Source organism: Schistocerca serialis, chromosome 4, assembly GCF_023864345.2.
Source record: "Schistocerca serialis cubense isolate TAMUIC-IGC-003099 chromosome 4, iqSchSeri2.2, whole genome shotgun sequence".
NCBI classification, from domain to species: domain Eukaryota; kingdom Metazoa; phylum Arthropoda; class Insecta; order Orthoptera; family Acrididae; genus Schistocerca; species Schistocerca serialis.
In genome coordinates this window covers 592,742,315-592,886,493 of record NC_064641.1, presented here as the reverse complement: position 1 = coordinate 592,886,493, position 144,179 = coordinate 592,742,315, and the positions used below count along the sequence as shown (strand labels likewise).

General features: G+C 39.6%; 1 protein-coding gene across 1 annotated transcript; it reads left to right on the top strand.

Annotated features, from left to right (window-relative positions):
* The first annotated feature begins 51,238 nt into the window (after positions 1 to 51,238).
* On the top strand, positions 51,239 to 123,617 carry LOC126475348 (28S rRNA (cytosine-C(5))-methyltransferase). Its single transcript, XM_050103158.1, has 6 exons — positions 51,239 to 51,443; positions 52,204 to 52,474; positions 73,573 to 73,832; positions 76,557 to 76,672; positions 104,746 to 104,918; positions 121,619 to 123,617. Exons 1-6 carry the CDS (start codon positions 51,321 to 51,323, stop codon positions 123,001 to 123,003), a joined length of 2,328 nt encoding a protein of 775 aa, XP_049959115.1. The 5' UTR covers positions 51,239 to 51,320; the 3' UTR covers positions 123,004 to 123,617.
* Positions 123,618 to 144,179: the final 20,562 nt, after the last annotated feature.

The window sequence follows — 144,179 nt, the reverse complement described above, 5'->3', positions numbered from 1 at the left end:
TGTTACAAGATCATCATCATCATCGCTTGAGGGCGTGGTATTGATGATAACTTCATCGATGGCCATTTCCGTTATCCTGTCTCGTGTCCAGTACCTTTGCTCCAGCTCTTGCACATTCCTGCAGAAACCTTGCCAGTCCTGTGTAGTAACCGAAAGGAAAGCAGCATTAAGGGGGGGGGGGGGGGGGATGTAATGGATTTTGGTCCAAAAAATCGATTTTTCAAATATTATTTTATTGATGCACACAGTTTAATCTATGTTCTGCGCGAATGTTATCGTGATACCAGGTTTAGAAATGCCTTTAAATTCTTAAATTGATTAACTCTGCGTGGCGGCCACTCTCACCCTTTTCGACATTTGGGAAACTGCTTGCTTCAGCGGAATTTTTGTCAGTGTGAAGGCTATTTTCTTTCGATATCTTTGGCTGACATCTACACTCCTGGAAATTGAAATAAGAACACCGTGAATTCATTGTCCCAGGAAGGGGAAACTTTATTGACACATTCCTGGGGTCAGATACATCACATGATCACACTGACAGAACCACAGGCACATAGACACAGACAACAGAGCATGCACAATGTCGGCACTAGTACAGTGTATATCCACCTTTCGCAGCAATGCAGGCTGCTATTCTCCCATGGAGACGATCGTAGAGATGCTGGATGTAGTCCTGTGGAACGGCTTGCCATGCCATTTCCACCTGGCGCCTCAGTTGGACCAGCGTTCGTGCTGGACGTGCAGACCGCGTGAGACGACGCTTCATCCAGTCCCAAACATGCTCAATGGGGGACAGATCCGGAGATCTTGCTGGCCAGGGTAGTTGACTTACACCTTCTAGAGCACGTTGGGTGGCACGGGATACATGCGGACGTGCATTGTCCTGTTGGAACAGCAAGTTCCCTTGCCGGTCTAGGAATGGTAGAACGATGGGTTCGATGACGGTTTGGATGTACCGTGCACTATTCAGTGTCCCCTCGACGATCACCAGTGGTGTACGGCCAGTGTAGGAGATCGCTCCCCACACCATGATGCCGGGTGTTGGCCCTGTGTGCCTCGGTCGTATGCAGTCCTGATTGTGGCGCTCACCTGCACGGTGCCAAACACGCATACGACCATCATTGGCACCAAGGCAGAAGCGACTCTCATCGCTGAAGACGACACGTATCCATTCGTCCCTCCATTCACGCCTGTCGCGACACCACTGGAGGCGGGCTGCACGATGTTGGGGCGTGAGCGGAAGACGGCCTAACGGTGTGCGGGACCGTAGCCCAGCTTCATGGACACGGTTGCGAATGGTCCTCGCCGATACCCCAGGAGCAACAGTGTCCCTAATTTGCTGGGAAGTGGCGGTGCGGTCCCCTACGGCACTGCGTAGGATCCTACAGTCTTGGCGTGCATCCGTGCGTCGCTGCGGTCCGGTCCCAGGTCGACGGGCACGTGCACCTTCCGCCGACCACTGGCGACAACATCGATGTACTGTGGAGACCTCACGCCCCACGTGTTGAGCAATTCGGCGGTACGTCCACCCGGCCTCCCGCATGCCCACTATACGCCCTCGCTCAAAGTCCGTCAACTGCACATACGGTTCACGTCCACGCTGTCGCGGCATGCTACCAGTGTTAAAGACTGCGATGGAGCTCCGTATGCCACGGCAAACTGGCTGACACTGACGGCGGCGGTGCACAAATGCTGCGCAGCTAGCACCATTCGACGGCCAACACCGCGGTTCCTGGTGTGTCCGCTGTGTCGTGCGTGTGATCGTTGCTTGTACAGCCCTCTCGCAGTGTCCGGAGCAAGTATGGTGGGTCTGACACACCGGTGTCAATGTGTTCTTTTTTCCATTTCCAGGAGTGTATATCTCTGGCTGACGTCTATATCTTTGCGTGAAAACTTTCTTGCATGTGGTTTATTTACGTTTTGACAATACTAACACATATTAGTAATTGGAAGGTTGAATTCGCAAACCTTTACGTGGAAGTCAAGATTTATGCGTAGGTCTAATAGGTGGTGGAAAAACTGTGTTTAGGAAACGGAGGTTTCATGGAAATCGGTTTACCAACAAAAAAGATGAAACAGCTTGAAATGAAGAACATAAGCTCTCAGCTTCAGCATCGAAACTTGGGACTGGGGAATTGTACAGGTGGTGAATAGTGTTGGTGTGGATTTCACTGCATTCAGACTTATTGATTTAGAGCTTCTCTGACAGGCTATAAAGTTTTCATGTTCATGTGTTAGCTGTAAAAATATGGAATGCATGATTGTTGTTGAAGATAGAAGGGTGGGAATAGCTTGTGATTTTAAATTAATTTGTAATTCGTGTGGCTATTAATTTTCATTTTCCTCCTCCAAAAACGCTGACACTGGTACCTGTTGTTGTTGTGGTCTTCAGTCCAGAGACTAGTTTGATGCAGCTCTGAGAGCAATTTTAGGTTAGCATATGCTCCGAGATGCCTTGGACAGGGTAGGGAAGGAGGTAATTTATTGTGAGGTTTTCAGAACATGCCTCCACCTTGTGTAAGGTTTGAAAAATAAATAAATAAATGCCTGATACTGTGTGCAATACAGCCAAAGTTTCTATGAAGAAAGCAGTGGAGGAATTGGTAAAAATAAACCAAAGAGAAATAGGTCCTGGGGTGGATATTCACGACAGTAAATCTCCTACAAATGTTACTGACCTGTGTGTGTCTGTAGATGGGACCTGGATGAAAAGGGGTCACACATATCTGTATGAAGTTGCATCAGTTACTCGCATTCACTCAGGTAAAGTTTTAGATTTAGAAATGTCTAAATACAGCGACCAGTGTGCAACAAGGAAAATGTCCAACAATGGAGACAGTGAGAACCTGTGCCAAGAAAAGCATGCAGTAGCATGCTCTAAAAATTATAGTGGCTCAAGTGGGGGCACAGAGGCTGCTGCAGTTGTGAGGATGTTCTCCAGATCTGAGGACCAGTATGGTGTTATACTAAATACCTTGGTGATGGGGACTCTTCTTCGTTCAAAGCTGCAACGGATAAAAATCCGTACAATACTACAATAGAAATGTTGAAATGTATTGGTCACATCCAAAAGAAGCTTGGTGGTAGACTTCATCGCTTGCTGAAAGAGAAGAAAGGTGAAGTACTTGAGGATAAACCACTAGCAGGAAAAGGCAGGCTTACTGAGATCGAAACTGACTAATTTCAGTTATTTTATGGAAGAGCTATCAGGAAAAACACACACAAGTTAGAGGCAATGAAGCGTGCTGTGTGGGCAATTTTTTTCCACAAACTATCCACTTACCAAACACCAATGCACAGTCTGTGACCGAAAAACGATTGGTGTAACTTCACCAACAGAAATGAGACGTATTCACGTAAACACTCATTACCAGAACCTATTTGAATGCAATTAAGCCCACATTCAGGTCTCTTGCAAACCTGATTTATTGAGGAAGTGTCTTCACGGAAAGACACAAAATGCAGATGAAAGCCTCAATAATTTAATTTGGATTAGATGCTCAAAAAGGGCGTTCTGTGGACTTTAAGTAATCAAAATAGGTGTCTATGATGCAGTTTTATGTTACAATAACGGAAATAATGGCAGAATTGAAGTGCTGAAGGGAGTTGGTATAGATCCTGGTGTGTTTACAACTAAACCATTTCACACCATCGACGAGAGCAGGGTCAAGAAAGCTAACAGATCGGTGTCTTACCTGCAAATACAGGTGAGGCAGATTCGAAGAGGAGAGAAGAGAAACCTGGAGGATGAGGAGTATCAGTATGGAGGATTCTAAAGAGGAAGTAAGCTTATTACATATAGATGTATGAGAATAAAATCTTTGAACCTCATTTTCTCTGTTTTACATTTTTTACGTTATTAGAAACCTCTTCTCAAAAAGGATATGCGCTAATATTATGAAATTTTCAGGAACTGTTCTCATCATGTTGCTGTCTCCTTGGAACTAAAAAATACGAGATGCTGCGATTACATTCCGATTTTTAGATGATTCTACGTAGAAAAAAATGTTAATTTTGGAAGTGCAAAATTAAAAACTCTGTTACAGATACAATAGCTGTAGTTCAGTGGTCTTATAACCTTCTCAGGACACTACAATAAAATTTTCAGATTAATTGCATTGTTAGAATTTATGGTTTTTTATAAAAAAAGACAATGAAAAAATTAAAAATTCAAATTTCTGGCAAAATATTAATGCTGGGTATTTTATTATATTTTTCCGTTAAAACACAGCTCTTTCCTTTACACATGAAAAAGTTTAGATTTGTACATTAATAAACATAACTGTAATGATTTTTTTAAAATAAATGTTTACATTTTCCGTTACGTCCCCCCTTAATAAGATTCTGCAATTTTTCCTTCCACGTGTCACCTGCGACTTTGTTGTCCCTGAAATTGTGTTTTATTTTGACCTATGCCAATTCTATTTGATTTAGATCACTGCTGTAGTGTGGTAAACGCATTACTTTGTGGCCCCTGCTCTCAGTAATTTTATTCACGACGTACACTTTCATGGTTGGTTGTTTTCCTTTATTGCAGATAACAGTTCTGCCTTCCTCAATGAGTCGTTGCGGTTTATTTGCCCTCTTGCAACCACACTGACATCGTGATCCTGAAATCATATTTATTAGGCATTCTGTCGAATTTCCTGCTGTGGTAAGACGCATTATCCATACAGTCACTGAAATGGGTGCAATATTATGAACGATCACACCCAGTATCTGCAACCCGCCGCTAGTTTCGTCAAATTCAAGAAGTTCGCAGGTTATTGAATACAGTTTCTTGCACGAAACTTTCTATCATATTAAAACTGTGTGCCATATCGGGTTCCCAAGTTCGAGCCTCGGCCCGGCACACAGTTTTAATTTGTAAGGAAGTTTGAAAGCAGTGCATACTCCGCTGTGGGATGAAATTTCGTTCTAGTTTCTTGCATCTTGCTGCAAGTACTTTCCGAATTTGTCTTTTCATGGAAGTTCTCAAACTTACAGAAGTTGTGTGTGTTCAGTACCTGTACGAAAGAATTATTGTTGAATAGAAGAATGGCACAAAGACAGATGGATCGAAACAAATGAACTGTTGAAATCCCTAAACACACATAATTGGCACCATCAGTCAAGCAACTGTGAAATGAGTTAACCAATCAATTTGTTTCACCAGAAAGCAAAGTAGAACGGGAGTACAGACGTCTCTAAATTTTAGTTGATTGTTTAACGTTACTGTAAACTTAAATTAATTACATTTCTGATAAATGTTGTAAGTACTGCTTGCAAAAATCGAAGAGCAATTAAAAAGTAGTCTCTTGGTGAGATACAGCGCTGCATTTTTGTTTCCTGTTATCGAATTCTTCGTTATACAACAGAAAAGAGCTGTTCGAAATTTGCATACGACATCCTCAAAGCTTTTAATCTAAGTTAAGTCCTCTGATTTTAGTTAAATGAATAGTGTTTTTTGGTAACATCAATATTTACTCCTCTAATTTTTTTATGTTTTTTTTATTTTGATTTCTGTGTTTCGTCACGATTTTTATTCGTTAATAACAATGCAACAACAATTGTAACTGTTCTGCTTTTAAGAATAATTTCAGTTCTGTGGCAAGTACCTGCGGAGAGTTCCTGAAACAAACTTGCTCCAGAAATCTGAACAACTAAACTTGAGTACGTTTTTGGTCTAATGTAAACACCCAAGCTAGTGCCTACTCAAGTTATTTGCTAATGGACGCAAACCTTTTCTAATACCTCGCATCTAGGGGCAGCTTGACTTTGGCAGAGCCCAGAGAGAAATGAATATCTTTCCCATAGGCCGACTTTCTCCGCATGTGTCAGCACTAGCTAAATCTTCAAGATATAGCGGCCAAACAGTACATTTATACCGCTAGATGGCTAAATCGGTCACCTGGACACCCAGTTATTGTTGCAGGTTGCTGTTTAACAGCTTTCAGGGACAACAAACATTTGATCTCCAGTATTTCATGTAATTATTGACCGAATTTAGGAATTTAAAGTACTATTACAATCTACTCATTAAGAGATGTCTTACGTCATAGTTTAACACAACAAGTGTTACAGTTAGTAACTGTGTATATCTCATGAGGAAGTTTAACTCATGTTGTGCAAATTACCCAGACTATATTCATCCAGTATTTTTAAATTAGAGCACTTAGCAACATAATATACTTCACATATAATTTCGGATCTTCTAAAAACCTGTTCTCGCTGACATACCCATAAAATAATGAAAGGAAAAAAGTTTCTCTCTTACTATATTTTCGCTGTTCATACAGTAAAACTTTGCAGTCAGGCATGATATTTTAATTTATTACTTATTTACTACTAACCGTATTAGCACAGTTTGCAACAAAATCCACATATACCGCAGAATGCACTTGCAAAATTATACCTTGGTATGTCGCATAGTGCAGGAGGTATGCCGACATAAACATTGAGATGCACAAAAAACAAGATTTTTCTTATAACGTACAGCAGATTACCCTGGCTACACTCATTCAGTGTTTGATAATGAGGGCATTAACTCTTTGTAAAGTAATCAGACGTTTTGCAACTCTTTTACACATGGGATTTCGATTCTTTAAAGAACTTTGGGGAATGGGGGGAGGGGCGTTCTAGTACATCGTCAAAGAGAATAACGGTAAAATCAGGGGTTGCAGATGCCGGGGGATTAGTACGATGGTGGTTCACGATATACTGTACGGCACATACACAGCAATCAGTCGTTACGAGGGCTGACTAAAATATGGAACTACCAGGAATACAGACTGATGTAACAAACATCAGAAATTTACGGTCGGTGGATAAATATTTGTATTATGCATGTCGCGATATTGGATATACAGGCTGTTTCTGCGACGGCGTCATAAACTGCCGAGGATCCTTGAGAAGGGTAAATGCATCACTGCGAAACAAGAACCCAGGCACATAAACGATTACGTCGAAAAGTTAGAAGGTAAACTGTCGGTCTGCTGGCGTTAGTAAAAATTATAGCAGACATTTTTAACAATTACATTTGTTTGGACAAATTACGTAAGACATCACATTCACAACAATTGTTCTACGTTTATAGATGCATTATATATCTGCTAAAGTTGTGACGTACCATTTGAGCAAAGCCGGAGTAATTTCAGCTATGTGACATACAGAGAGAATTCTTGTTAGAGGATCGTCTACATTGTCAACGAATGTCCCATACAGAAATATTTCAAATAGCCCTTTACAAAGAAGTCAAGTGCGGTGAGATGAGGCGAACTGGTCACTGAACAGGATCTTCTCTTCTTATTCAGCTTTTGGGGAACTTTCAATGAGTAAGCGTGGCAGGTTCAGTTGTTGGCCACACTGGTGCAGTATGGAGGACAGAGCAGCAGAGACAATGGACCAGCGTCTTAGCCGTCGAGGAGTCATACAGGCAGTGAGAATGACAACTTTAATAGAATTCATACAGCAGTCGAAAGCGTCATCTCGATGACGTGCAGTGTCTTCAGGAAGCCGAGCTTTCTCCAACGCAAGATCTTTGGTGTGTTGGCTGTACATGGAACATGCCGTTGTTTAAATATACGTGACGAGAAGTATTGTGGCTGCGCTCCTTTCGTAGGTGTACTGTGACTTTCTCGAAGGCACCGATATAATGTCTCTGTTGTCAAAGTATCGTCGTGACTGCTGTAGCTATTCTAGCAGACAAATTGAAACAGCATCTCCAATTATTTTACCGTAAGGAGTCTTCAGTACAAAGTCGACATTTTCGCCGTCGGCAACTCACCAACAGAAGACAATCTCATTTTCCTGATGAATAACTTCTTCAAAATAGCTTCTTTCCTACGGCATGTCATCTTCAGTGCCGAGACAACATTTTGTTGGCCCACCGAACAAAATATTAGTCACTTCCTAAAAGAAAACAATGGTCGCTTTGTAGAGTTTTACATAATGCAGGACTGATACCAGGCAGTCACGGGACCCTCCACCGCTGGTGTAAATCATGGCAGTGAAATGGTGTCTATGTGTCTGTTTGTTGTGTGGCATGAGATCAGTTATATGGAATCGAAGGCGGGGCATGACACAATAGCAGCAAGTAGCTGTCGAGTTTAGACGTGACCATGACGACACCTTGAAGATAGCTTCCCGGCCTGTTGATGTATCAGTGCAGACTGTCCAACTTGACTGCACGGAATGGTCTATCATTCGCAGCCGCGTAACACGGCGTAATAACAGTGGTCAATAAAAAAATCGTAGTCGACAGGCACAGAGACAAATGTCATGCCTTGTCGATAACAGTCGGTTTCAAGCCCGTCAGAAATTACTGCTGGCGGTGGTTGTGGGTCCATATCACACAGTTTCCTAGTTAATATTAAGAAGGGAACTGCATACAATGAACATTTGGAGTCGGGTAACTCGCAGAAGGCCATTTCTCGAAGTGGAACGTAAACATTCGCGTCTTCAGTGGGCCTAGCCACACTATAAGTGGGCAGTATCTGTTTGGAGGCATGTAATGCCGCACTTTCAGTTGCATACTAAAAGTGGGCAGTAGCTGGTTAGAGGCATAGTTCAGGTAAGAGTATTTGCCCTTCCTCATTCATCTTCATGATGCGTGTGCTGTGGACACTCGCGACTTCTTAAATGACAATAGCTGTGTTCACAGGGCTGCAGCATAAACTCTCGGTTTTGGCGATCACTCAGGCACCCTATCACTAAATCACTCGATCTTAATCCAATAGAAAACTAAATCACTCGATTTTAATCCAATAGAAAATGTCTGAGAGTGAACAGCAGGTCAAACGTAGCAGTCACCATCCCAGAAATTTGGTAGCTATGTGACATCTAATTGTCAATGAGTTTCTTCAGCTGGAAGTGGCATACCGGTATCTGAAGAAACGTGTAGACTCCTCGCTGAAATGAGGCCAATATAAAGGCCATAGGCAGTATAGATGGCATCAGTGTCATATCTCCCGGATGTGATGAAAATTCTGGCCAGTGGGCTTATGATGTGTATAATCATCTCAGAAATCGATTTTACCAACGTTACATGTATACCAATCAGCATATGAAGTGGTCCACTTTCTTTGTTGGGTTACAGGGGATAGCATCTGAAGTAGGTGATATTCTCATCACTAGGTATCATCTACACAGCCCAGTCACATTAATGTGACCACTTGGCAAAAGCCTGAATAACCACCATATGAACCGCAGATCGCTGTGAGATGTGCAGGAAGAGAATCTGGAAGGGATGTGGAGCCACACCGACTTCAGCGCCATGGCCAGCTGCCCTAGGTATCTCGGTTGAGGGCCCCAACCATGGTCGAGGTGGTCCCACAGATTTTAGATTAGGTTTTAATCCGGGGAATTTGGTGGCCAGGGCAATACGGTAAACTTATCTTGTGTTCTTCGAATCACGCACGTACACTGAGAGTTGTGTGACACGTTGTGTTGTCCCGCTCATAGGTGCCATTATGACGAAGAGAAACAAACTGCATATAGGGGTGTACATGGTCCCTAAGGATAGATGCATACTTGTGTTGATCATTGTGCCTTCCACAATCACAAGTGAATGCCCTCTAGCCTGGACCCTTCTGACGAGTGTTGCAGGGTATTTGCTTTCAGACCTTTTACATCACGCACGCCAACGGCCATCTGTCCGATGGAGCATAAAAAGTAATTTAACTGAAAAAGCCACTTGTCGCCACTCACTGGACGTCCAGTCGCCGTGTTTGTGTGGAAATTCCAGCCACCGTTGGCGAAGAACACCATTTAGCATGGGTGCGTGACCCAGGTACCTGCTGCAGAGGCCCATACGTCGCAACGCTTGCTGAATGGTCGTTGAGGAGACACTACTGGTAGCCCCTCAGCTCATCAGCTCGGATTAATCACATAACCCAGTGACGATAAATGAAAGGAGAGACTACGGAGATCAATTTATTGATTAAAACTTCCTCAGAAATTTAGCTGATACAGCTATTACACAATTCTGGTTTATTAAGTTATGGCTACAAATCCATTACAGAAGAAATATGCACCATTGGCGGTGGTTTCAGTGGATTAGATATAACAATTTGATTATTCCTCGGGTTAGAGCTTATTCTATTTGTGCTCAGACTCCCCACAGACATCAGTCCAATCACAGACCACCGAGATGTACAGAATACTCGGAAGCCTGTTGTAGTACAAACTAAGATCTCGGATGAGAATCCATTTGGCATTGGCGTAACACTAGGACACAGGAAAGTACAATCATTTTTTACAATGAAATACTGCAACTCCGTAAATAACAAAGTATTGCATGGCGAAGAGTGAGAAATACACAACAGCTTGAGTGAGTATGTGAATGTAGGCTTTCCCGGTGTATACTGCTGATGAAATCTTCTCGGGCTTCCATCCGAGTAGCTGCGTCGAAAATCCGCGACGTTTCGATGAGTGTCATTCTCATCATCTTCTGGCGAAGTGACGCAGCTACCCGGACGGAAGCCTGAGAAGATTTCATCAGCTTGAGTGAGCTTTCAGATAAAGGTGGGAGCCCGTACTCGAGGCCAATCCTCTTAAAGGGATTGCTTAGAATGGTAAATTCTATTGCACGTACGCGATTAGAATACGCGACAAACGCTACTCCTGAAGAGTAGGTTATACAACTAGAAAATGCCAGGGATAAGTACCTATACGAAATGACTGAGTTTAAACAGCCGTCCGTTAGAAGACAGATGCTAGCGAACCTAAACAAATTTCAAGTTCACTTAGCGCATTCCAACCCATCTTGGAATAATATTTTCTCACAGCCCCAACGTTTGGCTCATGACAAATAAAATATTATCTTTACTCGAAATCACTTGAGAAATTACCATTCAATTTTAAAAGAGCAGTTTTTACGTCGGCCAAATTTTAACCTGAGTATGGCGGTCCCTTCAAACAACAGTGTTTCAGACACACAACTGAATGCTTTAACAAACATCCAACAACTATTGCAGCACCCTGAATAAGGCACAAGTTTTTAACAATATTATCGCTTAACTAAGTGCACTAATGCCCTGGTATTAATACCAATAAACCCAGCCTGCCAAATCAAGGTTTCTTGTGATAAACGTGACTACAGTAACCATGTATCGAAGGCTCGTAATTTCAGTTCATCTCTTACATGGGGAGGCCGCCAATTGTGAAATTCAGATTCGATTCATACTGCGCATAATAAAAGCTCATGGCCAGAGGTGTAATGTGGCAAAGCACCAAGATGCACTTCTCAACCGTTGTCGAGAAAATCGACAGTTAAAAAGAAACCGTTGCAGTGAAATACTCTCTACGATTAAAGGTTTACTACAGCGTCGTGGCGCAGTGGTAAGCGCTCGAGTTTGTAATCCGAAGGTCGCTGGATCGAATCTCGCACAATGCAATTTTTTTTTAGTATTTGTTTTTTGTAATTCAAATATATATATATATATATATTTCCCGGCAATCAGTTGCAACAATTATGCATACAATAAGTTGTTGAAAGTCGTTTGTCGTAGAAAAACTGGCGACTTCGAACATCATTATGTTTTCCGCAAACAAAGTTGTATTTCACAAATGTTATTAATTGTCTTCATAATGTTAACCACGTATAGTTAACGGAAGATGTAGAAACGATATTCCGAAACGAATACGTATAGCGTAAGTCAAACGTTCGAATTAGAATAGAGACCCCACGAACACAAATTAGCTGTGGCAGGTATGAAATATAAACTCCGTTATTCGCTCGTTACACTTGAAGGACAGATGTTGAATGGGCCGAAACGAGACGCCGCATAACAGCGTAGTTGCCTGCTAACTTTGAAAGAAGGTAGATGCGGTCCCTAGCGCAACTTATAACATCATCGAAAATCAGTGCGGACGGGAGAGCTTTGGTACACCCTGTTAAAAAAACGGAAAAATGGAGGCGGTACAATTGGAGAGCGATCCGCCTTCACCAACATGCATAAGCAATTCATTAATAGTTTATATATATATATATATATATATATATATATATATATATATATATATTTGAATTACAAAACAACTAATAATAAAAAAGTTGCATGGCGCGAGATTCGATCCGGCGACCTTCGGATTACGAACCCGAGCGCTTACCGCTGCGCCACGATGCTGTGGTAAACTTTTAATCGTAGAGAGTATGTCATCGCATCGGTTTATTTTAACTGTCGATTTTCTCGACAACGGCTGAGAAGTGCATCTTGGTGCTTTGCCACATTACACCTCTGGCCATGAGCTTTTATTATGCGCAGTATGAATCGAATCTGAATTTCACAATTGGCGGCCTCCCCTTGTTAGTGGGTGCCAGGTACCGGAAGAACAGAACAGCCATTGAAGTGCATGTTACCTGGACGGTAATGTCTAAACTAAGCCGCTCGTCACCACTTTTTTTTATTTTTATTCTTTGCAACTACCGTCATAGCTGTTGCAGAAATCACAAAACGGATCACTATTTACACATTGGTCATTCTCAAAATAGCGTCACAAGAGGCGGTTAAAAAAGTAAAAAAGGGTTTAACTGAACTAACTTCCAGTAACGTAACGTCAAACTCACCTTCGATAAACAGAAGTCACCAGGCACTTTACATTAATTGAACAACAGATGAGTAGTACACAATACTAAGAGTTACACTTTCCATTTTGCTCCCAAAACGAATTTGCTCACAGCTTCCTTTTTCACCATTCAGTTGTTTAGACCAGCCTAAGTGCACTTAATTCCCGAAGCCATTCCGTCCTCCAGCAGTAGTAATGCACAACCAGCCTCTGGCCCCGTGCAAGACACATCGGCGGCCTATTTCCGTCCTCTGGCTGGTAGCTCGTACACGTCGCGCAATTCCACTCTCCGGAACTGCCCCACAGTCCAACTGGCCACCGAGTTTTCGCATCCGGTATTTTTTTAAGCCAAACTGCGCGCTAAACTCAGCGTCAAACTCCTCGAAGTGGGCCGCGATGATCGATATCGGCCGGATATCATTGGGCTGCGGCCAGGCCGTGGCGCCAGCAAATCATATGAGTCGGCATAGCTCATATATCATGTATCTTGTTCACTGATGAAGCCACATTTACCAGTCATGGCAAGGTAAACCGCTGAAACATACACTATTGGTCTGTTGACAATTCCCATTGGCTTCCTCAGTGAAGCGTCAGCATCCATAGAGTGTTGGATAGTGAACCATCAGCTCATAGGTCTCATAGCAGACCATCTTCCATGGATGCTAGAAGACGTTCCTCTGCAGACTAGAAGGAACCTGTGGTACCAGCGTGATTGCTGTCCAGCCCATAGTGCACGAAGTACTACAGTATGTATTCACAAACTATTATCAATTCGTTGGGTTGGATGCACAAGACCTCTACCTTGCGTGGCCCATTCCCTCAGATTTGACGGCTGCAGACTTTTTTCTGTGGAGAAAGCTGAAAGACAGTGTCTACAAGAACATATCAAATACATCTGATGATATGCAACGACATATTATTGCAGCCTGCTCTGATATCTCTGCTGAAATATTAGCACATGTGGAGCAGTCATTCCATACCAGACTGGAACCGCATATTGCAGCTGTCAGCGGTCATTCTAAACACAACCTTCGATGGTCAGATGTCTCGTTACTGGTCAGAATCCTCATAACTAGAGTATGTACTTGTGTTGTTCTTCAGTGTGCTACCACAGGTATTGTACAGGTGTCAGCGTAGGAACTCTTCAAAATGCGGTCCCTCGTAAAGGACTCGCGCTAAATTCTCGCAACAAACACCACTGACTTTCTAATTTACCCTACTTTTATTTTGTTAATGTCAATAGGCACTGTTTCATTTAAAAAATGTATGTTTACACTTTCCAATATTATTACCATCTACAAGCCCCTGACTAACAGTTCATTCTGTGAAAACCGCACATCAATAGCACCTTCCATTTCTGAAATACTTGTGCAAGTCTTAGGTGATTCACCCTGTATAAAGTAAAAATCGCTGAACTTCCAACCCACGGGTAAAATCTCCTTGCTGTACTGTTGTATTCACATATTCCACAGTCTGTCATTGAGAGGTGGGCGAATGTTGCTTCGGTTTGTCAGGATGCTTTCCAACCAAGACGTTGCATGTTCGATTGGTAGGGCGAGGAAGGTGCGAGGTAAGTGCAGCTGTGGCGTAAGGCCCAAGCAACACAACTGGTGCATATACAGGGTGTCTGGGCTAGAGGCATGCTTATGACGAAAGAACGACACCATGTCATTAGCATAGGGGCGTACGTAGATGGGCACAAATGCTTAACGAGCAGCAGGCAGATGTATTCCTGACAGTCAACATGTGGGCGCCACAACGAAAGGTGCAGTGTGTACTACGGTTAGCAGAGTTAAAATTTGCAACACGTGTTGAGCAGCATGCAACAAGAGCATGGAAAATGGATGCTGCTGCACGTAAATCCATTTATCAGTCGGACAGAATTCTTCGAGAAATGGGAAGTTTGATTTCAAATTCTGGAAAACATTCCTAAAACACACTTAATCAAGAGACCATGTAATGTGTGCGCTAAACATTCGCTAGAAACCCGTGCAAAACCATTAGGTGAGCTAGTAGAGAACAAGCCATCCCATATTCAATGGTGCACAACATTCTGCACAAACATCTCCAGTTGCATGCTTGTGAACTCCAACGTTTGCTTCACATTAAGCTTGAGGATCACCGCAGAAGATGTAATTTTGCAGCTGAAACGTTCCAACTTACAGACGAAGACAATGACTAACTTATTGCAGTGTTGTTCAGTGATGAATCTACCTTCCACATATCTGACCAAGTTAATGACGTGGGGAACTGAGACGAAAGCAACACACCAAAAGATAATGTGTGGTTAGATTACATAAGCATTATGTGAATGGTCCATTTTATGGAGTTTACAGTAACATAGAACATCTCTCTCGTCATATTAGAGAACTATGCAGTTCCAAGGATGTATCTCATTATTTTCTGGCAGGATGGTGCCCCACCCAACTACACTCCTGGAAATTGAAATAAGAACACCGTGAATTCATTGTCTCAGGAAGGGGAAACTTTATTGACACATTCCTGGGGTCAGATACATCACATGATCACACTGACAGAACCACAGGCACATAGACACAGGCAACAGAGCATGCACAATGTCGGCACTAGTACAGTGTATATCCACCTTTCGCAGCAATGCAGGCTGCTATTCTCCCATGGAGACGATCGTAGAGATGCTGGATGTAGTCCTGTGGAACGGCTTGCCATGCCATTTCCACCTGGCGCCTCAGTTGGATCAGCGTTCGTGCTGGACGTGCAGACCGCGTGAGACGACGCTTCATCCAGTCCCAAACATGCTCAATGGGGGACAGATCCGGAGATCTTGCTGGCCAGGGTAGTTGACTTACACCTTCTAGAGCACGTTGGGTGGCACGGGATACATGCGGACGTGCATTGTCCTGTTGGAACAGCAAGTTCCCTTGCCGGTCTAGGAATGGTAGAACGATGGGTTCGATGACGGTTTGGATGTACCGTGCACTATTCAGTGTCCCCTCGACGATCACCAGTGGTGTACGGCCAGTGTAGGAGATCGCTCCCCATACCATGATGCCGGGTGTTGACCCTGTGTGCCTCGGTCGTATGCAGTCCTGATTGTGGCGCTCACCTGCACGGCGCCAAACACGCATACGACCATCATTGGCACCAAGGCAGAAGCGACTCTCATCGCTGAAGACGACACGTCTCCATTCGTCCCTCCATTCACGCCTGTCACGACACCACTGAAGGCGGGCTGCACGATGTTGGGGCGTGAGCGGAAGACGGCCTAACGGTGTGCGGGACCGTAGCCCAGCTTCATGGAGACGGTTGCGAATGGTCCTCGCCGATACCCCAGGAGCAACAGTGTCCCTAATTTGCTGGGAAGTGGCGGTGCGGTCCCCTACGGCACGGCATAGGATCCTACGGTCTTGGCGTGCATCCGTGCGTCGCTGCAGTCCGGTCCCAGGTCGACGGGCACGTGCACCTTCCGCCGACCACTGGCGACAACATCGATGTACTGTGGAGACCTCACGCCCCACGTGTTGAGCAATTCGGCGGTACGTCCACCCGGCCTCCCGCATGCCCACTATACGCCCTCGCTCAAAGTCCGTCAACTGCACATACGGTTCACGTCCACGCTGTCGTGGCATGCTACCAGTGTTAAAGACTGCGATGGAGCTCCGTATGCCACGGCAAACTGGCTGACACTGACGGCGGCGGTGCACAAATGCTGCGCAGCTAGCGCCATTCGACGGCCAACACCGCGGTTCCTGGTGTGTCCGCTGTGCCGTGCGTGTGATCATTGCGTGTACAGCCCTCTCGCAGTGTCCGGAGCAAGTATGGTGGGTCTGACACACCGGTGTCAATGTGTTCTTTTTTCCATTTCCAGGAGTGTGTTACGGGGATGTTACCACATTTCTTCATGAGACATTACCTGAAATGGGAACTCATCACCTGACTCCCCACTCTGTCTCCCAATCGGGTCTGCTCGATTTCATTGCATGGGGTTTATCAAGGACATTATTTACAGAATAAGAGTTCAAGATCTGGTAGATTTCATACAACGGATCTACGCCACACAAGAGGCCATAACACTTGCCATGCTTATGAATGTGTGGCAATAAATAGGATACAATTTCGATATCTGTAGAGTTACAAATGGTACTCATATTGAATTGTACTAGTATACATAATAATGTTTGAGCTCTGGTATACAATGTTGGACAAATAAGTTATAAACCTTAACACATACTGAAATACAAACAAATGTTTTTGTATATCTGTAGCCCAGATGCTCTGTATAATTATTAGTGATAGCTGATACAGGCGAAAGAATATGATGATTACAATTGGAATTCCATGTGTTATTCTCACATGAATTTATTTACACAAGATTTCTCTTTTGTATCACACAAACTTATGTTTTCCCTTTTCACATTGATACATAAAACTTTTCACCTTTTTCTGAAATTTAACTACTTACTAGTTAGTTTTCTTCAAATATAATATCCAACTTCAATATATATATATATATATATATATATATATATATATATATATGTGTGTGTGTGTGTGTGTGTGTGTGTGTGTGTGTGTGTGTGTGTGTGATGTCTGTTCTTTTGGATATGTCTGAAAGAACAGATATCATACTGATCCACCAGTTGTTATGAATTAAGACACTGCTCCCTGCCGCCGTTGGATAAGCAGCTGCAGCAGCAAGTCGTATACTCCTATCTCACTCATTTGTTACATAGTTTAATTCTTAATTTCTTTGCGTGTTTTTGGTACTTGCATTGTTTAATTCATAAATTTCGGGCGTATTATAGTATTTGAGAGTTGTAGCATCGCATTTTAGTACCTGAATAGTGTAAAATCGCGTAGTCTCCTTCCGCCGCCGAGCAGTGTGTCAGCAGTGCGCAAGTAGCAGCATTACTGCATTTACTAGGCAATCTTGTATTTCAATAACCATTAAAATTTTGTGTCGATTTGTTTGCGCTCTCTGTAGATTAGTTCAGACGTTCTTTGCACAACAGTTTTTTAGCATGGATATGGACTGCAACTGCTGTGTTCGGATGCAGGCTGAGTTGGCATCCCTTCGCTCCCAGCTTCAGGCAGTGTTGGCTTCGGTCACACAGCTTGAGGCTGTTGCCAATGGGCATCACTGTGGGGGTCCGGATGGGGGTTTGTCGGGGACGGCCAGCTCGTCCCACATATCCCCCGATCGGACTATGACTGTGGTTGCCCGGGATACTTCCCGCATTGAGGCTGATCCCTCACCTGTGGTAGAGTGGGAGGTCGTCTCAAGGTGTGGCAGGGGGCGAAAGACATTCCGGAGGGCTGAACGGAAGGCCTCTCCAGTTTGTCTGACGAACTGGTTTCAGGCTCTGCCTCAGGCTGATACGGATCTTCGGCCTGACATGGCTGCTTGTCCTGTTCCAGAGGTTGCCCCTCTGTCTGCAAGATCCGGGCGGTCGCAGAGGGTGGGCTTACTGGTAGTTGGGAGCTCCAACGTCAGGCGCATAATGGGTCCCCTTAGGGATATGGCAGCAAGAGAGGGGAAGAAAACCATGTGCACTCCGTGTCCATACCGGGGGGAGTCATTCCAGATGTGGAAAGGGTCCTTCCGGATGCCATGAAGGATACAGGGTGCACCCATCTGCAGGTGGTCGCTCATGTCAGCACCAATGATGTGTGTCGCTATGGATCGGAGGAAATCCTCTCTGGCTTCCGGCGTCTATCTGATTTGGTGAAGACTGCCAGTCTCGCTAGTGGGATGAAAGCAGTGCTCACCATCTGCAGCATCATCGACAGGACTGATTGTGGACCTTTGGTACAGACCCGAGTGGAGGGTCTGAATCAGAGGCTGAGACGGTTCTGCGACCGTGTGGGCTGCAGATTCCTCGACTTGCGCCATAGGGTGGTGGGGTTTCAGGTTCCGCTGGATAGGTCAGGAGTCCACTACACGCAAAAAGCGGCTACACGGGTAGCAGGGGTTGTATGGCGTGGGCTGGGCGGTTTTTTAGGTTAGATGGCCTTGGGCAAGTATAGAAAGGGCAACAGCCTCAACGGGTTCAGGGCAAAGTCAGCACATGCGGGGACCAAGCAGCAATCGGTATTGTAATTGTAAACTGTCGAAGCTGCGTTGGTAAAGTACCGGAACTTCAAGCGCTGATAGAAAGCACCGAAGCTGAAATCGTTATAGGTACAGAAAGCTGGCTGAAGCCAGAGATAAATTCTGCCGAAATTTTTACAAAGGTACAGACGGTGCATGCAACCGGTGGTGGAGTGTTCGTCGCTGTTAGTAGTAGTTTATCCTGTAGTGAAGTAGAAGTGGATAGTTCCTGTGAATTATTATGGGTGGAGGTTACACTCAACAACCGAGCTAGGTTAATAATTGGCTCCTTTTACCGACCTCCCGACTCAGCAGCATTAGTGGCAGAACAACTGGGAGAAAATTTGGAATACATTTCACATAAATTTTCTCAGCATGTTATGTCTTAGGTGGAGATTTCAATTTACCAAATATAGACTGGGACACTCAGATGTTTAGGACGGGTGGTAGGGACAGAGCATTGAGTGACATTATACTGAGTGCACTATCCGAAAATTACCTCGAGCAATTAAACAGAGAACTGACTCGTGGAGATAACATCTTGGACCTACTGATAACAAACAGACCCGAACTTTTCGACTCTGTATGTGCTGAACAGGGAATCAGTGATCATAAGGCCGTTGCAGCATCCCTGAATATGGCAGTTAATAGGAATATAAAAAAAGGGAGGAAGGTTTATCTGTTTAGCAAGAGTAATAGAAGGCAGATTTCAGACTACCTAACAGATCAAAACGAAAATTTCTGTTCCGACACTGACAATGTTGAGTGTTTATGGAAAAAGTTCAAGGCAATCGTAAAATGCGTTTTAGGCAGGTACGTGCCGAGTAAAACTGTGAGGGACGGGAAAAACCCACCGTGGTACAACAACAAAGTTAGGAAACTACTGCGAAAGCAAAGAGAGCTTCACTCCAAGTTTAAACGCAGCCAAAACCTCTCAGACAAACAGAAGCTAAACGATGTCAAAGTTAGCGTAAGGAGGGCTATGCGTGAAGCGTTCAGTGAATTCGAAAGTAAAATTCTATGTACCGACTTGACAGAAAATCCTAGGAAGTTCTGGTCTTACGTTAAATCAGTAAGTGGCTCGAAACAGCATATCCAGACACTCCGGGATGATGATGGCATTGAAACAGAGGATGACACGCGTAAAGCTGGAATACTAAACACCTTTTTCCAAAGCTGTTTCACAGAGGAAGACCGCACTGCAGTTCCTTCTCTAAATCCTCGCACAAACGAAAAAATGGCTGACTTCGAAATAAGTGTCCAAGGAATAGAAAAGCAACTGGAATCACTCAATAGAGGAAAGTCCACTGGACCTGATGGGATACCAATTCGATTCTACACAGAGTACGCGAAAGAACTTGCCCCCCTTCTAACAGCCGTGTACCAAAAGTCTCTAGAGGAACGGAAGGTTCCAAATGATTGGAAAAGAGCACATGTAGTCCCAGTCTCCAAAAAGGGTCGTTGAGCTTATGCGGAAAACTATAGACCTATATCTCTGACGTCGATCTGTTGTAGAATTTTAGAACATGTTTTTTGCTCGAGTATCATGTCGTTTTTGGAAACCCAGAATCTACTATGTAGGAATCAACATGGATTCCGGAGACAGCGATCGTGTGAGACCCAACTCGCTTTATTTGTTCATGAGACCCAGAAAATATTAGATACAGGCTCCCAGGTAGATGCTATTTTTCTTGACTTCCGGAAGGCGTTCGATACAGTTCCGCACTATCGCCTGATAAACAAAGTAAGAGCCTACGGAATATCAGACCAGCTGTGTGGCTGGATTGAAGAGTTTTTAGCAAACAGAACACAGCATGTTGTTATCAATGGAGAGACGTCTACAGACGTTAAAGTAACCTCTGGCGTGCCACAGGGGAGTGTTATGGGACCATTGCTTTTCACAGTATATATGTAAATGACCTAGTAGATAGTGTCAGAAGTTCCATGTGGCTTTTTGCGGATGACGCTGTAGTATACAGAGAAGTTGCAGCATTAGAAAATTGTAGCGAAATGCAGGAAGATCTGCAGCGGATAGGCACTTGGTGCAGGGAGTGGCAACTGACCCTTTACATAGACAAATGTAATGTATTGCGAATACATAGAAAGAAGGATCCTTTATTGTATGATTATATGATAGCGGAACAATCACTGGTAGCAGTTACTTCTGTAAAATATCTTGGAGTATGCGTGCGGAACGATTTGAAGTGAAATGATCATATAAAATTAATTGTTGGTAAGGCGGGTACCAGGTTGAGATTCATTGGGAGAGTCCTTAGAAAATGTAGTCCATCAACAAAGGAGGTGGCTTACAAAACACTCGTTCGACCTATACTTGAGTATTGCTCATCAGTGTGGGATCCGTACCAGATCGGGTTGATGGAGGAGATAGAGAAGATCCAAAGAAGAGCGGCGCGTTTCGTCACAGAGTTATTTGGTAACCGTGATAGCGTTAAGGAGATGTTTAACAAACTCAAGTGGCAGACGCTGTAAGAGCGGCGCTCTGCATCGCGGTGTAGCTTGCTCGCCAGGTTTCGAGAGGGTGCGTTTCTGGATGAAGTATCGAATATATTGCTTCCACCTACTTATACCTCCCGAGGAGATCACGAATGTAAAATTAGAGACATTAGAGCGCGCACGGAGGCTTTCAGACAGTCGTTCTTCCCGCGAACCATACGCGACTGGAACAGGAAAGGGAGGTAATGACAGTAGCACGTAAAGTGCCCTCCGCCACACACCGTTGGGTGGCTTGCGGAGTATAAATGTAGATGTAGATGTAGATGAAAAGCATAACAGACACTGTCTGCAAGTGGACATTGATTGATATCAATGGGGAAAGATGAAAGTTTGTGTCAGACCTGGATTTGAACCTGGGTCTCCTGCTTACTAGGCAGATGCTCTGATCACTAAGCATTTGGACACATTGGTCAATGCAACTGCATAGACTACCCTAACATGCCTACTGTCAGACCAAATACTCAACTTATCCACACGCACATGAATGTAGTGCCCTTCTCCATTATCCTTATTGTTGTGAACAATGCCATGAATTGTTCTTCAACTGATCACTTGAAAAGATCTGGCATCCATGTCTGGACAACTACATTCCAGCTATGCATCTAAAACATTTTATTTGTACTATGCATCTAAAACATTTTATATGGATGTGCGTTTTTTTTTTTGCAAGACATCGCTGTAATTTTTTGCAGGCTGTCACCCTATTGGGCAGTTGTGTCATTTCCTCCCCTCCTCTCCTCTCATTGGCTGAAACATTAGTGGGAAGTTACCTGACTGGTTGAACGTGCATCTTGCCTTCCTCTTCTGGCACAGCAGCAGCAGCTGTGTTGATAGACATGATCTAATGGATTTCTTGTTGTTACAGACGACAGTATGCAGACGCCACTGATGGTTAATGATAGTTTAGACCTCTGTATGGAAACTGTTGCTGGTCCACAGGAAGGTGGCTGGCTCAAAATGGCTGAACCAGCTGCACTAAAAATGAAGTCTGGGATCATAAAATACAAGTCTTCATTAGTGTGAATAATTTTACAATGGTTATCAGTCGTTTATATGGCATCTGCATAGTACCTAATAAACACATTTATTGACTCATAGCTTATCCAACTTAATTTTATTAATTTATTACATTTATTTGATTATCAGAAGTTAATGGGCTAGCTGGTTTGCCAAAAACTGTATTAATCACAAAACTTCAGTAACTTCCATATTTCCTTTTCATTGTTCATATGTAAACTTCCAATCAATTTCTAACTTCCTGACAAAGCAGATGACAACACTATACAAGTAACTAAAACTCTCATACAATCAGTCATGACTTGCACTCATTTAATTCTCAAGTAATTAACATCCTTAGTTACAATATTGTTACAGAAATAGATTCCTGCATTTAGACAAACTAACCAACATAATTCAACATAAATACTTACTATACCTGGAAGTCTTCATTAAAATGAAACTCCATCCCTATTCAGTTACTCCTAAATGTAAATTTTTAATTGTAAGTTGTGAAAATCTGACAAACAACAATAGAAAACTTCAGTTTTAATTATTGTGAACTTATAAAAGAGGCATGTTGGGAGTCATTTTAAGCCATGACTGTGCAAGATCTATCTCTGCCAATATGGACAAATGTACAGCAGATGAGTTAGTACAATGCAGGTGTTGTACCAAGTTTAATCTAAATTTGGGGTCCCGGAGTCTTTTCAGTGATTTATTGACTGCTTAAATGGTTAACTCGAAAGTGGATGTGTAATTGTCATTATGGTATTAAGGGCTGTGTAAGACTTCAGTAATGCTAACGAAGACAAGAGGATCAGGCTATGAGCAGTGTTACTTACTGCATATGCTGTGTTCATTCTGATATTATTATATGCTGGGAAGGACAGTGTAATAAGTAGATAATACAGTGACTGTATTAATGATGTACTTGACATATGTTAATGATTGTGCTTAATTACATTAGTGCTAAATTACTAGACTCAAACAATCATATTATAGGACATCAACCAAATGTAGTATGTGGCTATCCATTTGGCTACTGACAGCTAAAGTAGGTGAGACATGAACTGGCCATAAATAGCAATTAATTCAGTATCAGAGTGCAATTGAAGTGTGTCAGGTATAAATCTAAAATTGATTAAAGTACAAATAAGTATTCACTCATATTTATGATAATAATGAACTCTATTCTCAAGTAATAATTAACAAATAATTAAAATTTCTTAACGGACCTCAGTTTGATATGTGTCTTGCATCCGCAACCTACAAAAGCCCACCGTCAAAAGGTAAAAACAAAGCAAGACAAACGCAGATCATAAAAGGAATTTACAATTATCATTGTCTTTGTATGATACATATCGATATGGCCAATTACATCATAAAATATTATATAAATAACTAATATTTATCATCATTTTATTTCACTGTTTTTTCATATGTCGGATAGATAATGTGTATAACTGTTAGAGGCATAATTTCCTCTCGTCGCACTGTAGCTAAAATTTATCACATGGATGTTACATTGCCCCTTGGGCTGAGGAAAAAAAATTATTGTATCTATTGTATATTTTTTTATCAGTCCACGTAATCCACGTAGATTTGCTACTCTCAAGATGAAAATGTTCAGTTTCAATGTTGTTTCACACATGATAAAATTATAGTTGAATCAAGTACTTTAAATAACTTCAGTGACTGTATTATCTCGGAAGTTGCTGTGGATACTTCCCGGATTAACTTACCCCCCCCCCCCCCCTATTTGGGTTCACTGGACTCGGAAAACCGGTAATAAAACCGTTCAAGGGGCGTCAAGAAAATACAGCCACTTACTTTTAACAGTCAGGCTTGACATGAATGTAATAAAATATGCTGGAAAATGCAAATTTATAACTCTGTTGTAAGCATCTGAGACAATGAATGTTTTTTTCATGGTGGTATATCATAAAAATTCCAAAGTCACTCATTTATCGAATGTCATAACAATTTGCCACTGACATCGTAAGACCGCCCCCGTGTCGAGCTGTTGGAACACAGACATGTAGTGGCTGCTGCTGGACCACCCCGGGCCAAGTCGGTGGGGCGTTGGCTGCCATCGGCTGCATCGTGGTTTGGATTTGCTGCTGGCTAGAAGTGGCACTGTAGCAATTCTTGCTTCTCCTTTCCCACGTCCCTCAGTTTAAGATGGGTACATGAAATGTATAATATAATCATCAGTGACAAGATAAGTACTATTCTCATCCTGTGGGAAAGTTTATTAGTGTCCATTTCACTAGCATTCACAAGGATGGGATTTTTTTATTTTTTTTTAATATGTTCTGTAATTTGACACTGTTCAACACAATGTAGTGATTCACGTGTAAGTTTATCAGAATATTCACATTTTGAACACTGCACCGTTAATCATACAAGTGTCCGTAGTGTGCTTCGTTTACTTAAGCGAAATGTAAATATTTAGCGACGCGCTGCATAGTCAACATTGCATTATTGTTTTGCCGTGCAGCTGGCTGTACAGTCTGTCACACTGAATTTGGCATACGAAGACGCTTCGTATCAAACTACTAAAGGTCATCAGTTCAGGTTAATTATTAATACAGTCAACAGTACTCAACTTTCATAGCGTTGCTGCTAACTTTGACACTCCAAGAGCATTCATAAGGTTACATGATCACAGTTTTTATCGCTCTTCATCATTATTCACAATATAAATCACAGTTCTTCATGCATCCACTAGTTCCTGCGAAACACCTTTCACTGTTCTGATTGCTGTCAGTAGTTTTCCACAGTACTTAATAGACAATCTATATGCAGATGACACTTATCAAGTAATGAGATCTGGTACACTTGCACATAAGTTCATATTACCATGATTGAATAACAAAATTTAAAATTTTACACTGTCACATAAACATGCAACAATACAAAATTTTCAGAATCTGCTACATTATCTTGACCATGAGATCATTACTGAACTGTCCAGATAACAGTACATTTCCATTTTTGTTACAAATACATATTTCTATTTTTCATTGGGATTGTTATTTACTATGTTTTTGGGACAGATGTCCATGTTCAGTTTATCTAAGTGGACTGTTGCTCATAAGAGCATTTTATATGACTTTGTAATTAAACCATGTACAGAAATCGGTACACATTCAGATTTCGCTTCACTAGTGGTCAAAGCAGTTTCTTTTTTTTTTTTTTTTTTTTTTTTTTTTTTTACAGCCAGGCAGCTCATACACCACCAACACTCGCTACGTGTGTTGGACTACATGACTCAATCTTATGAAATTATTTTTGTTATATCCCTTCTTACACATGAACAAATATATTATTTAAGCATTTTAATCATATCTATGCTACGTATAGAAAGGTAAAATTCCTCACATTTAATGCAATAACACTCAAGTGTTTATCACGTTATTGATCCCTTTTAGAGTAAAAATACATTTTTTATGGAGATTCTCTACTCCTTGTTCAAATAATTCAAGAACATTACAGTGTAATACTTGACATAAAAGCTTATAAACTGAGATATACATAATATTATCACATTATTACAGCTAATTATTTCACCATAAACATTATATTTACAGTTATGGGATAGTGCGTTTGCACTTCTGATTCCTGCTTTGTATATTCACGTCGGTTTTCTTAGTCCAGAGGACCGTTTAAGATGCTCTGCAATAGGTCTTGTGCGGATATACTTTCATATTATACTGGTAATCTTTTATGATTCCAGGGTGTTCAATGAATACTTCGAGGTATCCGGATAATAATTCTGTTACTTGTCTAGCCTCTGAAGCATTAATGCAAGTTTCCTCCTGTACTTTCTCTTCTATTGTTGTGTCGATGTCACTCACGTTGCTGGGTGCATCGTTATTTCGATTTTTGTGACACATCTGTGGGTGCTTATGATCCAACACAAACAACTACTGTTTGCTGACAGAAAGATTCATTTTTCTCATCAACGGAACGTTCGCACCGAACTCCCAATTCAGCATTAATGTTATTGGTTGCTGTTGGTACTTGAGTGCCCATGTCCCACGTGCGAGATCAATTACAGCTTCCCTTTCCCGAAGGAACTCAAGACCCAGAAGCACCGGCACTGACCAGTTATCCATTAGCAGGAATGTGCATAATAAGCGATCATTTCCAAAGGAAACTTCCACCTGTTTTTGGTATTTTATACTCTGTGCCTTTTTCCCAATGCCCCTATAACCTTACATTTTGCAACAGGCAAAATCGGCAATCTTCTTATCTCCGATACCTTCTTGAAAAACTGCGTGTTCATAACTGATACATTCGCACCTGTGTCAAGCAGAATAGTAGTTGTTACACCATTTACAGCTCCGGTGACACTTGATTGGATATTGTCCCTTTGTGGCTTATGAGAGACAGCAGGTTCCTGATATAGCTCATCTTCGATCCTGTTGCCATCCTGAAACCTTATCATGTTTATTTTTTGTTTCGTCGACCTATTGCCTTCATTGTTGGCCTTGGTCACCTGGCGAAGGTCTACAGGGGCCGAATTTAGTTTGTTGACTTCTGAGTGTTTTGTTTTGCTTCTGGAGGCACCTCCACTATTCTAACATTTTCTGAATTTTCAGTGGTAGGTGGTCTGCTTGGATCCCGCCACAGTGGATATTGATTGTTTGGTATATGTATAGCCTGTACATAATTTATTGGCTGACCTGAATTGATAGAATTTTGCTGCGGCTGCCAATGACTTCTCCCTGGCTGTCGCCAACATTCACTGCCACCCTGCATATTTTTAGGCTTGTTATTATATGGACTGTCTTGACCTGTTGTCATTTCGTCTCTTTCGGTTCCTCTTGTTATTGTTTGGATTTTCGTTGTGGTACTGCTTCTGATTACCATTTGGTTGTTGGTGTTCTTTGGCCTTTTGATAATTACTGTTATTATTATTAGGATAACAAAAATTTTGGTTGTATGGATTCCTACTATTATTATTATTATTGTAATTTCCGTTACTATATGCTTTACTTTTATTTTTCTTTGGACTACCTTCGCCCCTATTTCCATTATTTCCATTCCATGATTTTTTTCTATTAGGGCTATTGTTATTGCTGATCACGTTAGAATTTTTTCTGGTGTCTTCTTGCACTAGGTCCACAGAATCAATTACAGACAGAAATTCTTTCAGATCGGTGTCTGTAACATTAAATAATTTTTCTTTAATATGTATGGGTAATCTAGCTTTTAACACTCGCAATAAGTCTCTGGTGGTTACCGGGTCATCCTAGTACCGGGTCATGTTAATATATTTTTCAAAGTACTTTCTTAAGGAACCTGACTTTGGGTTGTACATTTCTGCATTGTAAACAACTTTACGGAGTCGCTCTTGAGTAGACATGAACCAGAATTCATCAAGGAATGCCTTCTCAAAGTCGTGGAAATCTTTTAAGTTTCTGCTGCATTTAATGCCCAGACCAATGCATCACCAGAAGTATGTGAAACCACAAACTGTATTTTCTGTTCTTCCGTCCATGGTTTTGGAAAAACACTTTTGAAGTTTCGAATGAAAACTACTGGATGTATGTATTTCTTACTTTCTTAGTTAAACATTTGAAACTGTCTATGCTTAATCAGGCTTTCTTCATGCATCAAAGTAGTAAAGTGCATGGAATTGCTATCATTCACAGGTGGTGTGGTTACTTTATTACAAGTACATTCTGTTTCACTCTTATTGTTCCTTGGTGTCACATATTGCTCTGGTAATATCGGTTGATTACCAAAATTTGGTCTTCCTTGTGGTGCATCCAAATTCGCCGTTAGATTATCTGCGATCTTTTGCCTGTCAGTACCAGTGTTGTCATTACTACATACTGTAAGATTTTCAAAGTTTTGATTTTTAGAGCTCAGCACCCTGGCTACTTCTGTTCGGACTTGCTTTCGGATTTCCGAGGGAATGTCCTCCTACATTGTTTCCACAGCGGTAGCCAAAGCTTTGAATTGGTTCTCTAGTCTATCTACTTCAGTCTGAAGGCTATTGACCTGAACTGGAATGTTTGTTAACGGTTCAAATGGTTCAAATGGCTCTGAGCACTATGGGACTCAACTGCTGAGGTCATTAGTCCCCTAGAACTTAGAACTAGTTAAACCTAACTAACCTAAAGACATCACAAACATCCATGCCCGAGGCAGGATTCGAACCTGCGACCGTAACGGTCTTGCGGTTCCAGACTGCAGCGCCTTTAACCGCACGGCCACTTCGGCCGGCTGTTAACGGTTCAATGGTGGTTTTTACTGCATCGATTTCCTGCTTAAAATCGGTAGTAATAGCATTATCACGATCGACCAACACTTGATTTATCCTACGGACAGTTTCTTTATCTCTTTCCAGAAAAATATTGTTTATGTTTTCCATAAATTTCTTTTCCTTTTCTTGGTCCCTGAGCTCCTGTTGCTGTTTTTCTATAAGCTTTTCCTAACTATGTTTTTCCTTTTCCTGCTGACATTGTCTTTCATGCTCCTGCTCTTTAATAGTAAACTTTTCAAATAATGCTGTTAGTATATCCTGTATTGTCATAGCTTGAGCATTGCTACCTTCTGCCCCTTGCCCAGAAGAAATATTGTCATTAATTCCTGACTGATTGAACGCAAGAGTGTCAGTTTGTTTTGGTAACTCCTCAGTTTTACTATCACTCGGAACATCAGTTATTAAATTATCATTCATAATTAAATTTTCTAATAATTCGACAGAAGTATGGGTAGATTGTTCTGCCTGAGACTCTGATGTCATTTCTGCATCAGTATGCTCATTCGGTTTAATCTGTTTCTTTTGCTTAACTATTGTATCACCAATATAGCACAACAAATATATAAATCACTGACAAGCACCAATTGACACAAAATAATCTTATAACTAACACATGTACACAAATAACACTTAAAAATATTATTCTTGCTGCCAGAATATTCAATTATTACTACTTATGGCTGCAGGTACTGGTTTCAAATTTAAATGTCACACTTAACAGTTGTTGATCGTGTGCTGCTATGTAATTGCTGAACTTGAACATCTGTCCCTAACTTTGTTCATTGTGAGTGGTGGACAGCACTGCTTATATGAAGTTACTCCTGTCTCTCGCACCAGTGCAGATACAGATTCGTACAGCAGTTTGGTAGGAAGATGTCAATGCTCATGAAGCAAGTAAATATACAATGATTACTAGTTTGTTATGGTACCCCGTACCTGTAATAGATCACAATTTCAATTATTAAAATGAATAAATGTGCATTGGTGGCGCCACATTGGCCGCTAGTGTGGTGTTTACTGTGTTATTCAGTGGTTTGGTATTTAACTAATTTGTAAATAAAAATGATAATCTTATGTCATTACAATCACTAATTACTAAATGCTTTTTTTCTTCCGGCTAAAGATTTGGTCAAGTTGCTAAAGAACTCCAAGTTAATGTTGTGTTAAAGTGGTGTCTGTAAGTTGTGTAAGTATCACTAAATCACAGTTCATACAACAGATTCTATACAACTATCGGTTATGATGGAAACAATTATCTTTACCAAAATGATCATTAAAACCACTGAATATCAGCCACTTTTAATATTTTAGAGAAAATTTTTTATGTACCTGATTTTTTGCAATTTTAGTACAAGAACATTTGTTGTTAAACTCATAACATTCCTACAATTACCCCCCTCCCTACCTCCCTTCTCCACTCTTAGTCCCTCGCCTTCCATTTTGTAATGTTACTGTTTCATGTCCTTTGCAGATTATACACCCATTGTTCTACGTTATTAATATTTTAACAAGAATTTGTACATAACAATAATTTTTATAATTTTAACAAGACCCCTCTTGTTAAACTAATGACATACCTGCAATCCTTCCTCCCTGCTTCCTTTCCTCTCTCCCAATCATTCCTACTGCATTTTCCCTTTCCCTATCTTCCCTCTTTCCTCCTCCTCTCTCTGTTACCTCCACCAGATACTTGGATAAATTCTACATTTATTCTTTTCCACTTACTGTAAAATATTGTATGGTACATATTTAATTTTATTTTGTATTTAAACTGAAGCAGATCTGGAGTAATCGAAACATAATGACATATGACATAAAAATGCCTACTGTCCCAAGAAAGGTAATGTCATATTGTGTAAAAAAGGGTGTAAGGTCCAAAATAGTCATTGAGAAAACAAAACAAGCTCTCTTGTATTTATTGCTGTAAAATATTAGTTATTGTTTCAAATTGCATATCCTTTTGAATCTTCTTTCAGTTCCCAAATATTTCTTTATGAATGTTTTACTCCTTATCCTATCTATATACTTAAGATAGATTCGCATTCATTTCTTTTAGTTACAATGCAGTGTAGCCACCCAGGGCTGTGGTCACAGTGTGACTAGAGGTGAAGCAAATAGTGGAGCTGAGTAGTCTAGTGCACACTCAGAGGTTTCAGCGTTATCTGTAACAACATTCACTGGTTGAGCAAAGTTTACAAAGATATAACTTTCTTCAGAGCAGCAGGCCGACCAGTCACAGGTGAAGATGCTGTGAAGGGATGCTGATACCTCATTAGCGAGTCATGACATCACTACCACAGATGCCATGGCTGCATGTTGTGCTGCTGACTGTAGCTGAGTGAGGACGTTGTGGCCTACCCAGAATTACTGCGAAACAGCCTGTCATATGCTCATGTGGAGACTGCCAGCTGTGGTCTGTGAAAACTAGCCTCCTGTCATCAAACAAGACTGCAGCAAATGCTTACAAGATGGCCAGGAGCAGTGGATAAGCACCTTGTCTCCTCACAGAGTAGATGGCAGCTTGCACATCGTCTGTGATGTCCCAGTAGTGGAGAAGGTGTAGCTGTGTATCTGCTCACCAGTGTTCTCATCAATTATGTCCCAGTAGGCAGCAGTGGCTGACCGCAGCTGTGGTATGCAACAGGTTGGCTGCCTCCCAGTGTAGAAGTCAGCAAGCAAGTAACAGGCTGTCTATCATCGATTAGCATGTTGTGGTTCAACTGAAGCTCAACAGACTGTCATTTGCTCTAGTTCTAGCTACACAGACAGACTGGCAGCACGATAGAACATGTTCTTGAGCTCCAAATGCTCTCTATTTAGTGGGCTGAGACCGCACCTACGACGTAGTGGCTCTGGGTCTATGAGAACATTTGTCCTCATTCATGAGACTCATCAGCACTGCTTGTCTCGCTGTGGTAATTTCACCAGTTAGCAATCCCTTGTTGTATTTACACCAAATGTTTTCTCCTTTGGGACACAAGTAATGATGGGGATTTTCATCAGCTGAAAAAGTGTGGAAAAAGGAGCCCAAACAGCCCTCTTCATTTCATCAAGACTGTGTGTGTTTTGCCTAATACCCATTCCATAACAGTTCTGTATTTTGTCAATTACACTGTCAGTTAATCTCCCTTCCCATTCACCCCTTTACTATGACTGAGTTTTTGTTTTTTGTGCAGAGTTTCAGTCACTGAAGTCTTGATCTCATGTACATGTCCAATACACTCAAATTTCTGCACTAAAACATCGTCACCAAAGGGCTCCAGATCTTGAATATGTTTGAAACTTTTAGAATCAGCATCACCAAGGTAATGCTGCAGTCAAGTCTCTGTTACCACTGTTTTCTATTACTGCCTCTTTGACAACTTTCTTCATAGATTCTATACAGACATCATCTACTTTAGACCCCATAAATCTAAGAATTTTCAATATTGTGCAGCCCTGTCAGCAACTGTGATAATTGAACATGTAACACGTCAGCCTCACTTGCAAATAGAAACCAAACTTTACCTAGGTTTCAGCAAAAATAATTTGGCCTTCTTCAGAAGCGAGTGACACTAATCTACTGCATGGCAGAGTTTGGCCATGTCAAGTATGTATGTATTAGGTTCCAGTGCAGCTCTTGTGGCCTACCGACCTTGTCCGCGCAGTGGGGCCTGTGGTTTCTCTTTCGCATTCAGTAGTTTAGTGTCACTCGCTTCTGAAGAAGGCCATATTGTTTTGGCTAAAACCAGGGTAAAGTTTGGTTTCTATTTGCAACTGAGCCTGACGTATCACATGTTCCCTGTAAATCTATTATAGTTCATAAACTTGATTGCGGGACTTGGAAGACTCATCGTGCCACAGAAAACTGCACCTGCAGTAGCACACTTACAAATTGTACACAAGCATAAACAAATCTAATTTTGTGTGCACAGAATTTGCTACTATTTTCTTCATTTTGAGTTACTGCAGCACTGTTCCGAAAGGTGGTCATATATGAACACTTACCACACTTCAGTTCCATTTCACTGGCAAGTTCTATGTCATCTTTTATACACTCCTGGAAATTGAAATAAGAACACCGTGAATTCATTGTCTCAGGAAGGGGAAACTTTATTGACACATTCCTGGGGTCAGATACATCACATGATCATACTGACAGAACCACAGGCACATAGGCACAGGCAACAGAGCATGCACAATGTCGGCACTAGTACAGTGTATATCCACCTTTCGCAGCAATGCAGGCTGCTATTCTCCCATGGAGACGATCGTAGAGATGCTGGATGTAGTCCTGTGGAACGGCTTGCCATGCCATTTCCACCTGGCGCCTCAGTTGGACCGGCGTTCGTGCTGGACGTGCAGACCGCGTGAGACGACGCTTCATCCAGTCCCAAACATGCTCAAAGGGGGACAGATCCGGAGATCTTGCTGGCCAGGGTAGTTGACTTACACCTTCTAGAGCACGTTGGGTGGCACGGGATACATGCGGACGTGCATTGTCCTGCTGGAACAGCAAGTTCCCTTGCTGGTCTAGGAATGGTAGAACGATGGGTTCGATGACGGCTTGGATGTACCGTGCACTATTCAGTGTCCCCTCGACGATCACCAGTGGTGTACGGCCAGTGTAGGAGAACGCTCCCCACACCATGATGCTGGGTGTTGGCCCTGTGTGTGGCACCAAGGCAGAAGCGACTCTCATCGCTGAATACGACACGTCTCCATTCGTCCCTCCATTCACGCCTGTCGCGACACCACTGAAGGCGGGCTGCACGATGTTGGGGCGTGAGCGGAAGACGGCCTAACGTTGTGCGGGACCGTAGCCCAGCTTCATGGAGACGGTTGCGAATGGTCCTCGCCGATACCCCAGGAGCAACAGTGTCCCTAATTTGCTGGGAAGTGGCGGTGCGGTCCCCTACGGCACTGCGTAGGATCCTACGGTCTTGGCGTGCATCCGTGCGTCGCTGCAGTCCGGTCCCAGGTCGACGGGCACGTGCACCTTCCGCCGACCACTGGCGACAACATCGATGTACTGTGGAGACCTCACGCCCCACGTGTTGAGCAATTCGGCGGTACGTCCACCCGGCCTCCTGCATGCCCACTATACGCCCTCGCTCAAAGTCCGTCAACTGCACATATGGTTCACGTCCACGCTGTCGCGGCATGCTACCAGTGTTAAAGACTGCGATGGAGCTCCGTATGCCACGGCAAACTGGCTGACACTGACGGCGGCGGTGCACAAATGCTGCGCAGCTAGCGCCATTCGACGGCCAACACCGCGGTTCCTGGTGTGTCCGCTGTGCCGTGCGTGTGATCATTGCTTGTACAGCCCTCTCGCAGTGTCTGGAGCAAGTATGGTGGGTCTGACACACCGGTGTCAATGTGTTCTTTTTTCCATTTCCAGGAGTGTAGAAAGTTAGAGACCGACTTCATCACACTGAACACACCTTACACAGTTTGCAAAAATTCCGTTGAGAACAGACATATCAAATATTTCATTCACATTCGATTCACCCATAAAATATTCACACTTTTCACTAACAGAACCAAGCTTCCTCTATGAAGTACTTTCTCACTTTCATTGCAATAAGCCCATGTATTAGCAAGGTTAGATTGACAGACTTGGTTATCATCTTTATCGTTTACAGTAACAATGCCTACATTTGGCTTTCCAAGGTATTTAATTTTTTTTATTAGCTTTCAGAGGATTTCTAGTTACGTTATGTTTACCCACCAATATCCTTCCACAAAACAGAGATTTCAATGAACGGAGGCCACTATTAATATTTTCAGGATTACAAAAGAGTAAATTAACAAGAAACATTCAACAATCGAGCAAGTGATATACATCAAACTATCACGGGTTAGCCACAACACGTACTTTGTAACATTTACTTTCTCTCACATAACTCAAATGTACATGATGAGCATGTAGATTCATGAGTGTACCATTTGACAACAGTTTGACAGCGCCACAGTGGGTCATGCCCATACAGAACGTATTTCAAAAATATTTTAAAAATAGCTGAAATTCTCCGAACTGAATAAATTATAATTCAATTGAAAGGGGAAAATCTGCAGATTTTTAAAATGCAAAATAGTAAAAATTGAATATTTCATAATTTTGAACTTTCCAAAGCCAATTAACATTCACACACAGGAAAATATGTTGTAAAAAGATTATTTGACTTTGTATTAAAATTGCATACTCAACTTGAGGCAATAAAGTTCCTAGCAATAGAGTACTAATGGTGCTCGGTCATTGTGTCACTCAAGAAGCCACCTCCAACTTCATTACAATAACAAATAAATTATTTCCATGACTCAGTTAATGTAAAGGAAATGATAGGTTAATTAGTTCACTGAAAGAATGCAGTTTTCAACTAAGTGTGACGTTATTAAGCATAAAAAAACGTACAGTGTCATGAACTTAAATCTACAGTATTCAGTGTCCAGAAAGGGAAGAATGATTAATTAAAAACAATGTAACAACATTTGTTCCACTTTCTTAAATAGATAATTATAACTTGAGAAGACAGTTAACCTAAAATCGTTGCATTTTACGTAATTAACTTTTTTAATAATGGTTAAAATAACTAGATTTATGTTTCATTCAATAAAAAATGATATCACATTGTTAAATACGTTGAATAATAATTATCACACAGAACCTCATAAATAGGAATTTATTTAATAGTACTGTTTTGTAAGGTATCAATGTCTGGTGGGAGGGGGGTGAATTTTGATAAAATATATGTTATATATCACTAAAATAAGCTGTATTGAACACTGAAATATCTACATCCTGTATCTTTCTAGTACTACAATCTAGTGACACACTAGAAGACTAAACAGTTAAATGAAGCAGAGTACGGTTTTAGCTGACACAGTGCACCTGTTTCACGAAAATCAAATGAGCTACTTCTCCATTCCACGAATGTTGGAAGTGAGTAAGTTTGTTTCCTTATATGGTATATACATTGCTTTGAAACATTGTTACACTCCTCACTAATTTCGATGGTTTGTACATCATTTCTAATTAGTGGGACGAATATGACCAGTAAATTTCATAGAATGTAAAGAATGTTAGTGTGAGATGTATCAAAGCCACCAACAAATTTTATTTTGAAGATTTATATGCAATATTTGACGTTTTTCATTGTCATGACAATAAATGTGTTTTGGCACTGATTTGTTATATTTTCCATGTTAGCCATTCCTGTAAAGTCTCTCTACAAATAAAAATTATCTCTGAAAATCATACTTAGATGAAAACATGGACATAGACAGGATTGTCATACACATGTGTCCCACCACTGATTTTCAGAATTAGCCAATTTAAAATATTTTTATAAGTGAAAGTGTCACACTGATCCTCGTGCAAGACAGTTTTTGACTTTTATTGTTGAAATATATTTAAAAAGAGCTTTAACCATGAAAGCATTAAGAATATTGTCATTGTGTGGAATGGAAAATGCAGTGAAATGTCTATAATAATTATATCTGTTAATGTTCTGTCAAATTCCTTCCACTGACAGAAAAAATCTCTTTGTTATGGTGGAAAAACATTCTTCACCATAACAGGTGAAATGTAAACTATGGGTTCTTCTTTCTCAGAGTGAGTTGCAAGTACAGGTGATAATGAGAAGATTTGTACTTTACTACTTTAACGATCCTTGTTTATATCAATGAACTGATATGACCTATCATGTCAAAGCCTGCAGTAAGTTTTTGGCAGACACAGCTAACGTCATTCATGCCACATAAGAAATTTGGGATGCCGCTACACATTGAAAGTTATCTAAAAATTCCTGATTTGATGCTTCCAATAGTTGAACTTTAAACATAAAACAAAGTGTAAATAAATTATCGAAACAGATTGGAATGAAAATTTACTACTCATAGTGGGTAGCTATCTGAGAAAATAAAAATAACAAAACCGACCAAACTGGATTGGTGAAGGCAGCATAAATATAGATGAGAAATCTCGAAATATGAGTGGAGCCAAGAAACAAAAAATTCTTCCCTTAGCAGAAAATCATGGACAATACTGTGAAATGTTAAACTAAAAAATATGGCCTGATTCAAACACCTGTGATAAAACCAAATTAACAGGTTAAAGAAGTTGTAAACCATATGGAAGACAAGACTGCAGTTTAACAAAAGAAGACGGTTTCATCACAAGTCTGCTGCAAATGATCACAAGGGTGACTACGAATATTTTACAGAGGCTTGATCATACAAATAAAAAAGAGGACATTCTCTGGAAAAGATTCTCGAAGTAGAAGAACATTCTCTGAGAAAGTTCTGAATTTTACATGAATAAAAAAATTCGCAGTATATTCTCTGACCAGGCAATTCTTTCTCACTGCCACCACTCCTCCTTGAGTAGGTACTCTATGTTGAACCCTCAGTTTTCTGGGATCGTAGCATTTGACATCAGACTGCCATGTACCCAGTGCTGCCAGTAGATGTCACACTCTGCAAAAGCCTGTCAATGAGCTAAAATTCCATAGAGTGGTTAACACACAAGTTACAACACTCCTTGTGGCAATCATTTTTAACTCAGCTACCATTTTCACAGTGGTCAAAACATGAAGGGGAGCTCAATGAGTTAAAATCAGCCTTGTGAATTTCCGGATTTGATTAAGTATGGAGACATGGTTGGATCCTGACAATTTCTGTTTCTTTATGCAGTAAAATTATTAAAATAATCTTATGGTGGAATTCCATTTTTTGGTGCCTAGTATACCTGTTTTGATGATCACATTTTCAAGTACAAAAAAACTGAAAGCACAATATGCCTAAGTACAACCAGAGAATGTGCTACTGAAGAAGTATGTACAACAATTTAACGTGTGACACAAAAGGCAAAGCGCCTTTGAGTTGCTGGGTATGTCATGCAGTTTCTGTGAAACAGTGAAAATACAGTAAATCTTCTGAAGCATCTTTCGCCACTTCAAACTAGTTTAAAGTATTGCAGTATTCTCAACAAATAAGGAAACTGCCTCTGACTCTACGTTTTTATTCTGCTAAGGCTCACACTTACAAAAGTTTGTGAAATTATCTCACCAAGAACACTTCACTCCAATACTGAGAAGTTCCTTATATGTATAAACAGAATCATCTTTCCACAGCATCTGAATTTGGGGAAAAATGCAGTATGTGAAATATAAAGTTGTACCTCAGTCATTATTTTGTCTGCAGAATAAATCGTTTCTTTAAATCTAAATCTTTTAAACAAATATGTCAAGCTGCAAGACAACTATATACCAAGCTAACTTTATTTGAAGGTCAGTGAAAACATTGCAGAAGCAGAATGTCAATGAAAAAACTGTGGAAATGAAATGCCATTCGAAATATTTTAAAAATGATATGTCAATACAACAATGTAAAAATTCAATGGCAATAAATTATTTTTTCTCTTTTAAGTCATCATCATCATTATCATCATTATTCAACTACTTGTGTTAATTACTTGCAACATATATATTTTTTAAAACATTCTCATCCATACTGGAGTTGATTTTGAGGTTGCGACGTTATACTTAAAATCAAAAACACAGAATTTCTGCTCCAGTCACCGTTTCTATTAGCTAATCAAAATGCATATCGAAGTCTAATACACAATTTTCAGGTACTACCTTCAGAAATTGGATTTATTTAAATTCGGTTTATGAGCAACAAGAAGTTATCATGAGTAGATGTACATACGTTTTATCAACACTGAAAAAGAGTTTATCGATATTTGAGTAAAAGCTTTACTTTTTAGCTGACAGTGTACATAGAAGTCATTGGCGTTTACTGTTTTGAGAAAAATAAAGCTAGGATAAACTATTCAAAGTTAATTAAAGGGGATGTGACAAAGCAGATGATACCTTTGACTACAAAAAGAATAGGGGAATGGTAATTCAATTTGCTTGAAACGTGGTGGATGTATATCCACTCTATGAAATTTAAACTCACTGGAGCCTATTTACTGAGAGAAACTGTGAACATATTTCTGCCAAACATTGAAAGCATGTATGAACAGACATTAGCAGCATGTGAAGCTCACCTCTGGCACTGAGCCAAAAACATACGACGAAATTGTGGAAAGTATGTTAGTAAATGTGTTTTGACATATTGTATGGTTAATGGATCAATAACATATCTCCCTAGTGCTATCTAAAACAGCGATTGTAGAAGATATTTATACAACTACATATTTCCACATTGAAGGTTGATCAGGAAACAAATCATTGCACTAACAAGAATGTAGCTTGCAAATTTAAGTGTTTCAATATTTTTTCCATGTCAAGTGCAAGAAGTTAAACGGAAAGTAAAAATGATGAGATAAAAACTGCACAATGAATATTAATTTACGGTATAAATCTGTGTTTGTGCGTGCGTGTGTGTGTGTGTGTGTGTGTGTGTGTGTGTGTGTGTGTGTGTGTGTGTGTGTGTGTGTGTGTGTGTGTGTGTGTGTAACCACATACCTGAAAAAAAATGTGCTCACAATTTATCCACACAAACAGTCAGTAGTAATAATGAAACTGTTACACAGCCTGGTGTTCAGGATCATGATAATACTGTGACTGAAACTTTATATTAGTAGCAAGGAATGGGAAGTAAAGCCTTCATAAAGTCTGGCAGTCCCGTGCACGAAATTGTCAAGAAATGTAGTCCATCAAAATATAGGTGAAATGAATTATGTTTACACGAATGAACTAATAAAGACAAGAAAAACTTTGAAAGTCACTGTAAGTAGAGTGGAAAAGCAAACAAGTATTGTGACACACATCTCTCTCAGTAGTCAATTGATAGATTTTAATATCTACTTGCCAGTATCTGGGTATTTTACATCTCCTCTGTTTCTTACTAATGTCCACTAATTTCTTCTTCCTTCATTCCATGGAGAAACGAGCATAGAAGATGCACCGCTATTAGTGATTAAATTTCCTGGCAGATTAATATTGTTTTAATCTGGGACGAATATTAATCTCAGCAAGCAGAGTGGAAATTCATTCTGAAGTGTTACTAATGTATATAGCATGTGACAAAATGCCTTTCTAAAATGTTAGAAGATTGTAGAAGATGAAATTTTGTATTTTTTGATACAAGGAACCAATAGCCAGAAATATGAAATAAAGTTTTCACAGCCATCTCTGGGGTGTTGAAAAGCCGTACTCTATCCATAGGAGAAGATACCAGGTGAGATTCTCAGTGAACATTTGGGATAGAATTCTTGAAGGTCATCCTACTGGGCCACACATCTTACTAGATCGTTGAATGGTGCATAGTATTTGAGTTTTCTCGATAACAACTTACTTGAACTAATGGAGGATGTTTCCTAGTAACTGTGCACCAGTTTGTGGTTTCAGAATGATGGTGCTCCAACATATTATGAACGTCTGGTCAGGGAATATCTCACAGACATGGTGCTCCAACATATTATGAACGTCTGGTCAGGGAATATCTCACAGACAGCTTCAGGCAGAGAGTAATTGTAATAAGGTGCCCAGACCCTTGACCTGAGCTCTGCCTTGGCCTCACTGATCTCTGCTGTTTCCTCTGGGGTTGCAGTAGGAACAGTGCCTGAGCTTACTCAGTGCATCATTCAGCATTTAATATCATCAGAGGTGAGTGTGGAATCTTACAAAGAATCAGACAAAACATGTTTCGCTGTTGCACATTATGTAACAAAATTGGTTGTAGTCAAACTGAACATTTGCTCTATGGTAGAGAAACCACTGCTTCAGTTTAAGGTATCTGATTGTTCTCTACTGTTTTGTCCCTAAACGTTGTGCAGATTATGGTATCCTGGCATTTTATTTAGCCTATCGAGTGCAAAGAAAGTGCATACCAGTGTACAACATTTTTTGCAAATTTCTGGCTATACATATCAAAATGTCCGCTGTTTCATCTCCACAATCTGCCACATTTTTAAAATGTCATTCTGTTTCACCATGTGTGAGTCATTTCACGTGTCTGAGAACAGTTCCTTTCATTTGTATGATGTCAAGCACTGTGCTCGGTGAGATATTGAACCTGAGTACATGCAAAACGACAGCTGCTTGTACTGTGGTCCAGAATAGACATTCTTACGAAATGGAAGTAACCTGACTAAACGAAAATTTTACAAAAAAAAGCACTAATGAAGCAAGTTGTCATAAATCTGTAGTTAAATTCATTATTGCCACAGTTTTTAGATTGAGACAACAACGTTGCTACTATGTCTTGTAAATATTGTTTTTATCCTGTTTTTATTTTACTTATTAATTGTTATTTTCTCGGACTTTGAGCTGATAAATCAGATTTATTTCCAACAGAAATAGCTGTTGTGGTACTATCAGCAGGAGTTTCAATATTTGTAGCAGTTCTGGAATTTTCATTCATGTTTTCAACCTGAAAGTACCACTTGGTGAAGTAGTTAAGGTGACTGCTTGTGAGAATTGGGAAATCCAGGCCTGAGTCCTGTTCTAGGATGTTACTGACAGGTAGTATATCTGTACCAAACACAGTTGATGCCAAGGTGTTCGCAGTCAGCGTATTTCTTACGAATTTACATAGATATTACTTTAAATGAAGACAGTAAATAGCATGAAAATTGAGTTTATACAAATGTATTAGGCCCAGACCTCTAAATCATGCGATGTAATACCAATAATATTTGTTTAATAAATGATGATTGATAATAGTCACAAAACAATTTCTCTCAAGGTTTATCCTAAATATGACATGTATTTCAGCTTTTCCATATTGTAGCATTCGATTGCTTAACTTTTGGGTGGCAGGTTGCAGTGTGGAAGAAAAGGAGAACTTGACAATTTAGTTTTCATTTTGGCACTGAAAAAGCCCACCCATTCTTCCAAAAGACCACTCACCACCTGTTGAGGTCTTAAACCCCATATTTTCAAGTTGCTTAAAGACTTTCAGAACCTCACTCTGCAACATGGGCACAGAATGAGTTAAGTTTGATTACCTGCACTCTTACAAACCATTCCCACACTGTTTTGTGAGTTTCTTCATTTTACGTTTTCTTCGTATTTCTTTTTATTTGTCCATTTCTTTTTATCCACTGATTCTGTATCTAATCCTTGTTTCTTAAAGTATCATAATTTTCTGTTTTACCACATCTGAAATATGATAAGTACATGTATTATGCCCTTTCTAGCGTACTTTAGAACAAAATGTAAGTTTTTAAAAATCGGGAAAAACCACAAAAACAGCATAATTTCAATCAAAAAAGACTATTTTCCCAAAAAAAGTCAGATTTTTAATAACAAAAGTCAAATTAATGTACACTGAAATCAGTCATGGTCTAATAAAAAATTTCAACCGTTTTTCGGCTTTTTACAAATATATTAGTCATTTTTCCAATATACTGATTAATAAATTCAAACATTCGTATCATTTGACTGAAGATTTTTCAGATATGTAGCAAATACTACAAAAAAATCGTGAAATTTCATTAATGAAATCTAGACATAAAAGTTACAAATCATTACCTCATTTTTAGTTTTAAAATCCTATATAATGATATTCATTTTAATCTCCTTCCTTTATTCTATCTTTATATCTCAGTTTAATAACCCCATCTTCAAATCAGTTAAAATTCCATTCCATTATTAGTTTGATACAACTGTTTGGCTAAATAATATTAAGTTCAATATTTAGCTCCATACAAATGTTCCCTGTACTTAGTGTTCCAATAATAACATCCATTAATGTTACCTAAAACATCTATGTCTAGCTCATTAATTTTTAACAATTTTTATTATTTGCACTGACGAGTTTTCCAAGCAGAAATTATGTTTACCTAAAAAACTTAAAAGGTTAATTTGAATTTATTTATCATGATACTTCATTAGAAATTTCTGTATATAATAGATATAAAACATTTTCTAACAAAAATTTTATTTCTTTAAGTGACCTCGAAAAATAAAAATAACAAAAACGAAAAAACAAAAAATTTATGCAACTGAAAACATAGTAGATATGACATAATAATTTATATAGTTTTTAGTTATCTCAAAACACAAAATTTCAACTTTTGATGATATAGTGGAAGAACATAGTAGAGAAGGATTAAGAAAAGTTGATACCAATTTTATTATCAGCATCAGGAGGTATTGGTTAATTCGCTGGCATAGCAGCAGCTATCGTTAAATCAGTTCATGATAAACATAAAAATTATGAAGAATTAACAGCACAAAACAGGTTTAATCAAGTGTTAGAAAAAAGTGCCTGAACACAAAATTAAACTGAAGAAAAATACTAGTATGTATCCTAATGCTTTAACTAATTGTGATGTAGAAAAACTTGCAATACAAATGATAATTAAGTACTTTTGTGTTGCTTCTATGTTTGACGAATTACCTAACCCACCTAAAATTTTTAAATTTCTATCAGTTAATTTAGATACTTCAAATAATATTCTTGCACCTTGGATTTGTAATTATAAAACAAATAAAAGATAAATGTTTTGATTCATTTGGCAGAAATATACCTAATCAGCTAGTTAAATATTTAGGTGAAAATGAATTATTTTACATAGTGAAAGAATATGAGATTATTATGTTTTATTTGTGCTATGGCTATCGTCAAATAATTAAAAATTTAATGGTAATATAGATCCAATAAATGGACAAGTTCAGAAATAAACTAAATGTGCAAATTATTAGAAAAATAAAATCAGAAGAATTGGAAAAGTCAAAAATGTGATTAAAAGAACGATATTATCTAAAAGAGGTAATTAATAACATTCATAGTAAACTGATTAATGTCTTAGAAATAATTAAAACTTATATTGATTTCAATGACAGAGTAATAGTAGGTGTAGATTATTCAACTGATAAAAAGATGTCATTAACAGACGATATATAGAAAATTAATTAAATAATCCAGTTAAAAAAGCTGGATCGACCAGTACTTTAATGCAGTTTAAAAACTATTTCAGTTATACACATTTTAATGAACAAATTAAACAATATTCATAAAGATGACTATGTTCCTATAACAAATCTAAATGAAGAAATAAACAAAGAATTAAAATCTTCCACAAAACATTTTACTGATGTACTAGAAAGAAATGCATGTGACAAACAAATAAATGAATTTTCATTTCTGAAAGGAAATGAATAACAACTGTATGATTTTGAATATGATTTTACACTGAAAAGAATTGTCATTGGCAAAAATAGTATCAAAGATTTAACATTTAATAATTTTCGTAATACATAAGTGTATATGATAATCTACATCAAAGAAATAATAATAACAAATCAATATTTTACAAATGGTAGTGAAATCTGCAAAATCAACCTGTAATCATAATCAATCGACAATTCAGCGTAACTCAAATTTTCTAACTGTAAAATTAAAAGATACAGTTAAAACTGAACCAGTGATGTAAAACTAATTTGATTTGGTGGAATGTAATCTATATAAATTGTCAATTATAATTTTATCTTGTATCTTAAGTGCAAAAAAATTAACGAAACTCAATCCTGAATGAACGATAACTAAAAACGGATGAGACAGGAATGAAGAACTTCGTTCAGAATATAAAAGTAAAAAAAGTAAGTTTGTTAAAAAACTTCTTGTTCTTACTTTTGTATCCATGTCTGTCTTGGTCATTTACTTTGCAAAATTTGTTAGTTATAAATAAAGTGCTTGCTTAAATTAAGTGGTAATTCAGCAGTTGCCAAAAAAAATTAACTGTACCATTAAGAGTTGCACTAGTTGGTTTTTATACAACATTTAAACTCCAAAAGTTAAGCCGGCATCGGTGGCCGAGCGGTTCTAGGCACCTCAGTCTGGAACCGAGCGACCGCTACGGTTACAGGTTCGAATCCTGCCTCGGGCATGGATGTGTGTGATGTCCTTAAGTTAGTTAGGTTTAAGTAGTTCTAAGTTCTAGGGGACTGATGACCTCAGAAGCTAAGTCCCATAGTCCTCAGAGCCATTTGAGCCATTTGAACCAAAAGTTAAACAAAGAAATGATGAACTATGTTGACAGGGAGACAATAGAAATTTCTGTTGATCGCTATAATTTAGAAAGTTTAGAAATATTTAATCATACAAGAAAAATGTAATATGTACATTAAAGAAGCTGAAATTTTAAATAAAGTGGTTATTGAGAGTGTTGTTTAACTATATATGGATGCAAAAGGTAATATTGGAAGTGTGTCAGGATTTAATAATTAAATAATCGCAAATAGTGAAAAAATTAATGCTTATAACATTCCAAAAATTACACAATTTGTATTAATAAAGGTTAATTTTAATGTAGCTGATCAAATGTTTCTACAAATCATTATTTTTCATCTTGAAACTAATATTATTCTTATGTTTAAGCCTAATGTTGAATGTGGTGCATGATTAATTAATGAAACCAATTATCGTTTATTTCTTGCCATTCATGATCAAATTCAGGATTTATAAATAAATATAACTAACAAAAACAATAACTTCATTGACCTTAATGGTGCTGCTACAACAGTTATTTTAGACATGAATTAATAAAATTATTATGTATAAATGAACAAGCTTTTATTCTTTTTCAGTGAATGAGATAAGGAAACAATGTAAATATTCCTAGTAAAGATGTACAAATTAACATAAATATTGGTGATAGCTGACTATATCCAAATCATTCTAAGATGTACATAAATTTTAAAACTGCTACACCTGATAGAACAGATTATCCAAAATATAATAAGAATATAACTGATAACTATGAAGCAAATCTATTTGTTTTTGTAACCAGAACGTACTTTAATAATATTTTATCTATAATGGTACATCCATTTATTTCATCAATAGTTTTGTTACCTTTAACTTCGTATCTTGCTGAAAAAATAGCATGGAAAGATATACAGTCAATAATGGTAAAATAACAAGGAAGAAAAGTGAAATACATCCACTAGAGGTTTGTGGTGGCTTTTTTAAGATTGTAAAGAAGTAATGTGGGAAGGAGATTTTATTGTAATTGTTACTTGGAGCTCGGGTTCGAATGATATTGTCATATGGGAGTTTTTAAAGATGCTACAGTTGAAATGAATGATACTTTGTCGAAAGAAAGAATAATTATAGTTGAGATTATGGAAATTGGAGTTGCAGTTATTAAATATGAACCAAATTATGAGAATGAACAACGAGAACTTATATTAAAGAATACTAAGACATTAATTCCTCGTTAGAAATTAGAGACTACAGAAATAGCAGGAATAACTGGTAATAAAAATTTTGATATTGCTATCGAAAATTATTTAAATTTAGTTTAGATTGACATATACTATTTTATTTTAGTTGTGTTTCAAACTAATCGTAAAAATCATCAGTTGATTGATTCATCATTGCATGATGATGTTAAATTATGTACATTATATTTGAAAAATTGGAATATTTCTGCAAGAGATGTGGAATTTAGAGCCAGCAGATAATTTTATAGCGATACGTTTAAGGTTTGTTTTGTGATTTTAAAGGAATTATGCAATTAAAAGGAGATACTGATATAAATTTGTAATTTCCTATCATAAATTATCCTAGTTGTGTCATATACAACACACAGAAGAAAATAGTGTAGCAATACAAAAAAATGACAATGAAATTATATACTATTTTTAATTTTTAATGTATCAGTTGATGCACTAACATATGGCATTCAACAGAATATTACCTAAGCACTCATAAATTTTTTATTATTTTTTAGGTTTTGAATATTATCATCTTCTCTTTAATCATTTTCTTTCACATTCTTCAACTTAATCATCAAAAACCGGAAATTTTATAATTTTGTCTTCATTTTGAGATAACTGAAAAATATCTAAATTGTTACATATGGTACCTACTGTCTTTTCACTTGTATAAATTATTGGTTGACATTTCCGCTGTTCTTTTTTGAGTCTGCTTATAAGAAGTAAAAATTTTAATTAGAAATAAATATTTTTAGTTCTGTTATATATAGAGAAATTTCTAAAAAATATCATAAGTAAGTTTAAATTTTTTATGAAATATTTCTCCTATATAATTGGCGCCTCATTTAAAATCTTAGCAATGTAAACAGTAATAAACTGTATAAGAACACTGCTGGATGTGATTATTATGAAAACCACACATGGAGAAAAAAATTTATGGAACTAAATAATGAATTTTAAATTATTTTGCGAAACAAATATCTGTACCTAATAAGTGGATGGGATTTTCAGTTTTTTGATGATGGAAATATTAAACTCAGATATAAACGAAATAGAAAAAGAGCTTATAATAGATATCATGGAAGGTTTCTTTAAATTAAATTTGAGACAATAATTTGAAACTTTTACATGTAGATATTATACTTGAAAGGTCACAATTTTTCTTTAAATATTTGCAACATATTTGAAAAATCTTTGGGCAAAAGATATTAACATTAGAAAAAAATGAAATGAACTAAAAATGATAAAAACATTCGAAAACACTCGAAATATGGTTGAAATGCTTGAAAAATGGTGACTGTTTTTCCGTTACATCAATTTGTTCTTGCTATTATTGTGGAAAAAACGTGATTTTTGTTTAAAATTTCGAGATTTTTTCTTTACCTTAACTTTTTAATAATTTACGTTTTTCACTAAACTACACTAGAACTGGCATAATATATTTGCTTGTTGTGTTAGCCTTTATCACTTGCCTCAGTTACCTTAATCTTTTCATTATGTGTTAGTAACACATACTTCTGGTTCAACATTATTTTGCCACTTACAGTGATACTAGTCAATGGAAACTGGCAGGAAATAATGCAAGTAGTGTTTTTCATTGAAATGTGTGAACCTACTGGCTAAAACGATTCTTTAACAGAATAACACCCACTACTTTCACTGCATAGAGTTTTCATAGGTACCAAAAAAAGTTCCAGAGGACACCCACATGCATCAGTAATAATGGATAACTAGTAACGTCACACGCAAATGAACTGATCTAACAGCTGCGCCAGACACTTGTTGTGTTATATAGACGTTGCCGACAGCATCGCTGCATTATGCCTGTTTACATATCTGTGTATTGGAAACGTATGCCTACAACATTTTCTCTGGTGCTTCAGTGTATATTTTAAAGAAATAAAGAAACTAGTGTCATAGAGAATCCTCTGTTGATATTCGGAAAGTGGTGTATATGTTACTATAAATGTAAGATAATGGGTAAGTACTAGAATTAACCGGTGAAACCTAAGATTTACCGTCCTGGTGTGGTAAAAGTCCGAAAATTCTCATTATATGCATATATTTCGAACTTTTACCAAGAGTCATTGGTAAATCTTAGGATGTACCAATGCAAACTGGTAAAACCTGGATCCAAGATTCCCGCTTCAGTCGTGCAGGTTCAGACAAGTTTCAGTGTTGCCAATTTTGTGTTCAGGTAAGTTCTTTTGTTGGCAATTATAAGTTCTCGTCCTCTCACCACTGCGTAGTTTCAGTCAGTGTCGAGCATCGTGTGTACAGTCATCATTGCGACTTGTTTTAGTGGTGTTTCTTCTGCAGCTTTGCATCAGAATCAGTGATGTTATGTGTCACAGATTTTACGAACTTTTAAGTGAATCAGTGACTAAGAAGAAGGACAACAATTTTTATGTAACTGCTGAGCAATATAATATTCTGGTAAGTGAAGTGAAAAATGCAAAAATCGTTTCCAGTAATAAATCTGTTCACTACAGACGTTTGAAGCGATAAGTTGTTCTCAATATCAGAGGTGAAGAGAAACTAATAGCACCAGTGTCTGCTGTAAAAGAAGAAACACGTTATTAAGTTCGTTTTGATGAACTGTTTAACATACTACATGAGACCCACATTGCTATAGGTCATGGCGACTGAACACAGATGATTGTGGAACTGAACCGTAAGTACAAGAATGCGACTGTTGAATCAATCGTTACTTATCTGAAATTATGTGAACCATGTCAGAAAAAGCAAAACACATTGAAAAGGGGTGTTGTAGTGAAATCTATCAAACACAGTAAAATGAATTCACGATGCCAAATTGATTTAATCGACATGCAGGCAAACCCAGACAATAAGTCGAAGTTCTTACTTGTATACCAAGAACATTTGATAAAATTTGTTATCTTCTGTGCACTAACTTCAAGCAGGGCTGATGAAGTAGCTTATCATCTTTTGGACATTTTTACCACCTTTGGTGCCCCGGTATCCTTCATTCTGATAATGGTAGAGAGTTTTGTAACCAAGTCATTCAAAGTTTATGTGGGTAGTGGAGTGGTATAAAGATAGTACATCGGGAGCTGAGGCACAGTCAGTCTCAGGATCAGTCGAAAGAGCAATTCAAGATATCGAAAATATATATCAACTTGGATGGAAACAAATGAAACTTCAAAACGGTTTGAAGGGCTGAGATTTCTGCAAGCAGTAAAAAATAGGGCTTATTATGAAGGGATCAGGTGTTCACCATATGAAGCCATGTTTGAGGTTCCAATGACAATGGGCATTGCGACTTCAGTCATATGAAGCCATGTTTGGGGTTCCAATGAAAATGGGCCTTGCGACTTCAGTTGATTCACGTGATTTGCTAAAAAATATAAACGCTGAAGAAGACTTGGAAACAATGTTACACACCACTTCCACTGACTCACAGGAACTTGAAAATCTACATCTACATATATACACCATTAGCCACCAAGCTGTGTGTGGCGGAGGGCACAATTCGCTCCAAAGTCATATTTCCCCCCCTCTCTTCCACTCGAGGATCGCGTGAGGGAAAAACGATTGTCTGAACGCCTCAGTACGAGCTCTTATTTCCCTTATCTTTGAATGGTGATCATTAAGCGATTTGAAAGTTGGTAGTAATAATATATGCTCTACATCCTCAGTGAAGATTGGATTTCGGAATTTAGTGAGCAACCACATCTGTTTAGCGCATCGTCTGTCTGCAAGTGTGTCCCACTTCAAACTTTCTATGAGATTTGTAACGCTCTCGCGATGGCTAAATGAACCAGTCACGAATCTTGCCGCTCTTCTTTTGACCTTCTCAATCTCTTGAATCAGACCCAACTGGTAATGGTCCCATACAGACGAACAATACTCTAAGACTGGACGAACTAACGTATTGTAAGCTATTTCCTTTGTTGAAGGACTGCATCGCTTCAGGATTCTACCAATAAACCACAATCTAGAGTTCGCCTTACCTGTGATAGCCAAGAAATTGATGCCAGTGAATCAAATACTGGAACAGAAGGAATGGAGGCAGAAAGCGCAGCTGCAGAAGGTAAGGAAGCACCAGAGACACAGAATTTGATGATAGTTAACAACGACACTGGCACCGGCTGATAGTTGTGACGAGATGCCTCAACTTCCAACAGTCTTAATAAAGTAAAACGGATCTGAGAAGCTGACAAAGAAGGTCTTCAATTACAGGCAAACAAAATGAAAGCAGCCTTATGTAACAAAATTCAAAAATCTTCATTTGGACAGAATGTGAGAATTAAAGTACCAGATGCAGACAGGGCAAAAATAGCAATAGTGATAAATATTCAGGATGACGAATTTTATCAACTTGGTACCAAAGCTGGCTAACTGGAGTCATTGTACATTAGGAACCAACATACATTGTGGACGAAATTTTTACCAACATTAAAGAAGTAGCAAGAGGAGAAATTAGTTTATGGGAAATGGTTGCCAAACAATTGTTTGTTGGAAGACAAGAGTTCAAAAAGCGCAATTGCTTAAAAAAGTGTTCAACTAAAACAACCTGTGTAAGTCGTCTTTCATATTATGAATTCGAAATGCTACAATAGTCAGCCTTGTTGTAACAAAAATTAGCGTTCACAAGGTAAAATATTTTTACAACATTTTTCAGTAATATGGAATATTGCTTATTATAGTCACATTGGAATGCAAGAATGTTTAAAATACACGAATTTACAATAAATACAAACTATTTCAATAAATTGCTATGTTATTTTTTTAATGAATATGGTTTTACCATCTGGTATGGGTAAATCATAAGATTTAACAACGTCTCTTGGTAAAAGTTCGAAATTCATGCAAATAATAAGAAATTTCGGAGTTTTACCACACAGTGGTGGTAAGTATTAGGTTTCACTAGTTAATTCTAGGATTTACCAATCATCTTACTTTTACAGTGACATATACACTGATTACCCTTACATAGACCTATTAAAATTCTTTTGTGATAAAATGTTACTAGGAAAATTGAATCTGAGGTATGATACGCACGAAGGCGATTCGAAAATGTAGACCGTGCACACTAATGCTGCGTTGCTGCATCATGAAGCTCTGTCAACTGATGGCCTTCAAACATTTTGAGGGCTCTTCAATATTTCTGATACCGACATTACATCAGTACGAGCTCTCACACGATCGGTACATCGAATCTCTGGTGAAATGGAACATTTGCAGTTTGCCACAAAAACAAAGCGCAGTAGTAAAATAAATATTAAGAAGGCATAAAGCACAAAACCCACGACTATAAAGTGAGTGAGCGCGGCGAAAATCGGTTAACGTCTGATGCTGGCAGGCGACACCGCCGTCAATACTTTCTTCCCAAGGAACCTTGACGTGACTTGAGCTGACGATCTGACGTTGGCTTGAGCGAATGCGGCCATTTAAAATGCATTGTGGAATGTTTTGACGTGACGTGACAGCCAGTGTGAATTGCCCTTAGTGTGACTGTAGCGGACTCCGTTGTAATTACAGATACGCATTTGAATAAATAATCTTTCGCTTTGACGTGTTTAGCATTTCCTTTGCAACTGATATTAAAAAAGCATGCGTCTGAATTCGTCGTAGTTTCTCTCGTGTGATGCTAAATAAATAACCTAACATCCGTGGTAAACATACTGGAGAGTGGAGACACTTTCGTATTAGCTTTGAACCATGTGTTTGGTCTTGTAAACATTGCCTATGGCGATCAGGTGGTGTGACAAAGCTTTGGGAGGATATGTCAGAGAAGAAGTCACATTCAGTGAAAGTTCCGAGGACGTATAAAGTGGCGGCTAAAATATTGAAGGAAGTTATTGCTGGTGGAAATTTGAAGACGCTTGTTTACAACCAACGCTTTTATGTGAGTTTTATTACGATCGCAAGTGTGCATCATTAGCTATAGGGGTATCGTATTATACTCTTAATGCAGTTTGTTATTGTGACGCCTTTTGTAATGTTTATAGCTTCATGTACCTGGAAATATTTAAGTTAATTTTCCGTGTGGATAAGTTATGATATTATGAACTCTGATGAATTTTCTCGTTGCTTCACAAATATGTGTTGCTATGCCTACTACTTATGCTACCTAACACTCACTATGTGGTTATAATTTTTTACATTGTGGATGTTTCTCTCCGCGTATTATACAGGACTTACACCAATTGATGCCCATTAAAAGGGTTTGAAATTCTTGAACTGGCAGTTTCACTGTCATGTTGTGGTACAGCGTATTAGCGTGATTTTCGTCGACTTAGGCAGACCTGGTACTTTTAGAAATTTTTCGTGTATTTTTGTCTAGTAATTTTTTTAAATACTGGATGATAGCCTCCATCCTGTAAACTAACTTCTTTATGACGAAAGTAATTGTAAATTTTGTGGGCCATGTTTTTGGCCGATTTCATTACCTGACGAACTAAAAGTCTTTGTTGCAGAGCAAGTGCGCATAAATTCCGTTGTTAGAGGCCACTGTTTAGATTTTGTATCCGTTTTAAAATAATGGACCATCTCCATAATTAATCAGTATATTTTTGTGTGCATAGTACATTTTTTGCCACCAAAAGTTCAGAAATAAAGTTTCGAAGACAGTTAATACCTGCAGTCAATTCTTTCTCGTTTTGCAGAACATTAAGGCGCTGTATGCCTTAGTAGTAGAAGCACTTCGTCATGCAAAAGTGCTGGACTATGTAATTGAAAAGAGCGAAATACTTCTTAAAGAAGAAAGGTTGGACCCGTCCCTGGCACGAATTCTCATCTCTGAACTCCTGTGGGGAAAAAGACAACTTCCTGGGAACAGCAAACCTGTAGAGACTGTAATTTCGTACAAAGACGAATTGGTCAAGGCAGAACATTGCTATGAAGAGTTTCTGTCTAAGGAACAAGAAAGTAGAAGAGGTAACAGTGTCTTTTTATTTGTAATTTTGTTTCTCTTTTATTTCAGATTTGATTAAATTTATCATGGAAGGCAAGGAACCCACTGAAGGTGAGGGTGTCTCATTCAGCCCACCTGTGGAGAATACGTCATTTGCCGATTCTGCAAGAGTGCTGGCCTCTTTTGTTATTTATAGCCTTGCAATGTTCACATTGCCATTCATTGCATACACTGGTACAAAGTATACACTGAGGACTCAGTTTCATATTGATGGATTTCAGAACACAGTGTGGTCAGTTCTTGCAGCTGTTATAGTAACAAACATTATCATATTAATGTACGCATGTAAGGGATACAGTGAGGCAGAAGAGGATGAAAGTAAAGCAACTGCGAGTAAAAGTGATTTGAACCAGAAAAAGAAAGATTAAAAGTGCTGTTATTGTTTTTTAAGTTAACAGTTCACTATACTAAGTAAGATGCTGTATTAATTGCACTGCTGATAGTGTTGGTAAATCAAGTGAAATAGCCACACATAATTGTTGGATTGTGTTGCCAATAATTTTTTATGCATACTTTGTTCATGCTGTATTTGTATTGTCTCAACTTTATTTATAACTCTGAAGAAGTACTTTAAGCTTCATGCTAATAACCCTGGGAGATTTTACAGATACGTGTAATTTGCCATCTGAAAGAACCTATGTATATCTAACTTTTTTGAAATGCTGAAAAAAAATGATTACTGGTGTAAACTGTGTACTGTGTGTGAATCAGTGGCTGGTTTTTCTTTCCATTAAGTGAAGTGTTATTCCTCTTTTTGTAACTATCATCATAATGTGTTGGCATCACAAATTGATGCTGCAGCTTGACGTGTCAAGTTGAGTGAAAGATACGGGCAGAATTAGTGATGTCTATTTCCTGAACCTGTTCCATATCAGTGTAATTTTGTTTGCTTAAAGGAGGTCGTATGACAGTGTTTTTGATTGCTCATATCATTCCATTGACTGTTCTGTGAATGTTGGCACTGATACTGTCTACCTTTTATTAATATGGGGTAGGCCGAAGTGGTAGTATTCATTGTAGAATTACTTTACAGTCTGTTTAAAATCAGTAATAAATATTGTACACAAACATTAGTTCCTCTGCTTTCTATATTTTCATATACCCACTTTCGTGTATGTAGTTCAGTACCGAAAAGTCATTTGGTGATTATAACAACATAAAATAAAAGGGAATGTCGAGCAGTGTTTAGCTGTAAGTATACTTGTGAAACTTAAAAATTTCATTATGTTTCAGTTTTATAAAAGCATAGTGCAATTACAGTATGGTTCTTTTTAATGCCCCTTGTGGGGACATGTGTTATTGGTTAAATACACAATTCGGAAATGTAAGGATGACAGAATTTCTTGAAGGTAGAAACCGTGGTTTCACTGGGGCAATAAGCATTTTGTCAAAATTTTAAACTTATTCACATCCACTTTTGGCCGGTTTCAGTTTTTGAGTGACCACATTTAAATCTCATCACATGTACGCATCAACCAGCACTTTAACTCACATACAATAGTGGACATACATATCTCAAGAAGTAATTTCTATGTTGACATTCTGCATCTTTGTCAACCATGTGTATTAAAAATGAATTGACAAATGAACTAAATATAACAGGTCGTGTATTGTAATAGTGGTTGACTTGAGGCCTAAACTTACATGCTGGTGTAACAGTTGTAACTAAATAGCTACTGAATGAGTTCAGCACAATATGATAGGGACAGTCAGTCAGTTTCATGTTCCATGGATAATTTTACACAATTGATCATGATGTACAATAAGTCATTTTGCATGTGGTGTTGTTATGGTCTTCAGTCAAGAGACTGGTTTGATGCAGCTCTCCATGCTACTCTGTCCTGTGCAAGCTTTATCATCTCCAAATAACTAATGCAACCTACATACTTCTGAACTTACTTAGCGTATTCGTCTTTTGATCTGCCTCTATGATTTTTACCCTCCACGATTCAATGCTAAATTGATCATCCGCTGGTGCCTCAGAACGTGTTCCACTAACTGGTCCCTTCTTTTAGTCATATTGTGCCACAATTTCCTCTTCTCCCCAATTCTATTCAGCACCACCTCATTAGTTACATGATCTACCCGTCTATTCAGTATTCTTCTGTAGCACCACATTTTGAAAGCTTCTATTCTCCTCTTCTCTAAACTATTTATTGTCCATGTTTCACTTCCATACATGGCTACACTCCGTACAAACACTTTCAGAAAAGACTGCGTGATGCTTAAGTCTATACACGATGTTAACAGATTTCTCTTCATCAGAAATGCTTTCCTTGCCATTGCCAGTATGCATTTTATATCTTCTCTACTTCGACCATAATCGCTTATTTTGCTCCACAAATAGAAAAATTCATTTACTGCTTTAAGTGTCTCATTTCCTAATCTAATTCCCTCAGCATCACCTGACTTCAGTCGACTACATTCCATTATCATTGTTTTGCTTCTGTTGATGTTCATCTTATATCCTCCTTTCAAGACACTGTCCATTCCATTCAACTGCTCTTCCAGGTCCTTTGCTGTTTCTGACAGAATTACAGTGTCATCGGCAAATCACAACATTTTTATTTCTTCTTCGTGCATTTTAGTTCCTATTCCAAATTTTTGTTTTGTTTGCTTTACTGCTTACTCAGTATACAGATTGAATAACATCGGGGAGAGGCTACAACCCTGTCTCACTCTCTTCCCAACCACTGCTTCCCATTCATGCCCCTCGACTCTTATATCTGCCATCTGGTATTTGTACAAATTGTAAATAGACTTTTGCTCCCCTGTATTTTACCCCTTCCACCTTCAGCATTTTAAAGAGAGTATTCCAGTCAACATTGTCAAAAGCTTTCTCCAGGTCTACACATGGTAGAAACGTAAGTTTGCCGTTCCTTACTCTGTCTTCCAAGATAAGTCATAGTGTCAGTGTTGCCTTGCATGTTCCAACATTTCTACGGAATCCAGACTGATCTTCCATCTGCCAGTTTTTCCATTCGTCTGAAAAGAATTCATGTTAGTATTTTGCAGCCATGACTTATTAAACTGATAGTTCAGTAATTTTCATATCTGTTAACACCTGCTTTCTTTGGGATTGGAATTATTATATTCTTCTGAAGTCTGAGGGTATTTCACCTGTCTCATACATCTTGCTCACCAGATGGTAGAGTTTGGTCATGCTATCAGTAGCTCTAATGGAATTTTGTCTCTTCCTGGAGCGTTTTTTAGACTTAGCTCTTTCAGTGCTCTGTCAAATTCTTCACGCAGTACCATATCTCCCATCTCATCTTCATCTATGTCCTCTTCCATTTCCATAATATCGCCATCAAATACATTGCCCTTGTATAGACCCTCTACGTACTCCTTCTGTCTTTCTGATTTCCCATCTTTGCTTAGGACTGGTTTTCCATCTGAGCTCTTGGTATTCATGTAAGTGGTTCTATTTTCTCCAAAGCTCTTTAATTTTCCTGTTGGCAGTATTTTATCTTACCCCTAGAGAGATATGCTTCTATCTCTCTACATTTCTCCTCTAGTTATCCTTGCTTAGCAGTTTTGCACTTCCTGTCAATCTCATTTTTGAGACATTTGTATTCCTTTTTGCCTGCTTCATTTACTGCATTTTTATATTTTCTTCTTTCATCACTTAAATTCAGCATCTCTTCTATTATCCAATGACTTCTACTAGCCCTCGTCCTTTTTCCTACTTGATCCTCTGTGACCTTCCTTATTTCATCTCTCAAAGCTATCCATTTTTCTCCTACTGTATTTCTTTCCCCTGTATTTGTCTGTCATTCCCTAACGCTCTCTCTGAAACTCTATACAGCTGGTTCTTTCAGTTTATCCAGGCCCCCATCTCTTTCATTTCCTACGTTTTTGCAGTTTCTTTGGTCAGAGTCCACATCTGCCCCTGGAAATGTCTTACAGTTTAAAACCTGGTTCCTAAATCTCTGTCTGAAACCTTCCAATGTCTCCAGGCCTCTTCCACGTGTGCAGCCTTCTTTCATGATTCTTGAACCAAGTGTTAGCTATGATCAAGTTATGCTCTGTGCAAAATTCTACCAGGTGGCTTCCTCTTTCATTCCTTACCCCAGTCCATACTCGCCTGCTACTTTTCCTTCTCTCCCTTTCCCTTCTATCAAATTCCAGTCCCCCACGACTATTAAATTTTCGTATCCCTTAACTATCTGAATAATTTCTTTAGTTGCATCACACATTTCTTCAATCTCTTGATTATCTGTGGAGCTAGTTGACATATAAACTTGTACTACTGTGGTAGGTGTGGGCTTCATGTCTATCTTGGCTACAATAATGTGTTCACTATGCTTTTTATAGTAGCTTATCTGTGCTCCAATTTTTTAATCATTATTAAACCACCTCCTGCATTACCCCTATTTGATTTTGTATTTAGAACTCCTGCCACCAAACTCCACTAATTCCCTCTATATATCTAACTTTAACCTACCCATTCCCCTTTTTAAATTTTCTAACCTACCTGTCTGATTAAGGCATCTGACATTCCACACTCCGATCTGTAGAATGCCAGTTTTCATTTTACATTCACATCACAAATTAATTTGTGCATGTGGTCATATTCTGCACATATCTAAGTTTCTTCCAAAAAGAAAATGAATGCCAACTGATTAGAACTAAAGCTGTGACATTTACTGTTTAGCAGTATTTTATGCTAACATTTTCTCATTATTCTTTGCCATTTCATTTTTTGTATTGCTTGTGTCGTTGACTTATTAACTGATTGAATTGATAGCGTAATAAAGAATAAATTGAACATCAGTCACATGATGTCATCACTACAATTAAAAATAACTGTTTGTGAGATAATCTAACTTTTATGTGTTGAACCAGTTCTATAATAAGCTTTTTTTGCTTGTTTGCTGAAAGATTCAAGCCACAGTTCGAATTTTATCAAAAGATGAAAGCACGTAGGGAAAAAAACTTTAAGATTATAAGGTAACAGAATGGCTTATCATTATTTACCTTCAGGAGGCAAATTTTCTGCACTGTCAATAGACACATTAGAAGTAGAAGAATACTCTTCCTATCTTTCAGAACGGTTAGTTCCTTCACTAGGGAGGAAAGAGACATAGGTTTGGGAAGCATATGAAGTAAGGCCAGGTCATGCAGACCTTCTCAGTCTGTTTGTTCTTACATAAGTTGACTTTCTGAGATACTGCATATACTTTCATTTGCATATCCATGCTCAGTGCCTCTCCTGTAGCCTTTAGTTCAGTGCATTATATATCAAAGTTATTATCAGCACTTACAAACATATCTCATTTAAAATGCATTTCATTTCTGGCATGAAATAATAATCCTATGCTGTTGAAGGAAGCCTTTCACCAACAGTCTACCGTTTCATGTGCAGTTAACATTACATATTTTCTTTTTGTCACTTTACACTCCTGTTTTGTGATGCACATTACTGTGTTATTTAAATATTGTAGTTCAGATGCAAATTGGTTTTCTTTATTTTTTACTGATTATACATGTTTTACTTTGAGATGTATAAATTCCAATTTTACCTGTCCTCGTGACAGGCTAACATTTCTCACATAACTGGTGTTCAGTAAGCAATATGTGCATTAGGTGTCATGCCAAATGATGAGCACACATGGACTTGGCTTTTAGCTGAGAACAGGTTTGACCTTTCAGCTTGGTATGAGTTCGAAGGACCTGTGTTCCCTAAGTTGAGGAGAGGTGAGTACCACCAATTCTCTACAATCATAAGCTCAGTACATGCTTTATTGAAGTCTGTGTCACACAGCAGTCAAACCTTGTATGTCAGGAGTGCCTGTCCTTTTAGCTTACCTGGGCCACATTGGAAGAACACAAGTATTTTTAGGTTGCATGTAATATACTTAACACTATTAACAATAACCACTGAGAGAAGAGATAGAGGAAGGGGGAGAGAATAAAACAAAATCAAACAGTTGAAACTCCAGGTATGAATATCAACAATGTAGGAACAGGTAGATTGTTTCCAGAATGAGATTTTCACTCTGCAGCGGAGTGTGCGCTGGTAGATTGTTACTTACTGGAAGAGAACATGCTAAGTTGCAGATGGGCACAATTACGACACATTTAAGCTCTCAGCCTACATCGGAAAAAGAGGGGCACACTCCTTTCATCCACACTAGCAAGCACACGTGACCACCTACTCTGGGAGCTTGGACCACAGTGCAACTATCATGAAGGTAGCAGCAGTCTGGAGGGGGTAGGGAAGGAATAACTGTATATGGGTGAGGGAAGAGGAGTGCTGCCTGGTGGAGTACACAGGGACTAGAGTGCCAACAGGCATGGAATCGAGGGGTTGTGGGGCAGGAGGGAGGTGGGGAAAACAGAGCGAAAAAGGAGACGAGCGAGGAAATGTTGGCAGTTTCATTGGCAGAGGGTGGCAAACAAAGAGGATTGGAGATGAGAATGAGGGGGGGGGGGGGGGGGGATATGGCAAAGGGGTTGGAAACCGTAGGGTGGAGGGTGTGGGGTCAGTGTTTACTGTAGTTTGAGGCCAGGATAATTATGAGAGCAGAAAATGCATTGTAAGGATAACTCTCATTTGCACAGTTCAGAAAAGCTGATGGTGGAGAGAGGGATCCATATGGCTCCAGTAATGAAGCAGCCATTGAAATTGAGCATGTTATGTTGAGCCGCATGTGGTACCACTGGGTGGTCTACTTTGCTCTCACCCACAGTTTGGCAGTGGCCATTAATCCTGGCAGAAAGCTGGTTGGTGGTCATACCAATATAGAAATCTGTACGATGACTGCAGCAGAGCCAATACGTGACATGGTTGCTTTTGTTGGTAACCCGATGCCTGATATGGGAGGATAAACGTGTGACAGGACTGGAATAGGGAGTGCTGAGTGGATGGATTGGGCAGGTTTTGCACCTGAGTCTTCCACAGGGATATGATCCTTGGCAATGGGTTAGATTTGGGTTTGGCGGCATACGGATGGTCTAGGATGTTTTGCTCCATGCATTCTAGTCCCCGCACCTTCCATCAGTCAGCACTCCTCTTCCCCCACCCATACACCTCTGTTCCTTTCCCTTCCCTGCCCCCCCCCCCCTTTCCAGATTGCTGCTGCCATCACACTTGATAGTTGCGTTGTGGCCTGACCTCACACTAGTTGTGTTGTGGCCCGACGTGCCGGAGTAGGCAATCATGTGTATGGAAGGTGTGCTTGCATGTGTGAATGGATGGCGTGTGTTTCTGTTTTCCTAATGAAAGCTTATGTGTAAGTGTCTTTTGATAATGCCTGTCTGCAACTTAGCGTGATAGTAGCAATCTCTTTTCCTACATTGTTATTATTCATACCTAGAGTTTCCATTGCTTGATAGTGCCGAACAGCTTTTCTTCTATCCTGCAATTCTGTGATGTTTCCCTTTGTTACTGTTCTCTGTAGCATTACTCTTCTCAGTGTCCATTCTTTCCTGTCTTTCCTTTGTTTTTTTCACCACCCTCCAAACCGCATCTACTTCCGAGGCACACTGTATAACGATTGTCCGCACACAGCACAGGCTTCGTGACCACATGGATTGTTGATTCAACTTCTCAGGCACCAAATCGTTTCCTCCAATAGTAGTAATTATATTTATTCCTATTGGACCCACTTCATCCCTCATCCTGACATACTTTTGTGTTTTATTTTAATTTTCCACACCTGCTCATATCAAATGAACTCAAATTCTTGAGCTAACCCAGTCTCCTTCTACCCTCTTCCCTATCACAACACACACGTACTCCCATACTCATCTGTTCCATTTCTCTCTCGTTTCTGTATTTTTTATGCACTTTTGCATATTTTTATGTATCTGTGCATATTTCTGCATACATGTGCATGTTTTTGTGTGTCTTTGCGTATTTTTTACACATATTTTCTCTTATCCAGCCCCTCTCTCAACCATCAAGACCTATTTTGTCCATCTGTGTGTCATGCTCATTTCCTTTGCACCATTTATGTCACAATGGACTCCTTCTCCAGCTTTCTGCACCAGTTCGGAAAAGTATTGCTTTCTCTTGCTAAAACCCAGTCCCACATCCTATTTCTTAAATGCTGCCTAAACCATTGAATCCCCCCAAAAGACCTAACTATAAAAATTGCTTTCTCTGGATCCTACCCCTCCTTTCACAATGACCTTAACCTTTCAGATTCCACCAGTCATTGGCCTTCACAAACCTGGTACTGCAAAAACATATCTCCATGGCACAGGCATCCCAGAACCACCTCTGCTCCCTCCACAAGATACAGCTACTGTGCAATCCCTGCTTCATACATCGTGTCTCTGACACCGAATCCCTTGGTCTCCAGTATCTGGAGTAGCATTCCAGATATCACCTCCATAAGTTATCCGACGCGGTGGCATCCTACTGCTGCCTCGAGATGTCACTCTCCAACCCCTATCACCCACAATGTTCCTCCTCCTTCCGCCCCTCATAGCACCTAAACCCTTCCTAGGTGATCTTTTCAACTTGCCACATCCCCCCCAAAACCTCCTACCAAACACTCCACCAAATCCAGAACCAAAGCATTCCCATGACACTGTTGTTAACCTTTCCTCCAAAACCCTCAGCTCCACAACAAAAGTTTCTGTCCTACCCGAAGGCCTCACCTTTAGTCACACACATAAATTTAATCATGCTGGACTTATCAAAGTCCTACTGTCCTTCCCCCAATCCCTGCAGTGGAAACACTTCTTTGTTGCCAATCCTTCCAACCAAAGCGAACCTAATTCCAATATTGCCCTGCCTCTCCCAGTTCATACCACCATACCCAGCACATCCACTTTCTACATGCTACCCAAAATCTGCAAACCCAACAATCCTGGATGCCCTGTTGTGGCTGGTTATTGTGCCCCCACTGATAGAATTTCGGCCCTCATTGACCAACACCTCCAACCAATTTCCCGTAATCTAGCCTCCCACATCCAAGACACCAACCATTTCCTTCACTGACTTTCCATCATCTCCACCCCTTTACCTCCTGGATCCCTATTCGTCACTGTTGATGTTAGTTACCTATATAGCAGCATCCATCATGCCCATAGTCTTACTGCTGTTGATAACTAACTTTACCAATGTCCTTCAGACTTCAAACCCACTACCTCATTCACTTCACTAACTTTATCCTAAGCCACACCTACGTCTTCTCTGAAGGGAAGGTATACAAACAAGTCTGTCGCACAACCGGGGAGATCTGCACGGCACCCTCCAATGCCAACCTGTTTGTGGGCCATCTAGAAGAGACCTTCCTAGCCTTCCAAAATGCCAAATCCCTAGCCTATTTCGGGTCCATTGATGGTGATCCCCATCAACTTAATGTGCCACCTTCCTAGATGTTGACCTCCTCCTCTGTGATAGCTCCATCAGCACCTCTGTCCACAGTAAACCCACCAACCGCCAACAATACCTACATTTGGACAGCTGTTATCATTTCCACGCCAAACATTTCCTCCCATACAGGCTAGCTATCCAGGGAAGGCATATCTGCAGTGACAAGAACCCCCTTGCCCAGAATGCTGAGGGTCTCGCCAAGGTCTTCACAGGCAGACACTATCCCCCAGACTTAGTCTGCAAACAGATCTCCTGTGCCCCCCTTCATCAACCAATACCATCTTGGACTGCAACAAGTGAACCACATCCTTCGCCAGGGCTTTGATTACCTATCATCATGCCCTGAAATGGGGGACATTCTACCTGAGATTGCACCCCCTCCCCCCCCCCCCCCTAAAGTGGTGCTCCATCACCCACCCAAAATCCACAACCTCCTAGTCCATCCCTATGACACTCCCAATCCCCATCCCTTGCCACAAAGATATCGCTGTGGAAGACCTAGGTGCAAGACGTGCCCAATCCATCCACCCAGCACTTCCTATTCCAGTCCTGTCACAGGTTTATCTTACCCCAGGAGGGACTGGGCCATCTGTGAAAGCAGCCATGTCATTTACCTGCTCTGCTGCAATAATTGCACAGCTTTTTACATTGGTATGACTACCACCAACCAGCTGTCTACCAGGATAAACAGCCACTGCCAAACTGTGGTCAAGAGCATAGTAGACCAACCTGTGACACAACATGCAGCTGAAGATAACACTTGATTTCAATGGCTGTTTCACTACTGAGCCATCTGAATCCTCCCCTCCACCACCAGCTTTTGTGAACTGTGCAGACAGGAGTTATCCTTACAATACATTCTCTGCTTCCATAACTATTCTAGCCTCAACCTTTAGTAACATACTATCCCCACACCCTCCACCCAACAGTTTCCAATATGTGCGTCCTATCACGGGAGAGTCTTACAATCTTTGTTTGCAACCCTATGCCAACATGCCTGCTGATCTTTCCTCACTCCTCTCGTTTTTCCCCCCATAGGGAGAGAATAGTATCATGTGGCAGGCGTTTCACATTAAAAATATTAATTTTATCATGGCTTTATATAAATGATATTTTTTAAGTTGTCATGTGATAGATGCGTACTTCTGGATCGATATCGATTCTTGCTTTGCGCTGCATGCGGACCACAGGTTGGACGCCCCTGTTGTATGTTATAAGGAATGGGGTCTTCCCTTAACCTCCTGGATTGTGCAAACCTCTACAGGGCTATTACAAATGATTGAAGCGATTTCATAAATTCACTGTAGCTCCATTCATTGACATACGGTCACGACACACTACAGATACGTAGAAAAACTCATAAAGTTTTGTTCGGCTGAAGCCGCACTTCAGGTTTCTGCCGCCAGAGCGCTCGAGAGCGCAGTGAGACAAAATGGCGACAGGAGCCGAGAAAGCGTATGTCGTGCTTGAAATGCACTCGCATCAGTCAGTCATAACAGTGCAACGACACTTCAGGACGGAGTTCAACAAAGATACACCAACTGCTAACTCCATTCGGCGATGGTATGCGCAGTTTAAAGCTTCTGGATGCCTCTGTAAGGGGAAATCAACGGGTCAGCTTGCAGTGAGCGAAGAAACGGTTGAACGCGTGCGGGCAAGTTTCACGCGTAGCCTGCGGAAGTCGACGAATAAAGCAAGCAGGGAGCTAAACGTACCACAGCCGACGGTTTGGAAAATCTTACGGAAAAGGCTAAAGCAGAAGCATTTCTTAAACAGGAGATTGGAAAACCGATGGATCGGTCGTGGTGGAGATCATGATCAGCAATTCATGTCATGGCCTCCACGCTCTCCCGACTTAACCCCATGCGATTTCTTTCTGTGGGGTTATGTGAAAGATTCAGTGTTTAAACCTCCTCTACCAAGAAACGTGCCAGAACTGCGAGCTCGCATCAACGATGCTTTCGAACTCATTGATGGGGACATGCTGCGCCGAGTGTGGGAGGAACTTGATTATCGGCTTGATGTCTGCCGAATCACTAAAGGGGCACATATCGAACATTTGTGAATGCCTAAAAAAACTTTTTGAGTTTTTGTATGTGTGTGCAAAGCATTGTGAAAATATCTCAAATAATAAAGTTATTGTAGAGCTGTGAAATCGCTTCAATCATTTGTAATAACCCTGTATTTAAAAAACCACCTTAACCTCAATGTGTGCTATATGTCAGTTGGGTGGATGGTAGTTGATGTGAAGGACAGATTATCGGGTAACCTCTTGGGGCATGTGCCTCATGCCAGTAAAATAAGGCTTAGCCAGATAAGTTAGACTCTATCTGTGGGGATCTTTAGTTCCGTAGCTGTTCATGTGATGCTAACAGATCCTGCAACAGCCACAAACTCTCGATAGCTCCAGTGGAAAGTCAATACACCCCAAACAAACCTTGTGTGGCTAGTCTGCCAGTCTTAGAGACTATGGTTAAGAAAGTTAGTGATAGACCACAACCTGCAGTAAATAATGCTGTGCTTCTCTTTAACATTATTAAAAGAGAGGCATAAATATTTGAGTAACTGTCACATTTCTACAGCAATGAAATTTTAAGAGGAACTTGCAGGGTCACTTAAATCTTTTAAGAGACTGAAGAAAGGCACACTGGTAGTCCAGACAAAAAGAGCTGACCAGGTAAACAAGCTGTTAAATGTTAGATTGCTAAGAGAATATTGTGACCAGAAATCTAAACATACCCCTAAATTATGGAAAAGGGCTAGTCAGCTGCAGGGATGGGCAGCTGGACACACAAGAGCTACAACAAAGGTAGGAAATAAATATATGGCAGAAATTAGAAATATTGTGAAAAAAGTAAATGATTATCTAGAAGAGACTGTAGCTTTTATTTAGATTGTTCAGAGCCTAAATTACTGGATTACATTGAAGCAAGTTTCATCTGCCATGAAGTTAGGGCTTACGCACCTAACCCATTGCATTGCCTTTTAAAGGCTAACATTTTGGGCACAACACTGTGGGGTGCACAGAGTAGGCGCTGTGTGTTAGATGTGTTTTGTCTACCAATAAAGGAAATACTCCATGTATAACTTTTTCCACATGTGTTAACTGCTCCCAACAACATCCAGTGTGTGTCAAAGAAAGCCCACTCATCTAAAAGGGCAAAAAGGTACAGGAAATCAAGGTTACACAGTGTATCCAATAATGTGAGGCAAAAAATGTATTTAAGGCTGTCCAGCTGCCTACCTTTGTGAAATCATTCACCGCAGAATTGAAGCACATGTTATTGAAGACAGTGACAATTTATGAAAGCACTTTCTTCAGTAACAGGTGCTTCAATTCTGAAGTGAATGGTTTCATAAAGATAGGCAGCTGGATAGCCTTAAACACATTTTTTGCCACATATTATTGGAGTGACAGATTATAAAAGGTTTGAATACTAATTATCTTTGAATTTAAGAAGTCTAACAATCGAAGGGGGGATATTTTCTTTAATGAATACACTTCCTTTGTTCAGAAAAGTAAGGCTATTCATGGCTTTATGTTGTAATTAATGGTTGCTTTATTTTCTGTTGAACATGTCTGACAAAGTCTCATAATTTATTCTGTGCTGTTTCTGTAGCCTCATGCAAAAGCTACGAATCAACTGTTCCTGAAAACTTGATAAAAAATAATTAATTTCAGCTTTATAAACCACTCGGGGTCAGCATATGTGCTAACATGGCATTTATGAAGAGTGGATGAGATAATCTTGTTGCTGTGAGTTAAAAATTGTAGAAATGGCAATTTTTTCCTTAAAGAAAAAAAAAAGAGAGAGAGAGAGAGAGAGAGAGAGAACCTGATCATGTTTTAAAGTTCTAAATATCCATCCAGTCTTCATCGATCTGCAAGATCTTTGAATATCCGAAATATCTTTGATCAAATTAGAACTCCAACGTATGTTTGTAAATAATTAACAAATTTATATTCTGGAAGAGGCAGTACACTTTTGCCCTACCCCTTTGGTGAGATTTCTTTCTTATCTAGCTTACAGTAAATACACAGAATTCGTGTGAATTGAAAGTTAAGTTACAGTGGCTGCCAGCAATGCCTAGACTATACAAAGAATCTAGTCATAAAATATCAACAATCTGATTAAAGTTCTCGAACATAAGTATGTCTACCTCAGTTCCATTTCAGTGAATTGTCATTTCATGGAGTAAATGTCGCAATGCAAAGAGCAATGAGCTTTCTTGCAGACAAATCTACAGTATCCATCACATTTCTCCAACACCAAATTCGTGTGGTACCATAAAAATATTTTTCATCTTTTCGACAAGAGAATATAATATCATTTTCCATTTAACATACAACAGGACACGTTACAACCTGTAAATGTTCCTTCAAATGTTTGCCACTGACTAAACACACTGGTATGCAGAAAACAAATTCCGTCCAAATAGGCATTGAAAGTTCAACAGTACCAACTGACTGCATTGTCATCCTCAGCCTATATGTGTCACTGCATACATATATGGAGGGGCATTTGATGAACATAGTGCTCTTCCAGTTGTCGTCAGTTTTAGTGACTGGAAACACACATTTATGCCTTGAAGGAAAAAAAAAAAAACTAGTGGAGGAGCATATCGAAAATAACAACATACCATCACGGCAAACAGCTAGAGAGATTCAAAAGAATCGTTCTGTTAGAACAGTTTATCATCATTCTCAGAATCCAAGCAAAGTACCAAGTCCGACAATGAAACAGACCCAGTTAAAAAAGGAAAAAAAAACTGTCAGAACACTCAACCTGTTTCATGACTGGTAGATCTGATGACCATTGCATATGCTGTACAGGAAGTCAGTATGAGGAAACTGACAAGACTCTTAAATAACTCCCTCATTGCTGCAGACTCTCAATCTCAGAGGAAAGAGGTTCAGAAACCCCACTGCCAAGACAGCTGCAATGGGCTCAGGCAGACATGGGGAACTAAAAGTTCTAACACAGGGAAGACCAGTGTGAATATATTTTCAAGAGATTCTGTGATGCTCCTGTGCTGCATGCATACAGTCTTTGCAAAAAGAACGAGCTAAAGGAGTCTTGAAACTTCCTGGCAGATTAAAACTGTGTGCCTGACCGAGACTCGAACTCGGGACCTTTGCCTTTCGCAGGCAAGTGCTCTACCAACTGAGCTACCGAAGCACGACTCACGCCCGGTACTCACAGCTTTACTTCTGCCAGTACCTCGTCTCCTACCTTCCAAACTTTACAGAAGCTCTCCTGCGAACCTTGCAGAACCAGCACTCCTGAAAGAAAGGATATTGCGGAGACATGGCTTAGCCACAGCCTGGGGAATGTTTCCAGAATGAGATTTTCACTCTGCAGCGGAGTGTGCGCTGATATGAAACTTCCTGGCAGATTAAGGTACGAGACGAGGTACTGGCAGAAGTAAAGCTGTGAGTACCGGGCCTGAGTCGTGCTTCGGTAGCTCAGTTGGTAGAGCACTTGCCCGCGAAGGGCAAAGGTCCCGAGTTCGAGTCTCGGTCGGGCACACAGTTTTAATCGGCCAGGAAGTTTCATATCAGTGCACACTCCGCTGCAGAGTGAAAATCTCATTCTGGAAACATCCCCCAGGCTGTGGCTAAGCCATGTCTCCGCAATATCCTTTCTTTCAGGAGTGCTGGTTATGCAAGTTTTGCAGGAGAGCTTCTGTAAAGTTTGGAAGGTAGGAGACGAGGTACTGGCAGAAGTAAAGCTGTGAGTACCGGACGTGAGTCGTGCTTCGGTAGCTCAGTTGGCAGAGCACATGCCCGCGAAAGGCAAAGGTCCTGAGTTCGTGTCTCGGTCGGGCACACAGTTTTAATCTGCCATGAAGTTTCATATCAGCGCACACTCCGCTGCAGAGTGAAAATCTCATTCTGTAAAGGAGTCTTGGTTAATTTCATAAGCAATACATACCACACATTGCCTCTCCCCCCTCACTGACAGGCTGCAAGCTGTCACTTTTCCCATGTAAGTACATCATAAACTAACCATATGTACCTTATCCGCTCTCAGAATTAAATTCTAGACCTGAGGTCTCCCATAGAGCTCTCTGGAAATTCCCTTGTGGAGATTTTAATCCATATACTGCTCAACAACAACCTGTGTGAGAAGTAGGGCAATTCAGAGCTTCTTAATGTTACCTAGTACATGTCTGTTGTAGGGAGCAGAGTTCGCACTTAGTGCTGCAACAGGGTCATTCACTGCTATTGATATCTTAGTATGTTCCACAGCCTTCACATTTGCTGCTCAAATGGAAGGAGTTGATGACTTGCACTTTACTGACTACTTTTCAATTTGTATTCACCTGTCACACAGAACAGTTCTCAGAAGAAAGCTGCTATGATTGGTGCTCAGTATGGCAAAGTAGATACTATACAGTGAACTTGCTGTGTTTGAATAGCATGACAGCTTCCAAGAATTGTTGTTGTGGTCTGCAGTTCAAAACTGGTTTCATGCAGCTCTCCCTGCTATTCTATCCTGTGCAAGCCTCCTCGTATCTGAATAAATACTGCAACCTACATCCTTCTGAATCTGCTTACTGTATGCATCTCTTTGTCTCCATGTACAATTTTACCCATTCTTCTGTAAAGAATTTGTGAGTATTTTGTGACTATGACTTACTAAAATGATAGTTGGGTAATAGCCATACCTGATTAGTATTATTACATTCTTCAATTTCATCTGTTTCATAGATCTTGCACACCAGGTGGAACAGTTGTGTCATGGCTGGCTATCCCAAGGCTATCAGTTGTTCTGACGAAATATTGTCCGCTCCAGAGGCCTTGTTTTGACTTAGGTATTTAAGTGCTCTGTCAAATTCTTCTCACTGTATCATATCTCCCATCTCATCTTCAGCTACATTCTCCTCCCATTCAATAATACTTCCTTAAAGCCTGACTCCCTGGTATAGACCCTCTATATACTCCCTCCAACCTTCATCTTTCCCTTCTTTGCTTAGGACTGGTTTTCCACCTGAACTCTTGATATTCATACAGCTGCTTCTCTTTTCCCTAAAGGCCTGTTTAATTTTCCTGTATGCAGTATCTATCCCTGATGAAGTACACTTGTAAATTCATACATTTGTCCTCTAGCCTTTCCTGCTTATCCGTTTTGCACTTCCTGTCAGTCTCATTTTTTAAACATTTGTATTCCTTTTTGCCTGCTTCATTTGCTACATTCTTATATTTTTTCCTTTCATCAATTAAATTAAATACCTCCAGTGATGTCAAACGATTTCTACTAGGCCTTGTCTTCACTATTTCATCTCTTAAAGGTACCTGTTCCTACTCTACTGTACTCCTTTCCACTCTTTCAAATCCATCATTGCCAAATGCTCCCTCTGAAACTGTAAACAACCTCTCATTCTTTCAACTTATCCAGGTCTGAACTCCTTAATTTTGTACCTGTTTGCAATTTCTTTAGTTTTAATCTACAGATTATAACCAATAAACTGTGGTCTGAGTCCACATCTGCCCCTGGAAACATCTTACAATTTAAAATCCAGTTCTGAAATATCTGTCTTGTTATTATGTATTCAATGTGAAATTTATCCCCAGGTCTCTTCCACGTATATAACCTTCTTTCATTATTCCATGTATTAGCAATAATTAAATTACGCTCTGTCAAAATTCTACCAGACGGCTTCCTCTTTCATTTCTTTATCCCAGTTCGTATTCTCCTAGCATTTTTACTTCTCTTCCTTTCCCCATTATCAAATTCCAATCCCCCATCACAATTAAATTATCATCTCCCTGAACTCCCTGAATAATTTCTTTTATTATATCTTACGTTTCTTCAGTCTCTTCATGTACAGAGCTAGTTGGCATATAAACTTGCACTACTGTGGTGTATGTGAACTTTGTGTCTATCTTGGGTTTGATAATGTTTACAATAGAGTTTACCCACATTCTAATTTTCTTATCCATTATTAAACCTACTCCACCATTATCCCTATTCTGTTTTGTATTTATAGTCCTTTGCTCACCTGACCAGAAGTCCTTTTGTCCCTGCCATTGAACTTCAGTAATTTGCACTGTGTCTAACTTCAAGGTATCCATTTCCCTTTGTAAATTTTCTAATGTAGCTGCCTGATCAAGTAACCTAACATTCCACACTCTGGCCCATGGAGTGCCAGTTTCATTCTCTCATTGACAGTACCATCCTGAATAGTTCCCGCCTGGAGATCCAAATGGAACTAGCTTACATCAGGAATATTTTACCCAATAGTATGCCATCATCATTTAATCATACAGTAGAGCTGCATGCCCTCAGGAACAAAGCCATTTTCGTTGGTTCCCAGGAACCAAATGTTTCCTGGCGTCTCAACAAATGCAACTCCATTGTGGTTGCACCTTCAGTATGGCTATCAGTATCAGTGAGGTATGCAAGCCACCTCACCATCATTGAGGTCCATTGTTCATGGGGGGAGGGGGGGGGGGGAGCTTCCAAGAAATGGATCATGTTAAAAACCCAATCCACTGCACCATGGGAGCATAAAGGTCAGTTGTGATTTCAGTTCTGTATTGTCTGTGGTGTGTTGTACACCTTGTGACAATCAGGCCCCATGCAATTTTCGTACTACCTATTTTTTGCCAAAGGTGAAGCAGATCTCCATCTTCTCTTCTTAGTAGGTCCAAATATATTGTATAATTGATTAATTTTAAGAAGGAATGCACTCCAGGTTTACTTTATAACTCTTTTATCTTTTAACACTTCAGGTAGGCATCATGATTGTAGTATAGTATACATTGATGGCTCGAGTAAGGGTATTCCTTTATATGTTCCGTCGTTTTCCTCAGGCATATCTTCAGGAGTCAAATTCTCAGTTTCTGCACTGTATTCAGTGCACAACTGCATGTGATTCTGAAGACAGTGAAGCAGATGAGTTATTGAAGCACCAAGTTCTGCTCTGCTCCAACTGCCTTTAGGCCTGATCAGTATTTCAGCAAGTGTCCCTACAATGAAGCTGATACAAACAATGCAAGAAAAACTGCTGCTTCTTCATCAGCAGGTGAAACATGTATCATTTTGCTGTGTACCAGAACTTGTGAGAATCTGGAAAAATGAACAAGCAAGACAAGGTGGTCTGCAAGCAACACAGTGTTGATTCCCCTGCAGGCAGTCATCTCACAGTCAGTTGAGAAAGCCATGCAGTTATAGGAAGAGCAGCAGCTAGCAGTGAGGAACAAAAGCTGCAGTTATTGAAGCCAACCATTCAACTGTGGCATACATGGTACAAGTCATTATGAGGTGGTGAAGTTACCCTCCCTCAAATAAGACATAGTCCATTAACTCTTGGTTTCATATTCTGGCCAGAGGAATCCCACCTCTCTGCCTGCTTCTCCTCATCTGTGACATGCAGAGCTACATGCCAGATATTAACTGTGTGTTACATTTTGGTTAGAGAGCAGAAGAAATTTATATGGGACCTGCCCTCTACCTGTGCAAATGGAAAGAATGTGGTAAAGCTTTTAAAATTTTGTGTAGTGTCTAAGCTTTTATGTGGAAATGTTAGTGTGTTGAGTGGCTGACTCATCTTGGTTCACTCCAGCGGTCACCCAGCCACGTGTATCTCTTGAACTGCCTTAGATAGTTTCACTGCACATTTGTGGGGGTTTAATTCCTGTTGAATTTTTACCACTTGTAATTACTCACATCATTTAAGATTTTAATGTGTGTGCTAAAGACCTGACTGTCTTTAACCCCAACGAAAATCAATATATCATCACTAAAAAGGGCTTGAAATGAATTATATATAATGGTGTGTTGCAATCATTAAAGCACTGGACTCACTTTCAGTAGTTGCAGGCTTGATTCCCCATGCAGCCAATTTAGAATGTCTGTAGTTTCCCGAAATTTGTCAGGGTGAATACAAGGATTGGTCCTTTGAAAAGGACATGACTGATTTTGTTACCCACCATTGTGCAGTCCAGGCTTGGACTCTTTCTAATGATGTCTCTGTTGACAGTTTGTTAAACCTTAATCGTCCTTCCAGCTTTAAAATGAATAACCCCATTCCTCATTAGTAGCTAACTGTACCTGACAGTGGTGATTTCCCTAAATCGCTTCAGGCAAATGACAGGATGGTTCCTTTGAAAGGACATGGTCAACTTCCTTCCCCATCCTTCCTTAATCCAGTGGGACTGATGACCTCGCTGTTTGGTCCCCTCCCCCAAATCAACCAACCAACCAACTAATGATAATGGCTAGAAGTGATATAAGGTCAGGGTATACTGAGAATTTTATCTGAATTTTTTGTTAGTTATAAAACATTACTTTCAATGCTTTTTGTTTCTGTGATTCCCTTACAAAACATCTGTATCTGTTACTATAACTTTTTCTTCAAAAATATTTCTGAATTTTGATTTAAAAAAAAAGGTCCACAGAATTTTGAAGAATTTTCCTCATTTGTCTGGTGCAGTGCAAGCAACTTCTCCCATTTCAATCATTGGATTTTTGACTAACTCTGTTTTACATTTTACAAAATGTTTCCTTTTGATATTTGGACATTCTCAATCATTTCAGCAAAATGTGGAATGTGTAATCCAAAGCAAATCATGTAGGATGTATTACTATTGCACAAGCTATCCACTTTCCAAAAATGTAATTCAACTGCCTCACAACCCCTACAGTTTCTGTATTAACAATATTAGCAACTTAATGTTTTACAAAGAAATATAATATCATATCCACACAACTGCCTATGAATTAGTTCAGTTTTTTAGTGTGTGTTTTGTATATAGTATTTGGAAAAGCCAGTAATTAAAAATATCTAGTCATTAGTATCATATCCACTCTTTCAGAGGCTGTGTAACCCACAAAAAATAAAGCTAGATTACTGGTTCATCACAACTCTCACATGCCATGTGGAAAGGGGCCATTGAGCATGAAGGAAGAAAACTCATTCCAGTTAAGCAGTTGAACAGTACCTCATGGACTCCAAGCCACCATTTTCATGCAACGCTTTTTTTGTTTGCAAAATGTTAGCTACAGACCAGGGCTAACAATTGTGTGTCATTGACAGTGTCAGATATCTTACTGGTAGTAAAGTCAGAATATTTTGTTTTGTCTGAATGTTTTGGATGTCTCTACAACAATAATATTATGATTATATTGCCTACAAATACAACGGCAATGAAATGATTTTAGTTGGAGGACACATCAAGTAGCAAACTGATAGAACCCCAGATATGTGGAATTTGATATTCTCTCATTAATATGAGAAAGTGAGAAAGGCAGCATGAATGGTCACAGGGTTTACTGACCCATAGGAAAGTGTTACAGAATAGCTGAAGAAACCGAACTGGCTGACTCATGAAGGTAGAGGCAAACTATCCTGAGAAATCCTCCTTACAGAATTAAATGAAATGTCTTTAAATGATGACTCCAGGAATACACTGCAACTCACAATCTATTGCTGTCTTATGGATTACGGGGACAAGATTAGATTAATTACAGCAGACACAGAAACATTTAAATTATAATTCTTCTCACCTTCCATGCATAACTGAAATGGGAAAATACCATAATAACTAATACAATGGGACATACCTTTCTGCTATGCACTTCACTGTGGTTTTTCAGACTATAGACATAGATAGTGTTTATACATATATAGTATAGAGTATATACATAGATAATGTGTTGTTCTAGCCTTTAGCTATGATTGTCATGAAACTAAAATGGATCTTTTTTTTTTTTCCAGTAACATTACCTCGATATGTTCGTGTGAATACCATCTTTAAATCAGTTGAGGATGTTGTAAAATATTTTTGTAGTGAAGGTTGGGAGAAGATGAGAATAAAATTTAAAAGCTATTCTCAGTATTTGGAAAAGATACGTTCTTTGAAGGAGGAGCAGTTTATGCAGGATTTTCATATTAAAGAACTTCTAGTTTTCCCACCAAAAACAGATTTTCATGAGCACGATCTTTACATTAATGGCAGCATTATTTTGCAAGACAAGGTATGTGTTAATTATACATATATTTCAGTAAAATATCATGAAATTCCATTAACAATGTTACATTATGCAAAAATTTTCTGTGAGGAGATTTTTAACAGTTAACAATCTAAAATAAAGGTTATCCAATGGAAAACTTATGAGACAGAAAAGGCTGGTGTGAACGTAGCATGAATAGAGACAAAAAATTTATGACGTGTGAAAAACAAATGCATGCTAGTTTCTGATAACATTTCTAGTATGGGGATCACAAAAGCTAAAACTTCTCACTGTAGTATAAGTTTGTATGCCAATTTGCTCTACAGATGATGACGAGATTGTAAGAATGGATGAGATAAAAGAAGTCATTAAGGTAAATGAAATTTTAATTGTGATGAGTGGGGGACTGCAGTTCAGTAGCAGAAAAAGCAGGAGAACGAAAATTAGAAGAATGCAGACTGGAGGGGAAGGAATGAAAGTTAACACTATTTGGTAGAACTTTGCACAAATCATAACTTAATTATTGCTGACAGTTGGTTTCCAAACCATGAAGGAAGACTGTACACCTGGAAAAGACCTGGAGGTACTGGAAAGTCTCAGGACTTTTTAACTGCAAGAATTTCTAGTGGACGATATGGTCTCTGACCATAATTTTTTGGATTACGAACTGCAGATTAAAACTGAATAAACTGCAGGAAGGTAGTAAATGAATATGGGATCTGGATAAATAGAACAAATCAGAAGTTTCTGAGAGTTTCAAAGGTGACATTAGGAACAGTTGACTGAAACTAGAAAAAGGAATATGATGTAAGATGAGTGGGTAGCCTTGAGAGATGGTACATTAAAAGTATCAGATGCTCTAAAAGACAGGGATCTATAGAAATCTTCAGATAACACGCGAGATACTGATTTTAATTTGTTTAAGCAGAAAATATAAAAATTAGGCAGGAAGAAAATACAGAGGTCTGGAACTGAGAATGCAAAGCTTTAGAAGCATGCATGACTATAGAGAAAAAAAAAGGTATCTCTTATATGAAAATTAGAGAACCCTATGCAGAAAAGAGAAGCTGCTGTGTGAATATAAAGAGCTCAGGTGAAAAGTCTGTACTAAGCAAAGAAGGGAAGGCTGCAAGATAGGAGGGATATATTGGAGTGTTGCACAAAGGAAATTAATTTGATGACCGCGTTATGTAAAAGAAAGAGGAAGTAGTGACAGATGAGATGGGAGATGTGTGCAGTGGAAGAATTTGACAGCTCACTGAAAGATCTAAGTCGAAACAAGCCATCTGAAACAGATGACATTCCCTTAGAATTATTAATGTCTTTGGAACAACGTACCATGTCTGAACTGCCCCACTTGGTATGTGCAAAATACATAAAATGGCCATTGTATCATCAGACTTGAAGGAAAATGTAATAATTGAAATTCCAATGAAGACAAGTGTTTACTGGTGTGAATATTACGTAACCGTCAGTTTGATTTCCAAAACGTGACACAAATTATTTAAAGAAGAATAGAAAGACTGGTAAAACCTGACCTTGAGGGAGATCATTTTCAGTCCTGGAGAAATATAGGAACCTGGAAGCAGTATTGGCTATATAATTTTTCTTGAAAAAGAAACTGTAGAATGGCAAACCTAAGTTTAGAGCATTTGCAGGTATAGATAACTGTTTTGACACTGTTGACTCGAAAACGTTCTTTGAAATTCCAAAGGTAGCAAGAGAGCAAACAGTTGCCTACAAATTGTGTAGAAACGAGATGACAATTGTAAGAGTCAAAGAGCAGGATAGGAATGCAGTAGTTGAGAAAGGGGCAAGATGGGGCTGTAGTTTATCGCCGATGTTATTCAAATTGTGCATTTAGCAAGCAGTAAAGGAAACCAAGGGGAAATATGGAAATGGAATTGAAATTCAGTGAAAAGAAATAAAATTGTAAGATTTTCCAATTACATTGCAATTTTGTTAGAGACAACAAAGGACTTCAAAGAGCAATTCAATGAAATGGACAATGTCTTGAAATATCTTCCCTTAATAAGCATATATCCTTGAGATTTCTTCCTTTTCAAAGCACTCTGTTTTAATATAGTCTGCCAGAACTTCTGTTTCATACCCCACCACTGAAAAGAAGTATTTCATCTGCAAAGCTATTTTGGTCAGACTTTACTACTGATAAGTTTCATGGCTTTTGTGTACAGTATACCAATCCCACGGTTGTTTCTCCCAATATTTTTTCTTCCTTTAATTGATTATAATCTAAATTTGTATCGTCTTTGGTCACACAGACTAACTCCATTTCTACCAACACCACATACCCCTGTTCTGGATTTCCAATCCTTAATTTTTGTTTACAAATCGAATGTGGCACAATTGCCTGACTCCAAGTCTGATGTTGAGTATACTTGGTAAATAAAACTTCACCTTAAACATATGGCCCATGCATATATACTTCATCACACAAGCATGCTTCTCCAGACACTGCTGCATATTTCAAAGCTACTGCAGGTGTAAAGGAAACTGTGTGAACCAGTGAAGACAGATATCACAAGGATATCAGTTTAGTGAAATAAACTTGTGTTAATTAGTGACTGGTTCTTGTTATTATTGCATCATCTAATTCTCTTCATCTAAATTGCCTGAATTTATCTGTTTTGTGATTATCATTTTTTCAATCATTGTGATAAGTATCTTTCCTTTAGGATATGGATTTCATCTTTTTGTAGCTATTACTACTGACTCTTACTGTTTCAGGCAAGTTGCCTTCCTGCATATTTGCTTGCACCTGAACCTGGTAGTATTGTGCTTGATATGTGTGCTGCACCAGGAATGAAAACAACACACCTTGCAGCCCTAATGGAAAACAGAGGGTGAGTTTAAACAGAAAATGCATATTTGTCAGTGCTCTTTTAAATTGTGTTTTGTCTAGAGAGTAAAGATGATGCAGAAATTAATGCTTCTTGAAAATTTGCTTTTGTTTGTAAATTAGTTGCAACATAGCTAACAAATGATGCGGTTATCGCCTCAAGTTATTTACGTAGCCACTGTTGACATCACATTGCACGTGTCTTCATGTGCAAACATACCATATTCTGTTAATCATGGCAAAGGCAAGAAGTGTGAGCAAAATGTGATGAGAGCGCATTGTCTTGTTATGGTGTGTGAAAAATGCAGATCCTACAAGACCAAATAAAAGCTGTCATCATTCTGTTGTAACCATTTGTACCACCATGTTGCAGTTCTGAGTTCTGCAACACACTATTCAAATCTCTATAAGTAATTGTTCTTGAATCTTAGAACATGAATTCACAGTGTTGCAGTGCTCCAGCAATCCAGCTTCCTTTCTAAGTTCTTAGCAATTCTGCCAAATATCTTTGCTCCAAGTATTTGACAGTTTTTTTCAAAGGATGCATGCTTCTAAAGTAAGCTGTTTTTGAAGCACAAATAATTGGAAAGAACTGTTATATAAGACCAAACTGAGACTGTATTTAAGAGGTTCCATGTTATGCATTCTGATAGATGTATTTGTGAAATCATACAATTTTTACATGTATAAGACAATTTATTTCTGAGTTGCAGAAATGCAACATTGTGTAAATATGGTCCTCAAAAAACCGACTATTTAACGCATGACACTCAGTCTTATTGCAAGCTTTATTTTATGTTTTGTCATTAATGTGTGCCCTGTGGGTATGCATTTCACAGAATGTCTAATGGTTTAAAGTGCCGTGAAATTTTGAATTTGCTGAACAACTGGAAAGGGAGCATAGATGGCCTAGATTCATCAGATGATGACAGCATTCAAGATTGGACTTTCTTGTCACAGCCTGTTTCGGAAGATGAAACAGTTTGTGAAACAGATTATGATGCTTTCGAACATGGCTTGATCAGTAATTAAAACTAAAATTATGTAGTGGAAGTTGAAAAAATTATACATGGTGTCAGTCCTGAGAAGGCTGGAAACTTTCAGGAGAACACAGTGTTAGTTTCTCAAACTATCTAACCAGGACATTTGATGGAAGGAGAGAGTGTTAATTTTAAATGAAAAACGGTTGTTGTTTCTTAATAGCACAGTCGTACCAACAGTTGTTCTAGAGTTAGATGGTCCAATTCAAATTTTCCAATACTCATTTACAGATGATATAGAAATTATTAGAGATCAAGTAAATCTCTGCAATGTGCAAAAAGTTTCTGTAGTTAATTGAATACTTAGAGTGTAAATCTTGCATCAACATTAGCAGGGAAGGCCTAAATCACAGGTGCAATGGTGGAAGAGGAAGGGGGGGGGGGGGGGGAGGAGGATTCTAGCTTGTTAAAGGATTCATCTGAAACACAGAAAAAAATTTCATCCTTTTTGTGTACCTGTTGATGACTCAACACACCCACTCTTTGGTTCAGTTGTCTCCTTTGCTCTGAACTTATTTACATTCAGACACAACTTCTCACCCTATTAAGGAATGAAGTAGAAAAGTCATTCAGTACTCTTGGCTGCGCAACTAGCACAGCAGGACATGATATGATGAAAGTAAATAATTTTAGTAGTAAAATTGTTTGAATCACATGTGAAAGTAGCTTGTTTTGTTACACAGGGATGCATAAATACTGTTGTAAAGGTATTTGCCAGTAAAGGCAAATACATTGATCAGCCAGAACATTATTGATTGAGAGGTTTATACCAAATAAACTAACAAATGATGGAACTGATCCTCCTTGGTACACAAAACGGGTTAGAACACTGTTGCAAAAACAATGAAACAAACATGCCAAATTTAAACAGACACAAAATCCCCCAGATTGGCGATCCTTTATAGAAGCTCGAAACTTAGCGCGGAGTTCAATGCGAGATGCCTATAACAGTTTCCACATTGAAACGTTGTCTCGAAACCTGGCAGAAAATCCAAAGAGATTCTGGTCGTATGTGAAGTATGTTAGTGGCAAGAAACAATCAGTGCCTTCTCTGCGTGATAACAATGGAGATACTATCGAAGACAGTGCTGCCAAAGCAGATCTACTAAACACAGCCTTCCGAAATGCCTTCACAAAAGAAGAAGAAGTAAATATTCCAGAATTTGAATTGAGAACATGAGTATAGTAGAAGTAAATATCCTCGGAGTAGTGAAGCAACTCAAATCACTTAATAAAAGCAAGTCTTCTGGTCCAGACTGTATACAAATTAGGTTCCTTTCGGAGTATGCTGATGCATTAGCTTCATACTTAAAAATCATATACAACTGTTCACTTGACGAAAGATCCGTACCCAAAGGCTGGAATGTTGCACAGGTCACACCAATATTCAAGAAAGGTAGTAGGAGTAATCCACTAAATTACAGACCCGTGTCATTAACGTCAATATGCAGCAGGATTTTAGAACATATGTTGTATTCGAACATTATGAATTACCTCGAAGGAAACGATCTGTTGGCACACAGTCAACATGGGTTTAGAAAACATTGTTTCTGTGAAACACAACTAGCTCTTTATTCACATGAAGTGCTGAGTGCTATTGACAAGGGATTTCAGATCGATTCCATATTCCTGGATTTCCGGAAGGCTTTTGACACTGTACCACACAAGCGGCTCATAGTAAAATTGCGTGATTATGAAATATCGTCTCAGTTATGTGACTGGATTTGCGATTTCCTGTTAGAGAGGTCACAGTTCTTAGTAATTGAGGGAAAGTCATCGAGTAAAACAGAAGTGATTTAAATGATTTGGGAGACAATCTGAGCAGCCGTCTTCGGTTGTTTGCAGATGATGCTGTCATTTATCGATTAATAAAGTCATCAGAAGATCAAAACAAACTGCAAAACGATTTAGAAAAAAAATCTAAATGGTGCAAAAAGTGGCAGTTGATCCTAAATAATGAAAAGTGTGACGTCATCCACATGAGTTCTAAAAGGAACTCATTAAACTTTGGTTACATGATAAATTAGTCTAATCTAAAAGCCGTAAATTCAACTAAATACCTAAGTATTACAATTACGAACAACTTAAATTGGAAACAACACATAGAAAATGTTGTGGGGAAGGCTAACCAAAGGCTGTGTTTTATTGGCAGGACACTTAGAAAATGTAACAGACCTACTAAGGAGACTGCCTACACTACGCTTGTCCATGCTCTTTTAGAATACTGCTGCGCGGTGTGGGGTCCTTACCAGGTAGGACTGACGGAGTACATCGAAAAAGTTCAAAGAAAAGCAGCACATTTTGTATTATTGCGAAATATGGGAGAGAGTGTCACAGAAATGATACAGGATTTGGGCTGGAAATCATTAAAAGAAAGGTGTTTTTCGTTGCGACGGAATCTTCTCACGAAATTCCAATCACCAAACTTTCTCCTCCGAATGCGGAAATATTTTGTTGACACCAACCTACATAGGGCGGAACGATCACCACGATAAAATAAGGGAAATCAGAGCTCGTATGGAAAGATATAGGTGTTCATTTTTTCCACGCACTATACGAGATTGGAATAATAGAGAATTGTGAAGGTGGTTCGATGAACCCTCTGCCAGGCACTTAAATGTGATTTGCAGAGTATCCATGTAGATGTACCTAGTAGCAGGTATGCCCATCACTGGCACGGATAACAAGGTGGCATTGTGATGTTCACCTGACTTATTTCCTCGTTGATTGTTCTCGGTGTCGATGTACTGCATTGCTGTACTGACTGAAAAATGCGGGGGTGGGGGTGGAAGTTCAACACTGACTACTTTAAATAATGTGGCCAACAGGTGCACATTTGTGTTCCCCACACTTATATGTGCCAGTCCACTATTGGTTAACTTTGATAAGCCTCATTAATAGGTTGCTAGCAAACATCAACATACTGCTACAACAGTTTACTGTTGCATATGTATGAGCAGTAAAAACCTAACCACACAGTTCACAGTTCTTGGAGAATAATACGGTACATATTGAACAGATACTGTCATTGTTTTAATACATGGCCTATTCGTCTTACACTGATTTCACAGTTACGTTGATGCATTGTTGTTGACCTAACCAACATGGGTTTCTCACTGCAAATTGGCCCTGAAACTACATGTTGTTTGATGTTTAATATACAGAAATTACAATCAAAACATAACTCATTAAATTAACTGAATACATCAAAAAATTGGTTCTTCTTAACAGTTTCTTCTACCACGATGTTTAAGCCATATTATTTGTTTAAATCATGAAATTAGCAGATACAGTGATTAAAATTCTTCTGGGTATTATGCCGTGTCATAGCTAAAGTGAGTCATGCCCTGAGGAAGGCCATTGCAATTTGGCCGAAACGTCGGTTTTAGTTTATTATTGTTGTTAGTTTTTAGCAATGACGCGGCATAATACCCAGAAGAATTTTAATCACTATGACACCGGCCGTGGAAGCCTATGTTCTTATATTAGCAGATATAGTTACGCAAACAATATCTTTAACAAAACTGGTAATTACTGTGGGATTAAGGGTTGGCTTTGCTAACATGTTTTTGAATAGAGCCAAAATAAATACTTTAAGAATGCCATTGTTTCGTCTTACTAAAGTTTATAATTAGTACAGAATTGGTATTTGTTTGTAAGTCAACAATAGAATTTAAGCTATGAAACAATTACTGATTTCACCCTACAACAAAAGTATTAACTAGGAATAGTCAAAGTAAATTTAAAAAATTATGACATGCACAAAACTAAGCACAACACTAGATCTGGTGTTATAATCTTTAAAACTGAGGGCCAATCTTTATATGGAAATGCAGATTATACTGAAATATGTTAATGGTAATTAGTCTGACATGAAAAACTGAATTTTAAGGAGGCAGATGGCAAAACAAGAGGGGAAGTAAAAATTTACCAGCTTGCTTCATCACAGCGTGTCATGGCAAGGAAGCTGTGAGGCCTTGGTAGGTCGCTAGAGAGACTTGTACCACGTTTGCACACCCAAGTCGCCTACCTCCTGTAAATTCTGTGAAGGGGGGGAGAGGGGGGGGGGTGAGGCATATCTCACTAGGGGTAAGATAGATACTGCCTACAGGAAAATTAAAGAGACCTTTAGAGAAAAGAGAACCACTTGTATGAATATCAAGAGCTCAGATGGAAACCCAGTTCTACGCAGAGAAGGGAAAGCAGCAAGGTGGAAGGAGTATTTGAGGGTCTATACAAGGGCGATGTGCTTGAGGATAATATTATGGAAATGGAAGAGGATGTGGATGAAGATGAAATGCGAGATATGATACTGCGTGAAGAGTTTGACAGAGCACTGAAAGACCTGAGTCGAAACAAAGCCCCGGGAGAAGACAACATTCCATTAGAACTACTGACAGCCTTTGGAGAGCCAGCCCTGACAAAACTCTACCATCTGGTGAGCAAGATCTATGAGACAGGCGAAATATCCTCAGACTTCAAGAAGAATGTAATAATTCCAATCCCCAAGAAAACAGATGTTGACAGATATGAAAATTACCGAAATATCAGTTTAATAAGTCACGGCTGCAAAATACTAATGCGAATTCTTTATAGATGAATGGAAAAACTGGTAGAAGCTGACCTCGGGGAAGATCAGTTTGGATTCTGTAGAAACGTTGGAACATGTGAGGCAATACTGACCCTATGACTTATCTTAGAAGTAGATTAAGGAAAGGCAAACCTACATTTGTAGCATTTTAAGGCTTAGGAAAAGCTTTTGATAATGTTGATTGGAATACTCTCTTTCAAATTCTGAAGGTGGCAGGGGTAAAATACAGACAGCGAAGGGCTATTTATAATTTGTACAGAAACCAGGTGGCATTTATAAGAGTTGAGGGACATGAAAGGGAAGCAGTGGTTGGGAAGGGAGTGAGACAGGGTTGTAGCCTATCCCCAATGTTATTCAATCTGTATATTAAGCAAGCAGTAAAGGAAACAAAAGAAAAATTCGGAGTAGGAATTAAAATCCATGGAGAAAAAATAAAAAATTTGGGGTTCGCCGATGACATTGTAATTCTATCAGACACAGCAAAGGACCAGGAAGAGCAGTTGAATGGAATGGAAAGTGTCTTGAAAGGAGGATATAAGGTGAACATCAACAAAAGCAAAATGAGGATAATGGAATGTAGTCGAATTAAATCGACTGATGCTTAGGGAATTAAATTAGGAAATGAGACACTTAAAGTAGTAAAGGAGTTTTGCTATTTGGGGAGCAAAATAACTGATGATGGTCGAAGTAGAGAGGATATAAAATTAGATTGGCAATGGCAAGGAAAGTGTTTCTGAAGAAGAGAAATTTGTTAACATCAAGTATGGATTTAAGTGTCAGGAAGTCGTTTCTGAAAGTATTTGTATGGAGTGTAGCCATGTATGGAAGTGAAACATGGACGATAAATAGTTTGGACAAGAAGAGAATAGAAGCTTTCGAAATGTGGTGCTACAGAAGAATGCTGAAGGTTAGATGGGTAGATCACATAACTAATGGGGAGGTATTGAACAGAATTGGGGAAAAGAGAAAGTTTTTGGCACAACTTGACTAGAAGAAGGGATCAGTTGGTAGCACATGTTCTGAGACATCAAGGGATCACCAATTTAGTATTGGAGGGCAGTGTGGAGGGTAAAAATCATAGAGGGAGACCAAGAGATGAATACACTAAATAGATTCAGAAGGATGTAAGCTGCAGTAGGTGCTGGGAGATGAAGAATCTTGCACAGGATAGAGTAGCATGGAAAGCTGCTTCAAACCAGTCTCTGGACTGAAGGCCGCAACACGACGACAAACTTTCTAACACACTTGTCCCATTAAGGACCTAACTATCCACGCTCTGGCCTATAGAATTCGCAGCACAGCAAGGCCGTTTTGGTTAAGTTACAAGGCCAGATCAGTCAGTCATCCAGATCATTGCTCATGCAAACATTTAAAAGGCTCTTGCCCCTCTTCAGGGACCACACATTTGTCTGACAACCATCCTTCCATTGTGGTTGCACCTACAGTATTGCTATCTGTACTGCTGAAGCACACAAGCCACTCCATTGATGGCAAAGACCATGGTTCATGGGGGATCGGTACATACATATTACTTATAAAACAGCATTGAAAATGAAGCAGGGAATCAGAAAAAAGAACAACAATAATTATTGTCAGAGGTTGAAAAAATAACTAAACCACTAACAAAGTCACAAAGTAAGAGTCCTAGTACGTGAGTGGAGATGGGCGTGTGGCCAGGGACTAGCAGAGATTGAGGACAGGAGAATTACAGAGTAAAATATGCTGCAAGGACCTCTTGCATCTAGTGTGAGAGGGTGATTGAGGAAGAGAGACGGTGGCATCGAGATGTCACAGGTTGTGAAACAGCACATTGAAATTGAACATAATGTGCTCAACAGCGTGTTCCATGACCAATTGGTCAATTCTACACTTGACCAGAGTTTTATGGGGCATTTCATTTGGGTGAACAGTTGGTTGGTGGTCATACCCATGTAATTTGCTGTGCAGAAGTTGCAGCATGGCTGATAATTGACATGATCACTTTCACAGGTTGCCCTCTCTCTTATAGGATAGGATAAATCTGTGACAGGACTAGATTATGATGTGGCTGGGTCGGTGTATTGGACAGGTCTGCACCTGGGTCTTCCACAAGGATATGACCTATGTGGCAGGGGGTTGGGATACTTGAGAAAAAAACAAAATATAATAGTGTTGACATCCCTCTTCTGTCTACCGTTATTCCTAATCTACGTAAACAAACTTCTGATTACTTCGAAAGATCGTTCAAAAAAGTGTAGTAATCAGCGACCCAAATTCAGCAATACCAGAAACAGCCCAAGCCCATAATTGGTTCACAGCAGACAGTCTTATTCTCAAAAATATTTATTGTAGTGTCAGCAGACTTGCCAACACTAGGCACACTAATTGAGAGAGGCGGCCAAGATGCATGCGCTAACTCACGCAGGCGGGCGTTAGGTCTGAAACAGGATACGTAATGAATGCTATAAAGAAAAGTACGTAGCTGCTGGAATACTTAACTTTAATCCATCATTTGTATACAGCGCTCTTGATGATACAAGTGAGACTCTCTCTAGATAAATGCAATATAATGCTAATGGCGCCTTGCTAGGTCGTAGCCATGGACTTAGCTGAAGGCTATTCTAACTATCTCTCGGCAAATGAGAGAAAGGCTTCGTCAGTGTAGTTGCTAGCAAAGTCGTCCGTACAACTGGGGCGAGTGCTAGTCCGTATCTCGAGACCTGCCTTGTGGTGGCGCTCGGTCTGCGATCACTGACAGTGGCGGCACGCGCGTCCGACATGTACTAATGGACCGCAGCCGATTTAAAGCTATCACCTAGCAAGTGTGGTGTCTGGCGGTGACACCACAATTTATATTGTGTAATTTCAAATAAATACAAATGATATGTTGGTACCAGAAAATAAACAGTTTTAGTCACACATAAAATTAAATACAGTATGTACACTATCTGACCAAAGGTAATGTGACACCTATTAGTGAATGTTAACATGTGATTGGCCCACCTTCTCCTTTATAACATCTTTATAACTCTGCTGGGGATACTTTCAATGAGTTGGCTGAATGTCCACAAAGAAATGCAGCCCATTTTTCCTCAAGAGCCAAAATCAGATAAGGTATGATGTAGGACACTGTTTCTGTACCAAAGTCAACATTCTGATTTTTCCCAAAGATGCTGCATTGGGTTCAAGTCAGGACTCTCGGCAGGCCAGTCAATTTCAGGAATGTTATTGTCCACAAACAATTGCCTCACAAATGCTGCTTTTGACAGGTTGCATTCTCAAGCTGGTACTATCAGTCACGTCTCTGAACTGTTCCTCTATACTCAGTACATAATGCTGTAAAATGTGTTCATATACTCCTGCATTTAACTTTTTCTTTGTCACAGTGATAGGAGAACACCCAAACAACAACAAAAATCCCCATGACATAATATCTCTTCCATACTTCACTGTTTGCACTACATCCAAGGGTAGACAACATTCTCCGGAGCAGCCTGCACTTATCACAGCTGATACTGATTAAGTAGCCACTATCTGTTCTGCATAGGTCATCACTGTTGGGACTGAGTAGGGTACCTCCAGTGCCACTACAGCTGTGTTCTTGAGAGTGACTCCAGCTCAGTAACTGGTGCCAGCAGATTATGCCACCCCAGATGAATTGATGGATTAGGTTTCTGTGGGAGTGACAGTGGCAACAGCTGTGGGGTCAGATACATGCATATATGTGTCATGCATGCTATCCTCGAAAGCTTGTCATTGTATTTCTTTATAATGGATTTGATGACTGTGGCAGCTACAGGCACTTTAGCAAATGTGGCTCATGTCACCATGGTGACATAGGTAGGGGCAGTGGCAGTAGTGTAGCACAGTGCCCAGCCTTGCTGACATAGCCCACACAGCCAATGGAGGCATTCATAGAGGACACATTGCCCATGCCTGCAAATAACCTCACTGTAGAGACTGCGTATTTCCGCTTGGAGGTGGCAAGCTCTGCCGGGCCACACACCACCACAGTTCTAGAAGATGTAGAATATACACCTAACCTAGAAGTGGCATAGCCATTGGATGCATAGGTGTGTGCAGTAGCACTGCTGGTTGTGTGGGTGGCAGCAGCTGCAGGCCTGTGTTCATTCACACTGCAAGTGATGGAAGTAGTGTCACCAGGACCACCACCTGTTTAACCATCACTGCCATCTTGAGGTGGCAGCAGATTGCATTATTCTTGAGCAGAAGGGACTGGAGAGTGGTGAATGCTGGGCAGAAATGCTTGCTGCCACATGATGTTGACCCATGTAATCATTGATGCAGCAAGCTATTGTCCTGTTCTAGAAGAGGTTGATCTGATTGCCATAGTTGATTTTCTTCAAGTAGAGGTCCTGCTAATCAGTGCCTCTGAAATTGTGTGTAGCTGAGGAAGGCTTGACTTCTTCACATTCTGCAGCTGTTACTGGAGCAAAAGAAAATAATTTGTACTCTTATCATGGAAAAGCAAGTCCAATACTTTCCTTTTACAAACATTTATTTCCTTGAATGGATGTACATATTATTAGAGTGACTCTGAATTACAGTAGAACACAACTTTTGATTCGACATATGCCACAAAGGCTCAACATGATATTAAAGACCACAAAACATTTTATTTGTCACCTAATCATCTTCTCTTTTGTTTTCATCCTTGGAGACTGTGGCTGCTCCTAAACGGTCAGGACACCTCCAAGCCATAATGTCAAAACATAAAAGGCTCCGCCCACAGCAGGTGAAGCCATTTACTTGTGAAGCCATTTACCTGTCATCATGCATTGCCATTTTCTCATATTCCACACATCCCATTTAATGTCTACACATATGACAACTGCACAGTATCTGTTCCGCAACCTACTGCATACTATTTATTCTGCCATGATAATCTTTCCTTGTACTGCACAAGGAGTGTGAAACATTTGTTTAAATGGCATGTAACACTTTGAGATGTCAAGGTAACATGCTGTGTTAGCCGCTCCAAGTACCTTTGGAAGAGTACAGAGGCTGATGCAGTATCAAAGGGGAGTTGCTAGTATTTGTGTAACCAAAATTTATATTAATTACAGTGACATTTCGTGCTTATTTTTCAAAAGGCAGTTGTAAATATGCATCTGTCAGGTCAGTTTTTGAGAAGTATTCTCCTCAATTGTGTGTTGATCATGGTTTTGTAATCTACACGTAATCAGGGTGAGCTGTTTGGTTTTTAGATGATGACCATTGTTGTGGCCCAGGCACTTGATTTTGCAAGCTCAACTATTCTGGTCTCCTGAAGTCAGTCGAGTTCCTTTTCAGTGCTGCATATAATGTGAATGGCATGGGTCTTGAATGACACATTGGTTAGTTGGGTTGGAGAGAAAGGAACCAAACTACAGGGTCATCAGTTCCATGAATGACTGAACTGTGTGTGTGTGTGTGTGTGTGTGTGTGTGTGTGTGTGTTGTATAAGAGAATAAAACATAAGTGAAATGGAAAAGGAGCTTCAAGAATGCCACAGAAAATTGTCACTGGCTGGCCACTTACGTAAAATATGCGCGAGCCAGTTACCCTGTGAACAAATTAAAACCCTCTCCCTAAAATCTTAGTAAAAACATTGGATAAGTTACAAAACTGTAAAATTCTAACCACATTCATCTGATTATTACCTAAAAGAGATGACATATCTGCCAGCAAGTCACCCAAGGCTCGTTGGTCAGAAAATAAAACACAATCCAACAAAACATGGTGCACAGTGACCTGGACACCACAAGCAATACACATTGGAGGGTCCTCTCGCCGAAGCAAGAAGCCATGTCTCATAGGACTGTGGCCTATCCAAAGATGAGTGAGGAGAAACTTGACCCACCTACGAGGCTGGAAGGAAGTACACCACAAATGTGTTTTGGGCTTGACTGAACGGAGCTTACTGTCAGTCACTTCCAGCCACTCATCCTCCCACCAACACAGATGCTGCTTTTGACAAAACTGAGGCACTGCATCTGGGTGGAGGGTGATGTCAACTGTAAAGCCTGAGGCACACCCCATGTCTTATTTAGATATAGGTATAAACACAGTACAGAGATAGTCCAGATCCTAGAATGAGGCTGTCTCTGACATGACCTGAGCCTCACCTGTTATCAGTCTGTGCAAATTTGAATGAATGTGTGATGTGCAAGATGTTCTGTAGTGATCGATTGCCTAGTTTTAATATTGCTATGTGTTCTTCCATGTCTGGTGCAATAGAACAACATCTTTGTGAATCAAGGAGTCAGCATAAGAAGCCTTTCTTCCTGAATTTGTGCATATGAAATAGCATTTGCGGCTAATTCCTTGCAAACTAGTTACTGAGGCTTTTTGTGTTGTTACGGTATCACAGTGCCTGTGTTGTTCAAAAATATGATGCAGCGTTCCTTCAGACATGCATGCCTGTCCGAAGGAACAGGCACTGCAGCAACTCCAGCCATTTTGAAATACACAAAATGTATTCGCAGTTGTGGATATGGACAATCATCACATGTATGGACACATGATTGATGACATATGAAAGTTTTGGTCTGACCATGAGTCACTCTTGGATAGCCTACTAGTAAGGAACTGCTTGTGATAAGTGGAAAATCTGGATTTGAGTCCCGGTCCAGTACAAGTTTTCATTGTCGTTACTCTATTATACAGCCCACATTTGCAATTGCAAATACCTCTAATGTATTTTGGAGTATTTGTGGAGCTCTAGTGTTGGAGCAGTAACATGGTACCTCTGGGCATAGTAATTAGTCAACAGCATCCATGAACGGGGTGAGAACTGGGTCAGATAGTAGTTCTAATATCCTGAGGAGGAAAAATTGTCTTGTTATGCCTGTGACAAAAACAGTGATTGCTGCAATTAGAGTCTGTCATGAAATGAAATCCTGTGAAATGCTGTTTCAGGCATTATTCCTTAGTGCTGCTACAAGGCAGAAACTCAGGACAGTGAGTAGGAGTATCCACCGCCAAGTACACTGACGCCGGGATTGACTGACCCTCTTGTGCTGTAATTTTGTTCACCAGTAATCGGAGTGACTTATTCAACAACTTCATCCGCTACTGCTGCTGCTCCTACTGTTGTTCCAGAAGGCAAGTCAGTGTGGCTTTTAGGATACTCCATAATTTCCTTTTCTCCATAACTAATTCTGTAATCATGAGGTGACAGAGTCTCAGAGTGGGGAAAAACAGCTTGAGGCCAAAACTGGGCTGGACAGAGTAGACCTGGAGATCGATGGAAAGAACAAATGACAAGTGGACTTGATGAGTTGTTCACAGTGACAAGCAAACAGATTCAGAACAGAGACCGTGTGAGAAACCTAGTAAAGATAATCCAGAGACAGGGGAGATGGCATTTTTGTGGAACAGAGGTGAATACCAGAGAGATGGATCATCAGCCATATTTCTCTCTGTCTTGGCCAGTGCATTCGCATGGAGAATTGTGGGTAGCACTACCATGGTGACTGCAATGCTTCACACGCACACCTGTCTCCTGTTGTCTTCCTGGATCCATTTCTTCCAGCAGGCATTCAAATTTGTTAGGTCACAAAACCAATCAATAGAGCCTGTGCTTGTTTCCTGAATGAATTACCATTTCCTTAAGATTCTTCCAGTCAGCCTCAGCCTGTTTCCCTTTTAAAAGTGTATAACAATAATGGAAATTCATGGCTGGAGCAGTGTGTAAAATAAGGAAAATGTAATAATTCATCTATAGCCGATCGATGGGTGGAACACACAAACACATAAACACATACATAACGGCAAACAGCATTTGCACTACTTTCAAGCCCTAGCTCATATTCTGGCAATGAGTCTTGCTTCAGCCCAGCCATGGAGGAGTGTGTGTGTGTGTGTGTGTGGGGGGGGGGGGGGGGGGTGAGTGAGAGAGAGAGAGAGAGAGAGAGAGAGAGAGAGAGAGAGAGAGAGAGAGAGAGAGAGAGAGAGAGAGAGAGAGAGTTCCATACTGCTATTATTTTATTGTGTAACCTGTCAATTTGTAACATGATTTGAATACTCCCAGACTTTTTTACTACTTTTTTTGAAATGTGACATTACTGTATAATATGAAAGTATTTCAGGGTTCTTTCTTATTGTGGCTGTTTTGTATGAGGGAATGCTGAAAAAGTAATGCCTCAAATGTTTTTATGTGAAAACTCTTGAAGCTTTTTAACTAAAACAAATGTTATAAACATTCCACATCCTTATTTTGTATGCCTATGTATTTGCAGCCTTCTGTCACTAGAGAGCCCCGAATTGAAATGTGTTACTATGTCAGTGTGTAACAGAACTATGTTACTGCATGTGAAACAGCATGCTGTAATCGAGTTTCATATCCAAAGAGTTCTTCCACACATGGAACACCCTCTCCTTCAGCGTGAAAATGCCAGACCACACACAGGGCAAGCAGAGGTGCAAAGTCAAACATTCCATAGTGCCAGTATCAACAAACTGGTCTCTCGTTGGGAGAAATGTGTAATGTTGTTATCACCAGGGTGACTATTTTGAGAAATAAATGTGTAGTTATGAAGAATGATGGTGTAGAATTTTAATAACATCTGCAAACAATCTAAGGGGGCTGCTCAGATTGTCTCCTAAATTGTTTATGTAGATCAGACTAAATTGTTTATGTAGATCAGATGTGGCAGAAAGCCTATCCTTCAGTTATTACGAACCATGACCTTCTGGCAGAAAATCATGAATACAGGCACACAACTGAGATGATACTCCATAGCCATGCAACTTGATTAAGAGTCACTTGTGAAGAATAATGTCAAAAACCTTCTGGAAACGTAAAAATATGGAATCAGTCTGAAGTTCCTTGTCAATAGCAGTTGTTACTTTGTGACAATAAAGAGCTAGTTGTGTTTCACAAGAACAGTATTTAAGAATCTGTATCGGCTATTTGTCAGTAAATCATTTTCTTCATAATGTTCAAGCACAGAATATGTTCCAAAAACCTACTGCAAACAACATTAGTGATATGTATCTGTAATTCAGTGGTTTACTCCTATGTTCGTTCTTGGCTATTGGTGTTACTTCTGAAACTTTCCAATCTTTGGGTGTGGATATTTCTGTGAGTGAGCAGTTGTGTATGATTGCTAAGTATGGAGCTATTGTATTAGCCTACTCTGAAAGGAAACTGACTGATATACAGTTTGGACTAGAGCCTTGCCTTTATTAAATGTTTTAAGCTGCTTTACTACACTTCTAAGTTACTCATATTTACAGTTGTTTTTTATTTGAATCTGGTATATTTACTTTGTCTTCTTTTGTGAAAGTAATTTTTGAAAACAGAGTTTCGTAATGCTGCTTTAGCAGCACTGTCATTAATAATATAACCAATTATCGCACAGTAAAGGTATTGATTGTGTCTTGCTGCTGATGTCCTTTACATACGACCAGAATCTCTCTGGGTTTTCTGTCAGATTTCGAGAGAGGATTTCGTTGTGGAAACTATTAAAAGCATTTCACACTGAATTGCATGCTAAATTTTGAGCTTCTGTGAAATGTCACCAATCTCGGCTATTTTGCATTCTTTTAAATTTTACATACTTTTTCAATTGCGTCTGCAACAGTGTTCTGGCATCCCATTTCTATATACCTTGTCTGTTCCAACATTCTTAAATTAATCATTTCATTTCATTTTAAATTTACTGAAAGATGCAGTCATTGTGGAAGAGAGACCTAGAAGTGACACACACACACACACACACACACACACACACACACACACACACACACACGGAGTGTATATTGTAGGAAACAGTTTTATAAAACTCATCATCATTATCTTAATGCAGATTAAAAGATAATGGTATGTCTCTTGGGTTATTGTGAAGAGATAATATAACTAATTAATAGTATAAAACATTAAAATTTTAGCTTATCATGAAATTGAAGGAAATGCCAATTACACCAGATACCAGTAATGGATTTCCAGCTTGTGAATTATTTCTGACATAATGAAGTTACTATACTTTGCTGTTGTATAAATTGGAGAATTCTTAACAACAGACCTTCTTTATTTTGAACATATATTCATTCTGTCAACTCATCTGAAACTATGATTTAGGGGTTATATTCAGATTTAGTTTTTATAGCTTAGTCAGCTCAAACCATTGAGAACTAAGGGTAGCTTACTTGATTCGTGCACTGCCTGACAAAAAAGAAAAAGAAAAATGAAACACGCGGAAGGAGGAAAGGAAGTGAAATGAAACCCTGTGGTTTGAGAGGATTTCTGACATTATTTTGATGAGTGCAAGATCAAGTCAAATTTATAAAGAATTGGGCTGTGTGAGTCAGCTTATCAGTATGACATTGTATCCCCCTCTGGATTGAATGCTTGAACTGATTCGGTTGGGAAGGGTGTCATAAAGCCATTGTATCGTCTCCTAAAACAAGCCGGCCCACAACTGTTGTAAATGGTCCTGGATATCCCGGACACTGGCCCTGGGATGTAGTTGACATCCAAGCTGGTCCCACCCATGTTCTTTCAGGGACACATCTGGGAATCTGCATTTTCATGTTGAAAAATGACACCACAATACTGTCTCATGAGAGGTAACACTTGAGAATGCAGGATGTCCGTGACTTATCATTATGCCATTAGAGTTCCTTCAGCCATGGCCTGAAATTGTATCCGATGGCACTCCACACCATAAAACCACAAGTGAAATTGCTGTGCCTCTCCAAAACATTGGAAAAATTAGACCTCCCCACAAGTCACAGTCATACTCGCTGGCATTTGTCACCTGAGTATTGCAGAACTGTGATTATAGCAATCCAGTGACACTCGTCAGCAATCAATGCTTCACCATTCCAAATGCAACTGTTTGTATTGCAGTAGTAATGGCAGCCTAAACATGGGATGGCGATTCCCTGGTCAGGCTGCTGCTACTCTTCAACAAATGGTGTGGAATGACACAGAATGTTGCAGGGAGTCTGTTACTCTTCTCAGATGGTAAGTGCAGATGTGAAAGAGCAATGATGTCCTTGGTATACAGAATGGTGACCTTCTGTTGTGGTGGTCAGATGTTGTCAACCAGAACCTTCCCATCCCGTCCAACATCAGGCCACTTGCACTTTCAAATGCCACCTACATCTGGATATTGCAGCATTCAACAAGCCAGCCAAATGCAGACCCACAATGAGGCATTTATAAACTCTGTTGGATGCTGATAATGATATATCTGAAGAGTATGCATCATCTCCATCCTTCACAGTGATCACTTCACGTCTGATGGTGTTCCTGCCCCTTATATATCCTACCAGTTGTAGTAACAACAGATTATCTTAAAACTGGGGTAACCACAGTAAAATAGTCATATGTAATTAATTGACAATTCATATAGTAAACAGTTGTTTAAATACAGATGTTAAAACTAGTAAATATAAAACTGAATGAAGAGTCCAAAAGTTGCATCTTCTGCTGTATATCTGTACAGAAAAAATGCCTAGATAATGAGGAATTGAAGTTATCTGAGATATCTTATTAAGTAGTGAGTGAATAGTCTTTAACATGGAAGAAAATACACTGAAGAGCCAAAGAAACTTGTACTCTTAATGTCTGAAGTAGTGCTGGAGGAAACTGACGCCAAGAATCCAGTAGGTCTGACCATAAATGCATAAGAGTACTAGGGGGTGGAGATCTCTTCTGAACAGCACGTTACAAGGCATTTCAGATATGCTCAATAATGTTCATGTCTGGGGAGTTTGGTGGCCAGTGGAAGTGTTTAAATTCAGAAGAGTGTTCCTGGAACCACTCTGAAGCAATTCAGTGGGTTGTTGCATTGTCCTGCTGGAATTGCCCAAGTCCATCGGAATGCACAATGAACATGAATGGATGCAGGTGATCAGACAGGATGCTTTCATATGTATCGCGTGTCAAAACTTATCTAGACATATCAGGGGTCCCATATCAATCCAACAGCACAAGCCCCACACCATTACAGAGCCTCCACAAGCTTGAACAGTCCCCTGGTGCCATGCAGGTCCATGGATTCATCAGGTAGTTTCCATACCCATACACATCCATCCGCTCAATACAATTTGAAACAAGACTCATCTGACCAGGCAACATGTTTCCAGTCATCAGCAGTCAAATATCGGTGTTGACAGGCCCAGGCGAGGCATAAGGCTTCAAGTCGTGCAGCCATCAAGGGTACATGAGTGGGCCTTCAGCTCTGAAAGCCCATATTGATGATGTTTCATTGAATGGTTCACATGCTGACACTTGTTGATGGCCCATCATTGAAATCTGAAGCAATTTGTGGAAGTGTTGCATTTCTGTCACATTCAACGATTCTCTTCGGTTGTCATTGGTCCCTTTCTTGCAGGATCGTTTTCCAGCCGCAGTGATCTCAGAGATTTGATGTTTTACCGGATTCGTGATATTCATGGTACACTCATGAAATGGTCGTATGGGAAAATCCCCACTTCATCGCTCCCTCAGAGATGCTGTCTCTCATTGCTCATGCGCCAACTATATAACACCACGTTCAAACTCACCAAAATCTTGATAACCTGTGATTGTAACAACATTAACCAATCTAACAACTACGACAGACACGTGTCTTATATAGGCATTGCCAACTGCAGTGCCGTATTCTGCCTGTTTACACATCTCTGTATTTGAATATGCATGCCTATACCAGTTTCTTTGGTTCTTCATTGTATTATGCATCTAGTTAGGAAACTAGGTGTGGATCACATATGCCCCACAAAGGTTGGGTCTACACATATTTAATGAATAAGATTGGTAATTTCATATGATGTGAAGGTTACATACAAACACTATGTCATGTGGTATAGGGAGTAGTTACAGAATGTGCCAGAGTAACTTATCTTGTAGCTAGGCAAAGTTTTCATCCCTTCTCCATTGATAAAAAACCATCACAATTCATAAAGAAAAAACAATCAGTGATGAATGTTGTGTCTAAAAACGAAAGAATAGAATTAGTAGTCAGAAATGGAACTACTGAGGAATTGCGGTCACAATGCAAACTGTTAGACTTGACTCTCTGTAGTACATAAAAATGAACCTGGATAATACTAATATAAGTAATGTTACTAAGATGAACTACTACTTTCTGAATCATTAAAATAGTGTATATATTAAATGGATCAGATGACCTCCAAGTGGATCAGAGTGTCGCAGTAAACATGAATATTAACATAGAAAAGCTCTAATAACCTAACAAACTAGTTAGATGAGACCCCTAACTTCAAACATTCAAATAGTCAAAATTAAAACTTGGTGCCTTGACTCCATTGACAGTATTATCAGTAGACTGCCTTACGGACTTTTTTATCTTTTCAAGTACATTTAAAAATTGCCCTTTCTCTCTTTATGTAGTATCTCTAGGTTATTGTGGAGATCTGAAATAGAATGTTGATTATCACATAAGTGAGATGTTAGCACAGATTTTGAACTACTCACATTGAGATGTCTTTCAAAGCAAATTTCAAAACCTCTACCCATTTGCTCAGTGTACTTTTGAGAACAGTCATTACAGGAAATTGAACAAACCCCTGTGTTCTTATGTATGTTCCTGATTGACTGTTCCATGTGTCTATACTTAGCACCTAAATTCTGCAGGATTATTTCCTCTCCCCCCCCCCTCCCCCCTCCCCTGAAAAGGGACCATAGTAGTGAATGCCGTAGTAGTTCTTGTTGTCCTACCTAACAGGTGATAAAGTGGTAAAAAACATGGAGTGGTTATGGGAAGAACTTGTCTTGTTCAATACTTCCTTATGAATATTGTGAACAAAATTTGTATTGTAACCAGTAGCAAGTGAAATACTTTGTATAACCTGGTACTTCCAGTCAAAGGCCAAGGGGTTTAGGGGGACGTGTTGGAGATGGTAGAGAAGTGAACGAAAGACTGTCTTTTGATATTTCATGAGATGATTAGAAGAATGATAGAGCACAGTCTCAGTGAATGACAGATTCCATAAATATCAAAAACAAAAGTACTGTTTCTTAATGTGATTAAGAGATCAAGGTAATGGCATGTGCCATTAACACTGTGTTTGTTTGTAAATTGAATACCAGAATGCTGTGAATTCAGGTGGTCCCCTAAGGAAATGCAAAACTCATTGGTCCCTTTATATAGTAAGAGAACATCATAAATGTAATGAAACCACCCAAGGATTTCTACATTGCGAGATGAGTGCTTTTGCACAAAATCATATTCAAACTTCATCAGAAAAATGTTTGCCAGGCAAGAAGACAAAGGAGAACGCTTTGCTAGTTGCTGTTTTTGAATGAAAGAAGAGTCTCTAACTTTAAGTAATTATGATTAAGAACAATTCCTAATAACTTCAGCATTTCATTAATTTCGTCAGGTGGACGATTGTTATGGGTATGCAGATTTCCCGCAATAATATTCTGGACTCGGTGCATAGGTACATTGATATACATATTTTTAATATCTGAAGATGCTGTGTTTGCATCTCTGGGAATGTTCAAATTGTTTAAAATGGAAATTACATTTACATGATTGTGTAGTGAAAAGCTACATAGGTATACATAATGCCTGTTAATATACTTGGATAATAACTTTTCTGACATTGATGATCGTATGCACTGGAAGACCTGTTTTATATAACTTGATTACCACTCTTAAACTGTGTGCTTGTGGATTCATAGATATGAGAGATCTATTTTGAGAAGAGGTGGGAAAAGATGAAATGGACTTCGTGTTTTTTTCAATTGGGCCAAAAACTTTGCCGTTGGATCAGATCTGCAGCAAGAAATGTTGTTTTCTTCTAAGAAATCCTGTACTTTGGCTACATATTCATTGTCCTTCATGACAGTACTCATTTTAGCCTTATGTGCCCTTATTATGATTGCTCTACGATCATTTAGTTTTTTATTAATGGTGCATAGAGCAGTGTTGACTCCGAATACCCATGTGGACCAACCCCTTGCTGTTGAATGTGTACCATTTACCGTATTAATTTTAATGGCCGTTACATTTCTTTGGGCAGTTGAAAGTAGAATGCCATCTATGGGAGCTAAGGAGTGTGCAACAGAATTGGGATCACAGCTTAGTGGTATTATGTGCTAATTCTTTCTCAGGTAGCCATGTTTTGCAGGTAATGAGTCTAATGTCAGTTAGGTTACAAATCTGGAGAGTCAAATTGAAACATGCTTTGAGGAGTGCTCGAATGGTGAGGTTCCCTACTTTGATAACACAAGTTTTGTAGTTTCTTTTGATGAACCAAAGAAAGCCTGTAGCTTAATCTATTGACACATCCATTCACATGCTCGCATACTGCATCAAAGGTCCTAATGCTAATCATACTAGCTAACTTCAAGTGTGCCATATACTGCGCCTTATTGGTTCTGTCTTTTTTCGCATATGACTTGTGGATTTCTGCATGTAAACAGAAAGTCATAACACACTTGGCTGAATGTGCTAACATATGAGCACACTTATTAAGTCTATTCACAATGTAATTTGGAAAAAATATTGTCCACTAAACATGATCTGTTGACTCGTCCTCTGTGGGGCATATGTGATCCACACCTAGTTTCCTAACTTGATGTGTAATATTTTTTCCATATTTGTCTATTCATTCAGTACTTTAAGATATCTCATATAACTTCAATTACTCATTATCAAAGTATTAATTTTAAAAAAATTGTTCAGATATACACCAGAAAATGCTGCTTAAAAGTTGTGAAACCAGTTGTATGGGTCTATAATCGATTTAAATATATACAACTACAGCGGACTACGGGGCTTTTCATTCAGTTTTATATTTAATAGTTTTAACACTTATATTTAAACACATGTTTACTGGATGAGCTGTCAATTAATCATGTATAAGTAGCAACAACAGTAAACACGAACAACACTAATGCACTCCGGTGGCTGTGCCATTTGTCAAACAGCTGCAACTCTAATCATTTATGTAGATACTGATGGCCTGTACAAGTACAAAGTTACATTAACTTCTGAACACGTCTTCTGGGTGCTTCACTCGTTTTGTCAGGTAGTGTTTCTTGCCAAAATAGACGTTTTAATGTGTGTACATTGTAAGTGTACAACAGGAGATTTTAGGAGAAAAAAATTATTGAAAGACTTGTTTATTGTCTCCAAGGAGAGTTTAGCATAATTGGCTTTCAGAAAACTATATGTGAGGCAGTATTCATTGCCTCAAAAAATTTTTGACTTTTGTAATCCAGTATATTGCACTGGATGACAAATCTTCCACAGAAATGAATGTAACATCATGTGTGCCCCAAGGAAGTATAATAGGACTGTAACGTTCTCAATACTCATAAACAGTTTATTGGCTGCACACACTTACCAGTACAATAATATATGTACAAATACCACACAGATTATCTGCTAATGTTACTGTTGTCCTCAGGAAACTATGATTGCAAACTGTGAGGGAATGCAGAACTTCTTGGACTGTATTTTTGCTTGGTACAGTGATAGATAGCTCTGTCTAAATGTCGGTAAATGCAGCTTAATACCTGTAAACAATAGAAAGAACTTGACACCTTCCAGTTGCATTTTTTTTTATTTTATGCATGTTCCTGTGGTATCATCATATTATAATTTTTACTTATTATATTTTCTCTCTTCCGGTTTTGTTGAACACCATATAACAATTCAGACAGCAAAGCATGTCAATCAGAGTTCTGTGTTTTCTGCTTTGTATCAAAATTCTTCATTGACTGATGATATTAATTACCATTTTCATATTGCATGTTTGACTTTGTGCTGTGTGAGAAGGGAAAGACAATAGGATACATAGAGCAGGGGTGACAACCGCGATAAGTTTCTAATACAATGATCAGCCAGGACATTATGACCATGATCTATTATTGATATAAACCCATCCAGGCAATAACAGCACCACCTGGAGAGGAATGGCTGCTAGTCAGACACAGGCACAGTGCCTGTGGTATCAGTGAGCGTGCTGTCGGTGTATAGAATGGCAAAGACACGCGATCTATCTAAGTTTGACCGAGGGCAGATTGTTATGGCCTGGAGGCTTGACACAAGCATTTCGAAAACTCCACGACTTGTCGGGTGTTCAAGGAGTGCCGTGGTTATTGTCTTCAACATGTGGCAAAACCATGTCCAGACACCATGGGGTTTGGCGGCAAACTGTGGCGGAACTAACATCAGAATTTACTGCTGGTCAGAGTACAAGTGTGTCTGAACACGCCGATGACCTATGCTTGTACCACCATGACATTGGCATCTACAACTGAAATGGGCATGTGACCACTGGCACTGGATTTTGGCACAGTGGCAGAGCATTGTGTGGTCTGGTGAATCCCAGTACCTTCTTCATCATGACGATGCGAGGGAGCGAATCCGTTGTCTTCAAGGGGACAGCTCCTTGACACCTAAAGTGACAGTATGGAGACAAGCTGGCAGTGGCTCCATTATTCTCTGGGGGACATTCACATGGTCATTCATGGGTCCAGTGGAGCTTGTGCAAGGCACCAGGGAGTATCATACTCCCTGGCAAGATAATACACGATGCCAGGAGTGTGACGGGTTGGTTCGAGGAACACAGCGGTGAGTTCCAGTAGAGCGTGCTGGCCCTCAACTTGCCAGATGTGATCCTGATTGAACACATCTGGGATGTGATCAAACATGGTGTCAGAGCTCATCACCTCCCCTCTCCAGAATTTACAGGAATTAGGTGACTTGTGAGTGCAGATTTAGTGCCAACTCCCTCCAGCGACCTACCGAGGCCTCATTGCTTCCATGCCACGATGCGTCGCGGCTGTTATCCATACCAAAGGTGCACATACCATCTATTAAGAAGGTAGCCATAATGTTCGGGCTTATCAGTGTATATCTGTCATCAATAGCACTCATTAAATCACTGCTGAAAATCATGGAACTCCTATATATGATTCAAAAACATTAAACCAAATTCTTCTCTCTCAAAGTTGTCTTCATTTGCCTGAATTTTCACCAATATTTTGTCATATGGCCCACCAACTCCTCTTCAGGCTCCAGTATGTAACATCATCATCATCTTGGACAGTTTCCAGCCACTGGCTGGGTCTGTCGGGAACACAAGCCTCTCCATCGTGTTCTGTCTTTCCACCATTCCCCCTCTTCCACCTTCGTCCAGTTCTATCCTCTTCTCGTCACACATTCCTTCACTCCCTTCACCCATCTATCTCTTGGTCTTCCCCTGGGCCTCTTCCCCTCCAGTTGCAGATCAAACATCCTCTTTGGAATTCTTCCCTCATCCATTCTCTTCATGTGTCCATACCACTGCAGTCTTGATTTTTCTATCCTGTCCTGTACTGGTTCCTCCTTTAGTCTTTCCCTCACATACACATTTCGCAATCTGTCTCATCTTGTTACACTCAACCTGCTCCTCTGGAATTTCATTTCACTAGCTTGTATTCTACTTTTGTCGCTTTTGTGCATTACCCATGTCTCACTTCCGTATGCCAATATGGGGACAAAGTAGGTTCGGTATATAATTCCCTTGGATTTCTGTGGCACCTCCTTGCTCCAAATAAGCCCCCTAATGCATTTGAAGAACTGCCCTGCTTTTCTGCACCTTTCATTTATTTCCATTGCGTTTCCCCCCTTACTTTCAATCATGCTTCCCAGGTTCTTGAAGTTCTCTACCACTTGTAGTTTTTCCCCTCCACAAGTTACATCCACATTTGGCCTATTCTTCTTCCTTGTTGTGACAATTATTTCACTTTTCTTTGCAGAGAAATGCATTCCATATTATGCTGCCGTTGCCTCCCATACATCTAACTGCTCTTGCACCTCCTTCTCGCAATTTCCCCATAACATCAGGTCATCGGCAAAAAGCACTGCTTTCATTTTATGATCTCCAATTGCATCTGATACTTGCTGTAGGGTTTCATCCACAATAATAATAAGCAATAAAGGCGGAAGTGCACTTCCCTGTTGCAGCCCATTTTCCAGCTTGAACCATGCAGTACGTTCCCTCCCCACTTTCACACAACTCTCACTTCCCTCATACATTTTTCTGACTTTTCGTGTTATCTCTTCATCTATCCCTTTTGCGTTCAGCACATCCCAGAGCTTGTCCCTATAGATACTGTCATACGCCTTCTCAATATCTAAAAAGGCCATGATTAAGTCCTTCCCGCACTCATAGTGCCTTTCCTGCAGTTGCCTTACCGCAAATATGAGGTCCGTTGTTGATCTTCCCGGTCTGAAACCATACTGCTCCTCTTGCAGTCTACTTTCAATACTGCTTCTTATTCTCTTCTCCAGGATCTTTTCATAGATTTTTCCGCAGTGGCATAGCAGGGTGATTCCTCTGTAGTTCTCACATCTCCTTTTATCGCCTTTCTTGTTCTTCGAACAAAATCAATTTCCCTCTATTTCATAAAATTTTGTATATTAAAATCTATATCAACTATTTTTCATAGGTTTCAAGATACAATAAAAATTTATTGATGTAAGATATATATATTATAATGAAAAAGCTTATCTGATAAACTGGACTCCATTTAATCCAATTCCATTAACATAAAGTTATGACATGAACATTGCTCTGAGGGACAGTGGTCTTCACCACACCACAGCTTGTGACCAGGTATCTGTCAGTGCAGCCTGCCTTCGGAGGCATTACACATTCTCGGTGTGGTCAGCCATTACATGAAAAGAGAAAAATACAATTTCTGTAGTCAGATAATAGACACACATTTTAACATTGGAAAATCCAGGATGGAATAATGACAATATTGTGAAAAAGACAGGTTACTACTCACAATGTAACAGAGATGCTGAGTCACACACACACACACACACACACACACACACACACACACACACACACACACACACACACTTACACACACGACCACAGTCTCTGGGTGCCGAGGCCAGACTGCGAGCAGCAGCACATTTTGTTAGAAGCAATCTGGGTGGTGAGGAGGAGGCTGGGGCGGGGAGGGATAGCAGGGTAGGGGTGGGGAATGGTAAAGTGCTGCTTGTGGGAGCATAAAGGGACGGAGAGAAGTAAAGATTGTGTGTGTGCTGGTGGAATAGAGGCCTGTCTAGTGCTGGAATGAGAACATGGAAGGGGATAGGTGGGTAAATGATAATGGCTAACAAAGGAGGAGGCCAGGAGGGTTGCGGGAATGTAGGAAATATTGCAAGGACAGTTCCCACCTCTGCGTTTTAGAAAATCTGGTCTTGGTAAGAAGGATCCAGATGGCACAGGCTGTGAAGCAGTCATTGAAATAAAGAACATCGTGGTATCTTGGTGAGCTGCATGCTAAGCAACTGGATGGTCCAGCTGTTTCTTTGCCACAGTTTGTCAGTGGACATTCATGCTGACAGACAGCTTTTTGGTTATTGTACCCACATAGAAATCAGCACAGTAGTTGAAGCTTAGCTTGTAGGTCACATGACTGGTTTCGCAGGTAGCCATGCCTTTGATGGGATAGGTGATTTTTGTGGTCAGGCTGGAGTGGATGGTAGTGGGAGGATGTGTGGGACAGATCTTGCATAGAGGTCTATTACAGAGAGATTAGCCACGAGGCAAGGAGCTGGGAGCAGGATTGTGTAGGGATGGAATTATTTACTTGGAAAGCTTACAGTTGCAAAGTCATCAATAAAGTAGTAAAGCAAATCACCAAAAATTGCTGTAATTTAGTTTTGAGTAGTTTACTCAAGACATTGTCAGTTGGGCAGGAATTTTTGTTTTCTAAGAACATAGTAGTTCTCTATAGTTATTAATTGGTTGCAGGAGATACAATCATTTCATCACAAATAATGGAAACTTGTTGTTTGAAGGTAACCATTATCTCATCAAGAGCTACTCACAACCCGCCTTTTTAGAGACACTTAGAAAATGTTCATCAGAGGTCTTTTCAGTACCCCAGTTACCCTTAATTTCATTGTGATTAAAATTAAGGACAGTATTGAGGGCTTGCTGACTATCTGTCCCACATATTACACTACACATAATTTTGGTTATCTTACACAACTGACTAATTTTGTCCTGTAAACTCGTACGTATGGGCATTCACTTTGTTTAGAATTTTGCAGTAGTTTCTGTAGCTCACTTTATCTGCGTTGATAATTAAGAAATCCACACGCTCAGCTACATTGTCCTAGCAAAAAACATGCTCTGATGTTACAGTCTAGACTGAATTCATAAAAATAAAAAGAAAATGTTGAAATATTTTTGTTTGAACAGCTCTATGACATTGTAACTGTAACATGCTACACAGTATCTAAGATTCTAGTGTGTCCTATTTTAGAGTACTGTTCCAGCATTTGGAGTCCTTACAAAGTAAGCATGGGAGAAATGCAGACATATTCTGCTAAGACTGTTGCAGGTTACTTCATCCCACACAAAAGTGTAATGGGGGTGCTTAGGGAGCTACAGGGAATCTTTGGAAGAAACATGACATTGTTATCACAAAAATCTGTTGACTGAATTTGGAGAACCCATGTCCGAGATAGACTGTGCAGCAATTCTTCTTCCTCCCAAGTGTAGTTCATAGTGGGATCATGAGCATCAAATAAGAGAGAGCAGGGGACATAGGATAGTCTGAAGACATTCATTTTTTCCTCATTTCATTAACAAATGAAACAGTACAAGGATGGACACACTGGTATCAATTATATTTCCATCGAGCGCTATGCAACAGGTTTTGAAGTATTTATTTAGTTTGATAAATGTATACACGGTTCATCATAGGGTGTAATGCAATGTTTATTTAATCATGAAGTTAGTTAATTTCGACTGACCATCATTGTCAACCACATTTGTAACATCTGAATTTCATGTCCTTTTCAAATCACTTTTAATTAAAAGTAAAAAAGTCTCCGTATTCTGTCATTTTATGAAAGAATCCACACTACAGTGACATCTTTTAAGATCATACTCTGAAATACAGATGTTACAAATATGCTTGGCAATGGTGTTTAGTCTAAATTAGCTAACTGCGTGATTAAATAAACATCACATTACAGTTTACTATGGATCATGTGTATGTTTATTAAGTATCTGAAAGCTGTGGATCCCCACGAATACAAAATTTTATTTTTTTCAAAGACATCTTGAAGACAGAGGAAATACAAGGCAATGGAAACACAAGGTAACCTCTAACAAGAGGACAATGATTGATATTTGCAGATTCAGTCTTTCTATTCAGTTTTGAATAAATGTTTGAGCATGTTTTCCAATGCTCCTTTGTAATATCACTTAGAGTCATATGGACATTTGGTTCATATCTATGCATGTCACTTTGCAAAATATATATCAATAATGTGTTTGGAAAGACAAGAATGTCTGTGCCCCCCCCCCCCCCCCCCCCACATACATGCGCGCGTGCACACACACACACACACACACACACACACACACACACACACACACTAAGTAGTAATTAAAACCGAGTGTGATACGGCTGAACCTCTAAAGATTTTTTTTATGTTTTATTCATTTCAGAAAAATATATGCAGTTGAACGTGATCTGAAAAGATATGACGTACTGAAGAATACAGTAAAACTATCTGGTGCCACATGTGTCGAAACCCTGCTTGGTGATTCACTGAGCATAAGCAGCAGTGACGTTCCTGGTGTAGAGTATATTCTTGTTGATCCATCATGTTCTGGTTCAGGTAAGATGAGTATAAGTATTGATTAAGTGTCATCTTTGTATCAAAAGGGGACTTCGATTTTGAAAACTAAAATCCAAAGATGATAGAAAATGTGAAATTTCAGTATTACTAATAGACACATTTTTTTGTTTAAAAGTCGTCACACATAATGAGGTTGAAAGGTCTCACACGGAACCAGATTTCATTGTGTATGGGGAAACTTCGACAAACTGGTACGGGTTGACCTGTCTAGTTGGATATTCAATAGGTCAAAATATGCTGTGCCAAGCCACTGAAGGTAGGCTTTGTTAAACTCTTGACTGTAATACTAGATTCTCCATGTCTCTCCTATTGACTCCCATTTCATCTTCTGTTGCATAATCAGATAGTTCCTCCCCCTCGTAGAAGCCTTCAATGTACACTTTTTCTCATCCTCCTATGCATTTAATGACTGAATTCCACTTTCACTCTCAAGGCAGGCACTTTTTGATTTTAATTCGGGGTTTATATACCCTGGGAAATCCACGAAAAATGTGAGGAGTTTTTCATGTTAGAAACGCATGGGAGTATTTTAGAATTCCAGGAACTTTTCATTGTTTTAATTTTCAGTAAAATTTTTGTAGTTTTGACTAGTAAGAACTAATACCCTTACAGAGAATTTTACTTTAACCCTTTACTACAGTATAATACTGCACCAATAAAACATAAACAAAACAATACCAAAATAAAGCTTCCATTGGAAGGAAAAAGCGCCATTTATAACATCAAAACACAGTGCACACACAAGTGCCTGCCAACAGCAAAATGTGTCAAATGCATTAGGATGAAGACTATGCAGTACTTTGTAATAAAACTGCTTTCGATGAGCGTAACATCACAACTGTTTAAATTTCTAGCAGGTCGCAAGAAAATATGTTAAATAGTTGTTTGAGCAGCATTGCTTTCAAAAGTAAATTTCTTTCTATACAAGGTGAATTATGGCATGTGTCAGTATGTGCAATGAATTTCTTAAATCACAGAGCACTTTATGCTCATTCAAAACTTAACGTTTTGACGACCAGCCACTCAGAACAATTTCAGAGCCAGAAGACCAGCCGTTATGTCATTATTTAAAATTTTACTGATACATTTGTGTTTGATATTTCTTAAAGGATAACACACACTAAAAAAGACCACACTTCAAGTTTAGTTTCTCATATTTATTTTAGTTCTGTCATAGATTACAGACTATGCAATAACAATTGCAGATAGTGTAATTAGCCTCAAAAAAAAATGTGAGGTGAGTTCTTGAGCAATTTCAAACATAACCAGCTTTTCTGTGGAAAAGTCGAGGTGCTTGATGGAACATGTATTCATCTAGGTAACCCATGAAATGTGTGGTGCACAGCACTGAAATTTTTAATCCTGCTTTGCTATTAGGATCCCACCTAGCAACACCCTCAGGGAAATAAAATGTTTGATGACCAATGTTATACGCAAAAGCTAAGCTTTTTCTTGTAACTATACCGTACATATATTAATTTAAACCATTAAATTTTCCTAATTGTGTGTTCATACTACTTAAGAATGATGTTGCTATTGGCTGGTTGCACACTTTTACTTGGGTCTGGAATAGAGGATGCTGGGAGCGGAAGCTTGCAATTGGCTCATAGCATATTGGCTCATAGCTGCTGAGACAAGCCTCACCTGCTTTTCCCAAAGCAGCCAGCTTATAGGATATAAAAGAAACAAACATGTAATGGATTAATCTGTCGCAGAAGTGACACAGAAGTATATGTCAAGTCATAGAAGGGCCAGGTACAGCCTCTTCACTTATTTTTGTAAATAATATTAACAGTCACTACACACAGCAATGCACTTGGCTGAAGACTAGAGTCACAGTGGCTACTTATTGTTAAGGAGCACAATATTTTTATATAGCTAAGGTTGGCAGTGAGTGAAAGTATTTCAGAGTGGTACAGAGACAGCCAACTTCCACTGATCACAAAGAGGGCCAACTAAAAGTGTACGACCTAGAGTTTCATATGTCCTATGCTCTGAATATATGCTGTCATTGGCTGGTGAGATCACGTGACATGAACTATAATCGGCTGGCAAAAGTGCATCATGCAGCACGATCTCAATTTCAGTATTTCAGAAGCTACCGTGCTGTACTTGGTGAAATATATATATATATATATATATATATATATATATATATATATATATATATATATATATATATATATATATATATATATATATATATATATAAAAAAAAACAAAGATGATGTGACTTACGGAACGAAAGCACTGGCAGATCGATAGACACACAAACACACACACAAAATTCAAGCTTTCGCAACAAACTGTTGCCTCATCAGGAAAGAGGGAAGGAGAGGGAAAGATGAAAGGATGTGGGTTTTAAGGGAGAGGGTAAGGAGTCATTCCAATCCCGGGAGCAGAAAGACTTACCTTGGGGGAAAAAAGAACAGGTATACACTCGCACACACACACATATCCATCCACACATATACAGACACAAGCAGATATATTTAAAGACAAAGAGTTTGGGCAGAGATGTCAGTCGAGGCGGAAGTGAAGAGGCAAAGATGATGTTGAATGACAGGTGAGGTATGAGTGGCGGCAACTTGAAATTAGCGGAGATTGAGGCCTGGTGGGTAACGGGAAGAGAGGATATATTGAAGAGCAAGTTCCCATCTCCGGAGTTCGGATAGGTTGGTGTTGGTGGGGAGTATCCAGATAACCCAGATGGTGTAACACTGTGCCAAGATGTGCTGGCCGTGCACCAAGGCATGTTTAGCCACAGGGTGATCCTCATTACCAACAAACACTGTCTGCCTGTGTCCATTCATGCAAATGGACAGTTTGTTGCTGGTCATTCCCACATAGAATGCATCACAGTGTAGGCAGGTCAGTTGGTAAATCACGTGGGTGCTTTCACATGTGGCTCTGCCTTTGATCGTGTACACCTTCCGGGTTACAGGACTGGAGTAGGTGGTGGTGGGAGGGTGCATGGGACAGGTTTTACACTGGGGGCGGTTACAAGGATAGGAGCCAGAGGGTAGGGAAGATGGTTCGGGGATTTCATAGGGATGAACTAACAGGTTACGAAGGTTAGGTGGATGGGGGAAAGACACTCTTGGTGGAGTGGGGAGGATTTCATGAAGGATGGATCTCATTTCAGGGCAGGATTTGAGGAAGTCGTATCCCTGCTGGAGAGCCACATTCAGAATCTGATCCAGTCCCGGAAAGTATCCTGTCACAAGTGGGGCACTTTTGGGGTTCTTCTGTGGGTCGTTCTGGGTTTGAGGAGATGAGGAAGTGGCTCTGGTTATTTGCTTCTGTACCAGGTCAGGAGGGTAGTTGCGAGATGTGAAAGCTGTTGTCAGGTTGTTGGTGTAATGGTTCAGGGATTCCGGACTGGAGCAGATTCGTTTGCCACGAAGACCTAGGCTGTAGGGAAGGGAGCGTTTGATGTGGAACAGGTGGCAGCTGTCATAATGGAGGTACTGTTGCTTGTTGGTGGGTTTGATGTGGACGGACATGTGAAACTGGCCATTGGACAGGTGGAGGTCAACGTCAAGGAAAGTGGCGTGGGATTTGGAGTAGGACCAGGTGAATCTGATGGAACCAAAGGAGTTGAGGTTGGAGAGGAAATTCTGAAGTTCTTGCTCACTGTGAGTCCAGATCATGAAGATGTCATCAATAAATCTGTACCAAACTTTGGGTTGGCAGGCTTGGGTAACCAAGAAGGCTTCCTCTAAGCGACCCATGAATAGGTTGGCGTACAAGGGGGCCATCCTGGTACCCATGGCTGTTCCCTTTAATTGTTGGTATGTCTGGCCTTCAAAAGTGAAGAAGTTGTGGGTCAGGATGAAGCTGGCTAAGGTGATGAGGAAAGAGGTTTTAGGTAGGGTGGCAGGTGATCGGCGTGAAAGGAAGTGCTCCATCACAGCGAGGCCCTGGACATGCGGAATATTTGTGTATAAGGAAGTGGCATCAATGGTTACAAGGATGGTTTCCGGGGGTAACAGATTGGGTAAGGATTCCAGGCGTTCGAGAAAGTGGTTGGTGTCTTTGATGAAGGATGGGAGACTGCATGTAATGGGTTGAAGGTGTTGATCTACGTAGGCAGAGATTCGTTCTGTGGGGGCTTGGTAACCAGCTTCAATGGGGCAGCCGGTATGATTGGGTTTGTGGATTTTAGGTAGAAGGTAGAAGGTAGGGGTGCGGGGTGTCGGTGGGGTCAGGAGGTTGATGGAGTCAGGTGAAAGGTTTTGCAGGGGGCCTAAGGTTCTGAGGATTCGTTGAAGCTCCGCCTGGACATCGGGAATGGGGTTACCGTGGCAAACTTTGTATGTGGTGTTGTCTGAAAGCTGACGCAGTCCCTCAGCCACATACTCCCGACGATCAAGTACCACGGTCGTGGACCCTTGTCCACCGCAAGAATGACGATGGATCGGTCAGCCTTCAGATCACGGATAGCCTGGGCTTCAGCAGTGGTGATGTTGGGAGTAGGATTAAGGTTTTTTAAGAAGGATTGAGATGCAAGGCTGGAAGTCAGAAATTCCTGGAAGGTTTGGAGACGGTGATTTTGAGGAAGAGGAGGTGGGTCCCGCTGTGACGGAGGACGGAACTGTTCCAGGCAGGGTTCAATTTGGATGGTGTCTTGGGGAGCTGGATCATTAGGAGTAGGATTAGGGTCATTTTTCTTCATGGCAAAGTGATATTTCCAGCAGAGAGTTTGGTACAGATTTATTGATGACATCTTCATGATCTGGACTCACAGTGAAGAACAACTCCAGAATTCCCTCTCCAACCTCAACTCCTTTGGTTCCATCAGATTCACCTGGTCCTACTCCAAATCCCATGCCACTTTCCTTGATGTTGACCTCCACCTGTCCAATGGCCAGCTTCACACGTCCGTCCACATCAAACCCACCAACAAGCAACAGTACCTCCATTACGACAGCTGCCACCCATTCCACATCAAACGGTCCCTTCCCTACAGCCTAGGTGTTCGTGGCAAACGAATCTGCTCCAGTCCGGAATCCCTGAACCATTACACCAACAACCTGACAACAGCTTTCGCATCCCGCAACTACCCTCCCGACCTGGTACAGAAGCAAATAACCAGAGCCACTTCCTCATCCTCTCAAACCCAGAACCTCCCACAGAAGAACCACAAAAGTGCCCCACTTGTGACAGGATACTTTCCGGGACTGGATCCGATTCTGAATGTGGCTCTCCAGCAGGGATACAACTTCCTCAAATCCTGCCCTGAAATGAGATCCATCCTTCATGAAATCCTCCCCACTCCACCAAGAGTGTCTTTCCGCCGTCCACCTAACCTTCGTAACCTGTTAGTTCATCCCTATCAAATCCCCAAACCACCTTCCCTACCCTCTGGCTCCTACCCTTGTAACCGCCCCCGGTGTAAAACCTGTCCTATGCACCCTCCCACCACCACCTACTCCAGTCCTGTAACCCGGAAGGTGTACACGATCAAAGGCAGAGCCACGTGTGAAAGCACCCACGTGATCTATCAACTGACCTGCCTACATTGTGACGCATTCTATGTGGAAATGACCAGCAACAAACTGTCCATTCGCATGAATGGACACAGGCAGACAGTGTTTGTTGGTAATGAGGATCACCCTGTGGCTAAACGTGCCTTGGTGCACGGCCAGCACATCTTGGCACTGTGTTACACCGTCCAGGTTATCTGGATACTTCCCACCAACACCAACCTATCCGAACTCCGGAGATGGGAACTTGCTCTTCAATATACCCTCTCTTCCCATTATCCACCAGGCCTCAATCTCCGCTAATTTCAAGTTGCCGCCACTCATACCTCACCTGTCATTCAACATCATCTTTGCCCCTGCACTTCTGCCTCGACTGATATCTCTGCACAAACTCTTTGTCTTTAAATATGTCTGCTTGTGTCTGTATATGTATGGATGGATATGTGTGTGTGTGCGAGTGTATACCCGTCCTTTTTCCCCCCTAAGGTCTTTCCGCTCCCGGGATTGGAATGACTCCTTACCCTCTCCCTTAAAACCCACATCCTTTCGTCTTTCCCTCTCCTTCCTTCTTTCCTGATGAGGCAACAGTTTGTTGCGAAAGCTTGAATTTTGTGTGTATGTTTGTGTTTGTTTGTTTTTTATATATATATATATATATATATATATATATATATATATATATATATATATATATATATATATATATATCTAAAAAGAAAGATGATGAAACTTACCAAACAAAAGCGCTGGCAGGTCGATAGACACACAAACAAACACAAACATACACACATGTTGTATGTTTGTGTTTGTTTGTGTGTCTATCGACCTGCCAGCGCTTTTGTTTGGTAAGTTTCATCATCTTTCTTTTTAGATATATTTTTCCCACGTGGAATGTTTCCCTCTATTATATATATATATATATATATAGTTATATGAAAATACGCAATGTACATGTTGCTGTGCATCAAAAGATCTTTTCAAAACTCTTTGTGTTTGCTGGATTTCATTTCCAAAAGTGCAGGGAAGTTCTGTGCTGTTGTGAAAAACATTTACCATTCAAAGAATTTATAAGTTAATTACAGCTCTGAGAGAAAATATATTGTCACTTAACATAGAAAAAGCATATTTTCACCCAGGAAAAAGTGAATTTGTAACTGAGAAATATCCAGAATTTTTTTTCTTGTCCAGTTACATGCCCTGTAATTTCACCAAAATTTGTTTTGACTTTCCTATATGCTGAACAAGCTTTTCTTGAGACCATTTTATTTTTGATTTATTTGAAATTTTCCTGTAGCTGTTTTGCTTTGACTTCCCTTCTCTTCCTATTTGTTTCATTCCTAAGTGATGTATGTTGCTGTTTTCCTGTCCTAAATGTTTTGAATTTTGTGAGTTTATGTCTCTGTTTTTCAGACTAGTTTGTCTTTACTGCATAACTCCTTTCAGTCTGAAATCAGCATTGTCAGATTACATAAAGAATGACATGTTTAACTGAGAAGAATACTGCTTTGGAAGTTACAGGAAAGATTGTGAGCTGAAACAGCTTGTTTAAACTTCATAGGTGGAAGTTGCCCCTGTAATGCATTTTTCATTCCTGTAATCCTGCTGGCCTCAATCTCTCTTAGACCCCATACCCACCCCCACCACCATCCTTCAATATGCCCCAGGATCTAACTTGATTCATACTGAACCTACATCTTCTTCCCCACCGTCTCCAATTTCTCTGCTCTGCCATCCCCTTCAAGTCCACTCCTCCATGTCGTCATATGCTATACCAACTCACTGGTACTGGTGCTTGTGTTGCATTCCTGTCCTGTCCTGTGCACCTGCTACTTCCCCCTACTGTGTTCCTATCTTGTGCACCCGCTGCCTCCCTCTTAGCAGTCAGCCACCCTTCCCCAACACTCCCTCCCACCCCTTACCTTGTTTGTCCCCTGACCCACTCCACCCATCAGTCTTTCACCCCAGTCAACCTTCAGAACTGCAGATGGCATAATGTAGTCATACAGGTGTGTGTTGGGGGAGGGAGATGGCACACTATGTACTCTTCCTTGAGGTAGAATTATTCGAAAGTTAGCATAATTTTCAGTCTAGTTCATATGCCTGGCAACAACTCAATGCCTCTGATGGTTGTATCTTGTATTTATGGATACATAAGTTAATTTCAGCACATAAACAGAAATATGCACTACCAAATTTATTAGCACTCTTTTTTGCATGAGTTGTGGGTTTATTTCTCATATGTAGCCATTCCATTATTTACTTAAATCTTTATTGCTTGTGAACAAATTAGTGAAATGTCACTTAAATTGCATTTAAGTAATGTATCTATATATAAAGGAGCCAGTACATTCAAAGACCATTATAAACTCTGCACATCTGTTGACCAGTTAACACTCCAGTGTAGTACCTAAATGCTCTCTGGATGATGACACACTCACTCATTTGTTGTTACTGTAATGCAGGCTTTAGAAGTGATCATTAAGATGTAGATGTTATTTCCTCACACTCTCTGTTCTAAACTCTTCATTTAATTTGTGATAATGAGAACAAACAAGTCAACTTATTGAGATCTAATACTAAAGAGGAACTGTTCATGTTAGGGCATTACTACTTATCTGCGTTGTTGTTTTTACTTTATGGTGTGACAATTTTCTTCAAAATTGATCGGCTAGGTAGGAGTTCGTATTTCGTTGTTCTTCACTGGAAGTGAAAAATGCCTGAGATTCTATGTAAGCTCTCAGAAAACAACACACAAAAAAGTTTGAGCAGCAGTGAAATGGATTATACTTTGTAGACAGCCACCACTAATTGAACATATTCTTTAAATACACTAATTACATTATCTCTCTCAACTCTTTTGAGCCAGAACCGTGACGAATCCACATTTTCAGATGTAGCTCAAGAAAAAATCTGTAGTAAACTTATTGACCACAGCCATGAAATTTATCAAGAGCCAGCTGAAGTTTGTCACATTGTAACAACACTGTTCAAAATTAAAAAACAATTTTGCTTTAACTCAGTGACAAACAGCTTCTTTGGAATGAAAGTAGTATTTTTTGTTTGTTGTGAAACCTCATATTCTTCATCTCGTATTGTGGACCCTCAGACTCAATTAATTTTAATGTACAAAGATGTGTATGTTGGCGTGGGCATATTTTTAAAAAATCACCAAGCCTTCTCTTTTATCTCATTGCAGCACTCACATTATTTTCTCAGTTAATATTGTTTTGGTCATCTGCTGCTGTTATTATTTACCAGATAGATGTTTCAATAGTTATCCATTTATCCCTGATTAAAACAAGTAAGGGGCAACACAGAAGAAAATAGTTAATTTTAACTATTTGGAAAACAGCATGACTTTTTACTGTTAGAACTCCAGTGAAAATTCACTGAATTTGTATTTGTCATCTTACGTTACCATCAGTATCTTCATTCGAGAGAAATGTACAACCAACTATTGATAGCCTCCCCAAACAGCACTGGAGGTAAGTATGGATGTATTTGAAGAGCCAAACAAAACAATTTCTATTCCCTTGAATGAGCTTCGAAAATATGAGAGTAAGTCAAAAATTATCCAGACTTTCTCTGTGACTAGGGACCTGAGAAAATTCACATTTTGCAATAAATGTGTGTATAAGAACAAAATGTGTTTCAAAATGTAAAAACCCAAAGTTATTCAATAGACGTTATTTCATTGTGAAATCAGTTTTCAGTTACTGGTATTGCACATTATCTGGTGAAGCTCAATTTGAAAAGATAATTTGTGTAAGAATGTGTTTGCAAACTAAAAGGTACATGAACACAAGGCATCAGTGCGCTCTGTGCTCAGGCACCATGCAGTCATCAGTGGTTGAATTGTCTGTATAAAATACATGCCACATAATGCAACATAGTACTCAGCCGTGGGACCTAGAATCGTAGAACAAAGAAAAGTGTACATTTGTTTACTATTTAAAATTCAAAAATTGTTATAATATGGACACATTTAACATGAAAGTTTTAGGAATCAGGTGTTTTGAACAGTGGGCCAAATAGCAATAGAGGTTGGACCTGAAATGTCCTGTTCTATCATGCGAACCTCAACATGTAATTGCACAGTAGCCATTAGTGATTGCTTTGTGTTGTGCCTTGGTCATTGTTTTCTTTTCTTATTTTGAAGTTAGTTCATCAAGGAGTTTAATTATGACCATCACAACACCAGAAGGGATTGATAATCCCTGTGACCATATGTCTGTTCTGCTTTCATAAAAATGCTGAGATGGGGAGACTGGAATTTTTTCCCTGCACCACTCCTCTCCCCTCCGGCAGTCATAATTCTAGTTTGTTTACACTCGCAGCTGACTGGCAGATTATAATATCTGCATTTTAGCAACGGAAAAAGAAAACCATTAATGTATTGTGACCAAGCCAAAATTGTCCCCAGGGTGCAAGTAATAGTTATTTTTGGTTGTTGGATCTATCTGTAGTTTTGTCAAGTGTGGGTCACATGGCTATGAATGCTCACAAAAGGGTGACATAAGTATTCTGTAGATTCTCAGCAGTTTAGACTAACCATCTTCAACAGAATAATCACAGAAAATGAGTTGTGGGTTCATCACTATAAACCAGAATTAAAATTAAAGAAGGGTGGCACATATGGTCATAGATTTGTATGACACACAGAAGAGCTTGGTGAAAATTTTGAGAATATAAACTCTCAGGTACTTGGAGATAGACATCAACTATCCTGTGAAAGTCCACTTAAAAATTTTCAAGAACTGCTGTTAAATGAGGAATCTAGGAATATACTACAGCCCTCTACATATTGTTCCTTTAGGAATCACGAAGACAATATTGGACTATGTTTGGTGTGCACAGCTGCGTTTAAGCAGTAATTCTCCTTGCGTTCCACACACAGATGGAAAGGGAAGAAATCCTAATACAGCATAGATCATAAATACACTCTGCCTTTCACTTCACTGTGGTTTTAAGAGTGGGAATGTTGAGGTAGATTTAGATGTGTTAGAGCATGCAGTGGAAATATTTAGAAATGCGAACTAAGCTGCTACTTGTTATAGGAATGAGATTGGCAACGAGTTCTGTTTGTAGAACAAGGTAAAAGAATGGATGTACTGTACTGCAGACCAATACACTTAGTATCCATCTGTTGTAGATTCAAAGAGCAAGTTATAAATTTGGACATTCTGAGGATCTTGGAGGACAAAAGCGTATCTCCAAGAATCAGCACAGGTTCAGCAATAATCATTCATGTTAAACACAACTTGCTTGTTTCACACACAATATCAATTCATACCTCACATAAAGACAAGTGTTTAATTGTGTAATGGCAATTAATTAAGGCAATAGTATATCATAAATAAGTAAATTAATATCTAGTGTAAGCCATCAATTGAAGGTCCCACATTTATTTGCGTGTTTTTCAGAAAAAGAAAACATTTCATACGTGCGATTTTGGACTAAGTTTGTTTACGTTATCATATACTGTAAGTTATTTGATTATTTCAGTAAAATACAGTTTGTATTGTTAGTTTAGTCTTACACACTATCTATTTGATTCCCTAGTAAGTAGCTGAACTGAAAAGTTTGGAAATAAGTGAAAATTTCATATACTGTAGGCTCAGCTCATTGTTTACTTTTGTGCAGTTACGCAGTTTCTATTTCTCTGGAAATTTTGAGTTAGTATCCAAACTTTATGCCTATACTTTCTAAGAAATTTTATATATTAATTGAATAGTCTAGGAAGTTATTCTTGGTTAATTTAGACTACAGGTAAAATTTGTTTGCCATGTGTGAGAAATGTATTACTTGCCATAGGATCGATAGTTCTTGTGTATGGTGTGAGGGTTGTTACGGTTTCTTTCATATGGATGAATGTAGTGTTGTGGGAATTGGGGAAATAAACAAGGCTCATTGGTTGTGTACGATCTGCTGTAGAGGTAGGAAAATAGTGGGACAAGAGGAGAAGATTGCTGCCCTTCAGGTGGAACTAGATAAGACAAAACAAGATCTGGAAAAGCTAAGAGGGGAGAAGGGAAAAGAGTGTGGGAAGTGACAACAGGCTACAGAAGAAATAGGAATATGACTTCTTCAGACAGTTTTGTTGTCAGTGTGGAAAACAGGTTTGATCTGTTGTCACAGTGGGAAACTGATGAGTCACAAGTAGATGTAGTACTAGGTAGGACACAGCGAACTTTCAAAAAGTGTTTGAGAAGTAAGAAGTCAGAAAAAGTTGTGAAGAAGAAGAAAAAGAAGAAGAAGAAGAAGAAGAAGAAAGTTGTGTTGTTAGGTAGTTCACATGGTAGAGGTGTTGGCCAACTGTTGCAGGATGAACTAAGTTACCGGATCATGAGGCTGTTTTACCTAGTGCAAGTCTGGATAAGGTGATAGATGATGTAGGTTCACTTTGCAGAGACTTCACAAAGGAAGACACCATGGTAATAGTAGGTGCGGTGGGCAACAGCATAGACAGGGACCCTAGTTATTCAGTTGAGCGTGACCTGGTAAAGATGGCATCAGCAACGAGACATAGAGGTGTTGGACTTGTATCAGTCCTGAGGCGCCATGACCAGCCCCATTGAAATTCTTGTGTTAGGAGAGTTAATTTAGAGGTGGAACAACTGCTTGGCTCAGGTCTGGGGTCTCATATCAGTGTGGGACTGCACTAGGCATGGCCTTCATCTCAACAGTAAAGGGAAGGGAAAACTGTCGGTTCTAGTAGCAAATAACTTAAGTGAGGGCACTATCACAAGTGCTAACATACCTGTGGTACAGTACAGGTGACGTGACAGAGCACAATTCATGCAAACAGCCCCTTATTGAAACTGGAGATATTCAAAAATTGACAGAAAAATTAGATTTATCCAGTTGTAATCCGGACAGTGCACAAAATCAGTTATCCTTATTGCATCAGAGTATCTGAGGATTAAGGGGAAAGCTTAATGAGTTGCTTATTTGTGTGGAAGAATTAGAATTGAGCAAACCGGTTGATATAATCTGCCTCTCTAAACATCATGTGTTAAATGTTACAGGGTGCAAGTTAGCTTCTTACTTCAGCAGAGAAAATGTGGAGAAAGGAGGAGTTGCCACATTTGTCAGAAACTGTTTTGACTTCAAGAATATTGATATTAATAAATTTTGCTCAGAGCAGCACTTAGAAGCTTGTGCAACAGAAGTAATATTTGATAATGGAAAAAAGTCATATCACAAAACCAATAGCAAATGGACTACCTGATCATGACATGCAGCATCTTTTGTTAAATGTTGAAGCTTGTGAGGATAAAAAATCTATTAAATCTGAGCACAGTCAAAAATTGAGAATTTTTAGAGATTGCTCAAAGACATGAACTGGATAGATGTTTACAATACTTCTGACTAAAACAGAAAATACAGAGCATTCATTAATAAAGTTGCTTCCACTTTTGAAAATTGTTTTCCCCTAAAGGTAACTCAAGTCAAACAGAAGTCAAAAAATAAACAATATATTACACAAGGAATAAAGATATGTGGGACAAAAAGGAGATTGTACCTACTATCTAGTAACAGCTCTGATGTTAGCATTGTAAAACATTGCAAAGAATACTGCAAAGTATTGAAGCATGTGATCCAGAAATGCAAGCATCTTTATTATGAGAAAAAGATAATTATATCAGGCAACAAAATACAAACTGTATGGGTTATAATGAAGAGAGAGACAGGTGGGCTCTAAAAATAAATGAGTCATTGGTAACAACTGCATGTAGTGTTTCAAACCACTTAAACAAGTGCTTTGTTTGTGTTACTGACAGCTTGGGGTTATCAGGTTTGGTAAACAGTGCAATGGAATACCTAACAACACTCTAAACAAGTAACTTCAGTCAAATGGAAGTGACACTCATGTCTCCCAAAGAAGTAGCATGCATCACAAAATCCTTAAAATCTAACTGTCCTAGTGATTATGATAACATATCAATGAAGTTAATCAAAGAGTGCTTATGTGAGTTGAATTCTATCTGAAGTTATTTCTATAATCACTCTCTTATTTGCGGAACATTTCCAGACTGGCTAAAATATGCTGAAGTGAAGCCTCTTTACAAGAAGTGAGGTAAAGAGATACCATCAACCTATTGACCAGTTTCACTTTTACAGGATTTTTCCAAAAATATTTGAAAAGGTTGTGTTGAAGCATCTCCTTAGGCACTTGACTGCAAATGATATATTCTCCATTTCAATGTTTGTGTTCATTACGGTTTCCGATACAGGACAGCTTTTTACACGTACAGTGACAATGTACTTAACTCACTAGATAACAAACTAGAGGCTACTGGCATTTTCCATGACCTGTCAGAAACCTTTGACTGTGTGAATCACAGCATTCTCTTCAGTAAATCAAAATATTATGGTATCACCAGCAGTGCTGTGAAATGGTTCGATTCTTACCTAACTAACAGGAAACAAAGGTGGTGGTGGTTGTTGTGAAATACCTGATAACAAGCAGTCAGTCTTCGTCTGATTGGGAATTAATTACGTGCGGTGTTCCTCGAGGTTCCATCTTGGGTCTCTTGCTTTTTCCTGTGTACATTAATGACCTCACGTCTGTTACATTGCCAGATGCCAAGTTTGTTTTGTTATCAGATGGTACAAACACTGCAGTAAGTATCAAGTCATGTACAGATTTAGAAATGACTGCTACTTAAATTTTCGTTGACTTTAATAAATGATTTAAAGCTTATTCACTGTCATTAAACTGTGAAAAGACTGACTATATGCAGTTCAAAGCCTGTAAGAGATTTCCGTCCAGCATGTGTGTAACATATGAAGACATGCAAATCAAAGAGGTTGACAGTGTAAATTTCTGGGGTTACAACTCAATAATAATAAATCGAGTTGGGAAGAGCATACCACAGAATTGCTGAGCACCTAAACAAGTCTGTATTTGCAGTGAGAATGATGACAGATGTAGGAGCTATAAATATAAAGAAACTTGCATACTTGCTTACTTTCATTGTATTATGTCATACAGGATCATACTCTGGGCTAACTTGTCAAACTGAGCAAAAGTTTATAGCATACAAAAGCATGTAATAAGACTCATGTGGTGTAAATACAAGAACATAATATAGAAACCTGTTCAAGGAACTTTGGTTTTACCCACTGCTTCTCAGTTTATTTATTCCGCAATGAAATTTGTTGCAAGTAATATATCTCTATTTCCAACCAGTACCTCAATACATAATGTCAATACTAGGAATAAGAACAATCTACATAAAGACCAAAAATCACTTGCCTCCGTCCAAAAAGGAGTCCAGTATTCAGGTACACACATTTTTTATAAATTGCCAGCAACCATTAAAACAGTTTAAACAGAATTTGGAAGACTTTTTTATACACAACTCCTTGTACTCTATAGATGCATATCTTAACAGGGACTGTTAGACAAGCTTGAGTAAAAATGTCTGGTAGATTTCAGTTTTGACAGCGCTTGGTCACAACAGTCCAGATTAGGTATTTTGTGTATGATAAACTTATTAAAAGTGCATAACTATGTTTCATTCTGACAGTGTGTTAATTCTGTAAATATTATCTGTTCCAGTTTACTGTAATGTACTCACCTATTTTGACAATCTCCTGACAGATTATCGGGGTACTGAGTATTATATTCAGATGTTTTTGCTTTTTATTTTATACTTTCAGAGTTATTCCACACCCTCTCATTTTTGGGTCTATGGTATGAAAACTAAATCAAGTTAAACTAATCTAATGTAGCATACAATAGGTGCAGATCACTAGGTAGATTCCACCTTCCTAGATTCCTGAAAAACAGTCAGCACCTCATCACATAGTCGATTAATAAACAAGGTTATACAATGTATCTTAGCAAATAAGTGAAAGCCTTGAACAATTTTTTGCTAGTAGAAATCAGTATATTATATTGGATGGCAAATATTCAACAGAAACAAAAGTAACATCAAATATGCTCCAGGAAAATTCAATGGGATCACTGTTGTTCTCAGTATACATAAATTATTATTTGTGAGATAGGGTTAGCAACACACTCAGATTGTGGTGGTGCAGTTATCTACAGTGAAGTTTTTTGGAAAATTATAGGACAACAAAAACTGTATTGTCACATGGTGCACTGCATGGAGCATTAAATGTTGGTAAATGCGAGACACTAACCGTAACAAACAGAAAAAAAACTCAACATGACGTGATTACAAAATTGGTGTTTAATTTCTGTAGCCTGTCACTTGATTTTGAGTAATATCAGTAGCAGGGAAAGCAGCTAGAAGTCTTACATTTGTAGGGAACATCTCCAAAAGTTTGATATGTCTCTAAAGGAAACAGCATATCAGATGCTAATGTGACCAGTATTGATCCTGTGTTTGAAGTTGGGATGAGGAAGAAATAGAAAAAAATTCAGAGAGGTGCTGCTAGGTCGATGTACTGTCCTTTCTGTTTGTATGTTCTATAACATATGCTATTCTTTTATCCTTGCTGCATTTGGTCCTCTCTTACATGCTTCTTTCACTGTATGGCAGTAATTGCTGCAGATGTGGAAGAAGACTCATATTCCCCCACCCCTCCCAGTCAGTGGTCCGTTTTTCTTTCTTTGTCCTTCATCTATATATAAACTGACAATGCAGCTTCCATTTGCTTACTCTGCATCCACATTGATACTCTGCAAGCCACCATATGGTGCATGACAGATGGTAACCTGCACCACTATTAGTTGTTTCCTTTCCTTTTCCACTTGCAAATAGAGTGAGGAAAAAATGACTATCTATATGCCTCCATATAAGCCCTAATTTCTGATATCTTATCTTCGTGGCCCTTACGCGCAGTGTATGTTGGCGGCAGTAGAATCGTTTGGCAGTCAGCCGATTCTCTAAATTTCTTATTCTCATGTGAAATGAATGATATGGTCACAGTGAAACTTATAGACATCTTTTGAATTGGAAATGTTTTCTTCCTTCACTTGAAGTCAATGTCAACATTCTTATCAGTTTCAGACATTACATCTATCTGTTTGGCTTTAGCATATTTTATTCTAAATCTATGCTTCAATGTGAGTGAAAAACAGCAAAAAGAATATGATTTTAAAGAATCTTAAATATTTAAGGCTATTTAAAATCATTGTGTAATCAGTATGCATTGAACTTCCAAAGAAATTATTTCTTTGTTAGCACTATTTTATAATTTGTTTCTTTGTAGGTATTGTGGACAGAATCGAGTTGGAACCAGAAAGGAGCAGTGATCCATCTCGTCTTTACAAGCTTGGTGGCTTTCAGATTAAACTATTGCACCATGCTCTTACAGAGTTCCCACTTGCAAAAAAAGTAATTTATTCTACATGCTCATTGAATGTTGAAGAAAATGAAGAAGTTGTGCAGAAAGTTATGTCATATTTCCCTGACCCACCAGAGTTTAAGTTGGTTAAGAAAATTTTGCCTGACACATGGAAAAATCGTGGCAATAAATGTTATGTAGGTGGTAAATATTGCCTGTATTCAAGACCAGAGGAGGATTTAACCAATGGTTTCTTTATTGCAGTATTCGAAAGGCATAATGGTTCATGTGAAAAAGAAAAATGTACTGACAAATACGCTAGGAACTCGGAAAAACCTGAAGAAACCAGCTTAAAAATACCAGAAACTGGTACAGCACACACAGAAATTGCTTCTTCACATGACATTTTGAAGGACGGTGATAGAAAATTAAAGCTTGTCAAGCATCACAGAAAGAAAAGTCAATTAAAGATATGTGATGCAAATACCACTGCTCTCGAAGAAAGTATAGAGGATGAGCTTGATGGACTTACAAGGGAGGCTACTACCAGTGGAAAGACATATCAGACAGAACATTTTCAAAAGAAGGATTCTTTAGTATACAATTGCACAGAGAATCTCAGTCATGAGACCAGACTGGCAAAATTTGGTCAAAACTTAAAAGCAAAAAAACTGAAAAAAATAAAAAGTGTGTCTGATCATACAAATAGTTCACAGGAAACTACTTCTGGCTCTCTCCTTGGTGACACTCCAACTGTTAATATATCATCTGAAAAAATTTCTCACATTGGGTCCAACACTTCACACAAAAATTTAACTGTAGAGACTGGAAACAGCACAAAATCAAAATCAGAAGTAAGTGATGATTATGATACAGTATCAGTGAACCACAAACGAAAGAAACAAAAAACTACTAGTGAATTTATTTTTAGGGGAAGAATAGATAAATCAGAAAGTCACAGTTCTTCTCTCGACGAACATAGCTTAAGACTTGATATTCCAAAAGAAGTAGTTAATATGAAAAAGAAAAAGAAGACATTGGTAGAAAAATCCAATGAACTTGGTGATGTACAAGAATCTGAAGACAGCAATATGCCGAATAAAAGACACAGCCTCCAAAAGAAAAGAACATCTCATTATGATGATGATAGTGGCAGTGTAAACATTTTAGGCAGTGTGACAAGAACTGTTCTGAATAATGTTATCAGTGATAGTTATGACAGTCCACTCAATAAATTTAGTTACAATTTGGAAGAAACAAATCATTCAAAAAAGAAAAAAAGGAAGAAAGAGGAAAAATGTGACAGGTAGCATATTCGAAAATGAACTGAGGTTCTCACATCAAATGTAATGCTGATATTATTTATCGGTGTTATTTCCCTAGGTATCCTGGAATGGTAATATGATACTGTGTGTACCCATGTCGAAGACTCCCTGCTGTGTTTGGTAAATGTGCTGGTATTGGGTACGTACAGTAACCATGTTCAACAGGAATTCCATGACACAATATAAGAACAGTTGTCTTCCCTAAATGTAATATGAAATGGAAATAAAGGCATGTCATCAACAAAAATGTCTTTAGGCTAGTAATATACACCAGTCAGTTAAGACTAGTGTGCTGTATACCCTAGAAGAGCACAGTTTTGAGAAGTGCATTGCAAAGAAAAAACCAAAATACACATGTTGTAGAATCTAATTGTGCCACACCAGTCGAAAATGAAGAATGTCCATTCTATGTCTTCATTTTCTAGACAGTCACACATATAATGACTAGACATGGTACAAGAATTGTTTCCATTTTTGTGAATGAAAATATTAAATAGGATTCACCAAACTGATCGGTATGCTGTATTTGGAACTTGTATTTGTTTCTTACAGACTATTTTGATGTCTGATTTTAATAAAACTGTATTTCTTATTTGCATTACTTTATTCTTTTCAGTGTGATACATGTCATTTGTTTGATTGTTTTACAGTCACATGCATTTCTTTACCTCTGTAAATTTTAAGCATAAACCAGACAGATAATGCACAAGAGCATTAGAAAAAGTTAATTCTAGTCAGGAAGAAGAAAAAATTAGTTCCATCTTTTGTGATATTGTTAAATTTGTGTTTAGTTAATTGCCAAAGTCCCCTGAAAGATGGAATGCCAATGGCACCATCTTGCCATTTTGCAAATTTTTATTTGTCTTTGTGTCATACTTTACCTTGATATTGAACTTGACAAGGTAGGCTTATAAGTCATAATGGAAACAAAGAGGGAAAGTTTATGGAAATTGAAAAATGAACCGTTTGTTTACATTTTTGGGTTCTCAAGACTGCTAATATATTTCCTGATTCCTGAGCATAGTGTTGTTATTGCACAGACACATTCAAGATAACAAAATAGAAGAAATATTCTTGGTGAAAAGAAATAAAAATGATGACTAGAGAAACTCCCTTTGATTTATTAAAGCTGCCCATACCCAAGCTGACTGATCCGCCGTCCTGCTTGCTGAGCGGGTCAGTCCTGACCCTCTTTCCCGCATTTGAGTGACTAGGTCTGTTGTTCAAGTACCTTGTTTCCACTGCAAAGCCTCTGCCTGCTTGTCCAGACTGTTGCCTGCCAGCCCACATTCTGTCAGTGCAGGAAGGTAGGGTCCACCATGTGCTTACCAGCCTCCACACGCAGTTGGTTGGTTTGTGGCTATTGTTGGCGAGCAGGTCAGCTAACCAGTCGGGCTGTGAATGGACATTTTAAAACACAATTACATTTTATTTTTGGACGTTTAGTGAACAGATTCAATTTCTTTTTTAAATTCTGTTTGGGCAAGGTAATATTATAAATAACCCATTTATTCGTCACTGAATAATGATGTCCTCTCTGTGCTTTTTGAAAGTTGATCAATGTTTAGCATTAAAATAAAACATCTTGTGTTATAGTACCCCTATATTTTAGTTCTTTGAATGTATTTCTGCAGAAGTGTCATGGTTACAATCTTGCATTGCACCTGATAACTTTTTCGTGTAGTTTTACCAGAATTTGTATGCATATCTCTTGGATTTTCTGACACCAATGTAAATTGCTATGCGTGTAGGATCAAGGTATTTGCATGGAGCATTAAATGTTGGTAAATGCAAGACACTAACCATAACAAACAGAAAAAACTCAACATGGCGTGATTACAAAATTGGTGTTTAATTTCTGTAGCCTGTCGCTTGATTTTGAGTAATATCAGTAGCAGGGAAAACAGCTAGAAGTCTTAAAATTGTAGGGAACATTTCAAAAATTGGCATCAGGGTCCATCCCGAAACCTGTAAAACAATTATTTATATTGCAGAATGGCAATAAGTAGCTTAGGAAGAGCATGTAATGCTAATTTTTTTGTGCACTTTGGAGATGTTTTGAATAGTAATTGGCTATCGTATTGTGGGGAAACTAGAAAAATCAACAATTTTCAGAGTTTTCCCCCTAGACTCCATGAAAAAGATACATTTGGAAGTGCTGGATTTTGCAAAATGACACCCATATAATCATTACAAGGTAGAGCATCACATCCAGGCTTTTGAGAGAGTTTCCTGGGTTGAGAATCTCTGGTTGCGAAATCCAGGTCTTTCTCATTTTCTACCACTCAATCCTGCTCATCATTATTTTTATCTGGGTCCTCTCTATCAATGTTTCTGTCTTCTGCCCTTTTTTCTTTAAACTTACTGCAAAATTATAATAGAAATATACTATAGCAATGAAATTTGATTACCTATTGATAAAATTTGTTAGTTTGCTTACCATAGAGATGATACATTTTTAGTAAGTTTTTATTCAAATTATATAAGAATATTAATCTATCATGGCAAGAAAAACAGCTTCCTTAGAGGTGTGAAACCATCTTCTTTGCAAAGAAGTTTGTTTGAAAGTGATTACAGGTAGCAGTTCTGTGTACAATCGGGTTAAAGTTAACACATCTTTTGCCTTTTTATGCTGACGTCATAATTATGTACAAGGTTTTTTTTTTAGATTTACTGTAAATTACTAAACAGAAAAACTATATAGCATAGCCTAGTACTGATGAGAGATTACAAAAATAATTCTCATATGAAAGTTTTCCCGCAGTCATGCAAGAATAGATAAATACTTATTGAGACATTATCTGCTTCAGGAAAGTTGTCATCAATTCATTTGTTTCTGCCAGTACAAATGAACAGCGACTGTCATTTAGTTTGTACTATGTCATAGCAACCAGTATGTAGAGGAAGTTTAATGAAATAAATTCACCAGTCAGAACTCACAAATTGATAACTAAACCAAAGTGAAATTCAGAAAGCAAAAATTGGTAAGAATCAAACAGCAGCATTAAATTTATCATTGTATAGGTCACTAAGAAGTTATTTTTAGATTAGTTGCTGAAAAGCGTACTGGCAACAGAATCAGAATCAATTATTTTCTGCATATTTATATTCGCGGAAGGTCACAAGAAAAAGCTAGTTAATAATAAATCACAAGACGCTTGACTAAAACCTTCCATTAACAATAATAGTAAGACTCTACTTATAGTGCACTGTTAGACAGGAAAAAGTTTGTATTAGAAACAATTGCTTAAAAACAGTCATGTAGGCCTACTAAGGACCAGTGAGGTGGGACTTTGCTGCTTTTTAATTTTAATTATTGATTAGAGCAGGTATCGCCAATATGTTTTGCTGTGGGTCTGAGTCAAGTAAAATATATTGAGTAATTGGTTTGACTGTCTTAGAAACAGTACTTATTTTTGGAACAAAGAATTAGATTTTATGGATTGTAATTACAACAGAAAGTGTGTTGTTCCATGTCACAATACATTACTTTATGCTCCATGTATAGTACTGTATCAGGGACCTACTATCCATGTGGTTGCCACTGCAAGTATTCTACAGTCCCAGGTATTTATAGAATACAGAATTCCAATCCAGCAGAAAAATTAAGTCACTGTGTAGATGCACAATGGGCAAGTTCCTTTTAAATTAAGAGGTTCCCTCTGTTTCCGTCCATTCTGTATGTGTGGATTTGGGTATTGGCTTTAACCACAATAATAAAGAGGTTTACTTCAAACACATCTGACATGTTTGAGAGCTGTGAGATACTCTCACTCCTCACCCATTTGTTATTTTATTCACTGCTTTTTGTAGCCGGTCTGTAGTTAGAGAGTGAAACTGCTAAATCGTACGACAGTGTTGTTTAGAGCACAAAAATGAATTAGGCCTACCAGTAAATGAAGCCAGCAGGTGTCACACCTGTTTTCTATACCTGCTCCTTCCAGATAGTTTAATGCTATTCTGTTGCTTGGGAGGATCTTAAAAGGCTTAATCAAAGCCCCAATTTCGAACAGGATTATAAATATGGTGTCAAAATATTAATGACTATTTTCTCAAATTAACAGTACGCAAAAGCTGGCATTTATATCAACACTAATAAGTAATCATAAATAGATGTATATAAAAACTGAAAGCACTCTTATCAAAATAAAGTTTCTGATATTCATGTTGTGTGGCTGTATATCTGTCTGCAGCTCTGTACTTCCAACAAAACTGTTGCCATCCTAGGTGCAGTCTCACGGCCCACTAGCGTTTAGTGACAGACTGTTGCTAATGCTTAGTGGTGGGGTAGGGGATTAGAGTGTTGTCTGGTTTTTCCTTCCTGAACAAATAATCCTTCGCCAGTAGCCACTTAAAGGGTTTTAGAGCGCTACTTGCCTCAGACACCAGACCTGGTCTCTGCCTAGTGATTTCAGCGTCCAGTTGTTCACCTGCTGTTTGTCTTACCCAGTACAGACTTGAAAGGTACTATTTTAAAGTGGTTCGATAACACATCAGAATGTGATGCCACATCAGAAAGAGCATCATTTTGTCGGGTGTTCGGTGTAACAGAGCGAAGCATGTCAGTTGTGACAATGCAAAATATACTCCAGAGGAATATGCAGCATGTTTACCATTGTTGCAAGAAACCCGTGCATTGAATTCTCTACTGCATGAGTCATGATGACTTTTCTTGAACCAATGAATGATTTTTTTTACCTTTGACGACAGCAAACGGAGAGCTCAAGCACAGATAGAGGCTAGATTGTGTACGTATATCACGTGGATGATGTAATGACTGTATACGTGTCATGGTTTTCACTGTCCTGTCGAGTGTTGAATTAAACACATTTTTAATTCATTATTCTTAAATCTTATTGCTTGCTGCTCACCAAATGGTTGTTGTCGACACCGAGCCTCATTCCAAGCAATGGTTTAGTTTTTACTTTTTGGAGGTATTACTATATTGCAGAACATAAACTCAAAAATATGAAATGTTGCTTTCATCTGTGCTGGATCTGTAGTACATTGACAAACAACATTCCATGGCCAAAATTAGTATAATGTAGAGTTACGAAGATCAAGTAAAAGCGAACAAATCCCACTACACAGTCCAACAATGCACCTTGCCGGTTGCGCCCTTTTTTGTGAATGTCTCTACTTTCTTGGCTTGCAGTAGGATTTGACTTTGCCATACAGAACTATTTAATTTTAATTTTCAACTTTGTTTCAAATTAAGGCAGCCACGACCGGGAGGTCTGAGTTGTGTCACCAACTGGGTGACCAGTATGAATTTAAAAAAATCTTTGAATCTCAAGGGAGGAGGCAGCTGCCCCACCCCTGGCAACGACGTTGGGTGAAGGTATTCTGTTGTGTAGTGCTCTTGGTCTATTTTACATACAAGTTTACATACAATTTTCTGAGCACTTTTGAGGCAGAGTTTCTCACATTGAAGTCCATTTTAAATTTCGACATTCTGTAAAACATCACCAATCTTGGAGGTTTTGCATTGTTTCAAATTTGGCATGCTGTTTTTGTTGTTTCTGCAACACTGTTCTGACCTGTTCTGTGTCCAATGGGGGATTAGTTCCATCTTTCCATCTCTTAGTTATTTATTTGGTATAACTCTCTGAGCTGCTGTCAATGTTATTTCTTTGAACTGAATTTTAATTTTGGTCTACTCTTACATAATTAGTTTAGAAGGAGTGAAGACTGCCTGTTACAAAGGGTGCAGCAAATTTTCATCTGCTTCTTTAAATAGATACATTTTGTGTTTATTTTTGATGGACTTGGATGTTACTGTATTCAGTCTCACTGCAATAATCTTGTGGTCACTAAGCCCTGTATCTGTCTTATTGTTCTGGGTAATGTGTTGTTAAGAGGTCAAGGTTTTTTTCTCAAACATTTACAGTATGAGTGGACTCCTGCAGTAATAGCTCAAAATAATTTTCAAAGAAAGCATTTAATACAGTTTCAGATAATGTTTTATGCCTACCACTAACTTCAAAGATGCATTTTTGTGAACATATTGAGGGAGACTGAAGTCTGTGACAACTATATCTATCTGAAACAATTCAAGCTTTCTTTGAATCTTTCAGCAACTATATTGTCTGAGTCTGGGAGTCAGTAAAAGGAACCAATTATTATTTATTGTGGTTGTAAGTATAGCCTCTACCCATACTAACTCATTGTCTACTTTGACTCAGTACTTGTAACAGCAACAAACCTGTCACCATCAAATGTATTGAATGTACCCTTTCTGAACAGCATTAAGTCTTTTGTAAAATTTTGGCTGAATTTATCTCTAGCTCCGACCACATTTCAGTACCTATAACAATTTGAGCTCCTGTGCTTTCTATTAGTGCTTGAGTTCTGGTTCTCCCCCAATACAACCATGACAATTCACAACGTCTGTGCCAGTGGTTCCTGTGTCTACCCTTGCCCTGTGTTTGACCTGCACCCTCCGAGACTCTAGCCATCTTGTACTCTCCTGAGCCCTGTAACATAAAAAAACTTCCCAGTCCATTCTACACAGCCCCCACTAGCCATGTATCTGTCTCCTGTGTACAATGGACTCCTAACCTATTAAGCGGAACCTGAAACCCTACCCTAAGGCCTGTGTCAAGGAATCAGCAGCATACATGTTCACAGAATTGTCTGAGTCTCTGATCAGACCCTCCACTCGGCTGTGTAGCACAGGTCTTCAATTGGTCCTGTCAGCTTTGCTGTAGATAGTGAGCTCCGCTTTCATCTCACAAGCAAGACAAGAATGTTGTTGTTGGAGCTTTTGTGATGTCTCGAAATTCTTGTCCTAACAGGACTTGTTCACGAAAGTAGCCCAGAATAACATCGAATGCATTCTTCCTGATGGTCCTGATGAGGCACACCATCCATCACGTGTTACTCTTCCTGGAAATCATCATGTCATGCTTTCAACAAACATCTCTGAAATGGTAAATGTTCTCACCACCATGTAGAGGTTCCTGTGTCCCAGAAGAAAGGATGTCTTGTGGAGAAGTAGTGCATTCTGATTGGCTCTTACTGAATTTACCCAGCAAATTACTGATGCTGCCGGTGTGGGAGCATTGTCTACCTTTCTTGTCTGCAGACGAGACTTTCAGTGGCAAGTTAACACAATTCATATCCTACACTAAACAAAATCATCACTTCTGCATCGTGCGTATAGCTAAAGACCACCAGACACTCGTACATACACCAAAAAGACAGACACAGGATAAGCATATTGACCGTTTACAGTCCTCACAGCTCTAGATATTTCCCGCGAGGTTGGTGGTCATCCACCGCAGCCGACACACACACACACACACACACACACACACACACACACTTGGCCCGACGCGTGACCATTTTCGCGATGCTTGTTGATATCAAGCACGTAGCAGTATGTTACCAATCATTTGCACATACACAGACATACAGAAAACAGAGCAAACGCACTGCAAATGTAGAATATGTGGGTGGAGGCGACTGGATGCATTTGAGTACAGTGCTACACTATGCTGCCTGACCAGAAAAGTAGTGCGTTTGTGCTAGGTGTTGGCAGCTGTACTGCATTTACAAGCAATTTTAGAACACGGAATGAGAAGTGATATCATAATTGCACGGGTAGAAGTGAAATAAAACCAATAGAATTACGACGAATGACGGAAAATACGTGTGAATTGAGGGAAAAATACACCGAAATGCGGGGAAATTGAGGAAGTACTTGCACGTCTTCTGGTTGTCGCAGAACAATTCTTGTACATGGGAACGAGTATGTGACAGTGAGAGGAATCTGAGAAAACTTTGAGATGGAAGTGCCGGGAAGCAGGAAAACAGTCACTTTTTTTCTTTGAAGGCAGAATTATACTGCATATCTGTTGAGGTAACAGTGATACACGCCAGTTGACGACTGTATCTGACGCTTTGCTGGTAAACAGAGAACCATCTGCCTCTAAACTTACATCCATCTGCATCAAAGGATGACAGGGAGTGGATCGAGTGATCAGTTGAGATAGAGCTGTAATGAGATACGATTTAGGGGCAGACTGATGATGCATTCTTGAGAGGTGTGGGAGATGTTGCTACAGTTCATTTGACCATTTTTTTCCGTTGTTCTGGCAGGATGCGTCAGTTGTGTGACATAGCCTGTGTATGATTCGTATACAATCATGTGTTCTGTGTGTGACTTAGAGCACTGCCTACTTGCGATCGTTAACAGCTAACCTCTCGGTCATCAGAGGACTTCCATCTTACGTGTGTTGAAACATGACCATCCTATTTCGACACATTCCTCTACACGAACGAAGATTTATGTAACATACTCCATTCCCCTGTTGCATCTTTGGTATAAAATCGAGACTTCAGTTTCATAACTAAGATGGTTCTAAGTTAGCGACAGGTGTTTGTAAGGCACTGCCAATTCCCGTGTATACATCTGCTTGTCAGATGCCCTGTTTACAGAGTTAGTGGCCTCATGATGTGTAATTTTACATGTCAAACGCATTTGCAGTGCGTTTACCTGTTTCCTTGTAAGAGGTATTCTCCGTTACTAAAGATCATTTTATAAAGAAGTGATGCGAGCATAGTATAATTTATGAACCATGATCAGATGTGAACAGTGGATGCTATACATCTCTGGAAAGCTATATTGTGCACATATCACATGGAATCGATTTTTTTGAGGGAGTAGTTTTTTCATTTTACAGTCGGTTACCATAGTTAATCGTAGAGAAATGTGCAAGAAGAATGTATGTCATGGGCTGGAAATATATTTCGTACATTTGAATATTAACAGCGTTACATTCCACACAACTAATAGGTCCGAAACTGAAGCTATTGACTGTTTTAAGTGCAGAACCGTGTAGCCTTAGGTGTGTGTGTGTGTGTGTGTGTGTGTGTGTGTGTGTGTGTGTGTGTGTGTGTGTGTGTGTGTTCTCTCTTACCAGTACCTTCCTGGTACTGATCCCAGACACTTGAAGAATAGTGTAATTGATTTATGTAAAATGTTTCGAACTCCATGTGTCTGGAACTTCGTCATGCATGGAAACAATTTGTTTCTTGTTCTTCTGTTTCTGCTGTTACATGACAACACTTTCAAATCTAATATTATATACCAATAAGTGGTGCTAACCACCGCGACTTGCACGCATCTGGAGAAATCTTCTACACTTGGATGGGTGCGCACTTGCAAACTCCATTCATTCACGAGACGCAGGATGTAGTGGTATACTTCTGGTCAGCTGCAGATTAAATCGGTAATGGTGCTGTATGGTGGGTTGATAAAAGACAGTGCGAGACGATCTTTCAGTCTGTAACTTAATCCTAAGAATGCCAGAATGCCCTGCGACTCCCATCCATGTAGTGAAAGATCGTAAATTACGCACTATGATCGAGGTGCTAGAAATTTGTAGATCACTGTCTGGTATACTTTGATGATGTAATGTTCGAGAATTAACAATGAATGGACGTACTGCACAGTCATCTATCTACATTTGCAAGGGTACTCGCAAAGTAGAGGAGGCGGCAGTTTAGCGATGATACTGCAACTGGGAAGCATGCTGTCACATCATTGGTCGATGTTGAAATTACTGTAAGACTGCTAAAATTGTTCGCACTATCAACTGTGATGCTTATTATTATGGTACATCAATGGTGTCTTTTCCATCCCATCTGTTCACTGGTATGCTGTTGATTACCACATAATGATTGACTGACATCATATGTTTGAGATGGAGAAAGAGTCTTGGTGGAGGGGCAACACCTTCTGGGGATGGCTAGCACCGAAACAGTGATCGTGTACATGACTGTAATATGAGCAATCAATCTAAACGGAACAAAAAGTCATGAGCTATCCTGTCACTCTGACAGATGAGTTTAAATGTAAATGTCGACAGTCACCTCCAGACAGCAGTTCAGAGACGCCCCACGACACAAAACTCTTCAAGTTTCCTTATGTTGTAGCTGTCTTTTATTTAAAATCATCCAGTGTGTGTGTGTGTGTGTGTGTGTGTGTGTGTGTGTGTGTGTTTTGTGGTAGCAGCAGCAACAACATAATTTAATGCGTGCGATGTCTATTTTTCCATGAGAGGTGATGGATCAGAATGTGTTAATGTCAGTTTAGAGTCTGACACAGACCTCGAAGTTGTGGTGGTAAAAACAAAATGTATGGCAGCGTACATAGCATGTGACAGCAGAAAAAAAAAACAATGTTTCAAACGACACAGAGCGCCTCTCTTGCGAGTGATAGTATGGTCTGTGGGATACGGTCATCCTCCTCCACCTACAGTACAGGCGTTGACACATTACACTGGCTGCCTGCTCCAATGGATCAATAGCTGTACATTTAATAGGATCATTACGTGCTCGGTGCCGGCATGCATACAGTATTTGTTTTCGATATATGATAGGAGAGATGCAGTAAAAATCTTATCGAATTCTCTATCAAATTAAGTTAGAGGAGCCGGCCGTGGTGGCTGAGCGGTTCTAGGCACTTCTGTCCAGAACCACATGGCTGTTATGGTTGCAGGTTCGAATCATGCATCAGGCATGGATGTGTGTGATGTCCTTAGGTTAGTTGGGTTTAAGTAGTTCTAAGTCTGATGACCTCAGATGTTAAGTCCCATAGTGCTTAGAGCCATTTGAAGTTATCAGAGCTTTTATAGTTCGTAATTTTTCTCTGTTGGATGGTACAGAAAATGATCATAGAATGTTGGGGTGATAGACGTGAATGGACCCTGAGGAATGCAGATCTCCTTCGAACTGCAGTACCTGCATGATGTTGAGGATTCCTAATTTTCCCAGTAAGAAACACAATCGTAACTATTCTTATTGTCTTTATACTACCTCGTGTTGCAGGAGCAAGCTTCATTTCTACACTGACTACAGAATGTGGTAGGTATAGCTTTCTCCAACTTCTACTCAGTTCCAACTTAAATTGGAACAATCACAAGGGTTGGCTGCCCAGAGTCTGAGGGGCAGTTGCAAGATGCATAGGGATTATCTAAAATTTTGCTGTAGCAGATCAGTTCAAAAAGTTGACTTGTTTCAAAACACGAGAATGCCAAAAATAATCCAACGCAGGTATGTTGTTGAATGGAAAGACTTGATTCCAAAAAAGACTTGATTCCAAAACGCAGACAGCATTTCTACTGGAAAGTGTAGCACTAGAGATCTGAAAAGCTTGTGTACATTTCTTATGACCTCAATCAGCGCACCATCTACCTTTTGTGATCCTTCTCAATCAACCATCATCTGTAACTCAGTGGATATATTGCAGAACCTCTGACATGAAACTGAGACAGAATGCTTCACAAATACTGGACAAATATCTAGTGGCAGCAAAAGGGAGTTGCTAACAGACGAATCACTTTCTAAATTCACTGATTTTACTACGAGCTTAACTCGTCGCCGACGTGTAAGTGATCTGTTGTTCTGATAATATATACTTCAACAATCACTGTCTATATTCAGTGTCGTGGTATTTGTCTGGAAAAACCACTTCATTTGGAGGTAATGCAATACCTCGATTTATAAAGCCAGTATAACTTTTAACATGGATACTTGTGTGCGCCGGTAGAATCAAGACCTATTGTGACAATAACATGGTTGTTTGCGATCGTGTTTTTAACATCTGGTGGCTTGTAAAACGATTACACCTCTCTTTCTAAGACACAGTGGTACCACTCGCAGGAAAAACTTACGAGCCATGTCCACCCATTGCTGATTTGTGCTCAGTATTGTTTCGTATTGCCAGCAATCAGTTATTGGCGAAATATTATACTCAGTAGTAGGGGATGCGTGATAGGTTTGCCTTGAGCATCAGGCTTATAAAGTATGTGTGTGTGCGCAAAGAAAATGACTATGTCCAGTCATAAGGAAGGTATGGATCTGACGTGGAATACTGCTATAGCAAAGGGAAAAGTATGTCAAGTCATGCCTGCCCATCTAGCATAGCGGTCTAACGTACTGCTTTTCGAGCGCGAAGGCATATCCCGGTCCCCGGCATGATTCCGCCCGGTGGATTAGTGCCAAGGTCCGGTGTGCCGGGCGGCCTGTGGATGGTTTTTCAGGCGGTTTTCCATCTGCCTCGGCGAATGTGGGCTGGTTCCCCTTATTCTGCCTCTGTTACACCATGTCGGCGATTGCTGCACAAACGCTGTCTCCACGTACACATACACCATAATCACTCTAACATGCAAACATTTGGGATTACACTAGTCTGGTACTGCACAATAACCCTGGGTTTGGTGTGCGGTGGTGATGGGGTGGCCTGTTGTGGGGTTGTGAACCAGCAGGACGAAGCCTCTCCATCGTTTCTAGGTTCCCAGTTCAATACACACAATACACAACGTCAAGTCATAAGAGTGGTACAGATATTTCTATCTGCTGAGCCAGTGCCGTCAGAAGGGGGTATGTACGATCCTTCGCTCATTGTCGAATGTCATCCAATTGAGACCGCAATCGTAATTCAGTAGAGTCTTGTTAATCCGAACTAATTGGGACCAGACCATGTTCGGATTACCGATTTGTTTGGATTAGCTGGAATTACGGTGACGAGTTTTTAGAATGAAGTATATTAAGCAGACAAGTAGGTACACCATGGTAACAAACGGAAACAGTTGTGGGAACAATGGGTCACTCTCACTCCCTGCCCTTGTTGTTGTGCATTGTTGAGACCTTTGTAGTGCCTCAGGTCAGTGCACTGCCAGTTGGCTCGCAAAGCGCTTGGTTATGGCAGTTATCGATCGCGGGCACGCGTAGCAGTTGTATTCGTTCAGGTGTAGTGGTGTAAGTATTTTCGTCATGAGTAAACGGAAACATACAACCTTAACTCGCAAAGAAAAACTGAATGCTTTGAAGCAGATAGACAATCGTGAGAATGTATCTAAATTGACAACGGAACTGGGTGTTGGTAAAGCAACCATTTGTGATTGGAAGAAGAACTGAGTGATGCTTGAGCAGTCCTGTGCAACGTCTTCGGGAAAATACTCGAAATTCGGCAGGCTTTGAAACAGTCACAGTACGATAAAGTCGATGAAGCTCTTTTCCTTTGCTTTACGCAGGAAAGAGAAAGGGGAACTCCTCTGAGTGGAGCATTGGTTCAGGAGAAGGCTGTTTAACTGAACAAGTTAATGAAAGGTGGTGAGTCCTTTAGTGCGAGTACGGGTTGGTTGGACAGATTAAAAAATGTCATGGAATCCGTCAGCTAACAATTACTTTCTTCTGACAGTGATGCAGCGAAGTAATACTTGGGTGAGTTTGAAAAAATGATAAAAGAGTGAAAGTATTCTCCCCAACAAATTTATGACGCTGACGAGACGCCTTAATTTTAGGGCATTGCCACCAAAAAACCTGGCATCAAAAGCAGAAGACCATGCTCCTGGTTTTAAAATGTGCGAAGATTGTGTGACTTTATTAGCGTTCAGCAACACTTCTGGTAATCACAAGCTGCCTTTAATGCTGGTCGGCAAATCTGCTAGGCCCAGAGCTTTTAAAAACTGCAACATGGAATCCCTGCCCGTATATTATCACAACCAGAAAAAAGAATGGATGATTGGTGAGCTGTTCAAAGAATGGTTTCACGGACAGTTTGTTCCCTCTATGCCATGATAGATTATCTAAGGAGAATCATTTGTCTCCCCGTGCAATCTTTTTGATTGATAAAATAAAGGTCGTATGACTAGGGCCTCCCGTCGGGTAACCGTTCGTCGGGTGCAAGTCTCGATTTGACGCCACTTCGGCGACTTGTGCGTCGATGGAGATGAAATAATGATGATTAGGACGATACAACACCCAGTCCCTGAGGGGAGAAAATCTGTGACACAGCCGTGAATCGAACCCAGACCCTTAGGATTGACGTTCTGTCGCACTGACCACTCAGCTATCGGGGGCGGACTTTTGACTGACAACGCGCCATCTCACCCCGGCACTGAGGAATTACGTGATGGAGAAATTGTAGCGAAGTTTTCGCCGCCGAATGTTACACCACGTCTACAGCTGATGGACGAGGGCGTGCTGCAAACATTGAAACTGATTTACAGAAAACAATTTTCAAGAATGCTGATCCAAGATAATAGCATTCTTTTAGTGGACAAAATATAAAGACCAGTGTGAAGGATGTTGTTTACTGGGCCGCTGAGGCATGGCAGAATATTTCAGAAAATACTCTGAGAAAATCATGGAGAAAACTGTGGACATCTCTTCAATTTCAGGACAACGTAATTGAAAATGAAGAGGAAAATCTAGTACAAATGATACACAACCCCTGGATGTGAAGAAGCTAGTAAAGGAGACGTAAATGAGTGGATGGCAGCGGATGGGGCATGTGTGCAGAACCTTACTGACGCTCATTTAGTTGCTGCTGTGATTCAAGACCAGGAAGTAGGGAACTGCTGTGACAGAAGCGACGACGAGCCTGAAACCGACAAAGGAGAGCTGGTGCCACACAGTGACGCAGCAGAAGCCCTTGACCTCGCGCTACGTTATTTGGAGCAACAGCCCACTGCTACACCTGCTTATTTGATGTTTATGAGACAATGGCGCAACTATGCGTCATATAACAGACTGTCGTCATTACGCCAAAAAATAATGACTGAGTTTTTGTCATCTAAAAATTAGAGATAAATACCCGCTGTATTTTAGTAAGTTTGACAGCTTTTCTTTCATTGTTATGTATTGTTTGAACCTAATGTATTCTTGTCAATTTTTCTAATACATGTTTACTGTACTGTGTAAATTAAAATAGTGGGTATGTACAGCAGTTTACTGCACAGTTTTCCATACGTAGGCTAACATTTTTCATGTTCAGATTAACCGAACATTCAGATTACCAGGGTTCAGATTAGTGGGATTCTGCTGTATTTCATTGTAAGTACAGTGATAAAATATGTACGTTGCCAGTTTCATAGGACGATTCTGTCTGGTGTGCAAGAAGTATGTGGCGGCGGTGGCCTGGGGACGGAATGATTCACGTTTTCAACTAACGGCAGGAACCGTCTGAATGGAGAGACCAGTTGGGGATACAGGAATGTAGCTGACTTAAACGTGTCGCCCTCTCGATGGCTGAATAGTGAACTAATACTCACTATGTGTTTGACAGCTTTCATGATCACGCGTGTTCTCTGTGCAAATCTGAGAAGATTCAATATGGACGTGTGTTTGCATAGGATCACTATTACCTCCCACGTAAATTGTTTGGTTGACGGCTTCTGCACATTTCCCACCTTTATTAGGTTGAGACAACATCGATTGTGGTGTGCGCATCTAGCAGGTAAAAGGCGAGTGGACGACATATTTGCTGGTTCTTTAGACAAGGGAAACACCTTAGTTGACATTGTAAATTATAAGGATGATTCGGAATTTGTTACATCACCGACATCAGTGTTCATGAGTGGAAATATCATTTTCCTCAAGTTTTTCGAGTTTTCATGTACAGGTCTTTGCAGATGGGATAAGTTTCTCGTTACTCAAGGGTTTAGAGCACTGCACCTCGCTAAATTTTCTGGTTTCTAGAGAAATAATTTCCGGTCTATATCTTCGGAATTATACTGTGAAAGCGATCAGTAACATACTGCTATGTTCTTAATATCGAGAAGTATCGCGAAACTGCTATGATGTTTAGACAAACCATGTGAAAATACATATGTTCTTGTAATCCCAGAGTCTGCAGATGGGTGTAGAAAGCAAGCAAGCAACCAGAAACAGTAACACGTTTGTTCTGAGAGAACAGACCCAGCCTTTGTACAATAGTTCAGAGAGTGACCTCAGTCCACTGAGCTTGCTCTGGTCACATGTTGAACCAATGTGTCTGCGAGGGCATATGACTTACGAGCGTCGGATATGGTGGATGACCTACTGCCCTCATGGGAAATATCTAGTGCTGTGGGGACTGTATACGGTCAATGTCCTTATCATACCTGTCTTTGCAGTATTTGTGCTAGTGTCTGGTGGGTTGCAGGATGCAGAAGTGATGATTTTGTTTGGTGGAAGATACAAATTGCGTGTTTACTGCATCAAGACGATATGTGGTGATATATAGCCGGGTTGGAGATTAATTTCACGCTGAAGTATTCAAGCTTCTGTCGTCAGTGGCAGAACAGTGTAATTGAGTAAGTGTCTTTGTGTATTTCATGACCTGTGGGCCACTTTTGCAAGGTTTAACTGTCAAGTGCACTCTGATGATCTGGACAAAATAGTTCTGCCGCTGGAAGTCTTGTCTACAGAAAAAAAAGGAGACAGTGCTCCCACACCGGCAGGATCAGTAATTTGGTGGGTAAATTCAGAGAGACAATCAGAATGCTCCATTCATTCACAAGACATCCTTTGTGCTGGGACATAGGAGCCTTTACATAGTGGTGAGAATGTTTATCTTTTCGGAGATATTTGTTGAAAGCATGACGTCACTAATTCCAGGGAGGGTAACTTATGATGGACAGGGTGCCTCATTAGGACCATCAGGAAGAATGCATTTGATGTTATTCTGGGCTATTATCGTGAACAGATCATGTTAGAACAAGAATTTCCGTGCAAACAATCAGAAACATTACGAAAGCTCCTACTACAACAAAAGTGACTGTTAAGGATTAGTGCGGCACTTTACGATTTTCGAGAGGGAGACTTGGCTCTCATTTACATAGACATCAGATGTCAGTGTAACACTGACTGGGGCGAGGGGGGGGGGGGGGGGGGGGCGAGGGGCTTAGGTTAGTGGAGTCACAGTCACAGTCACTGGTCTAACCTCTATTTGTGGGCGGAAGTATCGAATTGCTTCGTAGATCGCGAACAATTCTCTGTCATACGCGCTCCACTTCTGTTATGCAATCTGTAACTTTTTAGAGAAAAACCATAGTGGTTGCCATTGCCCTTCTACACGCTGGTGCAGCGCCGCCCCTATTGCTGCCTGGCTCGCGTCTACAACAATAGCTAGCTGTGCGTAGTGAACTGGGTGAGCAAGCAACACTGCTTTGCTGAGGCTTGCTTGAAGATCTTTAAATGCTTTGTCCATTTCATGTGTCCACTTAATTATTCGTCGACCTTTGGCGTCGCGTCCCTTGAGTGCATCAGTGAGTGGTGCTTGCACCGTAGCCGTTGCTGGCAGATGACGTCTGTAAACATTTTTACTCCCATGTATCGTCGTAGCTCTTGGTAGTTCGTCGGTTTCGGAAGGGCCTGTATCGCCGCGATCTTCTCTGGCAGAGACAATATACCTTCTGATGACACAGTATGGCCGAGGAAAGTGACTTGGTTTTTGTGCATGACGCATTTATTTTCGTTTAAAACGACTCCGTAGTCAGATAGACGCTTGCGAAGTTGGCACAGATGCTGTTCATGTGTTTGACTATCCGGAGAGAAAACCAAGATGTCATCAAGCTAAGCAAAGCAAAATGTTAATCCCTTTATCACTTCATCGATAAAACGCTGCCAAGTCTGTGCTGCGTTCTTAAGGCCAAAAGGCATAAATAAAAACTCGAATAATCCAAATGGTGAAATCACTGCTGTCTTCTGAACATCTCTTGGAGACACCGGTGTCTGGTTGTATGCTTTCTTGCAATCTAGGACGCTAAAAATTTTCGCGCCGGCCAAAGCACATGTGAAGTCTTGTATATTAGGTACTGGGTATCTATCTGGAATGGTTCTTGATTTTAATGATCGGTAATCCCCACACGGTCTCCATGATCCATCCTTCTTACGTACTAAGTGTAGGGGTGAAGACTACGGACTGCCTGACCGGCGAATTATTCCCGACTGTAACATTTCCTCGAATATCGCCTTTGTTTCTGTCGATCTCTCTGGTGCGATTCTACGTGCTCGTCGTGAATCTGGTTGTCCTGGCGTGGTAAGAATATAGTGAACCGTTCTACGTTTAACTTCTTTTGTCTGTCTGTCAGAACATCTCCGATTCTTCTCTTCGTCATGTAGCTCTTCGGCTACAGAGTTGCCAATCGCCTGTAGCTTCTCACAAGTTGTATGCCCTTTAGTGCTTGATATTGCACTGTTGTCTGTCAGATTTAACAAACGTTTTCCTTGTAAGTCGACCGCCAACTCGAAATGTGCCAGAAAATCAGCGCCCAAAATAGGTTCTGACATACCAGCTATCACAAAAGACCAGGGAAACTGGAAAAAACCCACATCAATCTTGCACACTTTACATCCGTACGTGTTAATCACCGAGTTATTCACTGCCTTCAAACGTGGCTGTATGTCTTTTTCGTTGTGTGGCGCATGGCTGACAGAAATCGAACTAATGTCTGACCCGATATCCACCAAAAACCTTGTACCCGTAAGTACGCCTGATACATGCAATCTTTTCGAAGCAGTAGGCATATGTATTGACGATTGCTGTCGCTGACATGAAAACACTGCACTGTTTCTGTACATACCTTGGTTGTCTGAGTAGGCGCACGGTGATGTATATCTTGTAGCATCTCTCCCAAAACGTTTATGGTACCAACACACCTTACACTCGTCCTCTTGTTGACTTTGTGTTTCACGCCCAGCCCGGTCTCTCTTGCGCGTAAACTTGTGGTCGCTGTAGCGTGCGTAGCTGCGTTCGCAAATCCTCTATTGCAGTTTTTAAATCTCTAATCTCGTTTGAACTTTTTGTTGTTGGTCGCTTTGCGACCGCGCCACAGTTTATTGTTATATCGTCAGTTTGGTGTTGCTGGTTGTGGTAGTTATCGTACGTGGCGTCTGTCGACGTCATTGCTACTGTTGCAGTAGGCTCGTGCGTCTCGTAGATTCTGTCTGCAGCGAGCAGCAGTTTTGTCAACTGATATTTCGTCGTATATAGCTAATGTAGTTCTTACTTGCGTTGGTAGCTGTTGTTGCCATACGTGGAGTAACAGTTTATCAGAGACTGTCGAAGTATCTACCAGGCTGCGTAAATGACGCCAGTATTCTGACGGAGTCGTATCTCCCCTTTTCTCTTGGTACAGTACTTGTTTGACTCTTATGTCGACTGACTTCACACACCGAGAAATTAATTCTTCTTTCAGTCTATAGTATGCTCCTTCTGTAGGTGGGTTCACTATAATGTCAGATATCAAAGCCGAGGTCTGATGGTCCAAATTATTTATCACCAATGTGAACTTCTCGTGATCACTGACTATTCTTTGCTGTAGAAATATATTTTCCATTACCGCGAACCATGTGTGTGGCTGAGAAGACATGAATGGGGGCGCTCGTAATTGCAACCGTTGAGTTGGTGAAGCGTTGAAACCAGCGGGTAGTTCCATTGCTCTTACTTGCTGTGGTTGTGCTGCAGTAGTCCCAGTTCCCGATGATGTTGCCTTGCTGGTGTGTGCCATGGTTGTTGAACCAACGTCATTCTTTTGGTCCGGTATATGCTTGAAGTTCATATCTTTCGAAATATGCAACTGTAAAGTTTCTATCTCATTCTGAAGCCTATGAATTTCTTCCGTTATATAACCGTGTCGTTTGCCGACGCCGTTCATTGCTTTTGCAGTTAATGTTCGACGTAGCTAACGAAAGGTTTTAAGTTCCTTAATCGGAGGTCATCAATTATGTAGGCGACTTGCCTGCAACAAATAATTGCATAGCCGTCCGGTATAATGTGTTAACGAAAAAATATTTATTCGCAAAAACTCACAATGAGAAGAAAATAAAAAACCAACAGAGAAGTAACAAAAACTAGGAGACTCTATACTCTTACGGCAAAGATAAAAAACAACACATGACCAGAAAAAAAACTCTCGCGCACTTTTGATATCACTTTGCACCAGACATGAAAAATATCACTGCCGCAAGGTAAATACAGAAACTATTATTTCTCCTGTTATGTTGTCTGTCGGAGTTGCCACAGGCCAGCATGTGTAATACCCACGACACTATGTTTTAGCCACAAGATGTTAAAATGAACTAAGTGTACAAACTTCAACAAATATTATCGGTACTACGTATAAAAAAGACTGTATCGTGTAAAAATGACGATAATTATTTCATTATTTCAGCAATAATTTAATTTCTGTGTTAATTGAAACTATTATCAGAGAACTACATTCATAGACAGGACAGTTATAATTTTTTTGTTCTCTATGATAACTGTGGTTAAGTTGTTCTTCCTGTACTAACCGACGAACTGTTCGAACATGAGACGTGTGATGTCTGTAAAGAGAAAGTCTGTAACTATATTGTTAATTATTATTTGTAAAATAGAATCGCTATTGTCTAGACGTGGATTTGTATTTATTTCAATTGTAATCCAATCTAATTAACGTTTTTAAGTGTTAATTTTCAGCTCCGCAATTAGGAGCGCAACCATTAGCGTTAGTAACTTACAACGGAGTTTACTAGTAGCTGGTATAAAAAGTATGAAACATTTTCGTTGAGAATAATTATAAATGCTAAAGAATAGAGAACAAAAGGCTTAAAGACTTCTATCTAAATATATTAACTTGACATAAACGGAATCGAGAATAACAATAGACAAATTGACTATCATCTGTCTGCCGCCATCTTAGCAAAAATATCTCCGCGGCAGTTTTGAATCGAGAATTTTAACAAACATAAATATTATTAGATATAAATGAATGGAAATAAATGTGCACCGGTGGTCCCGAATCTACTTTGAAAGACAGAATTCAACTCAGATTGAATCTTTAGAAATAGTGTTCACAGCACGTTACGTAATATCAATTTCTTATTTTCTGATGTATGAAACCTAATTATTTCGGACGATTTACATGAAATATTTTAATAGGAGACATACGTCAGTGTTGTGCGCAGGTAGTATTTTGTGACTAAATCTTCCTTTTGCTAGAGAAAAGTGCTTCCATCTTAAATAACAGTTGTGTAAAATCTGATAAATGATATGCAATTTGGTGCCACTCACACAGCTTTACAGACAACGTCAAGGGGAGATTTCTTTAGCAGAGTGACAAATATTAGCCGGGATAATCATTTTTGAGACCAAACGAATTGTTACGCTGACAATAGGTAACTGGATATATACTGTGTGGTCAGAAAATGTCTGAAACGCTGGTAGGGATGTTGCAAGGCAGGTTGTACTGAGATATGAATGTTACAAAAAAAATTCGATACGTTGCGCCGTTTCCGAGTTATTTAGCATTGAAGTTAGCCAATCAGATCGTCGCGCGCGTAAATTCAAGTTTCAGCTAACGAGACAGAGCACGCGTTGGCCAACACCGCCCCTGGCAGGCCGC

Coding starts and splice junctions, on each gene's coding strand:
- LOC126475348 (XM_050103158.1), top strand. CDS start 51,321: ATGTCAGAGAAGAAGTCACATTCAGTGAAAGTTCCGAGGACGTATAAA. Junction 51,444..52,203: donor TTTACAACCAACGCTTTTAT/GTGAGTTTTATT, acceptor CTCGTTTTGCAG/AACATTAAGGCGCTGTATGC. Junction 76,673..104,745: donor GCCCTAATGGAAAACAGAGG/GTGAGTTTAAAC, acceptor TATTCATTTCAG/AAAAATATATGCAGTTGAAC.